This window comes from Dermacentor silvarum, chromosome 6, assembly GCF_013339745.2.
Source record: "Dermacentor silvarum isolate Dsil-2018 chromosome 6, BIME_Dsil_1.4, whole genome shotgun sequence".
Classification (NCBI taxonomy): domain Eukaryota; kingdom Metazoa; phylum Arthropoda; class Arachnida; order Ixodida; family Ixodidae; genus Dermacentor; species Dermacentor silvarum.
The window spans coordinates 140470477-140590411 of NC_051159.1; the positions used below are offsets into that span (position 1 = coordinate 140470477).

Consider the following 119935-nt stretch of genomic DNA (forward strand, 5'->3'; position numbering starts at 1 on the left):
AAGTTGCTTCACTTACGATTCTGAGAAATCGATTTCAGAAGCAAAACGCTGGTGGAGAAATATTCGTACCATGCTGCACAGCAGAACCTGCCGAAAAATAAAAATAGTGCTAGCGGTGGCCTCAATCCAATTTTGAGGTGGCAAGCTGTAAGGTACATAGGTGGCGACATCTCGGCATGCGTTTGGAGAAGAGCGATTTAACTCCCTACGCAGCAATCCAAAAGATCCGCATATAAGCTACGTGAAAAGCTGATTGAAATGTTCGTTTCATTATAAACAATAGCATACAACAGAATTAGTCATAATATAGTCAACGTTTGCAGGGGACCATTGTGTTCGAGCGTCATCTAAGTGGTCGAAACCTGAACAATAGTTTAACTCTGCTTTCTTAGAAATTGCCTGAGTCTCTGCTGCACGCACACACACGCACACAAATGCAATCTTGATAGTTTATTCGGCATTAGCAACGTCCGGCTTAACTGGTAAGACAGTCTTCATACTTGGCAAAAGTTGGCTGTGATTCAAGCACTGCATTTCGATGGCCACGCGGTACAGAGGATACATGACAGGCTGCGCGTAGTGCTGAGCAGCATTTTTCCCTGTTATAAAGATAGGCGTCCGGTTGAAAAAAAAAGAGAGAGAAACAAGGATAAGCAAGGAGGCGAACCAAACGTATGTCCGGTTGGCTACCCTGCACGGAGAAGAATGGATGAGAGATGAAAGAAACCGTAAGAAAGCACAAGGAGAGAGAGTGAGCTCACGCGTACATGTAGTAGAGTCAGGGTGCCTATAAGCGTCGGTTCTGGTCCATTCAATAAAAAAGATTTTTAAAAAACATTACAGCAAGCGTAGCTATATGGATTGATTATGCATGAGGCCAAGCACCCAGGATATTTGGCTCTGTAAAGAGTCGACAGTCCAATTGACTTAGAGCGCTCCGAAGAGGCTGACGTTGCTCGTCAAAGCGGTGGCAGAGAAGGTGCTCGATGGGCACCTCACGGTTACAGTGGCCGCATATAGGGGAGTCTCCCATTCCAATTTGTCAAAACAGCGAACACTGTGACCCGCTTTTTTAGCGACCTCGTATAAATGCAAATACGAAGCCATTTTCGAATTCCGGCGCAGAACGAATGGGCCAGTGAAGTCACGTTTAAGCCATCTCTTGTCATAAAACTGGGGTGATTTCGGGGTTTCAACGGCGAACCAAGATAAAGGGGTTGTATAACAAGGCCATGAATAAATACAAAAACGTGACAAGGGCGCTGACAATTTCTTGTCCATATTGAAACAACGCGTACAGGAACATAATGCCACAGCTGCCGGAAGTGTGTAGGTGTGCAGAAAAGCCGTATTAAAACCGCGAGTAGCACCAAACAAAATACATATATTTCGCTTAATAACATTCTATGTGTCACCTTCGCGCATCCCTGGCCGCGTTTATGGTATTGCGTGAAGTTGTGTTATCGCGGCTGAGGCTGAAACATGAGAAACTAAGCACTGTACACGAATGCCCGCAAGAACGTGAAACAATTGGAGTAAGAGTACAGCTGAGGTGACCTGATTACATCAAATTCGTGCCCATAAAGTCGCTAGGATCCACGCGCGCCCTAAAGGACCATAATAAAGTTTTTCATCCATCCATCCATCCACGCACGATTCATCGCTAATGTTTTAACCTGTGGCGTTAAATGACCACGATTCGCCCGCAGCTGTGGCCACGGACGCTCGGACGCTTCGCTGTCGTTCAAGGCACACCACGTCATCAGTCTGGTGCCTACTGTGCGGGAACGTCCGACCGATGAAGATGCGGGAAACAGCGCCGGCTGCACCTCGGTTCAGGCATTGCCACCCAGTGTTCATCGAATCATATTTCTCTCTTTGCTTTTCTACTTGCCTTAACGCTGATGCCTGCGGTAACCATGTGGCAGCTCCCACGAGTAAAGCCGTCGAAAGAGCGGGAGGTAAACAAGAAAGGCGCCGGAGGCGCAGGGCTGGACAGTAACTACGCGTATGTCTTTGTGGCATTGTATCGATCCTCACCGCCAGTGTCCTTTCTGTGCGGTAATCAATAATTATCGGTCTTCTTTTTCAATCTGTTCGTGCAGCGTGCCAACAGAGCCGCAGCTAGGTGACGTCTTTTCGGGAGTAGTGAACATTATCTCTTTTTCTCCGCGTAGAATCTCCGGCTTACAAATGTCTCCTTGGTTCTCATCAAACTATGAATAAAAGGTTTACGCAAGCTCGTCAAACTGCGAAAAGAAGTCAGTAGGCTTTCCTGTATTTGCACGCCGAGGAAAATGAGCAGCGCAGCAGGGGGCAGAAGGGACGAGAGAGGCTGCCTGTCGCACGTTTCAAAACTCCAGTTTTTCACTTGTCTTACTCCGAATTGTGAGAAAAATAATGAAATCAGTGTATAAGGTACATGTGCTTGAGAATGAAACGAACGGCGTGTTTCGGAATCTAACACATTTCGGAATATAGAAATTGGGCATCGATCCAATGATGTATATTCTGGCAGCGGTGCTGTGGTTGCGTTGTTTTTGCTTTGCAAAAATGAGTCTGCGTTGGTGAGTGAACAGCTTCCATTTTATTTTCACATGGTCGTGAAGCGATCTCCCAGTCGATTCGTAGAGCTACAGAACATCAACAATTTTGCATATACAAATCGCTACCTGCCCGGTGACTTGTATATTTAGCTTGATCCTCTCTCTCATATGAGCTGACTAGATGAAGCTAATCGAATTAGCATTACGGTAAAAGGGAAACTTAAAGGCGATGACTCATTCATTGTTTGCGCTTTTTCCTACATACTTTTCTTTTTTTCAGTTTTCCTGGCTATTTCATACTCGGGTTAATGATTCAGAATGTATAATGTCTCATTTCTTTTTATCACAGGGTCACGCGAGCGGTGCAAAAGCACTAAGCGCGGAAATGGAGTGGGCGGAGCACTACTGTAATCCTATAACACCAAGCACGTAGCCGGCACAATGGCATCCGATGGAGAGCCCTCCCCCGCGTATTTATCCTAAGTTCATATTATATGTCGCCCAAATGTGCTCACTTCCTAATGCACTCGCCGCACAGCGAACTGCCATCAGAGTGTACAGAGCAAAACTGAGCTCCTCCGTCGAAGCATGTTTACCGGTTGTCAGTCCTCGCTTCCTCCGCTGCCGACTGCCTCGAAATCCAGACTGCACCCGCTGCCCCGTCTCCATCCGCCGTTTTCGTTTTCGGTCAATGGCAAAAAGGAGGGCTAGTAAACCTTTTTCATTTTTGTTCCTCTTTCTTTCTTTTCTTTTTTTCGGCATTGTTACTAATGAAAACATATCGCTATCTCTAATGGAAGACAGCTCATGTCCGGGGAAGTACAGTAAGGCCACACCGTCCCCTCTGTGTGTTGCTTCCGGTAAAAAGAACATACGCGGAAAGGGTCTATGTGCGGCGTGCACTAAAAGAAACCGGGTCCACGGAAGCCATATCCGATTTCTCGCCCACTGCTGCCGGGCAGAACCAGCGATACAGGCTTGCGTCGCCTCGCCCGATTTTTTTTTTTTTTTTTTTTTTTTTTTTTTTCTGGTGCACTCGGTGTTGTTCTTCACGTCGGCTTATGGTTCGGTGAGCCACGACAGCAGGGCCTCCTCCGCGTGTGCCTGTTATACGGTTACCCTTGGACATTCATGTACGCCTAGGGACATATACGCCAACGCAATGAGTGGTATAGAGGAAAATGCCCGGGACTTGTTTTCGAATCACCTCCTTTGATCGCCTTGGTGTCCGAGAGGAAACTAGCTTGCAGGCAGACTCGCCCTTCTCAGACGGTTCGGAAAGCAGCCAGGGCAATACTGCGTAAGATGACTGCGGCTATTTTCCTATCCATTGCTCTAAAGGAGGCGGGAAATAGCAATCACAAAAGGTTTTATTGAAAGGCACACTAAAGAGAGAGAAAAAAATTGCCCGCCAATCCACCCTGTGAAAGTGGTTGGAAAGCGAAGCTTTTTACGCCACCCTCACGGTGACTGCGGCGCACTTGATATTTCACGCACTACAACGTAACTTTAACCACGGCCTTTATTATTATTTACTTCACAACAATGTTCACTACTGCATTATGATCGGTGTGATATACACCACTAGACTACCCCATAGTGGGGTAGTCTAGAAAATGAACCGAAGCAGTTACTAGGCTGGAACGGTTGACGTCAACCCTCTTTCAAGCAGCTGCATAAGCTTTGCAACAGCTGCAATCTAATCTTACGGACCGCGCCGAGCCTGTTTCCGTTGTTTGCCCGCAGCCCTTATCATCCATCATGTTGGCTCATCACTTTGAAGCTTGTTTTTATGGTTTTTCTTGCGAAAACGAGTGCTTAGTTGTACGCTGAATGCCTGAATTCAAGTAAGCTATACTGCTATACCTGCAATTGTTAGCGGTTCGTCGGGATCGTTTTTTGATTACAACGACGGACACGACAGAACCCTTGGCTGGTAGAGGTACAAAGCTTCGCTTTGAAACACATAACTTGACCCTGTATCAGTAAATGACCCTTCTACAATAATAAAAAGCCACTTTTACAATGAAAGGAAGCTCGGTAAGGCAGAAAATGGCAAGAGTGAAAGCCGGTTGGCGACGCTGCCTTCAAGTTCCCGCACAAGCTCGGCGTGACGTCATTGATTTTGATGGCGTCTGCTCAGGCCTGGTTAATCTTTTTATCGGTAAATATCGACATAAATGTTTTCTAATAGAACCAAAGAAAGAAATACTTGGCAAACTTCTAGAACTCATATTGTGCCAAAGCGAAAAATATATAAATACATCGAAACCTGTGACGTACGTCACACTCACATACCGCTGCTGGCGTGTCGGCACGCGAAAGTAAAAGAAAATGGAAGTTGGGCATTCATATATATATATATATATATATATATATATATATATATATATATATATATATATATATATATATCTTGATGAAGGCCGGACCCCGGCCGAAACGTCAGTGAAGTCTTGGTTATGTTTTTCCTACGTGCTTCTATTTTTTGAATACTTCTGTGCCGGCTCCTGTTACTCTTTACTTCACTGATATATATATATATATATATATATATATATATATATATATATATATATATATATATATATATATAATCTGGCGCAACCATTCTTCTTGATCTTCTGCGCCAGTAACTACTCGTATCGCTGGGTGAAAAGGCGGCGTCTCATCAAAAAGACGTGATTTAACGTAACGGGTGAAAACTGCTGCTGTTGCTCGTAACACTTTACTGGACCGCAACGAAGAGGTCTAATCAAAGCTCCCCACCTAATCTGGAGCCCTTGTCATGCTTGCTCACTCGGGATGTCAGAAGACTTCAGCAGGACTTCGCGGAAACTTAGTCGAAGGAACCCTTCGTGCTACTTTCGGCGTTGCCAGAGTAGTCGACTATATATAATGGCATTCGACAAAACAGAAGCAAAAGAGAAAAAAAATAGACAGCTGCTCTGTTTGGAACAACGCCCTTCATGATGAGATGACTATCAGCCGGCGGTTCTACTTCATTCCGTGCGAAAAAGTGATTGCAAGAGAAAACGTCGCTTTCACTCGAAACACCCGCCCTTCATAATCAAGCGAAGTTCAGTTTACGCCTCCAGAAAAAGAAATCAGAACAAAGAACGCATAAACGGCTATGAAGAAAAGCTGGACCCATTCCCCGCATGCGCGGACACGGTGTCTACGGCGAGAAACTTGGCGAGTTACAAGCTTTGTAGTAGAGCTAGGGAAAGTTCGCTCGTGAATAGCAGAAAATGGACTAGCGGGAGGACACGTGGACCCAGACTCGACTGCCTTTAATGGCTCCGAGCCGAGCAAATGATTCCCTTGACGATTGCTTTAGTGGTGAATGGAACGAGGAAGGCTGTAGACACGGCTGCTAACAGACCGGAACAAGAAAAAATGCAAAGGAAAGATCGCCGATGAGAACATCAGCGCTCACAAGGCCTACTGCAAACTTGCTTCTGCTATTCTGCATGTGGTACCAACGGGACGTCGATTAAGTTACGTTCGCCATACAGACAGGAAAGTTTGATAGCTGCAGCCTACACACAACGTTATTCGGTGCTGCAACAGCTAGTATAGGCGTGGGTAAATCAGATTCGGCATAGCAAGAATTTATGGTTGTGCAGCGTAGCATGTAGGATGCGGGCTGTAACATATACCGGAGGCCACACTAAGCTTACATCCGGTTTCCTTTTATTACAGCGAAGCTGTTAAGGGCTCACCTTTCGATCGTCGCATCCGGCAATAGAAAAAAAACTCTCATTGGCCGTATGCTGTATGTGCGAGTGAAAGCGCGCGAGGGCGAGGGACGCGCGCTTTCACGGGGAGCGAACGCACGGCGGAGAGCAAACGCGGCTTATGTGCGAGCGAAAGAGCGCGAGCGACGCGCGCTTTCACGGGGAGCGAACGCACGGCGGAGAGCAAACGCGACTTCCCAGTGGAGGGGAGTGGTGGGCGAGGAGGGCATCGAGGCACCCTTTATAGACTGTGCATGTGCGTGCCCGCTCTCCCACTACGGCGCATGCGCGCAGCCCTGCCGGCCTCTGCCGCCGACTCTCTCTGGGCTCTCGCCCGCCTCTCCCCTAACAGTGTCGATAACGGCATTTAGACGATCGTCACGTAGCCAGCGCTTTGACAGCGGTTGTGTGCGGTCACAAACAACGCGCACAGCGTGCCAACCTTTGCCGTACACCCTACGGCGGTGTACCGTAGCGACCATAAGGTCATGGTCCCTGTGGTCACTAAATAAATGAAAACCACTGGATCATATATAGTTCTCATTCTTTAATAGTTCAAATAAGCAATTACAACATCACATCTTAATAGTCATAGTTAGAAATGCATAATTCCCACCATAGTATAGCTTCCCTGGTCTTCCATCTACACCCCAGTGGCATATACACGAAAGATTTCTCAGGGCGACAAAAAATGCAAATGCTAGCCACCTTGATATGCCGTGAGGCGGACAGTGCGATCAGGACCGTACGCTCCATAAAGAAGTGCTTTCAATGCTCTGTACCTAACCTAACCTAATCTAACTTACGAACAAGAGTTGCCAGAGGATTGATAGTCAAATAAGGTGTAAATGAATTATACCACTTCAGGAGACAGATATGTCGCGGTACATAAGCCACGGCAAAAATACAAGTATTCAGGTTCTTGTTTACTGCCCTCGCAAACTGACGCTCGCGCACTCTCGAGCTTTCGTGGCTACGTTCCCATTTACTATGGGGATTTTCTGGCGGTCGCTACCGAGAAAAGTGGAGCTAATTAAATCCCCGGCCATGCGCAAGCTCCACCGGTTTCTGGGCTTATAACGAACGCGACGCGCACGTCTCTCAGACTCCGTTATTGCGAAGGGCAAGCGCATAACCTAAACGACTGCCTCTGCGCTTAATTAATAGTACTGATATCCATCGCATCGAGTGAGCGTAGGAGCGTGCCGCCACCATCGCCATTTGCCCCCTTTTCCGCTCGCGGCTGTGCACTAAAAATACGTGCAGCCTTGCGGAAGATAAAAAATTTACACAGAAACTCCTCTGGGAGTTGTCAAAGTATGGGTAAGCATTGTGCCACTCGCTCATCTCCACTCAGTCCGGTGTCATTATCAGTGTCATTACACTTGATTCGGTCAGTACAAACGACAGAGCTGCGGCGACACGAACTGGTGCGGACGGCGGCGGAAGGTGCACTGATAACGCAAGCAACGTTCTGCAGGTGGCGGCGCCAGGTGCGCTGATGACGTTCCGATCATCATAAGCCGTTAACGATCTTTAGCGCATTGTCCATCCGCGTCGAACCATTACTGAACTGTGATCGAAAGACTCCGCGGAGGCGGCACGGACCGATCAAACGTACTCTGGCACGGCCGCGGGGAACTTATCTTGAAAGCGATCTGCAAAGCAGAGTGCCGACTGCTGATAGCTCCGCGGGCTGTGTTTGCACCGCTTTGCGTTGAAGGGAGATGCGCGAGCCCATATCTTGAAAGCGATTTGCGGCGTTTGCTGAGGCCTTCGTGAGCACTGTGTTCTCGCCGCTTTGTTCGCGTTGAAGCGACAGGCAGCACGAAGGTAAAGTCGCTCGCTGCTGCGGGCTTTGTCTTAAAAGTGATTGTCTTACGGGACAGGCGGACGGACGGACAGTTTTCTTGTTGGTAAGCATAGAAATGCTTACGCATTTAAAACCAGCGTCAGTATCTGCACTCTAAGGAAGGGGATAAACGGTCCTCATGCGGCGTACTTCCGACTTCATTCTGCGAGATTAAAATGATGGACCCTACACTCTAAAAAAGGTTTCCGCCTTTCGGGGCGTATCTTGTTCCCAAGCAATCTGTCTGGCTTGCGTTTACTTCCTTGAAAACTCGGCGCTTGCTACTTTCCTGTCTAGATGCTATTTCACGCTGATAGTACCGGTAGTACCAGGCGCGCCGCTGTGTCGCACGAAGGCTAAACGCGGACTTGTTCATCAGAACGCATTCAGCAGGACTGCGTGTCGCCACCGTCCCGCGATTGTCCTTAAGATATTCCGCCCCAGTTCCTTGTTATCTTCTGCCGGAGGAGTGCTTCAAGAGTTCCGGGTAGGAAGCTACCCTACTACAATAATGGTACGCTGCTCAGCCACTGCAAGGCGTGCCTAGTAATTTAGTACATTAGAGATAAGGCAGATAGCCAAAATGTTAGGCCATAATAGATATAAAAGCCGATTAGGTTAAACAAGCTAGGTTAATATTTCTCGCCGCACATTTCATGGGAGATACTATTAAACATTAACTACTCAGAAAGGTAAAAATAGCAATGTGGCTTTTGCCGCCAGCCCTGTTTGAAAGAAATATGTCATCATGAGCTGTTCTATAGATTTTTGTTCAGAAATCTAGGGGCACACAACGCACTGTGTGCTGTTGTAATGGTGTGTTGATGTTGCTTTGCGTTGGCCGTGATGAATTGCATTGCATGTGTTTCTATGTGTGTGTGCTTGTATATTGATGCATGTTTGCACGTGGACTGGTTTATTTCATCAGTGCATTTTCCCTGCTCCTTCTGTCTGGTCATAAGGAGAGGAGGGAACAAATTTCGCAGAGCTGCGGCATGTTCCCAGTTCATCCATAAAATTTTGGCGCAGGTCCAGTGGGATTCCTAAAGCTCGTTGATGACTCAGCGGAATTTTTTCACAAGCCATTGCTAAGCCGGACATTCCAGGGCGTTTATTGTTGTCCACACACTGGACACTGTTCAATCGGTTGAACCACCTGTTTGTCTGGCTACGGTCCGTGGCTTCATCTCCAAATGCTTGTTTTAGCATTTTCTTCCGCATCAGTTCAGTAGCAAAAAGTTTGTACATATTCTCAGTTCTTTCTAGTCTTTCACAATTGCCAACTTATAACACCCACATACGATTACAGTAGCACACAATCTGAATGATTATACAGTATGAGCATTCCGCTTAGTTGGTGGAACGTGCCCCCAATCTCGGTAATTTTAAAACTTTCTTTGCTCAGCGTTCCATGGTTTCACCTGGGTCGGTCACTTGGTCGGGTTCTCACCAAGTAGATTTGCATTCTTAAAGAATAAAGGCCAAACCCCACATGCGTGAAAATGCACGCGACAGCAACGAGCGACGCGATGTAGAACGCCTTCGCGCAAGCTGTCACTTGCACGGGCAAATCCCATTCACGCGACTGCTTCAGCAAGCGATCTCCATTGTTGATAGCATGAGAGCGTCTACTCGTACCAAATGTGGCGCGTTGTCAGCAGTATGCAGTGTAAAATAAAATGTTTTGTAGCACAATAATACATAAAACTTTTTATCATTGTCCTGCAGTATCTTTTTTATATGCACGTGCATAAACATTACTTTATTTGCTCACTGTGTGCACGTGACTCGGGCGTAGAGGAGGAGAGGAGGTCGTGACAATCGACGAAAACCACACGTGGAGACAGCCGGCAGTACGTCACAGATGTACATCCCGTTCTGTTGTTTTACGATTGGCTGCTTGAGCACAGCACTTCTGGGCGACGGATTTCAAATTTGAAAAACCGAGCGATCGCGCAATTTCAACCACGCGACACGTCGCGCAAACGGCCAGTTTCGTCGCTCATATCGTCAGTTGTCGCTGTCGCGTCCATTTTCGCGCATATGGGGTTTGGCCTTAAATAAAAAATTAAGTGCATCTGGCAGCAGGATTTGCATTTCAGTCCCCCAAGTACAGCAGGCCAATGTTGTAACCATTAATTGACGACCACACATTTTTTTTCTTTATTGCCATATTTAACAAAACATCCACCATCCTGTGTAAGGCTAGTTGCATTTACTTATGAACTCCACGATAACAAGCACACTCCTCTCTTGCGAACACAACTAGCACTTTCAGATGGTCCCGGCGTGTTGATTATGATGATGATTTCCATACTATGGTACATACCCACAACAGGGGATTGGCCAAGAAGTGGGAAGTACATATCATTCCAACGCCAACTAGCTCTTTGAGATGATCGCCGCGTGTTGATGATGATTATGATTGCCATACTATGGTACATACCCACAACAGCGGATTGGCCAAAAAGCTTGTCTGTATGTTGGTTATGATGACGACGTTTCCCATAGAATGGCGAACACCCATAACGGGAGTTGACTAGGAAGCGGGAGGTTAATATCGTGCCAATGCCAACTAGTTCTTTGAGATGATCGCCGTTTGTTAATGATGATTATGATATCCATACTATGGCACATACCGATAACAGGGGCTGGACCAAGAAGCGCGTCCACGTGTTCATTAGGATGATGATTATTTCCATGCAACGGCACATGCCACCAAGAAGTGGGAGGTACTAGTTCTTTGAGATGATTGCCGCGTCTTGATGATGATTATGATTTCCATACTACTATGTCCAATACCCACTATGGGAGACTGGCCACTGGCCGTGAAGTGGGCAGTACACGTAAAATAAATAAAACGAAATGAAGAAATACAAGCCTATGCAAGATTTCTCACATTGCATAGCACGGGTAAGCAAGAGCTGTTACTCGTGAGTTTCCTTTACACCAAATATACCCGAATGAAATGGGCAAATTTATAGCATTTCATTAAGCACTTCATGAAACCTTTGCCTCAAATAGATTCCAACATCTGCGTAGAATCTGCATGATTTTTTAATTTTTATTCCCAATCACTAAGCGACGTTCATTAGCGGCATCAGATTCACCATTAATGCATAGCAACATAGCACTCTACGTCTAGATAGGGTAGGGTTACTGCATACGGGAGCATGTACTCATAAGGAAGGGCAGCACATTTCTTGGTGCAGTCAAGGAACTTGTTGATCGAACAATGCTACCTACTATGCAGAGCATTCATTCGAGTTAAAAAATGTATGTATTTATAGGACTCAAGTATACCGCATCCTTTTCCTCTGTTTTGCACCGTTTAGTTAACCATGAAGTTGTACAATATCCCATACTTTCTGTTCTTGCTGTTCACGCTAAGTGGGAAATGTTTTTTCTTTTATAATTTTATGGGTGCTTTTCTTTCACTCTTTAGCCTGTCAGTTTCTGGTGGTGCTTGTCACATAAAGTTTTATTTATATACTTCTGTGCAACACTTCAAGAGTACTGACATTCTAGTCTTTGTCAATCAAGTTAGCATTTGTACATGGTCATGTCATTCTGTAATTCAATGTCTTAATTAAATTTATATTGTGAGAAAAAAGTATCAGGTGTTTCACGTAATATGAGCCGATTAAAAACAAAGCGGTAAACTGCAGCTGGGTGAAACCAAAAACATATTGTTTCCCATCATGTGGCTCTCCTCAGTGTTTTTTTTTATATTCAGCTTAATTAGTTAACGAAGTAAAATTAATTCCAAAAAAATGTAATATTCACTTAAAGACCATCTGCATTTTGTTACATTGTAGAGCAGGTTCAGAAAAAACAATCCAGTTTTTTGTGGCAACATACCTCCTGCATGGTGCTTTATTCTGGAATAAAAAAAAAATTAACCATGAAATATGAAAAAAAAAGCACATGATTGAGCTCATGCGCTATGGTATTGCGTCGCTCTCAACTGTGTTTCGAGCGAACGAACTGTGCAGTGGCCTGGTTGTCGCTTATCAGAGACAGCGGCGAGTCCTTTCAGAGTGCCGTTGTGCAAGGCGCTGCTGCACTGTCAAGCCAATGCTAGAAGTGGCGGCTGCTTACTTTGCCATGGTTTGAAAACCCACTTCGTTCACTCGAAACACAGTTGACAGCGCTGAAATATGACAGCGCATGAGCGCAATTATGTTTTTTTGTTTTTTTTCTTGGGCTTTTTTTAAATGCAGCAAAAATGCATTACACAGGAGGTACGTTGCCACAAACAATTGGATTGTTTTTTCTGACCCCCCTTTACAACATAACAAAACACACTTGGCCCTAAAGGGATATTAAGATATTAAAACGTAAATATAAAAAGTACTCCGAGGAGTCAATCAATCAAACAAAGCAACTTTATTTCGCAACTTTACAAGGCGAAAAAGGAGGCCGAAGAAAAAGCTGCTACACTGCAGCTTAACTGGGCTCCAGCCACCCATCAGCAATGGAGAGGAAACACATTTAGCATTTCTGAACCTTCATGAAAAGCATTGTACCAGACATACAATGAGTCCAAGATTACATTACAATCAAACACACATCTCTAAGGACATGTAGGAAGTAAAAATGAAATAGAAAGGCTAAGTACTCATAATATACATACATAATACAATGGCTAGACACAAAAAAAAAAGATTTTTTTGATTATTTTTATTGCGCGAATAAACTTCGTATGTCTTTCATCGTTAACGTTGTGACGTCAATATTCAGTGTGTCAAAGTGATTTAATGCCGTTGGCAATATATGCCGAATGCTCTGTCGGCCAGTACTGTGTGTGTGAAAAACAAACGTGTCATGGTGGTTGATACCGAAAAGGATACGTTGTCGGGTTGTGCTGAAGTTGTGCAATATCGAGAAAAGCATCTAATCTGCCCTGAACTGCTTTCTTTATATAAACACAGTAGAGTGTAAGTATACAAATCTCGAACTTTAAGGATTTTACGTTTTTTCAAAAAGAGTGCCACGTGATGGCCAACAATATGTCGTTGATTTCACCCCGCTGCGGCTTACCACTTTTTTTTAATCCTTGGCTAAGTTACGCGAAAGACCCTGTATATTTCCCCATCGAGACAAGAGGAAAAATTTTTTCATGGCCATTTTTCGGGGTTTTCTTAAGATAACTGCTAGAGTAAATGCAACACACCATAGTTAAAATAATACTTACAAAATGTCATCTATATATTCAAAGCTTTACATTACAATATAGAAGCACTGCAGCTTTTTACAATGTTTTTCATAGTTCGTCAGCTTTGTCGCTTTCGCTCAATTCCCCAGAGCTCTGCACTTTTAGACACAGCTGCCTTCTGTTGTTGCAGGCCTGATGACGATGCCACATGAACATTTTCAGAGCTAAAATCTGGAGAAACAACTGAAGCAGCCTGAAACATAAGAAAAATTATCCATTAACATTTATTTGATGCTGGTAATACTGGGCACACAGCTCATCAAGCCAGAGCAGATGTTAGCCACACATTCAGGATGCTATCAAACAACAAAAAGGTTTCGAGCAAGACATGCCTCACAAAAGCTTTTTTTATAAGTACCTATGTACCTTTCTTATGATTCAGGTCTTTTTTTTTTTTTCTATTTGAGTAAATATGAAAACTACGGATTATTTCTCCAGCTTATCTTGCCTTTTTTTCAGTTTCAAATTTTGTGAGTAGTCATTTGTGAGCTGCTTTTTCTCAAAGTGCCAACTAAACAGCTACAATGTGGTGTGTATCAAGAAGTTAAAATAATGAAACATAAATTTAGACAGTAAAAATGACCTGCACTTTTTAAGGTGAAAATGAAAGAAATGGGGATGCACTTCACGCACACAAGTTAAAGGTTAAACAGCAAAGCCTATTCAAATGGTCAACCAGTTTAAATATATAGGCATGATTCTAAGCTGCTTTAAATATGTATCATAATGCAGCTCAGCTCTCTCACAGCCTGCCCTATGGATAGACACGGCTCACCAAATATCAACATGGTCTTTCTGTACTACACACAAAATTAGAAATAAGGACGAAAGTATGTAACTAAACACTAAGCAACATCAATATTTCAGGCATTACTAACACTGCAGCTCTCAGAGAATTAAAAGTAAGCAGTTGCACAACTTGTAATACACGCGAACTGATCCTACTTGACCTTTTTTTGTAACTGTGGATAGGTCGTTTGTGTCATGCTGAGGGGTGCCACTCCATTTCATCAAAATATTTGCCACAGGGCATAACAAAACAAAACTCATGAGGCAATGAGCTCAGCCTGCCATGATATAAGGTGAATCTCGCACAAGAACTGCTGACATTATAGTTTACTACTATGCACCACCTACTTACATTAGAAGTAATAAAAGCCACTTGTTTTAATTCCCTGTGTTGGCTTTACATTGCTTTTTGTCTAATACTATAAAAAAAGTGGGCACCCCTCCTGCTTTCGTGTTTCTTTGTCCATTATTGCATATTATGTAGCACTGATTTCGAATGAGAAACGTGAATCAACTGGCCCAATTTTCAGCTCTGTTGTAATTAACATGTGCTGGTAGGCTGTGACCTCAAAAACACTTGACCCCAAGCAGCTGGAAGAGAGATGCAAGCACAGTGCTGTGTTTGGATGTCCCACTGTCTTTTTTACTTCTTCCACTCCCACTTGATTTCTACATACTGGATATTCTTCGGGTTCTCATCTAAAGCTTAATCTTTTTGTATGAATTACGCATGCAATATCTAGTGTGGCAGTTTAAGCAAAAAACACATATGCTCACAAAAGGGGTTGACACGAATGAGCTGAGAACCATACTCAATGAAGCCTAAATAGAAAAGGCTGAATAAGCATAAAAGTGCAGGTATGAGCTGGTCAACTTTTTTTCAAATGAAGGGACATTTGATCACAGATGCGGAATTATAACTTATGGCAAACAAAAAAAACAAAAAAGAAAACAGAAGGAACACTTACCTTCACTGCATTTGTATTAGAAACAGGTGAGAAAAGTGTTTTCATTAGTTCCACGTCCTCCTGTTTCGAAGACTTAAAAAGATACAAAAAAGAAAAAAAAGAAGATTGCTGTACATCTCATACTGAAATCCCACGATGACACTTGAATGTACAAAATGAGTTATGCACCGTGCAGACGGCTCACTGACATGTAAAACCCACACAGAAATTATTCAGAACTTTTATCACACTCTTAGCAGTGTCCAAAATATTAATCTTCTAGATGTGCTTGCAGTGACCAGGTAAATTCTAGAAAATGCCACAAACATCTACGAGAGCACCTACAAACTGGTACGATGGACCCATCTTTCTAGAAAGAATTATGATGTTCAAGATCATTGAGTTCCCGATATTGTGGGCACATTCTAACAAGACAACAGAAATATGACAACAAAGCCATGCAGTAAAAGTGAAATCAAGATTGTGAATGGAAATAAGACTGTGAATGGAACTAAGACTGTGAATGAAACTAACATGGCAGTGTGGTCCAATAAATTAAACTGCTGCTCAATTACCATTGAGAAGCCTTGCATAACACCAATGTGCATTACACAGCAGTTGCATTTCTGGAGTCTAGTCATGGTTAGCAACTGCCAAGCAATATGATCTTTTGTAATCTAGAATAGCTACAAAAAAAAAAAAGAGTTAAAGAGTAAGCTAGCAACAAGACGTGTGAAGGAAGCATAGGTGCCGGTGGAATGCAGTTTCTCAATACTTCAAGTCTGTCTTTGTAGGCATTGGAATAGCATGTACCAAGTGAATTCCATAAGCCATTGCCATGTCTTTGTAGCATTTTCCATGTGGAATTCCATGGCGACCAAATATCCCACACATTTCAAATCTTATCACAGCAAAAATTCTTGTCCAGTCAGCTGATGTATAAAATCCATGGTTTGTGAAGCATCACACAAATCAAGCGTATGCATTTCATAATCTTACTTTCACTCGTGGTTTTCACAGATATCCAGTATATTTATTATTGCTTATACTTTTTAGATATGTCACAAGCTTGGGATCATATTTTTAGCAATCACAAAAATTCCAAGGCGACTTTCTTTTGACTTGATACTATAGTATATTTGAATGAACATGCTAAGAAAAACATTCAACAGACTTTTGCAACCTTGCAGAATCACAGCTGAAATTCAAGTGAAGCAGCCTTTGAGATGAAGAGGCCACTATGCCCAGATCACTACTTGTTGCAGCCTTGGAATGGTTTTCTGGCAGAGGAATTTTCATTTCCAGTGCACCTTTCTTGCAACTGTTGTGCACCCTCCACACTGCCTCCATGCACTCCACAGAGCCATAGCTGTTGCGTGGTGCATTGCACAGACATGGCTAAGAGGGTGCTTTAGCACTGGCAACATTGAAAACATGACTGCTTACAACTAGCACTCTCAAATTAAGAGCTCAAATAAGAGCAAAAGGTATGCCATATTCATGTGCAAAGATAAGAGCAGGAATGACAGGTTATTTGCTTACAGCAACAATCTAAAATTTAACTCACTTCCAAAAGGAATGGCCCTGGAACTTTTTTTACAGACATAATTTTTACTCTAAATCTATTATTCTCCGCACATCAAAACAATATTCGTACTGTTTCAGAAAAACAATTATGATAATGCTCACAAGTGTAAGTTATCAGACGAAGAAACTTCTAGATACAAGCAAAATGAGAGATACAAGCAAAATTCTTGTGACTCTTGATCCAGATTTCCGTCTCCCAATGATGCAGCACTGTGGTGCCCAGTAGCAGCAGAGCAGCGGTGTTACATAGCAGAAGTTGGCACGCGATGGTTAGTTACCATGCCGGTACAGCTTGTTGATGGCACTGTTCCCACGGTTGCAACACTTCACGACATCCTGTCGCGCTCATGTGCGCTAATGAACAATCTGCACCACCACGCAACAGACTCAGTATCCCCGACATTTTACGCTGCACATACTTGACCGAGCACTTTGACAGCTGTGTAAGCAGTAAGTGAGTCAAGCGATCACAGAATGCCTCGACAAAAAGTTAACAAGCATTGGAGGCAGCAGACATATCAATGGCCGGGTTAATGAACCTGGGTTTACCTCCATTTCACAGCTCCGTTTGAAAGCTGGACAAGTGATGGTCACATGGAGCAGCAGTGTTGTGGAATATATGTTCCTGTAGAGCTAACCGGAGCAGACATTCTGCACCAGCATTTAATCATGACAACTTCACTGCACTAAAAAAAATCTTTAGGTGTTTTCTTGCGAAGATAATTTGATGATGACGTATCTGACATCCTGAAGCAAGACACGTGCAATAACAACTGAAAGACACTATAGTGTAGGGCTAGGGATTAATTTTGACCAGGTGAGGTACTTTACCTCACGGCTCACTGACAAGCCCTAGTGCTAATTACCCTAGCCCTAATTTCCCACAAATGCAACGTGGGTACACAAGCATTTTCGGATTCAGCCCACATTGTCATGCTGCTAACGTGGCCACAAAGCCAATCCGCAACTTTGTGCACAGCAGCAGAACACGCCAGCCATTGGGCTACCGAGGCCGGCAGAATTTATATGGTAACAGCCCCTTTATATTCATGTTTATGCAGCTCACAAACGTACTGAATGTGCTGTTCCTATTCATTTCAGATGGTACATTTATCATAGATCACACAGAGCGACACTGCACTCCTCTGCAGGTAGAAGAGAAAGTCAATCTGCATAGGTTGGGGCACTTGTGACCCTAATTGTTCTCCAGTAACACTTGGAGTCAATAGAATGTCCAAACTTGGTGGGCATGAAGCAGCTGCTTTCTTCCTGTTAATGCAAGCTTTTACTTTTCTGTACACGTGCGCGACATGCTGCAGGCACTGTGGACAGATGACAAATAACAGCACTAAAGAAAGAAAAGTGCAAGAAGAGCGGATGACATGAAAGCAGATTTCCAACGAAACAGTTATCAAGAAAACAGGGTATGAGAATGAAAAGGTAGGACATGTTCTATAACATGCATCACAAGCAAGCACGAAGCCACTATGGCAATGAAAACAAGTTAGCGGATTTTAAACAAGGCAGCTAGTTTCCCAGTACTGTCACAGAAGGCTGGGGAATACCTGTGGCCATGTCCCTAGATATAAAGGAAGCCTCTGAAATCTCACGTGACAGCAGATCATGATGGCTAGAAAGATTAGAGGTGCCACGAAGAAGCACTTTACAGCCATTATAATAGACACGGGAGTAGCGCAACACAACAGGGACCAAGAATAAGAAGACACATAAACAGCGCTAACTTCCAACAAAAAAGCCTTTTTTAGTTTAAGTTAGCGCTGTGTATGTGTCTTCTTATTGTTGGTCCCTATCATGTTGCAGTGCTCCGTGTCTATTGTGAATCCAAACCAACAAGCCAGGCAACGTGCCCTAGCAAACAGCCATTATATCCCAAGAGAAATGAGTCAGCGGAATCCAAATAAGATTCTGCGCAAACCCACTCACATCGACACTTCTGACTTCCAGTCTTGTATCTTCGTAGTCCTTGCTTTCACTTTTTCTCCGGCCCAGTGCTGACCATGGGCTTGCCTTTTCAGAACTGAAAGTGTAAAAAACGCCAACATCAAGTCCAGTGGTTAGAAACTGAGCAAGACCTTGTCAATTAGATCCCGTGAGAATTGAAAGCAAGCTTCTTTGCCGAGAATAATGTCTTTGGTATGGCTGTGAGCAGCCCACATGCACATTTTTGTTATTGTGACTGCGTTACTGCATTATGGTACTTCCACTTTAATTGATGCAAATCATAGTAAAATTCCTACTTGTACAGCAACTTGCTACAAATTACATTTTATAATGACTTGACCAGGTAATCAGTATAAAAATATCAAATATTGTGTGTACATAGTGCCATCAAGACAGTCTTGGAAACAAGCTTGGTTACAAGGTGGGCAACATGTTTATGGCATCATAATCTGCAAATCAGATTGCTTAGTAAAGTTTAGGTACTCCTTAACTGCATAATTCTTTTCTGTCTTCCCCACAATGGTGGCTGATGGTTTAGATGCACCACAAGAGATGGAATTCGGTGTCTGGCAATGAGCAGCAGCATAATGCAGTATGCTGCATTACGCTGCTAAGCAGTATAATGTAAGTGCTACAAATTTCAGTAGCATTATGTCACATTATAGTCCATATATGACAAGGAGAAACTTCGGTCATAGAGCACCACACTTCTACTAGTTAAAGCACTCTATCTTTAACTGAAAAAAAAAAGAAAAAAAAGGAAAGAACAGGTAGACAGCTGCTGCTCAGAGTACATCTTAGTTTCAGTAGGCAAAAAATGTACAATGAAAATATTTTGAAAGCAGACTCATTGATGTTCTTCAGTTTTACCATTCGCTGAAAATCCTCACAATTTTGCTTAAGCGTTGTTATGGGAAGCATGCATGCCCCTTTCACCTTTCGGAAAATAGCACATCAGATGTGAATGAATGATAGTCCGGAGACAAAATATCCATGTCTGATTCTGAACAGCCAATGGAGCCAGCTATGTCCACGTTGAACACAGCAGAGGACGCAGTTCTCACATCTGAAACACAAAGCAAGGGCCTCCATGAGCTTCCGAGTTATACATGCTGGTAGTCAGTCAAAACTAGTACAGAAACAAAGTGAGAACTGAGCACGCACTTCAGCAGCACAAGAAGCATTTAATTTAGTGATGGTGATTGTAAAGACAGCACAAAATGACACAAGTTCTGAGCAATGCAAGGTGAATTCACTGCAATGGCCACAGGTGCCTTAATGTGCTTTGTGAGCATAAACATATCCCCTCTATAACTTGTTTTGCATGCTTGTTCTGTATTCTGATTTTGTGCAGTTTTGCTATCACCTATCACCTATCACTTGTCACAGGCACTTTCTGGTGTGTACTAATGTTCATTTACAAAGGAGAGGTAAATGCGACACCAAATGAGTAAATTACATACAAAGAAAATGATTTCTTTGTATGTAATTTATTTCGCGCTGTTTTATTAGCATTTGTGTACCAATTACATGTACTTGCCATATGTACATAGATTTTTTTGTTGTTAATTACGATATGTCAGTCAGGAACTGTGTTCGTTTTCAATTTATCAACTGACTGCTGCGTTGCCTCGTAAAGGGAGCTCAGACCCCATCAAGCGAAAGGTCATTTTCACTTTTCTTCTGCACACCCTCCGTCTGCAGTGAAAATGTGGATAAACTTCTTGTTAGCACTTAACATGAAATATGGTAATTTTGAGTAGCATTAGAGCAATTAGGGGATGCAGACTATGTTCCGTACAATGATGCAGTGGTTGTGCAAAATATATGTGGTAACTGACCTGTTCAATGCATACACATGTGAGCACACTGACTAGGTCGACCTTTTGCACTTTTATACACATTTGTATCTTTTTGTCATTTTCACGCTACGAAATTCCACATTATAAATTTGACTAATGCCACAATAGCAACTGCAGCTGCACACAAGAAGGAGTAGATTCACTTGCCTTCCAAGGTCACTGCAGTGAAAACTCGAGGCTTGTAAGGCATTGCACCTGCCTCAAGAGCTTTGCACACATAGTCATCCAAAAAAGACAGTGTAGTGTCAACCTGTTGTGATGAGTACTACTGTCAACAGGTGCTGCAAATCACATAACTTTAATTGTCCATGAAAAAGTGAAACAACATAAATAGATGAACTGTGCACCACTTAACACATCACACATGGAACTACGAGCCTTACAGGTACACTACAGTTAACTAGGAAGTCAGGCCGGAACAATTCATCGCAATCCTGTAAATCTCTCGGCATATGTCCTCTGCCAAGACAACTTAGCCGCTCAGAATATTTAAGTTGCAGGCAGAACACTTTCTGTCCCTTAGATCATCCAAGAATGGAGTATAGTATTGTGTGTCACCTATGCATTGGCATAGTACATCCAATGCTACACCAGTGACAGTAGAAAGTACTCCCTTGGTGAGTTATAGTTTGGTGCATACAGGATGCCACATTCCTGAAAATAGTGGCAACAGAGCAGTGTAAACAGAGCAGCACCAGCGAATTCTTTTGTATAATATCTGATAAGACATTATTTCATGTTCAAATCCTATACAATCTACATTTTAACAAGATCAAATATTTAGTCCTGAGCAATTGTTGCTGCTATATTATTGATACCAGTGTCACATGAACACTTTCAATTGCAATAAAATTTGTCAAATACGATCACGATCAAGAAATTCAATCCTGACCAGGCTTGATCATCGAAAGTGCACCATGTGACACTTGTATTACATCAGCAGTAGCTATTCCGAAAATTTTAAAGTGGTGTTACTACTTAACTTCCACATTTATGTCCTTCTCCTTTTGACAGAAGCTCTGTTATTGGCAATTAGCAACAGTGGAGAACCTTTAATTTTAAAATGCTTATCTATCAGTTTAGGTAGACAACTGTTTGCTTTTAGGGCCCCTAAATCTCCTTTATAGCCTGTGTGTGTAAGCCTACAGTCAATGAAAGTGCCATAACCATCACACATGCAAATACAGAATGAACTTTTCAATTATGGCGAACAAGCTTTGGCAGCAAAAGAAAACTGATCAGGCTCAGAGCAGTTTTAGGCCCTGCTTTAGCACTCTTGTACTTTCTCAGATGTAGCCCTGATGCAGCAAAGCTGATACTTGGACAAGTTGATTGATGTTCGTTCTAATAAGTGCAATGCAGTGAAACATACAGGATTACAGGAAACATATCTTCCTGTCGACAGAATGTTTCCCTATGCTGCATTCATCACAATAATAGACCCAATGAAATAAGATGGCAGAAGTAATCCTTGGTGAAAGAAGAGAAGCATGGATGCTAGGCCCCATTTGAGACACAAATACTGTTAATGTTCAAGCTGGAAGTGTTGCCAAATGCCTTGCATTTGATTGTCTTGGAAGTTTTAAGCTTATTTGTCCATTTCTTACATGAGAAGGGCAGGGGGAAAATGCTGCTAACCATCTTGATGACCCCTTCAGCCCCTTTCATACAGGTACCAGCCAAAGACAAAGTGCACACAATAATTATTATGACAATCAACATTGTAGTGCTCTACAGCAGCGGTTCTCAAGCATGTTCGTTCCAGGGAACCCTGCTAAGCTCCATGAAGCGCCAATGGAACCCCCCCCCCCCCCCCCTATTTAACCGAATTAAAATGTCCTAATTACCCGAATGTCGAATTACCCAAGGTATCAAGAAAACAATAAATGAATGCTTACTACGTCAACAGGCTTTTATTTACTGAATGAATTAGCAAATCTTGTTTCTATTTTGCACAAGAGCAGTGCGGCACCCGCCGCGGTGGCTCAGTTAGCAAAGGCGTTTCGTGGCTGAGCACGAGGTCACGGGATCGAATCCCGGCCGCGGCGGCCGCATTTCGATGGAGGCGAAATGCAAAAACTTTTGCCCGTGTACGTGCTTGCGTTGTAGTGCATGTTAAAGAACCGCAGGTGGTCAAAATTAATCCGGAGCCCTCCACTACGGCGTACCTCACAGTCAGAACTGGTTTTGGCACGTAAAACCCTAGAAAGAATAAGAGCAGTGCGGAAGCTGAAGTTCTCGTCATCTCATGACTTATTTGAGCTAGCAATGACTTATTTGAGCTAGCAGCGGCGAAGGCCTCGCGACATCCATCGCAGCGCGGCCGCAGCGCGCGTCTTCATCTGAGACACGCTTTTCACTACCGCGCGCACATCCCGATTATTTTTTCGCCAGTGAGCTGGTCGCCAACAAATTGCCCGCCCATCGCGATGTAGCCGGTGCTCTTCATCTTCGACAGCTTTGCACTGAGTCAAAGCGAAACTACTGCTTACCGCAACCGCTGCGGAGAAAACCGCGGCCGTTATCGACGAGATCATGGTCGGCGACCTTGCGGTTCAGAAGGCAGGCGGCCGACGCCATAGCCGACGCACTCACCAAGTCAAAACGAAACTACCGTTTGCTCCAACAAGTGCGCACGAATTCGCGGTCGCTATCGACGCGATCATGGATGGCGACTACGCAGCTGCGAAAGGAACGCAGCCGACGCGCGTACCGTCAAAACGAAACTACTATTTCCCGCAACCGCTGCTGCGGACGAAACTGTGCTGGTTATCGACGCGATCATAGATCGCGATTACGCACTTATGAAGGCACGCGGCTAGCCGCCAACGCGGTGTTACGCGTGGCGATTAACGCAAGAATAAAGGCTTTGAGGTCACAATTAGGCACGAAGAGTTCCGGCGTTGCTGTCAGTCACGTATAGCGTACGATTGCCGCTGAGGACCATACCAATGAGGACTGCATCGCTTCGTTTTTGGACGCTAGCGCCGTTTTAGCTCTTTTGCGGCGCGCACTTGTGGTGCTCCGCGCATCAGTTTTTTTTTTATTCCTCCGAAGTATAAGATCAGTGCGCACGCTATCGGCACCTACCCTATCTACAAACGGGAGAAATGCGCACGGTGGTAAGTCAGAGCCTCCGAGATTCAAGTGCGAAAGCTTAGGCGCGCTGCCCATGGCTGCCCGTTTTCGAAGACTGGGTGGCTACAAGCTGCTTGCGGATTTATTGCGCAGTTCGCGCGTTGCCGTTACGCACTGTGATGTGCTTTTTGACACTCGGGCATAGGTAATTGAGGTTCTGTGCATCAAGCGCACCTCGTGTTCGCCGTTTTCGCCACTTGGCGAGCGCGGGACCACGGAAAATTTATCAGTGGCTCGCAGAACCCCGAGCAGGGGCCTGCGGAACCCCCGGGTTCCGCGGAACCCACTTTGAGAACCCATGCTCTACAGTGATCAGCAATGAACAGTCACCACAGCAACTAACCTAACCCCTCCCCTAACCTCCACCCCACCAAAAAATATAGTGAAATGCATGCAAAACTTCACATAATCATCATAACATGAAAGTTGAAGATAGTAAGGGTTCATGACAAATATGACAAAAGCACTGAAGAATGAAGACAGAGAAGACTGTCTTATCTTTTTTCTTCTCTTTGTGTTCAGCCTTTTGTGTATTGGTCAAGATAACAAACCCTCCCCTATCAACCCATGAATTTCAATGCTGAGAAAGTGCTGCCAAGCAATAGACTATGCTGTGTCAGTTGATTGACAGCTTGAAGGAACAGAACACATCTGCAGTTCATTCGTACAGAATTAAAGGGGTCCTGAACCACCCCTCGAGCTTGGTGAAAACACGAGTGTCCGCGAATAGCATACATTGCTGTGAACATCTCTATCGAATTTTGCAGTCGTGCGCGACACATGGAGCTCACAAACAGAGGGCGAAGTCACCTTTTTCTCAAACACTTTCTTTTCAAACACCGCCTTCTCCTCACCAGCTTCGAAGCTGCCGACGGCTTGCATACATCAACATATGCCAGATTCTCATAGACGGCTGCTATTGGCAGATAGTTGACATCAATCAAGAAGGGTGTTTGGATCAGTCCGCTTCATCCTACTGCTACTGTGCATATTTATCGACGCAGTTTAATAAACAGGCTGAAGTAAGCAAGCATCTGCTTTCAAATTTCTATAAGAATGACATACTTCCAGAAGAAGCCGGCAATCACCTGCTCACGCTTGGCCACGGCCGCCTGTGTAGGAATTAAGCTTTGGCCACCCTGCTTATCGGTGTCATAGCCATTCTGTTTCACTAATTTCGTTAGTTTTGAGCACTCAATAGCCTCGACCCACGTGAAACTTAAGGTCAGACCACATGTATGCTTGCCAGTGCGCGCTCACTCCCGGCCACTCCTGGCTAAATGCCTTGGCAGACTTCGCTTCGTATTCAGTAATTGACAGTGCTTCAACATGCACATGTTGGATGTGGCTACTATCCGTCGGTCAAGCTAGTGCAGGAAAAAGCCGGTCCACACCACATAGCACGGCCACACTGGAGCATGTGAGCGCAAGCACACACTCCAGCCCTGTCGTGCACAAAGCAAACGCTGTGCATATGCCCTACAGTTGTGTGTGGCTATGGTCTGCTACACAGTATAGATACCGCAAGCTGCTGCAGGGTGCCACGACGAGCTCGTTCACTGAGGACAACTGTGTTTGGCACATCGCAGGTGCCAAAATCGTAAATAGTGCCACCTACGTAAATATTCAAAATAAAATTTGAACTGCCTGCCACAGTGACGTTCAGTAGGCGGAGCGTTGTGGGCATGCCCCCAATCCACCATAGCTTTCGTAATGCAAGGCATTGAAGAAGGAGCAGGAGCACCACAAGGGGGCTCAAATGGGATCTGATTGCCAATAACTGCACTTCTGTTGAACACATTGAAGTACCTCTTGCTGCAAGGTACTTCTGAAATAGTCTAGTTTAACTTCAAATAGATTCCTCAACTTCAATAGAAAGTGTTTCAGGGCCCCTTTAAGGGTCCAGGTAGATTCCACTAAATGCCAACAGTGAAAGCTCTTTGGCTGACAAGTGAAATTAGCCATTAAAGTACCTTACACTGTATTTTTCTACTAGAACATGGAGAGGCCTAGTAAGTGCTATGCATATAAAACAGGTCTGAGAAATGCAAAACGGACAAGCAACCTTCTAAAGTCCCCTCAATTCTGTAAAATTTCGTGGCATCAGATATACTTCTGAACTTACTGTGAAATCTTCCTTTTCATAGTCACCATTTTCCAAGGTGCTGCCTTTCTGCTGAAGGAGCTTGTTCCAGTTCAGGAGCTCCTGTGACCTCTAGAAAAAAAAATAAATGACAGAGTGAAGCTGAATTCATAAAACTTCACAAAGGGCTTTTAAGAATAATAGCCATCAACATTACAGAAATAATACTCTATTTTCTTGAACGTAGGTACTAACACTCGAATATCAGCCTCTTCTTAATCTCAGAATGGAAGCCCCATAAAAGTTTTACTTGAATGATGACACAGGCAGTGTTATCTTGTATGGCAAGTTGACGTAACTGACAAGCATGTCAGTCATTAAGATACCAAGAAAGGACACACAAAAAGAAGGGCCTGGTTGGTCTGACTTACGAACAATCAATGCTAAAACTTCACGTGGCAACAGCAGCGATATACCATAACCTAGCAGATGAAGGAAACAGTTTTTTGCAAGACGCGCTGCGATTTTGCATCAACCAATGCGGCGCTCATCTTGAGGCACATATGTCCAGCATCTGACTTGACTGGGCTCTGGCATGCTAGAAGAGGGGGAAGGGATGCAGGTGAATGCGCTAGCTCGGCCACTGTGCAAGTGGCGCGACCGCATGTGCCCTATCTTGGAAGTAATCTTGGAAGGCTGCGTGAGCCGAGATGGCTTGTGGATTCATGTGCACTGTGTTCTCACGCGCCCAGTGTTGGAGGTCGCGCAATGTCCAGTTTTGGAAACGCACTGTAGCTAGAGGCAGCTACAGTGTTCTGACGGCAAGTGTCCAGGCTCATCGAGTGAAATCTGTTCATGTTTTGCCAGGGCACACATGACACCATGCTTGTTAATTTAGTTCGTAAGCGACTGCTTACTGTAATTTATACGGCCGATAAAACTACTAACCTTACTTCATATAGCTGTCTAATAATTTGCTATGGCAATCAGTGCTTTGCCTTTTTGGGTGAAACGGCGACTTCTTTGCACCCCCTATTTTTTGGGAGAACCAGCCACACAACCATTTCCGTAGCACATACCCTTCCTTCACAACTAACCCTTCCCCTCTTCTGAACATTTCAACTTCCCTTACAGCCTTATGAGGCAGCTTAGTCTCCTTCCCCGTTGGGAGTGCAGAAGAGTGTGCTATGTAAACATTGTCAAGGAAAGCAATTGCTTCCCTAAGAAGACCGTCCAGGCTTCCGCCTGAGACCTCCCTTGTTCAGTTATTGTGGATCACTTCAAGCATCCTATAAACCTCGTCTTCCTGTAAATATATGTCATTTTTGAATATACATAGACAAGTTCCAAGTTACCAGACTACAAGGACATGACATTCCAATTGTGATAAGCATCATAATTGCAGTGGGCAAAACTTTCTGTGCTATGTGCTGCATAAAAGTTTATTTCTTAACTCCCAGGTTAGTCGGTCAACACAAATAAAATGCTTCTTAGAAAAGACAGTCAGCATGACATTTACTACGGAGTGAACTGCCAGAGTAAAACAAGACAATATTTTCAGCGTTCACAGCATAACAGAGGAATAATGCCCGTGCAATCTATAGGATAAAGAAAGCACCATACTATTTCATTAGTTTTGGACAACATATACTTCACTAGAAAGAAATGCTACTTTCCTCTTTGTGCATCTTTATGCACGTTTTCTCTGTACTGTATATGATAGGACAAAGGTCACATACTCGTCATACCAAACATACATCAACACAACTATCTTACTATGTATTTGTAGAATGACAATAACATCTAATGTTAGGCAACATAGTCAGGAAGCTTTCCCATAAACAGCCTCAAGATAATGACATACAAGGGCTGCAACTGAAATCATCCATACAAGTGGTTCTGAGGACGAACATGACAAAGAACCTGTGAGCAATGTTTAATAGTGGCAACCAGATCCTAGGTAAGTTTTGGCGAAAAAGTTTTGGCGAAAAAGTTTTGGCGCATCATAAACCCTTCCGAAGAATATACAATAACCTTAGCTGATTCTAGTGGGTCAACAATACCCGACGCTGAATGTCCCCAAATCCTGAACTCCGTATTCTGCAGTAATTTCGTTCTATGTCCTGATCCTGTGTTTCCCACCCTAGATAGCTGCAATTACCCGGCTATGGACTTTATTATGATTGAGCCATTTGGGGTAGAAAATGTAATAAAAAATCTGAAGGTGTCGTCCAGCCCTGGTCCAGACCTGGTTACCGCAAAGTTTTTGAAAATCACTTCTGTTTACTCATCCTTAATACTTTCAAAAATATTCCAGCAATCTTTGGACACCAATCAGCTCCCTGCAGACTGGAAAATTGGGAGGGTGGTTCCACTTCACAAGTCCGGCAACAAAAGCTCACCTCATAACTACCGCCCCATTTCCCTCACTAGCATTCCTTGTAAAGTACTCGAACATATCTTGTCGTCTCAATTAGTTAAGCACCTAGACGATAACTCATTCTTCACACGCGCACAGCATGGTTTCCGCAAAAGTTTTTCCTGTGAAACACAACTGCTTTCGTTCACTCACGATCTTCATCTTATTCTTGATAAAGGTTCATGCGCAGACTGTGTTTTCTTCGACTTTGCTAAGGCTTTCGACAAGGTATGTCACAAACTACTCATTTTTAAGCTTAGTAAACTAAATCTTGATCCTAATCTCTTTGCATGGCTAGAGAATTTTCTTCTAAATCGATCACAGTTCGTTGCATTTAATAACCACTTCTCCCCATTTAGCCCTGTTGAATCTGGCGTTCCCCAAGGATCAGTGTTAGGCCCTCTCCTTTTTTTAATTTATATTAACGACTTACCCAATGAAATTTCTTCTAACATTTATCTCTTCGCCGACGATTGCGTTATTCTTCGTGAAATTTCTGACACCGCTGATACTAACACTCTGCAAAACGACATTAACGCTGTCTGTAACTGGTGCGAATTGTGGTTAATGAAACTAAACCCATCTAAGTGCAAAACCATGCGTGTAACCCGCCGTGAACTTCCCCTTCCGACCTATTACCTTAACAATACTGCCATGGAAGCGGTTACATCTTACAGATACCTAGGTGTCCATCTAACCTCTACTCTTTCCTGGTCTTTACATATCGACAGCGTTATCAATAAAAGTAATCGCATGTTAGGTTATATCCGTCGAAACTTCTCTTCCGCTCCTTCATCATTAAAGCTAATTTTGTACAAGACGCTAATTAGAAGTAAAATGGAATATGCTTCATCAATTTGGGACCCATATGCTGAGACACTAACCCAGTCTCTCGAACGTGTTCAAAATAATGCCTCGCGTTTCATCCTAAGCAATTATAACCGTACGGCAAGCGTAACTTCTATGAAAAATATCTTGCAACTTCCACCGCTTTCTGCTCGTCGCAAATGCTTTCGCCTAGCTCTGTTTCATAAAATATACTTCCATAATTCATATCTGCGCGATAATCTTATTTCATCCCCAACGTATATATCTCCTCGCATTGATCATCATCACAAAGTTGGAGTTTTGCAGTGTCGCACCAAAGCTTGTCAAGAGTCTTTTCTTCCCAGGACGTGTGAAGAATGGAACCACCTTCCCGGCGCGTTGATTGCTATTGAAGATCACGCACAATTCCGGACATCCATAATCGACACCATCGCTTCTGGCATCTCATGTCTATGACTACGTCACTTGCTGCCTTCTTTGTTTGCCTTGTCTTGTAACTATTTTTTTTTTTTTACCCCACTCCCCTCTGTAATACCTTGTGGTCTTGAGGGTATAATAAATGAAATGAAATGAAAGTGGGAAGCAGAGCTACCTTTATAGAGAAAGGGTAGGTGATGCTGCTAACAGAAAGCATACACTAGGCGTGTAACATTTGCAATACACAATAGAACCATCCAAGGCATGTTTGATGATACAACTTTGCTGGATGACTAGCAATAATTTATAGAAACGTTATTTCCAAAGCAATACTTGGGTGGTGAGAGACGTTATGGTGGAGGGTTCCAGAATGACTTTGATTACCTGGGGGCACCAAGATAATAATATAAGGGGTCTAATATATTATCAGGGGTCGAAATAATATAAGGCATCAAATATTATATTTTTAACATTTGTATTCGATTCGAAAATTCGGTTGGATACGAATATTCGAATCAAATCGAATATATTGCTGGCTGTGCAGGAGCAAACACGGTTCTTGGCATTTGTTTCTGTTTAATCTAAGAATATTGGGGTGATTTTGTCCTGAATTTTGTGGCGATTTCATGTTGATAGTGAAATTTCGCCTGTAATGCACACTTAGCCACTAAACGTCTAAACTTTGCAGAAAAGCCAGCCTTTCAGTAGCAAGCGGCACGAGTTTGCAGACGGTGAGGGTGCGCTTTTTTTGCAGCGCCACCCCCAGTTCTGAGCTTACTACTTGACAGCAAGTATGATGAGTGACAACTGGCACAGGGTCAAATGCCTCTGAGTTTATGGGCATTTGATGTGGTATAATAAGATGCAGGCTGGCGAGGACAGCTAGTGAGAATTACAAAATTTTCCAAGTTAACATGAGTCAAATACACAATGTTTTCGTATAACCGCTTACTAGTCCATTTTTTTAACATTGACAATGTAATTGCAATGTTCCAACATAACAAATTAACCAACTTGCTAATAAATGCATGTGCATATCATTATTCGATACGATATTCAAAGCTAAGTATTCGTATTTGATTTGTATTCGAAAGTTTTTATATTCGCACACCCCTAGTTAATATGAGTTCTTGCATTCCACTCAGTACAACATAGGTGCTATATGGTTATAGGTACAGCACAGTACTACATGTAAAGATTTTGATTGCTTAAACACCTGCTCTTGAAGGATAAAAAGAGAGCCCCCATGTACCAGTGCCTGCACATTTTGGCAGTAAAGGTGGTGGTCATTGTACTTTTATGACAGACTGTACCATTATTTTTAGCGTTCTTTCTTGAATATGCTCGGTGGTTACAAAGCACATATGCCATGTAATGGCGTTGTAGGTGACAGCATTGTGAAACGTGCTCCAGCATAAACGTTTTACTCATATGCATAACTGTATGGATCCGTAACTAGCCTCTGGCTAAGGACACGGACAGTAATAAATCTGTGAAATGCTCTAAAGTCAATAAAGTGCAACTAATACTGTACTACAGAGGAAAGGTGTAAACTGTTCCACTTGGTGTAATCGTTCAGGCATCAAAGTCAAGCCTCTTCAATGTGTAGCACACACACTGCAGGTCGGTAAGAGTTCAGAGAGCACAGTCTGACAACTACTGATCTGGTATACAAAGCTGCTCTGTAGCAAAGCATACCTGCTTGACAAGTGGTGATGTGTCATTACTTGCGAGACGAGTCAGTGTTCCCATGTCATCTTGAAGTGGACGTTTCCAGTTAAGTAGCAGCTTGGACAAAGAGGTGAGGATGCACAAAGACAGATGGCTATCATGCTGACAAGCTTCCAGGATAACCATCAGCTTCTGCACAGACTCCAAGAACGAGCAGCTGGGTGGCGTATCTGGCCTGACTTCTCCAATCCCCTGAGGTGCGGCAGACAACACAGTAGCCACTCAGACCAGAAAACCAGGAAAGCTAGGAAAGCAATTAAACTAAAAGCACTGCAACCAAGACACTTGGACTGCCATTCAGATTGTACTAGATTACAGGGACACTAAATGCAAATATCAAGTAAGCGAAAATGATAGATTCTGTGTTCCAATGCAGTCACTTCTACTGAGAAAAGGGCTTTCGTAAGTGATAAAATTATGCGAACGCAGGACAGTTTTGGCACTGCTACTGTTAAAATACAGTACCAGCTCCGCTGATGTAACAAGTCCTGTTTATATAATTGGTGGTAAATTATGGTAAACCACTGAAAATAACAGAGCTAGTTATGTTGGATTTCAACATCAAAGAAAAGGCATTCACTTTCATGCTGACCTTGTCATCCACACTCCCATAGAAAGAGCCCACTCACTCTGCACATTTTACAAACATATGGAACTCGCTGTGTGTGGACCTTTGATGCAAAACAGATAGTAGCAGACTTCTCTGCCACTAACTTATCTCTTTGCATAAAACCGACACTGTGAGGCCTTTAGAAGAGTGATCCAGCATTTTATATCATTTTAATTCTTGCTCTTAGTGTTCCTTTAGATACCTGAAAAAATACCAGTGCTTTTTACAAGGAGATACTAACCCATGCCAGCAATATCATTAATGATGCATTTTCCCCACAGTAGATGGCATCAACCTTGAGCAACTCGGGCATTATGCATGACAGAACTGCTTCTTTTTCTGCAACGAGCATAGAGAACCAATTTATGAGCATGCAAGGTATCAGGAGCACTGAACTCCTTTAACACATCATCACAATCTGCAACTTTTCATATAGAGGACTTAAAGCACTTCCTATTGTGATTTAGAGTAATAAAATCTAAACTTACCTTTCTTGAAAATGTTAATGAAATCAAGAACTGTGGCCTCTGTTATGTGACTCGGTGCGATGAGTAGCAGATTAACAAATGTTGTTGCACACCATCTGATGTCACCTGAATATGTGCTAAGAGTGAAGGATTTCATCTCGAATCTGGATGCACAGCAATGGCACCAATAGTAATGAAACTAAGGAACATATACAGTCGAACCCGAATAGTATATTGAATCTGAAGGGGATCGCAAAAATGTTCGATATATAGGTAATTCAATATATAAAATTAAAATGTTGTAGAGAAATTTTCAAGGGGATTTTATGACTGTTCCAAATCCACATTAATTCGTTATATATGGATTCGATATATCCGGGTGCGACTGTAGTGTTAGCTATTAACACTACTTGTATGCAAGAGTACAGATATTTTTAGGGAACATAAGGCAGTTTCTTTTAACCACACACACATGCAAGAAAGCTACAGACTGGTAGCAAAAGTATCAACATGACAAGGATCAATAGCCATCATGCAACTCAGGCAGTGAAACATGCACAAGCCCCAGTACAGTGGGCATTATTTAAATTAAAGAAGATAGAAAGGATATAGCTTCAGCAGATGAATAACCTTTTCACACACAAATGACCGAACAGAATAATCCACAACCGTTGAGGCATACTTCAGAACACGTTGCACAATGGCTGCTACATTAGTTGCATTGGCCATAGTGATGAGGAGGTTGAGTGTCTGAAAAGATGAACATCCAAACAAATATAATCACTAACGCCAGTAATCCCTTCATACAAAACTCAAGAGTTTATAGTACAGTCAAACCTCGAAATAACAAAGCTGTAGTAAGAGTGAAGAACTTCGTTTCAGCAGTACAAGTTACATCACAGATTCCTAGACACCTGGTGAATAGCATCTTGTCAGTAAGTATTCACAAATATATTATCACAAGAAACTCTACCAATAACTACGGAATCAAAAGAAGTGGCGTGTGCGGCAGAGACAGTGTGAAGAGCAAAGCAACCCGATGGAATGCCATCATAAGGTGCCATGAGTTCATGAGCATTACTACCATTATGGCTCACTAATGGCGGGTTGCCATTTTGTTTAGTTGCAACACTATAGTAGTCAGTCTCGAGGCCAAGATCACTGTAACTTCATTCATGATATTCATTCCCCATAAGGGCTGAGGCACTTTGTAAGCACATTTCTGGTTGGCTTCTCCCGTTGTCACTGGCCGCTAGTGCTTTTCGAAGCCTATTTGCAAGACCACACTTGTGAATGGGGCATGCCCAGCATAGTTTCTGCACCAGCATAACAGATGTCAAAGCAGCACGCTCTGTGTTGCGCTTGACATCAGTGCTTTTCACTGCTCGCCAACTACGCTTGCATGTAAAATAAACTGTATACCGTAAAAGCCGGAGTATGGGTCGAACTTTTTTTTCAAGAAACCGCAACAAAAAGTCGACCCCGTCTTATATACCAGTCATTTTTACTGGGTTATACCGTTCAATTTTTTCACTGAAAAAAATTAAAGCTTAAGGGGTTGACCAATATTCTGGTCTGACCTATATTCCGGTTTTTACGGTAAATGGCCAATTATTTGTCAAGCAACGCTCTTTTTTTTCCCTGCTTGTCACAAAGGCTCGAGGTACATGCATGCCATGTGCATGGACTTTGTTAAGTAAAAACTGAAGAACAAAATTACATACTTCAGTAAATTGTGGGACAAAATATATTGTGTTCAATAGAACTAACGTCCCATAGAAAAGTAATCAAATGTTTCATTCCTGTCCTGTTTGCTAGAGAATTAAGTTCAATAAAGTCTGTGATAATAGAATTACAAGGACTAATGTCATTTCTTCATCACCTCCAACTAATTCTGCCAGTTGCCTGCTGTCTGTCCACTGGTGTCAATGAAAAAAGAAGAGCTTACCTTAATCCGGACACTTTCGTCAGGGTGGTGGAGGCAGTCGATGATAACATCTTGACATGTGACTGCTTCAGAAGGACAACACTTTGCAAGGACTCGTTCCAGGGCATCAACACCTATTTAAAGACCATAATATCACTAAGAGCTCACTGTTTTCAGCACTGCAGCAGCTGGTGTGATACAATAAAGCGCACACAAAAACTCATCCAAACATCAAAATACAGTCAAACACATTTACAGTGGAATCTCGATCACGGCTAATACGAATTTCCGGATGATACAAATTTTTCTGTGGTCCCGGCCAAGCTCCATTACTTTGCAACATGCTAGAGTACGGTTGTTACGAATCGATTTTCGACCCGCGTCGGTTGATACGAATAAACGCCGCCCCACCGATGGCCGAGAAAGAACAGCGCGCAGTCACGCGCTTTCTCCTTTTCTCTTTTGGTGCGGAGGCGCGGATGCGGCGCCGGACAGCAGTGGAGGCCGTGACTGGGCGCAAAGAATTTGAAGCGGTGGCGCTTTTCTTGCTTTCGTGCTTTTCCTTCTTTTTGGCGGCCGCCCATCTGACGGAGTGGCTGCTGTGATTCGGGCCGCGTTCTTTGTGTTTGCGCCATTTTGCCTAGTCGCAGCGAGCTATGTCTACCGAGATACGATCTCGGCTGATTCGAGCGGCCGTACACCGAGGCGCGGGAGCCTCCGTTGGCGCGTCTTCCGTCGACTGCGTTATCGGTGCCAATGGCACAGGGCGATTGTCGGTTTCGCTGCCAGAGTCACACGGTGCAAGATAGCACGGCACGTAATCCACGGTGCGAGGTAGCGCGGCACGTTCAGTCGGGTGCTTCTCCGCTTCTCCCGCTAATCGCCATATTTTTCTTGCCGTAGGAGGCTTGCGCTTCCGTATTCCGAAGGCGTGCTTCGTCCGAAATTTTTTCTCCAACGAGCGACGATCCATCACTAACCTGGGAGCTCTCAGTAATCCGAATTCTGCGTGTCAAGTGAAGACGCCGGCGTGGTTTATGAAGCAGACAACTGCGGTTGCCATCTTGCCCCTGCCACAGCAGCAACTAATGGAGAGACGCCTTTCAGCACGGCAGCCAATCGGAGGCCGCTTTCATCGGAGGGTCCGTGTGACTACCTATCGCAGACTTGCGCTTCTTTTGAGTTTGCGCGTTTGTTACAAGATGGCGACGACGGATGAATTGAGAAGCGGAACGGTGAAACTACAGTGGTTAGACTATTCTAGCCACTGTAGCGAAACTTTGAGCTTTCGAACGATACCAAGATGGCGGTGCTCGGCGGCGGGAAATACGAGATATGTCTCCGTGAATTGCGGTGATCTTGCGCGATTTAAAGCTGTTTTCTCGCCCTGCGCACCGACGAATAAATCTTTTTCGGCCACTTTTAGCGCGTTTTCCGCCAAACCATTTTGATACAGTGTAGATTAGGCATTGCAGATACCGAAACGCGTGGTTTTCAAAAATAAAATTTTCTCGCGATTTTCCCGATCTGATGCTCTCATCGCCCACATAATTTAGCTAGTTTTAATTGTGTTTCGAAGATACGAATTTCGGCTAATACGAATATTTTTCGTGACCCCGTGAGATTCGTATCATCGAGATTCCACTGTATAATGAAGTGCTTGGGACCTCCAAAATTCTTCACTATACAGGTCATTTTTGTTGTAAAGATCGGGCACTGTACCGCTCACAATAGAGCAGGTTAGACACTCTCACCAAGAGACAGCCCTTATTTACCATGAAAGAGACACTTAGTGAAATAGGTCGCTATTTTTGTGTACACTTTGTCTGGCTGAATGTGGGACTGCAGCCAACCTTATTGCACTGAGGTCCACGGCATGCTCCGCCACGAAACACGAGAGCAATGCCAGCTTAAGTTGCAGATTGTTGAATGTAGCTATGCCTTCCTAGCAGTCAAAATTCTTTGTCCATTTAGAGGCTCTTCCTCACTGTTGCCTTTATTGACATTCCCGTCCTTTCTACATTAGAAGGCTTTAAAGACATCGTCGGTCTTAAGTTACGACAGCATCATCACGTCATCGTCATATTCGTGAGCCACCACACGTACTAATGTGTGACAACAAGCAACATATGAGTTGAGCGATTACTGAAGCAGTACAGCACGAGTGCAAGATTCACTGATATCAGTATGCCTTTCGAGTGCATCGCTAGTGCTGCCATTAGCACTAGGGCACAGCACAGCTAAGTGGCGTCTGTGGAGGGCATAGAAAGTGCCATTCAATGTAAAGCAACAAATCCGCCACCGAGATGCCTAAATTTCTTCCTTGTACAGGCATATTTGGTGTGGTGGTCTCCATTGTAGAGGCATTCACCGTACAAATGAAAGACAAGTATTCAGCTGGGATGTAATCAATCCTTTGTTATAGAGTTCATTTTGTTGTAGAGGCGTCCGTTATAGAGGCATTCGATTGTAACACGGACATTACAAAGAAGAAATTAGTCCAGTAAAAAATACATGTTTGTGGCTATAAATGTTGAACACAAAGGCAATACATAATCATATACAATGACAGAGGCAGCACCTTCCAGCCATCTTATTGAGAATGAATACCCATTAAAATATACAGAACAAATTGTTAATTGCAGATCAGAACAAGCTATGTGTAACAAGATACTAATTGCAGTCAATTTAATTGTTATGAGTAGAGCATGTTAATTCTTTGTGCACAGGTATGTGTCCTTAATAAAAGAACTACAAGTTGCCACCTTTGTTCTTGTACAGCAAAACTTGGGAGGAAGTTCTTTGTATTCCACAATGCGTAGAAGCAATGCGTCTTCCTTTCACACTTCCACTCTACTCGCTGTGTTACTGTTCATGCTTCTACGCATTTTTTGTTCATTCTTTTGGCCGATAACATCGTCTTTTAGCAAATGATATCTAGACCGCAAATAAATTCTTCTGCAGCAATGAGACAGTAGGTGCCATAATGGTACTATATGGCAGAATAATATTAAAAAGAAAAGTTGTAAGGAAAAAACCCACAGGACGGTTATGAGTGCGCAACATAAATGTTTAAGCATTTGTTGTGGCGCGGGCTACATATTTTCGCTCCCAATCTCAAGCTCGCCAAATCGCATGGGGGTGTGAAGGTCCTGCTTCCTCCATGACATTCAGAGTAAAGGATGTTTTACAGCGTTCTTGTTTAAACTACTATGCTCCTGTCCGATGCCCAAGTGCTCACTGACTTTCTAAGCACACAATGGCACAGCTGGGTGCGCAGTAGCGCGCCAAGTGAGACACAGCCGCTGGCACTCCCATAAACACGATCTGTTTCACGCGACGTACTCACAAATGCACTGCCATTGCCTCACAAAGGGAAAGGCGATGCATGATCACGCCATGCCAAAACTTCCACATTACTGCAGGCGCAATCGGTGTGTTCTGCCGCCCATGATTAATGGAGGGCAGCACTACGAGATGGTGTTCCAGGGAACCGAGCTTTGCGTCACGTGACCGAACTGTCCCCTCTCATTGGATGAAGCACACGCGAAACGAGCTAAGACAAGCTGTGGCATTAAAATAGAAAACTGTACAGTACTGCAAGCGTAACAACAAAGTTACATGAACAGTAATTACAGCTACTGTCATGCTTATCAGTCCCCTTTTCTATGGACAGACATCACTGCTTTCACTGTCACTCTCTGCTGAAGCATGATGTAGCTTCATGGCAATGCAGTGTGCATTTTACATGTTATTTGCAGCAGCACCTTAATAGCAACACAGTGTCAAGCAGCAACTGAGCGCAAAAATCCGGATATATAACTTCTATTGCCCCTTCATGCTTGAATACCTTGAATTTTCGGTGCAGGTTATATACACAGGAAAATAAGCTATCTTTTAAATATCACGAGATTACTTTTGTAAGTGACCCTACCTCTCACTACAACTCCCCAAAGCAGTTTGGTAAGACTCGCACCGTGTACTATAACTGGCCTTGGCCAATTCTATGAGTATGCTATGACCTTCAGTATGAAAAGCTCGAACAAATATGAACATATTAGAGTGCTAATATCAATCAAAAGATTATATAATAAGAACAACTAGCAAAAATGGATAGGAAACATTTAGGCAAACACAACAGATTCATTCCAAACACTGACTCCATGGAGAATAAGAGTGTGTATGTTGAAAGACATTCCAAACCTTGTTGTTAGAGACAATAAAAATGAGTTCACACATTGAGAGATGAGAACAAGGAAAAGAAATTCAGGACATAAAAGCAGAACAGTCGCTGCTGTTTACCTGAGTAATTGAGATCAGTACTGTTTGAGTGAAGCATCTTGGCAATGCAATCTATCGCACTTTTCTGAAGAGGGCTACCAGCAGTCAGGACTTTGGAAAGTGTGTTTAAGGACTCCCAAAGTATGGCTGAAAGACAAGCAAAAAATTCACTAACAAGCAGAAAACAATTCACTAACATGAGGCTGCGACGTAAAAATGAACAAGGCAGAAGATGTTAAAACGGCATAAAAAACTGGGAGAACGGTAATGTAGTATTAAAATACTCTGCAGTTTTCCCGTTGAATCACATTCTATCAATTCAGCACAGGTTAGCTAGATAACATTTTTAAGATACGTAGTTGCATTAATTTCAAACTACAGCATAAAACTAAAACAGGCACTCAAACTGAAAACGGTAACAAAATTGTAATTTGATTGAAACTGAACGCAAACTGGAACTGATATTCTTGGGATATGACCAAACCTAAGCAGAACACTGATTGAAAGATTGAAAGAAAAAGCAGTTACTGATACACAGTTAACTGGATGGAACATGGATGGAACTGGAGTTAACTGGATGGAACACAAAGGGTCCTATGGAAGTCAAGGACTGTCACTAGTCGAACAGCATTAAACGAAGTCATATCTGACATTCATGTCAAATAGCATGCTAAATAGAACTGCTAAATGCTAAAAAGAAAAATGTACAATCATTGCATTCTACCGGCGACAATATATTGGGCAGAAACTTGAAGGTTAAAAAAGAAGCTCGAGAACGAGTTAAGGTCCATGAAAAGAGCGATGTAACGAAAAATGTTAGGCATAACGTTAAGAGACAGGAAGAAAGCGGTGTGAATCAGAATGCAAACGGCGATAGGCGATAGTCCAGTTGACATTAAGAGGGAAAAATGGAGCTGGGCAGGACATGTAATGCGTAGGATGGATAACCGGTGGACCATTAGAGTTACAGAATGGATACCAAGAGAAGATAAGCGCAGTCGAGGACGGCAGAAAACAGGCTTCCATAATTAAAAGACCCGATCGCTTATGGTTTCGTATTGCCTACAGTGTGGACACCAGTAACCAGCACATTACTTTAACCCTATAGTAATCAAATTACAGGAAATTATTGAAGACCTTAACCGAGAAAGTGTAAGAGTGGGGTTGAAGATTAATATGCAGAAGACAAACATAATGTTCAATAGCCTAGCAAGGAAACAAGAATTCAGGATCGCCAGTCAACCTCTAGATTTCTGAAGGAGTACGTTTATCTATGTCAATTACTCACAGGGTACCCTGATCATGAGAAAGAAATTTACAGAAGAATAAAATCGGGTTGGAGTGCATACGGCAGGCATTGCCAAATCCTGATTGGGAGCTTACACTGTCGTTGAAAAGAAAAGTGTACAATCATGCATTCTACCGGTGCTAACATATGGGGCAGAAACTTAGAGGTTAACAAAGAAGCTCGAGAACAAGTTAAGGACCGCACAAAGAGAGATGGAACGAAAAATGTTAGCCCTAACGTTAAGGGACAGGAAGAGAGCGGTGTGGATCAGAGAGAAAACGGGGATAGCCGATAATCTAGTTGACATTAAGAGGAAAAAATGGAGCTGGGCAGGCCATGTAACGCGTAGGATGGATAACCGGTGGACCATTAGAGTTACAGAATGGATACCAAGAGAAGGGAAGCGCAGTCGAGGACGGCAGAAAACTAGGTGGGGTGATGATGATGATATTGCCACCCTCACAAGCTTGCCTCTGCACATGGCTGAAAAAAAAAAAAAACGAGCTACTTCTTCGATAGCTCAATCGAAGATGCACTAACAAACACGCTACCCAGCCAGGCAATTCCTGGTGTTTTTATAATCCCCCTAGTCATTTGAACATTGCTCTAGCTGTTTGCACCAAATTGCAATAAAATCTTGCCAAAAGCCAGTGCTTTGTCACGTCTCCTCCTTCCTCGTCTTTCTGTCTGCGCTGTTCAATTCATAATAGATTACCAACATTCCCATAGATATATTATTACGATAGCAATTATATGGGCACTCCAGGCAAATTTCCACCTTTGGCATTGCATGAGGTTCTGTTGAAAGCCCAAGTGGGATAAATTCCCACCCTGCGCACCTTATGCTGCGCGTGCGAGGGAAAGCGTACGAAGGTGAGCCAAGAAGGACGGTGGGGCATGATGAATGCAGTCCTCCCACACATCCAATATTGGAAGTCACACGTGATCAAGTGCGCACAAGAGTGTTTGTGTGTGAGGAGGAGGGGAATTCAGTGCGGTAATGTGATGAAGCCAGTGCTAGGGGCCAGGCAGGTAACTGCTTATTTCCACATCTCCTCTTTTAGCTCAGTTGTGGCTGCGCATGGCTGTCCGTGCAACGAAGCCCATAAACAGCCCACACACCATATCTTACAGGCAATCTGCACTGGGTGCAAAGAATGGGCGAGCCGAGATGGCTGTTTGCTTCATGTGCACTGTCTTTTGTGTCCAGTGTTGGAGGTCACATAACCTCAAGTTTCGAAGCCCTGTTGAAGCAAGACGCTGCACGAAGCATTTGCTCTCCTCAGTTTGCACTCTTAATCACACCAGCATTGTGACAGCGTGATTGTGGTCATCGAGCAAGCTCTGTTCATCTTGCCTGTGTGCGTGTGACACCATGCTTGTTAATTTATTAGCAAGCGAATGTTTACTGCAATTCATATGGCCGATAAAATTGTGAACCTTACTTTGTGTAGCTGTTAATACTTTGCCATCAATATCAATGCTTCACCTTCCAGGCGTGACTGTGACTTTTTCTGTCAGGATATCATATTGACACGCGTGCTCTAGGCAGATGACAACGATGATGGGGGCATTAACGGACTCCGTCTAGTGGGTCAGTGGGATTTGGCTGACGATGAAGAAGACGTGTCTCTGTTCTGTTTTGCTTGAACAGGTTGTCTTGCTGTTCTTGAAGAACGTCTCCCTGTCTCCTCTTGGCATTGTACCGTGACAATATTAGCATAAATAGCATTAGCCCAGCCATAATTAGAACATGCCTGCTCAATATGGGATTCTGACCAATGTATGTAACCCGTAGAAAATACTCATATTGGTTCAGGGATTGTGCAATAAGATTATTTACTGTGAATGTTGGTTCGGCACTAGTGGGACACAAGATGAGCTTCCAAATCACAAGATGAGCTTCCATTGCTAGACTTGCACTGTAAGGTCGCCGACTAAGCATTTTCCATTTTACCATTCTCCACATGACTACTCCATCATCAAACCAGCACATTTGCCATCTTACATCAGCTATCATAAAGGGGTCTAATCACCTTTGGAAGATATAGTTGTGCACCTGAATTTTTCTTGTACAGACATCAAAAGGCTGCAATGTTGCATAGCATAGCATTGCATAAACCAGTATTTCTTTTTTATAGCATATGTCAATGTAATTCCATGACCATATGCTTTAGATGTTACAGATGGAAAGCCACGTAACATAGAGTATGGGGGATTGCATTGTCCATTTTGTTGCGGCGCCATAGCACAGCACGTTGTGGGTATATGGGCCGCATCACGGTGAGGTCGCTTTCAAACTTCCCGCACGCAGGCCACCGCTTTTCCTCTCTCTCTTTCCTCCGAGGGCGCCGAACAGCAGCGGGAATAAGACACTTGCTGCTGTCTGCCCCTAAACAGACCGGGAATTCACCCGATTGGTCTGTTTGGATGGAAACTCGCATCCCCTCTCTTCTGACGGCTCGAGCCGTCCGGGGGAGCAGTGGTGATGGGGAGATGGGGGGTTGGCCGGACTGGCCGAAGGTCCTCGACCCGAGGCGGGTGCACACCTATTCACTGCTCCTGTTCTAGAGGCTACGCCAAAGAGACGCGGCTCACTTCACGTGCGCAGTCGTACTGCACCAGGACACCCTCGGAGGCTATACCGAGCTGAAGGAACGTTGTCCTGGTAGCACGGTCGTTGGAGCCATCCTTCCGTATAGCAGCGTGTCATAGCGTTCTCTGATACTGAGCGCCACCTTTGATTTGCGGAAGCTTCAGCGCCTGAGCACCGCGCCGATAGGGTGTAACAGTTATAAGCAATGCCAAGGTGTTCGTCGAATAAACGCCTTCCTTGTACTCTGGGCCTTCTCGTTGCGGCGCTCTGTCTCGCTCCCAGTGCAGAACGAACGAGCGTCCGCTTCGGGCACACCCTACACCCGTGGCTGAGCTGATCGTCTCCCTGAGGGGCTCGCATCCTCGGACCCGCGCGGTGGTCTAGGTTACTCCCAGTAGAGCACCGCTAGATGGAGACCACAATATACACACTTCTTTCTTTCCCCATAACTAACTTTTTTGCCACACATCCCTGCAACAAGGGGCTATTATTTCTAAGCACTGAAGTGACTACTGCTAGCTACTATGACTGTCAGGCCATAAACGAATTATCAAGGAACATAAGTTCACCACAAAAAGCAAGCACAAGGACTAGTTCATACAAAGACATCACCTTTACCAAACATTAAGAAGGAAACAAGATGAAACATACCGTAATATATGGTCTGGTTAACAATCCTTGAGTCCAAAATCTCCTTCAATGTACTTAGAACATTTTCTGTTTGCCTAAAACCCAATGAAAGAAATACTGACATAGGTGAAATCACAAACTTTGTCAATTTTAAAACCAAAACTTTCATGCATGTGCTAGCTGAAATACCAACAATCAAAGCCATAACACGTTGAACTTTAAGGATGCAGTCCACTCTGCTTAATGTTTTGCAGCAGCAGTGCCACACCCCAAAGCTAGCTGCCTCAAAGAAACTCTGTAGTTGCTTCAGGTCTTTGTGAGAAAGTTGGCCTTCGGGTTGCTACTTGACCCACATGTTGGCCTCGAGCACGGCTCCAATGGCTGCAGCATGTCTTGGCGGTGTTTAGAGGACAGCAGATGCATTGAAAACAAATTATGTACAGCCAAAAACACTGGCTTATGGCCTGCCCCTCGCAGATCTTGAAGCAAAAATGGTAGCTCACAGTGAATGATTAATGCACAGTATAGACCACTTATAACGTAACGCTTATAGTGCAGGACCGGATATAGTACGGTCTTTTCAGACTCCCGTTAATTTTCCCATAGCACTCCATGTATACGCATACCGCTTACAGTGCAGCCGCGTGAGCCGAAATACCGGTTATAATGCGGCTTCCGCGGGAAAATCTCGCCAACAAGGGCAGTAGCGAGCACACTTCTCAACGAGGTGCGCCCATCGATGGGAGAGGAGACTAACGAGGGCGATGCAGAGGAGGAGCATGAGACGTGGAGCATGAGTCCAAGGGTGATAAAATCGTCGCTGCGCGCCGTACGAAGAGCGAACACACAGCGGAGAGCAAACGCGGCTTCCATCGCGCGAAAGGTCGTGGGGGTATGGGAGGGAGGGGAGGGGGGGCGACGCTGTGCTGCGGCACCAAATGCATATCTTGCAACCGGGGCAAGGGGACCTGGCCACGCAATCTCCCACGCGAAAGGAGCAAAGCGGGAAGGCAGCACGGGAGGGAGGGAGGGGGGGTCAGCTTCTACTCTGCCAACAAATGCGTTTGCACATGTGCCGGCTGTCGGTGTTGTCGCGCGCACCGTATCTTGAAAGCGATTTCCACACGACTCTGACCTTTGTATGTGCTGTGCTTACGCCGCTCAGTTTCCGTTGAAGCGATAGACTGCACAAACCTGCGCTCTTCACTCGCTGCGGCGGCCGCGTTTCCCCACGCCCGCATTTTGACAGTGGCTGTCTGCGGTCATCGAGTCTATTCATGTTTGCTTGTGCGCGTTGACACCACGTTAGTTCATTCAGTTAGTAAGCGAATGTGTCAAGTTTATGCAGCTGATAAAATTAATATCCCTACTCCTTATAGCTCTCTACTAATGTGCTATGGCAATTTATGCTTCGCCTTTCGTGTGAAACTGAGACATCTTTTTTCATTATTACTTTGCTTCATGGGAAGATCGTGGGTACTTGTACATTAACCTTTCAACGTTCGTAAATTTAAACAGATACAAAACTCCCAGTCAAGCGCTTCGATTCTCGGATACGCGCGGCTGCTTGGTCTAGATGTTTTGCATACGTGCAGGGCTTGAAAATAGTTGTTTTGGTTATAGTGCGGTACTGCTTATAGTGCAGATATTCACGACTCCGGCGACTTATGTTAGAAGCGGTCTACACTGTATTTACCTAATTCTAACATGCGCCTTTTACTAGCTGGTCTGAAAATGGCCAGCACATTACAATTCGATATGAAACAGCGTTAGCTACGTTAGCAACACCGTATCGTCAGAGCCACTGCCATCGCAAGTGTCATAACAAGATGGTGGCAAAACAAGTTTTCACATAGGATGGCGACGACGATGCACCACTTTCAGGATTTAAATACATAAGCTCATACAAAAGTTATATTAAATGCCAAGTTAGCGGCAACGTAGATGCATCACATTTTCTGTACTTCGGAGACTTGCGAGCATCGCTGGTTGAAATGGCGAAGTCTCGCGAAGTCAGCAACTTCACTAGTGAATTCACAATCGCGGAGGGATGTCCGCGATTGTAGTGGAGCAGTTCAAGAAACACGGAATATCAAATGCAATGGACCAGAAGAACAGCGATATGTTGTGGTTCATAGAAAGTTACAGAAAGATGTCCGAGATTGACAATGGCAGATATAAAGTGTAAATTAATTTCCTTTCTGTGAACGTAAACTCTAGTAGTTTCATCTTATTTGCAATTACCAGAATCGGAGGAATGCTACAGTTTTTTTGTTATAAAAACGGCTGTGTGTTAGATTTGGGTGCACACTGTTTTCTACTACTATGAACTCATAATAACTAGGTGCACAATAGCTTCGAGGATGCGTTAGAATCGGGCAAATTCTGCAAAATGAAACAGCAGTGTGTTTAGAGATTTTTCCTGCCTCTCCATTTAATTTGACCTGTCAGATAATTCAAGCAATTCTGGCTGTCCCATCACAGTCGTTAATAGAAGTAAACTTTGAGGGCCACTAAACGAAAAGCTCAGTGCCACTATAATAACAGTGCAAGCTGTTTATTTTCTTGGCTTCCGGTTATGCGTTAAGTTTCTATGTCAACAGGTAATTGTGGTGACAAGTGACAGAAATGGGCCATAGAAAAATAAAGAGCCATTACAAAAGCCAAGCAGCAAAGTTTCTGCTTGGTGGTGTTTCATAGCTTCTAATTACTAAAGGCACAAGGATTAGCAACATAATTTTTTTAGCTTACAGCTTATCCAAACAAATATGAATACCATGGCAAAATCTTCAGTGGCATGGAAGAAAGCCAGTAGCAGTAGAAATACAAGCAATACTTACTCTTTATTAAGCTGCAGGTAACCCAGGGCACTGAGAACAGTCAGTTGGAGCCAAGGTGCCGAGATCCCTCCAAACTCGTAATCACTGTGCGCCCTCTTCAACCTGAGTTGACTTAGCACATCCAGCAAAGGGGAGCACAGGTGACCAATTTCACCACCATTGTCCTGTTATTCCAAGATGAAAACAAGGCTTAGGAATACTGTTTTTCAATTGGGATGTACGAATAGCGAAATCTTCTAATGAAATTGAATAACCCCACAAAATAACGAAGAACATTCGAATATCGAATCGAATACCAAATATGTTTGCTTTCTAAACAAACTTTGTAAATAAACATAAAGGTTCTGTGGAGTCCAGTTGTCAATAAAAAAAGACTCATTTACGTTATGTGATACATATCTGGCTTTTAACAACTGGTTGTGAGATCCACTGAAAGGCTTCTAGATAGGAAACAACAGAAAGGTGAGCATAAAGGTGCACCAATGACTACAATAATGACCACTTACATAAGTCTCCCTCCCTGTAGACTGCAATAACTGCTGTTGTCCCCCCAATAATATTCAGCAACTTCACTAGTGAATTCACAAACTGAATAGCAATGGCCATTCTATTTGTATTCGAAATTTCAAATAGTTATACGCCCCTATTTCTCAGCTCATAAAGAAAGCCAGAGCACTTCTTAATCCAGGCTGAGCAGTAGTATTGCTATCGCTTTCTCCGCACTGTTGATATTTTATGCATATCTTCTGTCTTCTACCTACATGATTTAAACTGCTTTATTTCCTGTTTTATTTTCTGTCTATTTTGTTATAGCTCTATGACGACCAGCTGTGCAATGTTTAATGTCAAAGTAACAATGTGTTTATGTGCACCTATGTATATTTGATCATTGTTCTATTGTATTTTACCTGCCCACTGCTCTTTGGTCCATGGTATAGACCTCATCAGGAAGCACAATTTGACCATCTTCTTTACATAATTATGGTTAATTACCTAAATAACTAGTGAATTAGAGGTCTAATGGTCAAGGCGTCAAGAAGTTGTGTGAATAAGGATGAATATATATATATATATATATATATATATATACAGTTGAGGAAGAAAAGTGAGCAAAATAGAATAACCAGGACCATCTGCTGAAATGTTAGTGGAGCTGTATATTTATATATGAGGGTGAATCAGAAAGTCCTTGCTTCTATTTTTTATCAGCCAAAATAAGGTACATACAGGGTATTACAAATATACATACTATTCTACGTACCTTACACTATTTTTCCACATAGTCCTCAAACCGGTTCAGACATTTGTCCCATCGCAGCACTAAATTTGAGATGCCCCTGTGGTAGAATTCATCTGGCTGACTGTGGAACCACCGTCGGACTACTGTCTTGGCTTCACGGCCTTTTGCAAACTCACAACACCACCACCTCACACTCCTCAAAATGTGACACCTTCCCCATACGTAGGCTGCATTTCCCTGTGGATTTCACTGGGCGTTCGTCCCTTGCTCCATAGAAAATGAATCCCACTGCATTGCTCGTACGTTGTGGACGTGTGAAGCACAACTGCCATCTTCAACAACTGACAGCAGCGCTGTGCCACGGAGCTACCGGCAGATAAGACCGGGCCCGTCTAAGAAAGATCCACCGCTGGAAATGGACGTGTTGACTTCGCATTTACAGCTGCAATTTGGCTAAAGAAAAAAATAGGGGCAAAGACATTCTGATTCGCTTTTGTATATTAGCCTTGTCATCACACAGCTGCTCAGACTGGTATATATACTACAGGCACATGGCTTCCACTAGCATGCTTCAGAAGCTGATATCACAGGTGAAGAGAAAGCTTTTACCTTTGCACATGCTCGTATACACTGAGCTGCTGATGACACTACATTGATTTCAGTGTCAGCTAGTCCTTTTTCCAGGATTCGCACAGGGGCTAATGGAATCTGAGTGGAACCACATTGGGAGTAACAGTGCTGAAGAGCTACGAGGGCTGCTTTGCGCACAGCCGAGCTGAAAAGAAAAGCAGCATTGATGTCGACAGAGCATATAAAGGGTTTCTTGTCATCCAACAGGTTAATGTTGGAGATTAAGCTAGTTAGAACACTATGCAACCAGACTAAAAAACACTTCCGTGTTCTGCAGAAATGATTTGCCAGACTAAAAACAGGTGACCTCATACTTACTACGATCCCTTATGAAAAATGGAAAGTTTATGTTTTACTTCCATGAAATCATAGATTATACAAACATTTCTAGTTTTACTCATGACATGTAAGAAAACAGAGCAGGCAAACTTTTCACAAAAAATACAAAGCTGTCTGTTGTTACTTAAGTGTATTTTGTGATATGATACACAAACAACTTAGCTATGAGTTTTCAATCATGCACAACTCATCAGTGTACTCAATATTACCTGTAATGCTTTGTCTTCTCAATGACGAGAGGTTGAACAGCCAAGGCAAATTCACCGTGAATAAGTTTCGGTATGATTTCAAGTGCCATGACAACGACAAGGGAAACTTTGCTAGCCAGGTCCTGCAATGATCATGGCTTTTATGCACAGCTTTATTTGATTCAGCTATAAACAATCAATTTTTCTTCCTTTTTTTTTTTTAGATGGAACCGTTTGTTACAGTCGCGTTGCTTACCCTCTGAATACTGTTGATTAAAAGTACAACCAGCTCGTGACTCGGATCTAAAAACACGGTCGTTGCCAGATAACCTGAAAACAAGCATTTTTTGTAGTGGTTACATTCTAAACAAACTGCCCAATATAGATTATTTGAGTAATCCAATAAAACAATATAAAGGCAGGCGATCGCTGAGATAATTTATTTCACATGCGATTGTGCAGTTGAAGAGAAGGAAATCAGATGAATGAAACTAATTTACCTATCAACTTTTGGTTGAGTTGTCCTTGCTGCTGAAGCTTGACGGCATGAACATATGCGAATGGCGTTGGATGCCCCAACATTTCCAGGTACATAGCCTGAAGGAGGTACTCCTCAATACGATCCTGTCGAAGAGACAATGGCTATTGGACGAGGAAACACTCCACAGCGAACCATCAGTGCGCTTACATCTATGCCAGCAATTGCACAGCGATAACTCATATTTCTTACCGTTTTCGTACAATCTTTCATGTCTTGCTCCAAAGAAGACAGTTTCCTGGCAATTATCTCGTTTTCATCCTTTGAAAACAACAGAAAGTGGCATCTTCACAAGAATTTCTTTTTTGCGGCTAAAGTGAAACTCACCTCTTTCGATGCGGCAGAGGCGATCTCCAGCGTGAAGTCTTGCAGGAGAAACTCTCCCCTGAGAATGTTCCGGCTTACGTAAGCCTGGAGGGAATTCACTGTCTTTTCTACTATTTTAGACATTTTGCAATATGTTCCATTGGTTTATTATTACTATTTGACCAAATCAACAAACAGCTACAAACCAACACCAACAACTGGAGGCTGACATATTTGTTGTTGTTGCCACACCCGTTGGACAGTTGGCTATTTACGCTCACTGCTTTGTTATTTATTACAGATCTATAATAATATAATAATATGCTAATGATACAAATTTTATTGGGATTAATTTTATTACATTGACGATGGCTCACGGTACAACGCTGTTTTTATTGGATCGTTTTGACGTAGTACGCAGTCAAGATTGTAAACAGTCCGCTGGGAATCCACAATGAAATCCGATAACGCCTTCCCACATACATGAGTCCTTGTTTGTGGGCTTTGTGAAAGAAGAAAAGCTGCCGGGAGAAGAGCCACTGCCAAGAAGAAATGGCCGGTCGCGGTAGAGGCAGAGCAGCGTTCCCTGAAGTTCGGCATCAATTGCGGCGACCGAAAGAGGAACCTGAAGACGCCGGCCCCGTGGGGCCTGGAGGCGACACCAAGCCAGCTGAAAATGAGCAGCCGCCGCCGTCCACTCCTATCAGCGCTGCTCCGAGCAAGGTAGTGGCGCCTGTCGTAAACAAACTGGCTAGCCGGCATGTGGGTGCCCTGTGCACCGTTTGACATGACCGGGAATGACGTTCCTGTTAGCACATATATATTCATATTTAATAGCTCATATTTTGCTTCATAGAAAGAGTACATGCTACGTCCAGGTGTACTTTACCAACGGGCTTCGCTTCGCTTTCTTTTCTTTCATTCTTACTTTTTTTAAAGGAAAAGTCTGCAGCTTGCTCGCATGGGCCTTTGTTCAAATCATCCGGCGTTAAGTGTCACTTGGGGCAAATTTTTTAGTACAATATTTTATACCGGTATCACAGGGCCACTTTCAATCGCGATTGGCTTCCTTCCGCAGATTCAGCAAAGCTGCTAATTGCGACCGAGAAATTCGATCCGGATCGGGCTCGATCGCGATCACAAGATCGCCGTGTGACACTCTCAGAAAGCATAGTTTTATGATTCACTGTAATCTTCAGATATGATTCGGCTATATTCACCCTAACCAGGTTACTCTACATTACCTAGTAGTCCGATGACATTCAAGGTATGAAAAAAGGCTGGACTGAATTCATTGATGTTGGACTGTCTTTCTTTTGATGTTTAAGGATTCAGGCATTCGTGACATGCTACCTGGCAGTGTGTCTGCCAGGTAGTGTTCGCAGTGTTTCTGCAGTATTTCCCTTTCATTTTACAAATAGTAAATCAAGCACATTCTTTTGTAACACTTCTTTTGCTTTTTATATTTCACAATGCCAAATAGTCAATCCGTGATGGCTGCTATGTCGTAGCATGCAAACTGATGGCAGAAGTCAGAAAGAGTGGATCCAAAAGAATGGTACAAAATCTGCACTGTTCATTACTTTATTCATCAGTGCACTCTTTAGCTTGCTGCTGACTGCAATATTGCTTTAGTTTTTTGAATTAGTTTAGGTATTCTTCACTGACCATCTTAGGGGTTAGGGCATTTTCACCTAGCCTCATTTTTGCTTTGAGATGTTAAGCCCCTTCTTCTTTGATGAGGATACTAATGCATTCTCTTTCAGCAAGAAAATGATGAGATCAAGAAACTTTGTACACAATTCAAGTACTTGCAAGCTTCAGACGCAGCCTTTGCCAAACACCTTTCTGTGCTCACTGGGAAGCTGAAGACCCCTCACGACATTGATGATGTCGTAAATGCAATGTATGAACTTTGCCTACTTGGACCAGATCAGGCCGAAGTGACATGCGAGGCCATTGCGCAGCTTTGTGATGTGGAGATTGATGGTTGCAAGCTGAGAACCAAAGTTTTGATGAGGATGCAGCAAGAATTTGAAGGTGAGTCATCTTGAGGGAAATTATTCAAATTATATGTTTTACTTAAAGGTAACAGGAACTCTCGCACTATAGTCTGGTGTGGGAGGGAGGGGAGGGGGGGGATGTCATTTCATTTTCTATGTCGTGATCAGGCAGAGTGTCCTAAAGCCAAATTTGCAGTATTCAAGTACTTGGTAACCAACGAACCAGAACAAAGTTTTTATTCAACTACATCATTGATATTGCTTATCTTGAAGGTGTGCAGTTGGCCAAGATGCTAGTTTTGTGCTCTGTCAGAAGTCAATGTGGTAAAAGATGTCAATCTCACTGTAAGAGCATCAGGAGTTTTGATGAAGGATGTGAACCCTATAGAAACATAAGGTATGTGAAGTGTACAACAAACTGTCAAGTGCATGCATGTGTGGCTACATTTCTGTCAAGGTAGCATTCCTCTTCCCGCAGCCAATGTAAAGTGGTTCATCACCACTCGTAACTATGTAAGCAAAAGTGTAAACATTGGAAATGCAACCCTCTTGTACTACCGTATACTCTAGGTCTAATGCACACAATTTTTGGGAGGAACGTTTTCTAAAACTGAAGTGTGTTAATTTGAGTATGAAGCTAAATGTACAGTTGTAACCAACTAGCATCATTGGCTGTAAAAAAATTCTGTAATCCAATCCACATGTTACTGCAGCTGTAAGTTTCGCCCGAAAGGCGAATCATCGATTGCGATAGCAAATTAGTAGAGAGCTATACGAAGCAAGGGTAGTAGTTTAATGGGCCCATATAAAGTTGTAAACATTCGCTCACTAACTAAATAGATAAGCACATGTCACGCACACTGCTAAATATGAACACATCTCGCTCGATGACAACGGAAACTCACTGTGAAAACGCCGGAGTGAGAAAGCGCACCAGCAGCAGCAGGCAAATTGACCTTCGCACTGTCTCTTGTCTCGCTTCAACGTGAACTAAACGTCGAAGGCACAGCGCATACGAACCTACCGGCGCTCGGCGCATGCACTTTGTCCCCGTCGCAGGTCGCTTTGAAGATGAAGCCTGCGGGTGCACACTTCTCCCACGTCACATGCGGAACGCTATCATGATACGGCGCCCGAGTGGAGCAGCAGCCGACAGAGCGTAACGCACCCCTCGCCTCGTGCCTCGCGCGCGAGAGACCGAGCGCTTCCGGCCTGCCTTCCTCCCTCGCGTGCATTACATTGAGCCGCGATTGCCGGCTTTCACTCGCGCCCACAGCGCGCAGCGACAATTTTATCGCGGTTAGACTTTATATGGAACCTGATGGTGACGCGGACGGCAGAAATGCGCTTGGAGTGTACATATAATTGCTATCACAATAAAATATGAACTGGTCTCGAAGGCTGTATAATCGAACACAGCGTCTTGAAGCACTAGATGTCATGAGGGTAGATTGCAAGAAATTGACATGGGATGCACACGCCAGACTTTTCAAAGAGTGACTTTAGTATGAGAGAAGCATGCATGCGATCATGGCCTAATGGTTAGAGCATTTGACAGCTGTTCTGGAAGGTTCTAACCCATCATTAGTCACGCATTTCTTTGCAGCAGTATTGGCGGACTTCATCCACTTTTGAAGTATCTAATGAAGAACTCAAGGTGTGTTGAGCAAGCGAGTCACAGTGCACACAAAATCACAAGTTTGGTAAAGGCTCATTCACACTAGGCCGACACGACACCAATTTTGGTCTGCCGATTGTTGGCGACAGCAGTTTACAGGACAGAAAACACTGCGGCCAACTGTTTAAAGGTAGTAAAATGCTGTCGCCAACAGTCGGCAGACCGACATCGGTGTCGTGTCTGCCTAATGTGAACGATCCTCAGAAGATACGAGGTATAGAAAGATTACTTTGATAAATTAGATTGCATGGTTGCCTGTCATGCACGCTGTTGAGATGTCACAATCATCATGTAAGTTAGCTGTCTCAAGTTCTTGCTAAATTTTTCTGCTGTAGTTATTGAACATAAAGAACCCAGTATTGTGGTAAGTGGCAAGATTCAGTTGAATGAAACTCACTTATACTAGAATTTTTTATTGCCGCTCTTAGTGCATTACAACCATTAAATATCCATCACCGTCGCTATGGTGTTCTGGTGCCCAATACGAGGGGGCAGGTTTGATCGCTGGCCCAACTGCTGCATTCTGATGGAAGAGGAATGCAAAAGCAATTGTGTACTTAGATTCAGGTGCACATTAAGAGCTCCAGGTAGCTGAAGTTAATCAGGAGTCCTTGGCCACATCTTTTCTCATAGCACATTAGCCAATGTGCTACTTTGGGATGTTAAACCTCATGATTTGATTTCACAACCATTAGGTGTGTATTAGTGCAATGCACATACTGCTTGCTTGTTGATGAAGGCTCATCGTGTTCTTGCCCGAGCTTTACTAGTGTCCCGTTTCATTTGTGAATTCGATTCAGAAATGGTTTTGAAACTACTAATTTTGACTTTGTAGCACTCAACTGCAAACAGTTTTTGCAATTAACTATTTGCTTTATTATCCTTGCAGGATTTGAAAAGAAAGCAGATTCATCACCACAGGCATTTCTAAGTAACACCATATTTCTTTGCGAGTTTTACACCCGTTACCTCTTGCTAGGAAAGCCTGTGAATCGACTCAAGGTGCCTATATGGAAGTGCCTTGAGCACATGTTGGAAAGCCGCAAGCCATTTCTCCTAAGCCATTGCTTTCGATTGGTAAGCATTTTTTTTTATTTCTATGGTATGCTCAAGAACTGCAAAATTTTTATTTTCTATTCATAACACCATTGCGTGAGCCCAAGCCAGCTAGTCGTCATCAGCAAGAGACAGTTTAATGTGAAATTATTCTTGTGCATGTTCTCATGAGCTATCGCAAGTACCATGCAAGTGAATTACGGGAGACAGCATGAGCCACTTTGAGATCTTGGCTTAAGTTTTTTCATTTATTCCCCCAAACCCTGATCACCCCCTTTCTCTACATGCCATGACACGACAGCCCAGCCTGCCAATGTTGAATGTTAATGTGTCTGTCTAGCTTTCTGGTTTCTAAACACCTTTGTGTAGAACATTTGAACATACGTTTGTTTAGTCATAATGTGCAGAAGACAAAAAGATAGGTGCTCTTGTAAAGGGCCCTAACCCACTCTGAGCTTGAAAACTTGGTATAGAGTGGCAGCTCTGTACTGTTCTGCGATGAACAACCACAAGATTTTTTTCAAAACAATGCCATAATAACAATATTACAGGCATTTTATGAATGACTACACAGCCATCACGATTTCCTGGTCATCTTTGCTATGCTCACGCTCTTCTCCTCACCATAGTAGAAGCTCGTTAATACGATCTGTTATGTACGATTTCCCAGCGCCAACGTTCACAATTGAACACAAAAAAGTCACCCAGTAGAGTTACTTATTTTTACGGCTTTGTACATTCCCGGAAAACACAATGTTTCGGTACCAGCGTTCAGTACATCGCCAAACTGCAGGGATACATTTTCTGGCCGCTCGATCGTGAACAGCATACAATCGCCGACCGATTTCCCAAACCTCGCGAGGACCGAAAAACTCGTTTGCCCCAAAAAATAAAATTTATTAGGCTTATAGTGGCATTAAACATTCTAATAATGCGCTGCCTCATACTACACTTGGAGGCAACCAGATTTGCTTGGATTTGCGCAAGACTGGCGTCTCCGTATACAGTTGACAAGAGCATCACCACATTGGCGATCTCTGTTAGCGGAGTTCTCCATGGAGATGAAGAAACGAGCCCCGTTACTTCACACCACTTGGCTCTCGCGAAGGCACAAGTGTCGCCAATCACACAAATGCAAAGTTGCACAAACACAAAGGTGCGACGTCTCCGAGGCACACCTGCTCTGTGGACATACCATGTGCAAAACAGCAACAAAAACTTTTTTATTTAAAAGGAAAAAAAACTGATCCCGCATTATGTGATGACGATAGTGCTGACCGAAAAAAAAAAATTTTTTAATGTCACAGCTTTGCCCTCGAGGCCTTTGTCGATTGCGATAGCAAATTAGTGGACAACTATGTGAAGTGAGGATAGCAGTATTATCGGCCGTATAAACTTGTAGTAAACATTCGCTTACCAACTAAATTAACAAGCACAGTGTAACGCATGCACAGGTAAACATGAACACATCTCGCTCGATGACCACGAAAACTTGCTGTCAAAACGCTGAAGTGCGGAGGTGCGGCAGCAGCAGCGAGCTAATTGACCTTCATGGCATCTCTCGCTTCAACGCGAACTAAACATCGAAAGCACAGCTCATACGAAGCTACCGGCACTAGTTGCACTGTGTACACATCGCAGGTCATTTGGACTGTGAAGCCCGTGCGGGCGCGCACAATGTGCACGTCGCAAATCGCTTTCAAGACACGGCGGGTATCTGCAACGTTCCAGTCACTTGTTGCAACGTACAAGCTGGCTGCACTGCTAAATTTACGTGACCGCCACATTCAAATGCAACGTAAGATGCAGGAACATTACAGATTGGCGACGTATCAAGGGGAACTTAATACATGGAAGTCAATGGGATTTTGGTCGGGACTGCCAAAACGCGACGTAGCTGCCGGGAAAATGCAGCAGTGAGGAACGGGGTTCCACTATTAGGAATTTCTTGTGCTAAAAATAAGTTCATTTTGCATCGACGATTGTGAAAACCGGGAGTGCCACGATCATGAAGGCTAGAAGCAGTGGCCATGCCGATCAACAGAAAAGGTGGGCTTTGTGCGCCAGGACGAAACCTCTATGGTGAAACTAACACAGTGGAAGCCGCTGACATTATCGAACTCTGGGAGCACATCGCTAACGACGATGAAATAGGTGGTGCTTTGATGGAGGAGTTTCTAATTGCAGATAGTGCTGCCTCGTTCAGCGAAGAGATCGCCGACTGGGTGATCATTGTTGTGACAGACGGCGGCATTGTGCGACGGAGGCGACGACAGCAGCAGCAGTTCCGACGCGATTGACAATGGCCTGTCTTTGACACCGACCCCTATGTTCAGCCGAAGTGCAATGTCGTTGATCGAGTCGCTTATTGATTTCATGCATGCTAAATATAGTTGCCAGCGTTCGCGCAGCAGCTGGACGCAATGCACGTGACGGTTGTGAATCCAAAACTTCCGCGAAAGCAAGGGCAGATTTATATTTCGGCACGCCTATCATTTGAGACGCTATTTAGAGGTATAAATAAACATTTTATATTTCACTGCCGACTTTCTGCAAAGTCGATTTTTTATCGCCACTTTTTTTATCGCAAGTGGCAAATTTGGTTTCAGGACTGTAAAGGTATATTCGGCATTTTTTTTTAAACGGCAGTCCAGATATAGTGATAATTGGTTATTATGATCGGATTTTTTATTCTTTATATCGTTATAAGTGGACTGCACTGTATAACGATTAAGTCTGGCTACTGGGTGTCCATGCCAAGAAGGAATGGAATGCAATATCCTTGAAAAAAAAATTTAATTCGAGCCACTGCATGCCACCGCACGCCGTTTTCCCAGCCTTCTCCGCATCGCCAGTGTCGTGCACCTCTCTCCTGTCGCCTTTACATGACTGGCCATGACTGGCCCCTCATTCTGCACAGTTCTGCCGGCGGATTAAGTCGATCGTGCTCGTCTTTTTTGGTTGCGTCGAAGTCATTCTGTGCCACGTGGTTTCTCAGCCTCGTTTGACTCGCCACCGAAACAGAAGATATCTGATCCGTCCGTTGATAGTCGGCAATGCACAATGTTGCCGGTGAAATGAAAGCGCACTGCTATAGATTTGGAAACGGAGTGCTTCTAACCAATGAGGCGGCGGCAGCGATGACGCGGTCGGGCACGTTGCCTCAACGTTGTCCTAGCAGGAGGCCCTGCAGATGATTCAGTCCTTCCGGGGCTTCGGTTTCGCGAGGGACCTTCGCGAGAGAAGGATGTCTGCAAGCTTCGCGTAAGGCAAGCAAGGCTCATGGAAATGGGGTTTTCTCGTGCAAGCCAGTGAGAAGTACGGGGCGAGATGTTTGTGGCGATCTCGCCCCAGCGTTTCTTATGGATTTCCCAAGCTGAGAGGCTATTGCAGAAACCTTCTTGCATTTTTTTATAAGGCCCCTTTTAAGGCCACCAAAGCGATGCCTCGGCAGAGCTCGCATGTCACTTGCTGCCCGTGACCCTGCTTTGCAGTTGTTATAGCAGTGCCATTCTTAAGCGCCGAATGCCGTGGCTTGTTAGATGTGATCAGAATGCGCAGAAAGCAGACAGTAAAGCAGACAGTTAAACGAAGTCAACACAATCAGCAGCCGGATGGGGGAACGTGGTGGGTTGGGGTACTGGCCTCGCCGCCATTATAGTTTTCTCACAACAGCTCTGCTATCCCCCTATTTTGATTTTTTTTTTTTTTTTCATGGAACCCGGTTATAACAATGGAATTTTCGTGGCACTTGAGTATTGTTATAAGCGGGTTCAACTGTTTAAACTGTGAAAATATTGAAAGCTGAGCTCACCATGGACCATGTTGCAAAGACCAAGAGTTTCAGTGACGTTGAAAGTGGCATGCTTTGCTTTGCTGAAGGCAAGACAAGGCTCTCTGCTGGACAAAGTGTCATATAAGAAGAGTGCCAACTAGTCGGTATCCGTAATTGAAGAAAAGCGCAAGCATATTGCTGCACACAGAAAGGGCACTTGACGAATCCCTCCTTCATGACAGTTCAGCAAGCCAAGAATTTTTCTGGTCATTTCATGTAGTATATTGTAAAAGTACTGAAAGTTGGCCGAGTTGATAGCTATTCATCTTATAGCGCGTTGCAGTTTCAAGATGTAGTATATTATTAGCACACACATTTACATTGGGAAACGTAAAAATTCTTAGGCTTTCTCTTTTTTTTCATGCCAGTTTTTTACATGCGGAATTTGATATTCGAGGCTCATCTACAATTGTCAAAATGGCATCAGAAATTTTACTAGGCATTCCTTGTGTCCATTTAGCACAGAACTGGCTTTAACAGATATATAAGCCTCACAGTAGCCATTTGTTTAAATTTAAACCAATTTAAAACGCATTTATTTAATGCCAATTTCAAACAACCTGGAGAATTTCATTGAGTTCGCATAAAAAATGACAATGTTAGAGGTAGTAGTAGCTGAACACCTATGTTTGCTATTCTAAGCATTTGCTATTTTGTGGAGGAGGAGGAGGAACAAACTTATTTAAACCAGCAGTTTAGTTGGCTGGGCCTAGGCCTCCCACGTGGGGACATCGAGGTCTTGCCTCTTCGCCGCCTCGCAGGCTTGCTGGGTAGCCCAAAGTTGGTCGTCGAGTTGGGAGCTGCGCAGAGAGGCGTGCCATCTCGACGAGAGGGTCACGGTATTATTTGTCGGATATTGGTTTTTACATTGCCATAGCATGTGGGGAAGCGATGCTGCCTCAGTCTTGCAGATCTTGCAAATGTTACTAGGGTAGGTGTCCGGTTAGATCTTGTGGTATGTGGTAACGTGTTAGTGAGGGGTACGTGTTGGTCTGTAACAGGCGAAGGGTGGTTGCCTGTGCTCTTTTTAGCTTGTGATAAGGGATGGGGAAAGTTCTTCTGTTGAGATAGAATGATTTCGTGAGGTCGTTGTAGCTGGTGAGGCGATCGCGTTCCGCGGGTGCACCTGCGCTGTCTCCGGCACGGTTGACAAGGCCTCGTGCTACGGAGTGAGCGACCTCGTTCAGGTTGGTGAGGTGCGGATGTACCTCGCCAGCGTGCGCTGGGAACCAGACGAGAGTGTGGTATTTTGTGGTAAAAAAAAATTTTACCACAAAATATTTTGGGAATGCATTTCTTAAAGCTAATTAGTGTCACTTTTTTCAGTAAAACTTAAAAAGAAATTGGAGAAGATCAACATTTTGGCTTGGTGCATTCGGCATGAAACGACCCATAAACAAACAAAAATAATAGTGACATTGACAGCAAGAAAAAGCTGTGTGAGCATTTTTTTGCTTATTGGGCAGCCGATTCTGCATCCACAGGCGATTGCAATGACTTCATAGTAATAAAGCAAATCCTAGTTCTGTGCGTTTTTGATCACAGTATCCTGATTTAAAAGTTATAGGAGTTTGTTTTAAATGGCTTTTCAAAAATAACATTGACTCTCCATATTTTATATTGAAAATGCAATTTGCATGCTCTCTCTCTTTCTTTTGTGCAGGTACAGAGCAAGATTGGTTTCTTTGTGCAGCACAATCAGCCTGAGCTTGAGGGTAACTTCCTGACAAAACTACGAGAAGTTATCCTCGATGAAAAGGTGCCGAAGACACACCGGTCTTCTGCATTGGAAACATTGGAGCATGCTTTAAAGGAACTGACACGGAAAACCTCTTAGTGTTTTTATCCTCTCAAATAAATTGCAGTATGCAACTTTATTTTAGAAAACACTTTGGTTGCTTTTATTTCATCTGTATATAGTATTACCAGCACTCACAAGCATCATCCAACATAGTGAAAGGTACAACAGAAGCAATATTATCTTGCATCGAGAGTAAGCTATTTGAGTTCTATAATGAATGCTAGATTTGCTAGGTTTGATGTTTAAGTTTCTATTGTCTGTGTTGTACACAAAAATTTAGATAAACATTGCACTCCAGCTAGACCAACAACATGTGTTATAAGAAACCAGAGCCATGTGTGCATATTCCTGCATACCATATGAATTAACCAACCAAGTAAATACAGAGCAGAAAAACTGTTTTGACAGTGTGACCCATTAGAAGTGACATCAGAAATGTTACTGGAGTTCGCTAAATTGCTGTTCCTAATCTACACAGTGTGCTAATGGGAACACCAGATTTGCTTTTAATGGCCTGTAATATTCCTTGTATTGCGCTGAAACTGGAAAAGTGTTACGAGACCATTCACCACGAGAACTGTTTCTAGTAGTAGAAAGTGAGGTAGAAACTTGCATGTCTGCAGGTGTAATTTGAACAAACATCAAGTGTTCCATTTGCTATTGGTGTGCATTCCTGGCAGAGCTGAGTAGGGGCACTAGCTTTCAGCTGAGCACTATGCTAAGGACATGTTTTACAGGTCTGTGCACCTCGCATGAAGAAAGAGTGAGTCGAGAGAGTAGGGGACAATATACTTGTGAAAAATTGCGAATGGGAGTGACAGTACAGGGGAGTGAATGAGTAGTAGCTGCGCTGCAAAAACCTAATACAATATAAAGAACTCGGCACAGCTTGTTGGGAGGTGGGTGCTGGGGCGTACGTCGCAAGGTCGCAACAAAAAGGCACCGGCGAAGCCCTTTGGTAATTGAGAAGCGAAAAGTTACTGCCATGTACGAGTTCAATATAATCTCCTTGCACAGCAATACAATGTTTTGAGCGTTTCTGCCACTTTGCGAATATGTCCCGGGGGTCTTTCTCCGGAATCAATTGAGCACCCTTGTGGGGTTAGACCTTAACTTAAGCAGTTGTGTCAAAATGACGACCTTTGAGCTTCGTTTTTAATTTTTAGAAGAAAGCAAGGTAAGTCGGGCGGAACTTGACGAATGACCCCTCATTCACATGGAGGATCACCAGTAAGCACGAAGCTCGGGTGTATCGGTACGATGCTGGGACAAAGCAACAGTCGTCACGGTAGAAAAGCATGTTTCTACGACCGAAAAAAAGGTTAAGCGTGTCTGCAACTCGACAAAGTGCATGCCTGTTGTCTTTTTTGGTATTCGCAGTATTGTGCCTCAGAAATTCATCCCCAATGGCCTGACTATCAACGAGTTTTACTGTTATTTTGAGGGAATCTGAGGGAGGCCGTTTAGGGAAAATAGCCTGATCTGGGGCACGCTAGGAGCTGGATGCTGCACAACGACAATGCACTCGTGAGTTCCTCGCCGGAAACAACATGGTTTCTACCCTACTCGTCAGGCTTCGCTACTGTTTACTTCATTTTCTTCCCTGAATTAAGAAGTCAACATTTTGACACTATTTCTTGCACAAGCTCGAATCGCAGAAGGGTGCTTGACTCGTCACAGAAAAGATACTTATAGGACTTATTCGCAAAGTGGCTGCAACGCTGGAAGTGCTGTATTGCTGCGCAAGGGAACTATTCCAAAGGGGTCAGTGTTTGAATGCAAATAATTTATTTATTTTATTGAAAACAGCCAGTCTCGAAACTTTTTTATGCCATATATGTATGTGTGGGCGACGTGATGGTATGCCATATGTTAGGGTAGGTATAACGGGAGTGCTAGCGTGTTCTGACATGACTTCAGTGGCGCACCGACGGGAGGGAGGGGGGGTATGGTGTTTCGGGGGTTGTACTCCCCCCCCCCCCCCCCACTGAGGCCGAGTTTGCCCCCCCCCCCCCCTTTTCTTTAACCCCTTTTCTTTCCTTGCGCCTCTGAGAACTGCAACTAAGATGTAAGACGGGCAATCGCCTGCACACTCGCAAAAAGCGCATTTTTTTTTTACAATTTCCCGGGACGAAATTGAAATTAGTGCTGTTTAGATGGTGTTGGCAAACTGTCAACCCCCCCTCCCTGGCAGAGATCCTGGGTGCGCTACTGCATGACTTCACAAGATTTCCTAGTCTTCGTCCTCCAAGTTATTAGCGATTATTTAAAGTGCCTAACGTTACCCGTGCAAACATGAATGAATTAGTAAATTTTTTTAAGGAACGGCTTCGTGGTCTATATATATGCTGGGGTGCGGGAAAGTGGGAAGGAGTATGAGAAGAGGCATAAGAGCGCAGACGTAAACCTATCCCGCACCTACAGATACATCGACGCCACAGCCCCACCAGAAAACGAACAGCATGACTCGGACTTCAGTAGCCCAAAGTTTCCTAGTCCTAACGAAAATGTTGTACTCGACCAAACGGGGCGCCTTATCACGACACCTTCCCTTCCCAAATCAATTGGGGTGATTTTGGCTACTCTGTTGGCTCGCAGCATTCGGTTTCTCGTGTGGTACAAATTGAAAGAAGTGAAGATCGCCGCGCGCTCGGTTGCCATCGTGGGCCGCTTGTGCTGGCAAATGGCTTCCACGAAGGACCGCACTAGAAGGCAGCTAGATTGAACGCCCCGGCGCCGAGTGCCGGGCCCTACCCCACAAACGATCGGTGAGCACGCCTCGAGGGATCGCGTAGCTTCTTCGCTGATCGACGTTGCAGCCGAACCTTTGTAGGGCACGTGCCGACTACGAATACCATGTACGAGTCGAGTGCCCAGTACGTCGTGGGTAGCCGGCCCAAGGCCAGAAGACCAGGTGGTACCGCTACGAGCGCCTTGCACAACCTTAGGAGTCTCCTTAGCCAGCGAAAATGGCAATTCGTGATTGGTCTGTGCTTCGTGCTGAGCGTCGCCGCTGTGGCGTTGCCTGCCAGTGCAGCGCGTTCTGCAAAGCGGGCATCGTCTCGCCGTCCTGCCGCCGCGCCCGTACACAACACCGTCGCGCAGAACGAAGCGGCCGATGAACCACGCGCTGTCCTCAACGCTCCCGCGGTCAACAAGAAGGCACTGGCGCGCAAGCCCTCGGAGCACCACGTGGCCAAGGCGCGCAAGGCGGCACCCGTCGCCACCCCCAAGAAACGCAGGCGGACGGCTTCGCCTACCCGAAAGCCACCGAACATCGCCGAGGAAAAGGAACGCGAAGAGGAAGTGGAGAAGGGCGCCGCCACGAAAGAGGCAGCGGCCGATGAACCGGAAGCACCAGCAGTCCAGGACGCACCGGCAGTAGCAGCACCCGCGGCGGCGGCCAATGACAAGAAGGAAAAACCGCCGAAAAGCCGCACGACAAAGGCCAGCCAGGCTGTAGTGGACAATAAGAACGTGGCTGCCCACAGGGAAAGCGCGCCGCCCCCGAGCAACGAGTCCATCTTCCGTTTCGCCACGCCGTCATTCCCCAACGATGCTGGCGACCACAATGTCGAGGACATTCGCCTGCCGAGAACGGTCAAGCCGATCACGTACAAGCTCGTTCTGGCGCCAGAATACCAGGACCAAAGCATGTCGTTCAAGGGCAGCGTGCGCATCACCCTCGAGGCCCTGGCGCCCACCAAGCTAATCCAGCTGCACGCGGCCAATTTGGTCATCAACCGCGGCAACCTCTCCCTGCGCTTCTCCTCGGGCTCACCCGGTCCCGACATCCTTAGCATCCGTACCAACGACTTTTCTCAGTTCCTGTACATCAACCTCGCCGAGGACCTTCTCGCGGGGGACAAGTACGAGCTAAACATTCCGTTTAGCACGGTGGCTATGTACGACAACGGCTTCAACGTCCGGCGCTACCAGAGGGAAGAAGGCCCGCCCGTGTAAGACAATTTTCGTCACTCGCGCCTGCACTGCTAGTATTTTGCCGTATCTCAGAAGGGGGTATGGCTGAGATAAACGGGCTGTAGGGTTTGGTGACACTTTCCGAGTTGGAGAAACGCGAGGAAAAAGCAACACGAAATTATTTTAGACCTGCGAAGTACTCTTTCGGAATACCGTTTCCATTCATTTGGTGGGAGGAGGTCGATTATTATTGAAAAGAATCTTGGGCCCTATGACGTCACTGGGATTCAAGTTATTTTTCTCGTATTTGGGTTGTTGAGGTACAGGAAAGCTTCACGACACCGCAGTCTTTGATTGCTTTAGAGGTACATGCAGTCCTTTATCTACAATAACTTAGACTAAAGTAAAATCTGTCGAAATCCATGACGTCACGGCTTGCAGGTGCGGAAATTTCGGTGCGGTGTCGCCACGTGTTTTTCGTATTTGGGTTTATTCTAGTTTACTAAGGGCATTTTCTTGTGGTAATGACAGCCGTTTTTGCTATTGCAGAAGAGTAATTTATAAATACTCGCAGCTTGTTCATTTGGGCTAGTTAATTGGCACGTCTTGTCACACAGCAGATTTCTTGAACGGTGCGACACAGGTTGGAGGAAAGAGGCACAGGACAGAGCGCTGCCGTTGCAACAAGACAGATTGCTGCACAGGACACACCGCTCTATCCAGTGCCTCTTCGTCCTGTGTCGCGCTGTTCAAGAAATCTGCTGCGTTATTAATACTATAGTCTCGCACAGCTGCCTGTTGCTGCTCAATTCACTTGCGTTGTCGCAGCCGTTCTTTCGCAGCGTCCTGTTATGACATTCGATGTGATGAAGCTGCTAGAAAGTGCATTATACTGAAAAGAGGATGATTATGGGCAGCACGTCAGGCTTGCAACTTAGGTTTTAGTGTACTCACACGAAGGGGGGGGGGGGGGGGGCAAATTTAATGCCTCTAAAAGCTGCAGCTTCTCCGCACTATCGTAACCATTTCTAGCGCCTTCTATGGTGATGCACCGTTTCTACGACTTCGATATGTTTGGTAAAAGGCAAAAACTATCTTACACCCACTTATAACGATCCAAGCTAGATGAAACGATTTATTGGTTATAACAACCACATTTCGCTGCATGAACGATTTTCCGAGCTTGCCTACTGAAACTGCGTCCAGACAAAAGCGCCGTACTGTTACAACGAACACTTCAAACCCGGTCGCGGTAAAAGGAGGGCGCACGCGAAGTTTCGAAGCATGCACGCAAGCGCGACCGAACTGGGCGCACGACAGCGTCTACAAAGAAAGCCCGTGCAGGTTTCTCGCAAGGAAAGCCTCCCAGTTCAAAAGAATCGTCTTGGTCCGAGGGCCGAAGCCGGAACCAACGTCTTTCTGGAGTAGTCGCTCTGCTTTTGAGCTGACCAGGTGACCAGCAAGTGGTAGCATGAACGCCAACCCGGAGTGCAGAAACACTGAACATAGGCCTCTGCAAATCAGGTCTCCGGAAATCTACAAGGACAAAGGTCCACGAAAAGGAACAACTTTTAGGTACTCTTGCGGGGATGACAATTTCTCCCCTTCATGAAGTTTCCTTGAGCTTGAGGATTACCGCTCAACTAATTTGGTATAAAGTCGATACGTTCCTGCTTGTTTCCGTCTGCGTCTGTCTCATCTTGGGGCAACCATCGAATTGCTTTCAACATGCCTGAGACTTAGATTCATATTTCACTCGGACTTAATGGTTACTCCGCCTGCCGGGTCTTCGACACGATTGCGGTGCTGGTTGTCGTTTCGATTTACATGACGCTGACACTGCGACTGGCACGGGAAGAGCTCTTTATTGCGTTGCACGCTATTTTATACCGCGCCGGTGTGACCAGCGGGACCAGACCACACCGCGTAGCACGCCACATATCGATACAGTTGTCGCCGCTATAATCACTAGCTTTCAACATGCGGCGCGTGCACCACACGCTGTATCGGGGAGTTGTGTGCTTTCAGCGCATGGTGTAATGCCTATCGCAGAATCAAGAGGAGCTGGTTTCGATCCCAGCTACCATGCCCCTGCTTACTATTTACTTATTCGTTTAATTAAATTTATTTATTTATTTATTTACTAATTTATTTATTTATTTAATAATTAATTAACTTATTCATTAAATTGAATAGGTTTCCTTGACTCGTTCTCCCGTTTTTGTGGTCGAAGGAGTACCTGGCTTCAATCACAGGCTGTAGACATCATTAACTAGCACGAAAAAAAAAAAAAAAAAAAAAAAAAAAACATGGGATGACAGTGAGAAGCGCACACGACAGAACGCAAGTCTGTCATAAGCACCGACTAGCCCAACTGTCTTCTTTAATGGGCTTCAATAGCTCGCATACTTCTCTCGCGCCAACGCCCACTAGCTCTTTGACAGCACGGGCTCTCGCGCGAGAGCTTTGTGGCGTCTGAAGGTTTTGATCTGCTGTGGTCGATGGTGACGCTGTGTCGCGTCTCTTCGCTGTGTCGCGTCTTTCTTCAAAGCATTTGGATTTAGGGACAGTGGAGGCAAACTAGACTTTAAGCGAGTAGAAATAACCAAACGGACGTTATCTGATTGGTGGCTAAAATGAAGGCAAGAGTGAAGTTTCACCCTCCAAGACGTACAAAATATATTACTAGTCACGGCTAGGTGGCGTGAGCCGCCACCCGATTTCAGCCTTATCTATCCATCCATCTATCCATCGTATGGAGCATTCCATACGCACATACGCTCAAGCGCTGTTGATAGACGCGCGCATGACGGCGCGCTAACTTCGCCGCGTTGGCTGACGGTTTCGGAGCGCACTTGTTGCCAAGTTCCGTTACGTGCCTTTTGTCGAGATGCGCCGTTTCAGCTTTCCGGCTAACAAAATCTTCGCTTAGACCTACTTCCACAGTGCACGGCATCTGCTTAGTTTTAAAGCGAATGGTCGGATGAGGATCTGACCTCCGTGGAGTAACCGAACGCACAAGGAAGCGCAGGGGCACAGCCGTTGCCATGTCATCGTCGTCACAATGTCGTGATTCCGTTATCGTTATACCGTATTCGTCATGCTATCGCTTTCACCATGCCGTCATCATCTCAGTCATCGTCACGCTTTCACGCCGTCTACCAAAACATGTCGACGATAATGTGTGCGACCATCGTCAGACACCGTTTATCGACGGAAGTGTTTCTAATGTGTCGATTTGATTCCTGCCATTACTAGAAGCTATTGGCTTACTTTGACCATCCTCCTCGATGGTTTCTGCAAAATGTATTCGTTTATTTGCAATGACACTTAGTGTTGTCATGGTAACGACTTCCATACGGGCTATCGCCGGTAAAACAGAGTCGCGGAAGCGGGCTTCCCCCCATTCAATTCATTGTTGTGGAGAAGTCAGATTTAAAGGTGTCTGTTACATAACGTGCAGACCAATTTACTTAACGGCGAGAGCAGATGAAGCGATGCAACAAATTACTGAACTACTACTAAGCCGCAGCGTGACCAGTGCAAGTGTACCAGAAAATGCTTGGATGCAGGCAGTTACAGAACTCCATGCCAAGTGTCGCCGCAGATTCACTTTGTGTCTCTTGAACTAACCATCTAGCCATAGCACATTCACGTTTCTCTTGCCATGTGACCTCGGAAGATCGTTGGAAATGTTGAACGAGAGTGATAATGATCCTTCTTTGTCGCGGCTTCGCGAATACGTTCTCAGTTTGCGAATTCGGCCTATTACGAATTCGGCCTTGCTGCTGTCCGCCCTCCCAACCACGTTGGACGGAAATCAAAGTTGCACGAATAATAAATAAATATTTATTAGAACTTGCATAACTAAACAAATAGTGAGCGTGACGCCTTCGCTCACAAACATAACAGCTGGCCGTCATATCAGGTCATTTGTAGCCAATCAGACTCTGCCCCGAATCGCACAAGCCGTTTATACAGGGTGTACCATGCAACTTTAGCCAAACATTAAAAATGTGCAAATGCCTCGTAGCTGGACAAAATCAAGTTAATGTTGTTTGCCGTCACTTGGAGATACACGAAAAACTGCCGCGCGACTGGCCGCTCGAGGCACTTTGCGTGTATTCGCAGGCTTCTTCCACGCTCGGAAAAACATTTTATGTAGCACGTATTCAGCAACAGAAAGCTGTATCGGAAGTTTTACAGCGAAAGCTGTATATGGCTAGGCGAAACGAAAAACCGTTCGTCTCATGTTTCGATAAACGTATCCATTGGCTGCGCTGTCAGTTACGTCGTTCTCTATGCGTCGCCCCCAAGCGCGCGCGCCATTGGCAGCGCCAATCATCGTGTGTGCTTCGAGAACAAGCACACCCCTCTAGCATACACATAGGCCCAGTATACTTTACAAAGTACACCTACTCACTTTTTTTTGGTGTACTAAGGAACACAGTATATTTCTTCTTTAATTATTTACAAATGAAAATTGTGTTGTACTTTAAGAGTACACTGGGCCCTAATGGGTCAATAGCGACAAATAGCAGCCAATCAGGGGTGGTATTTGAACTATTTGAGGAAGTCTAGATCAAGAAGCCTGAAAAGTCTTACACATCCTTTGCTATATAGTTACGCTACAGAACAGACTTCTCACAGAGGCCTTCGTCATTCCTACCTGGAAGCAACCGAACCTGAAAATGTTCTCATCATTTATCTAATTCCGCGTTTCTCTGTTCTCGGTATCCATTCTCTTGCACCACACAGTTATCTCGTAAAGCGGCGAAATTTAGAACGCATGTTTATGGCTGTGCTCCAAATCGCGAATTCTGGTGTGACTGTGTCATTACGTCTTTAATTTCAGGTTAGTCGCCGAGTGGTGTGGCGGGACAAGTCGATACTTGTGCTTGACGTTTCAAAAGCATTGTGCCGTCGGCGTGCGCATACGTATTCACTAATAATGATGTGACTAGTAATTTCCTTCCTCCTAATACCATAAGGCTGGTTATTTAAATACTAGTTTAGAAGGCATATTTAGTGAGCGAAAAGCCTTAACACTGCTTTTTGTAAGCGGCATCATCCTAAACTTTAGAGGAGTATTTATGTAATAGGTGTATACGGGCAAAATGCAGATAGCGCTATAAAATAGTGCCATAGGGAATTGTCAGTCGGTTTTCAGAACGTGCATGGTCATTCTTTCCAGTTGTTCATACGTAGTCATAAGGCATTCTCATATATATATCCCCCAATAGGACCCCATATATACCTATGGAGCGGAGCGTGTCACGCGTTACAAACAGACGGATGGACAGATTTCCGAGTTAAGTAGCTCGAGAATGATTACGCATTAATGACTGCTTGCGTGAATAATACGATACCTCGAACAGTGAAAACTTGACATCATTTGCTATAGTATACATTCAAGCTGCTACCGCATCGTAATGCCGGACCAAGAGCACATACAGGTCCTGACTTGTTTGCAGGCAGTGCTTGTCTGCTATTCTTAATTTTGCGCCAGGAATGATGTCTTTGAACGTGGCATAAGGTACCTTGCCTGCGGCTGGCATGATGGCTGACACCTGCCATGGAAGTCGTAGTATATCTCTTTAGCAGAGTTTTCAAAATTGCGGCAAGGCTATCAAAAGTGTGCGCAGTGGAAAAAAAATTGCTGAGCTTCTTATGCTGCACTTTAGTGAGATATATGCGAAAGAATATGTGCTGGCCCTCTTCATATCTTTATATGTGACTTGTTTGTTTTTACTTTATTGTTTGTTCTAGCTCTCTCACAAAAATTCTAATGAGTTTTAATTCAACTACATTGATTTTTATCCAGACTATCGTGTGTAAGTTAAGCTTTAATGAAATTTTCTTGCCGAGTTTCAAAAACGGATTGGCCGCCATGTTTTCACTCTCTTTTTGTATGTCAATCGAGCGCCTGTTCAGTCGAAAGAAGTTTGTAAGCTAGCCTAAAGAAAAAAAAAAGTGACACTTGGTCTATTTAGGGGGAAACGGCGATATATATGTCCCGTATGTTGTCGCTAAAACCCGAGGAGAAAAAAAATCTCGGCGTCATCTTTTTTTGTGGATCCACATTATGAGCCGGTTACGGGTCATGATTGTAGACCCGGCTTACAATATCACTTTTACATACAAACACATTTTACATAACCAACAGAGGAACTCCACATAACGGATACGCACGACACATTCGCACTACGAAGAAATAATTAAATTAAATTATGGGGTTTTATGTGTGTTTTTTATATAATTATTACGAAATATGTTGCTCCACCCTGCATGCTGCTCGGATGTTTCTTGGGACCAGTCAAGCTGCCATGAGCAGCTTTTTTCCCACCACAACACTGTATTGTACATGTTTTGTGGCAAAAATAAACATCATTCATTCATTCATTCATTTAAAACCACCATCTGATTATGAGACACACCGTAGTGGGGGACTCCGGATTAATTTCGACCACCTGGGGTTCTTTAACGTGCACCTAAATCTAAGTACACGGATGTTTTCGGCATTTCGCCCCCATCGAAATGCGGCCGCCGTGGCCGGGATTCGATCGCGGGACCTCGTGCTCAGCAGCCCAACACCATAACCACTGACCAACCATGGCGGGTCATTCGCATAGGAACACTGCTTTCTTTTTCTGTATTGCCTATGTAAACACATTTTTACAGTAACACAGACATACGTATAGGGAAAAAAATCACCGCATATCCACGAAGTGAATGATGATGAGTGGGCGAAGCACCGGGGATCATTCGGCTAACCGTGAATCCCCCGATGCCGGCAAGCGGACCCAGAGGCGGCGAGAGCGCGGGAAGCGGCGGCAAAACGCCGGAAGCGTTCTCTACCTGAGGTTGGTGGCGCCGATGCTCGGTTCAAGCACGAGCTTCGCGAGCCCTCAGCTCCGGGTCCGCTTGCCGGCGTTGCCGTTTGCTGCAGCTTCCCGTGCTCTATACTCCGGGTCCGCTTGTTGTCTGCGTCGCCGTGCTGCAGCAGCTTTGCGAGCCCTTCGACACCGCTTGCAGTTGAGCCGCCACTCGCCTTTTCATCCATAGCGGGCGCGCCGTTATCAGAAGCGACCGTTATCATCCATGGCTGAAGAGCGAAAGAGCGAAAGAGAGCGCGCGTCGGGAACGAACGCCCTTGTGCACCGCAGAGCCCCTAGCGGACTCCATGCTAAACCAGAGCTACGGACGAGAGAGAAAGAGAGCGCGCGTCGGGAACGAAGCCCTTGTGCACCGCAGCGCCCCTAGCGGTCTCCATGCAAACCAGAGCTACGGACGACGGGCGACGAGGGAGGGACAAGGCTCGGCCCTAAGGTGCTTCGCCCCTAAAACGCAAACTTTATCTGAGCTGTGAGCTCTTACAGCTTTTATAATATTGCTTCATCTGCAGAAGGCTTTCGACTCGTTGGAGTCGGTGCATTCAGGGGAATTTTGTTGAATCCTTTGTGTTCGTACAAATGAGCACACCGATTAAAAAACGTTACTCTCGAACCGGGCGTGCATCAATATCAGCGTTCCGCACCGCCATTCTAGTCAGCCTACCTACTCTGCAGGCCTGGTAGCACAACGGTTACCCCCTCCTTATTTCCAACTGGGAGAAATCTAATGCCATGGCCATCTAAAGGCAAGCCCTTTTTTAAAGTCCGTTGAAAGACGGCCTAAAACACTGCTCGGACTACCTACACCTAACACCTTTCAGCTGATTTATATAGCCATAGTGTTTCGACCTACATAGAAGTGCCGGTGGGGGATTTCTGTTCTACGCAGTTCAACAATAAATTTTTCCAGCATGCGTTTATGTTTAGAGCAATCTAATAGGCAACTCAGCAGCACACAATCGTGTTAATATAACATCTCATTATAATGAATCTCTTTTGATTAGCGACAAGTGAATCAAATACCCTTTGATTTTTCACATTTTGAGAGTGTTCAATAACTGGTAAATTAAATGTCTCTCGTGTGTGGTTCAATTGGTGCTGTCTTAACTTTAGTTAAGCTCGTATGGAGCGTGAGTTAATTGACGCTTTCCTAACTTTAGTAAATGAACTTGATACACAGTCAATTAAAACTCGAAGTATGTATTTGTTGGACATTCATTGTCTGTGTTCAATCATTATGGTTCCTTCCTAAGCACCATGTCGAGTGACCACCGATTGTAACGCATTCCACCAGCTTACTCGGTACACGCATATATATGTTGGGATGTATACGCAATGTTTCGTTTACTTTATGGATGAATACATCTTTAATCGCAGAGGATGGCCAGTGGCTCTAGTAGGGCGAAGGAAAGGAAGGGTACATCAATACTAATATTAACTCCGCAGGCCAACCTCTTCCACAAAGTTTAGCCTGCTGTTTACCCACTAAAACGGCGCGCATTCTTCGGCCATCTCGTTTTTTGCGTGCTTACACGTTAGACCACTCTGAACGCCTCAGAACGCGCAGAGCGCCTCTGAGGCGTTTCGGCAGCGCCACGTCTTCGTGCATCCTCAGTATACGATGACATCTATTGAGTTCAGCGTACAGCACGGTGTAAGATATTTTGACAGTACGGTATAGCAGCGCAAACCGCTCGCGAGGAGGAGCAGGATAAAACATTTATTAAATGAAATGAAAAGACACGAGTGACGAGAGTTTCTGCTTCTCCTTGCTCGCGAACCGTACAGCCAAACGTGTCGCCCGCAGCTCGGGAGTCTCGGCCGCATGACGCTTTCGTCGCATCGGCCCCACAGCGGCGCCGTTCGGTGACCTCCGCGTCTGTTGCGCCCTTCTCAGAACGGCACCATTCTGATATCAGCCTTTTCATTTTTACATTGCGTGGGCAACAGTACGTATCTTCCACCCTAAACGCAGTGCAGGCAATTGAAGCCCGGCGCAAGTCGAACTCTGTCGAAGCGGGGAGAGGCGATCACACCGACCCTGCACGAGTTGATAAGACAGCAGCGCAGGGAAGACGAGGACACTAGAAACGTAAAACGCATACCACGAGCGCTCGCGATCACGCCACTCCCACCGCCATGTTACGAATCGCTCCCTCGTCGGCAAAGTTTGGGGTGCGTTGCATGCGTCTTGGTGGGATGGGATGCGTGCCAAGCTGCCAACAACGATTGTTGCACATTTGTGAGGACTTCTGAGGGTTTCCGGTCGCCTGGCAGAATGGACTTTCGGCCACTACAAGGGAAGGATCCATTCTCCCCCCGGAAAGTTATTGAACCCTACGGTCTCTACCATAACATTAATGACCTCTTAGGCCGTCACTAATGAGTTAGTAATTACCCCTTAGACCACTAAAGGAATGTATGGCCCCGCCTACATCCACAAGAATAATATGAGTTCCCCGTATAGGGAATTAGAGACATTTCGGAGCCTCGAAGGGCGTATAATAAGCGACCCTGCCGTTCTCCGCCTCTCTCTCTCTCTCCGTTTGTCGTTCTGACTATCATCATATAAATAAAATTGCTAAGTTTTTGGAAAACTGCGCCTCAATCCTGCCCGGCCTCCGGGTCTCCCGACGCTCATGGCCCGTCTTCCTCGGTAACCTACCGCGTCGTAATGTTGGATGCCAGGCTCAAGGCTTGAGGACCCGACGTCGTAACACGCAGCAAATCCGACGGGAATCAGTGCGCGTCGGTTGAGAGAGAGTGATTGTGGGGAGGAAGAGGCATGAAACTGCCGACCAGGTTAAAACCGTCATTAGCAGCATCACGACTACCGCTCTGACCACCAGGAAGAGGCTCAACGCCTTGGGGAAGGGCGGTAATTAAGAGGAACGGAAAAGAGAAGGACGTCGCGGTCGCAGGACACATCACTTGTGGGAGTTTTCGTCATGTCCCTTTCGCGGAGCCCCTATGTCCATGCTGTAGAATGCTTCCGCATGGAAAAGCTTGACTAATTAATTTTCTCACGGAAGATGCGCGTATTCTCAGCGTGTTATCTTCAGTCACAACTTCCATAGCAGTCACCATGACTTCGCGCCGACAGCAGTAGTAGTAACTTAGACTCTGTTCAAAGACAAATGTCGCGGCGCAGGAGAACAGTGACAATCACTGCCAGAACATAAAAACAATATGTACCCCCACGTAACGCGACCATGCACTTCGGTCAGCGCTCGCGTGTACTGCACAATTTCATCTTCCACATTCACAATGTGATGTAATGTTTGGATGCTTTTGCGTGTAGCCTAAAACACTTCGCATATGTCTTTTTTTTCCCCTGACAGGTGGGTTTATGGTGCCAACTTCCTGCCCACCGAAGCCAGGCGTACCTTCCCATGTTTCGACGAGCCAGGAATCAAGGCTCCCTTCGTAATTGAGGTCATTCGACCCCAAAACCTTCACACGCTCTCTAACATGCCCCTGGCAGCAGTTTATAATAAGTGAGTGCTTTGTTTTCGTAATCGGCCATTTTCTTCCCGAGTCGCTTGTCGACTGAAGGCCTAAGGAAAATGAGGTGAACTTAGGTCATAGTTAAGCGAGTTCGGAGGAGACCATTAGTTAAGAAGACGCCGCTCATCGAGGACAGATCTAGGCAAAGAATGCGGCTGTACTGTACAAGAGCAGTCGTGAGAAAGCGAGTAATCTAAGTAATACTTGTTGCCAACATTTTACTGCTGGCTCGTTACACGGCAGCCACTGCACAAAAATGGTCAATGAAGTTTTCGAGAAAATCGGAATATTTATTGTCAAAACTAGGTATGGGCACGTGGAATACACGTATAGGACCACGCGTTATGCACGTGAAATGTGTGGAACGTATGGGCTAATACACGTCGAATATATGGAATAAAACGGAAAGTTAACAACGAAACGAAAACTCCTCGCTCCTGGAGGATTAACTGCACATTGCCTGCTCGTAAATTGTGGTGTGGGGCAAGATGAGGAGGTGTGTGGGAGCGTATTGTTCATATATAGTCTTTAGGCAGTAATTACGCACGCTCGTGCTTGTGCCATCACTGACATTTACAACTTATAGCTCTATTAGTATTAGAAATATGGTCGCCACATAAGTGATTGATGCAGTATACACATGCGCCAATGTAGATAAAATTATGCTCCACTGGCGCTAGAACGCCACATCAGCGTATCATTTCCATTTTTTTTCTCTATCTCTGCCTGCAGCGTTACAAGCGGGATGATGCGAGCAGCCCGCTTCAGAATGAGTGTTATTTTCGCGACGAGTTACTGCTATGAATTTGAGCTACGTAGTCGCAAGATTAGTTAGACTCGCCTTTTTTATTCCTTAGGCGCGAGGACCGAAAAGCAGATGTGTTCGTCACAACTTTCCCCATGTCGACGTTTTCTGCCGGATTCTTCATATCCGACTTTGTATCCTACGGGAACGGCTCGGTACGTATTTTATGATAATAATTGTTGTTTGCCTGCCATTTCTCCCCATCTCAGAGTTCCTTGTTGTTTAGGTGTGGCAAGTCGGATTACTGAAAGTCATAGCCTTCACTGAAATCAAAATGGCAAGATGTGCGCGTCCTGGATGACTGTCCGACAATGAAGCGCATGTGACTGAACGGGGGCCGAATGCTTTTGCATATAGATTTATTTATTTATTTCAACATACTGCAGCCTCGAAGATCTATCGCAGGAGTGGGGAGTAGAAAATACAGAGATGGCAAAGAAGGGGAAAATAAAAGAAAACGAAACAAGATGCAATAAACATCAGTGGTTAACAATCTACAAAAAGAGGAATTCCGCAGTTATATAGTGCGGAAAAAAACACTATTTAAGCGCAGATAAATAATCACAGTCTGCGAATGCCACTGTGTGAATATTAACCGCACTTTTGTGGTCCTTAAGTACCATTGTCCTTCAGAAGAAACAGAGCGAAAACATGCCATGCCTAGAAAAAAAATACTCACATTCCGTTCCTGCTGCACTTCGACTATTGTTGCCATGTACCCATTTTCTTCTGTCTCTAATATTATCAGGACGGAAGGAAAAGAGGAAACCCAGAGTTTATTGTCGTATCCTTCACCTAAGTGCAACTCAAGCTGAGCATGTTCTTGTGTCCGCTCTTTCTGCACAGTACCGTATACTGGTTACTCTATAGTGAAGGCTAAAACATCATCAGCGTTTCACCAATACCAAGCGTGAAGTTCAAAGAGACAGAAAGATAAAAAAAGCTTTATTGCAATTCTGTGAGATTTCCAGAGACCCTCATTCCAGGGACTCGCTTACTACGTTCGCCAGTGTCAATTCGATAAACGCATCAAGGAATCGTTGATCATGTGTCTTGGAGGCTTGAGTCAGTCACCCAGCGCTGAGAGTCAAGCAGATTTGGGTTTTTGAGAGGAGGAGTGGCGGAAGAAAGGGGGGGGGGGGGAATGGACTTCAATGCTAGAGTGTGTGTTCTGTGTTGAGGTCTTGTTCGCATACATGCCGTTGGGGGTCTACTGAGCCCCAGATAGGGTTGAGCTTGTCAACACAGACAGGTGTACCCTGTCCACGTTGTAGTGTCCTGGATATTTTTGAAAAGACTCGTGTGACCGTTAGTTACTGCTTTAATTGAGTGGGCCGAGTCATAAGAGTATCTCGGTTAGATCGGGCATATCGGGCGCCCGGAATGACAGGCGCGCACATAACGCACACGGCGAGTTGAACGGCCGCAGGGTGTCCTCCCTGCAAAAAGCGGGCCGCAAGACTGACTTTCTCGAAGTAGGCTTTGTCATAACATGCGAGCATATTGACGCCTGAAAGTTGAAGCTTCAGTGGAGGAAGAGGCAGAAAATGCACTTGAAATGCCTTTCTGTGACTTCTTTTAAGCTTCAGTGGATGTTGTCGAAAAGCATCAGAGGCTGCGCACAGTGAACTAAGATCCCATAGCATATTTTTCTATATTCCTCGAGGTCTATTCACACCGGAGACGCCAGTTCTCATAAATAGCTTAGTGTACGCAGTATCCGGGTGTAAGACCACCCTGCAACGCCGGGGGTGGTTCGCCTTCATGCTTGAAATAGTTTATGGTTAACGGCATCCTCAGAGAGAACTGACTCACCCTCGCCATTTACTAGTGTTAGCAACCACTTAACAATTTCTGTGCTAAACGCTACCGGTCCAAAGTCAATGAACTCTTTTATTGCAATATTGTTGTTCCTCAGATGAAGCTTTGGGCACGGCCTGGTGCAGCAAAAGACGTCGATTTCCTACTTACGATGGGTCCGCAGATTCTGAAGTTTTACGAAGAATACTTCGCGGCGCCCTATCAAGTGCCAAAGACTGGTAAGTCTTTTTAACTACCCACTGTCAGTTCTAGGTTCTTGAGCTCAAGCGATATTTGCACTGCAGACTTCATGCGCTCAGCATGTTTTTTATTTCTTTTTTTAGGATGACGAGTTTTTTTTTAAATCACTTACCATGTTTCATCTCTTTTGTTGGTAATATAATTTTGAATTCAATACAATAAACTTTATTTTCCTTTGAGAGGGACGTGTCTGGACTAAAAGCCACCTTTTGTAGCTTGACGAGGTCCAGAAGCCCATATACACCTTGGAACCGAACTACAGCTAACCTCGGGTTAACCTTTGAGCTTGATCGCTCCCTTCCTCTCTTTTTTTCTTAGCACTTCGCGTTTCCGAGCGCTCCCTTTCCTTTCTTTCCTTGCAGACGTGATCGCCATGGAGCACTACATCAGCGACATTCAAAACATGGGACTCCTGTACCTGCCCGAGTCGGTCGCATTCTACGATGCCGAGGAGTCTTCGATAGCCAAGAGGCAAAGCGTCATGCTTTCTCTCTGTCATGCCTTCTCTCACGAGGTGAGACATTTGGGGCTTCAAGCTAGCTCGCACCAGTGAGATGTTGCGCAAGTGTGCGCACCGCTTTTGGTGCGAATGCAGCAAGTGAGTCTAAATAATATCCTAACGCCACGAATTGTTTTGCGAGCAAGGAAGTGAGCATAAGTAAGTTTGTATGTGCTGATATGTTGATGCAATCTGCATTCTACTTTAAGAGTTTTTTTTTTCTATGTAAAATGTCGACCATTACAGCGGCGCCAAGCTCTTGCTGCCAAGTTAATATTAACGCAGGAACATCATCGCCCCAGGGGTAACGATGCGAACGATGCATGCATCTGCGCAACCGATGGTGCCGACATAATGTCACTACATTCGACACGACAACCGTCGTGCTACCTTTCTTGCTTAAAGTTTGCAGCGCCACTTTTGAAAAGTGGTGTCAGACACACTTTGTTGACGTTTCACGCAGCAACTGTTGAAAGAAACTGCGAAATGCGTGCAGTGATGGACACAGACACACGGACACGATAGCGTTTCCTAGAGATTATTAGCTTAGTAGCAAAGTCGACTCAGAAGATTTTATTTACTGCTATAGATTTGTTTAAAAAATGTGGACTAGTCATTTTAATGGAGACTGCATTTTTTATTTATTTTATTCATTTATTGTTTTTTTTTCAGTGGTTTGGAAACTTAGTTTCTCCGGAGTGGTGGGACGACGTGTGGCTGATGGATGGATTTGCATCGTACTTCCAGTACCGCTGTCTCGAGTACTTCGACCAGTCATCTAAATCGGTAACGGCCGTTGCCATTGCAATTTGTAGTTGATCGTTTTGTTTCTAATAATTTAGTTTACGTTTTCCTATCATTTTCTCCCCATTGATTATAGACATCATTTCAAGATTGAAGTGATGTTGTTTTCACGTTGCAGATCAAGGGCTTATGCTCTTGCCTTGAGTGCAAATTAATCTAAATTTCAGGAGCGCAATATGACCCTTCCTAAAGGAGGGTATAAGACATGGAATTGAGTACAGAGTTTTCATGTAAAAACACATTACATGAACTGCGAGATTATGGAGAACGTAACTCAAAACACGCTTCTATAATTAAAACACCCGATCGCTTATGGTTTCGTATTCGCTACAGTGTGGGCACCGTCACCAGCACATTATTTTAACCCTATTGTGATCAAATTTCAGTGCATAAAATGCGCCGGTTTGACACGTCGATCTTACGGTTCTGAGACATCTGCGCAAACCACGCTGTCGGAAGTCTTATGCGCAGCCTTTCAGGACGATTACGGCACTTCCTTAAGCACGAAGCCTTGTTAAGTCTTAGGCTGTGCTTGACCTGTATCTATTATGTCAAAATCACATGGTCTTGTCATTGTCCGTGAAATTCAAGGCTGTTCACAAACATTCAAATGCAATATTTGTGGCGCAGGTAAGGCCGAAATTTCTCGGTTTGCGCGAGCTCTCTCTAAAAAAATAAAAGAATTTGACGGTGCCTGGCGCGCAGCTTCGATTTCAAACGTGCTACGTGTACTAAAGTATACGGGACGAACGTTGTGTTGTATTGTTTTAAACGCTGGAAGCGAGAACTGGGCTGATATTTGACTTTGTTGTTGAACCCACATCCCGTAAACATTGGACCCTGCGTGTAAGTTATGATTCCCCGTAAACGGATAAACTTCTGAGTTTGTTGACGTTATCAATTATAGCACTGTTAACGTTACCTTCCCACTTATGACAAGTAGGCATGGGTGGGCGTCAGGGCACCGCACAAACTCGCGTATTATCTCTCGTTTCTATTATGGAGGTTGCGAGAGGAAACACAGGTGCTACATATGGCTGAAAACTGTGAGCTTTCATTGCAGTCACTGCTTCATGAAGCCTCACGTAGCATAAGGTACAATGCCCCATTAAGGGAGCAAGCGTACGTAACACACATCGCTGATTCACTGCTACGAACTGCAAACCAGACGGGACGCAAAGTAGGATAAGGAACAGGTTGTTTTGCACCAGTCTTTGGTGTAGTTAGTAGCGATGAATTCGTACGAGATAGGTCAGCTGTCAACTATACTATAAGCATACTCTCTTGGCAACGCGCTGTGGTAGCTCCATGCGGTCACGGTTTCATCACCAGAAAATTGCCCTGCTACGCGCGATCAATAACTGTGGTTTTAAAATAGTGTGAAAACAGTCGCAGTATACTATATCTTTGCAATATACGTCACAGTTCCACTTCTAGTGACGATATTATTTACAGATAGAACAAATGCCACAAAAGTGTGCAAAAGGACTTGCAAGCATGCAACATAGCATCGGCAACGTTAATGAAATATCGCGGAAGCATTCAGGGGGTCGTTGCTTACATACCTTAGTATGTATCCACCGGGTCAATATGCACACTGATGCATATGCGGTGAATGTGTATCTTCTATCACATTCTTCTAACGCATATGCGGAACACCTGCATTTGCGCACATACATAGTACAGAAACTTTAGCCAAACATTCTGAGAGACTGAAAAAAAGGAAGAAAGTAAGCGCATTTCGCGAAGATTACCGCGAGATGATTATATGATATCATGCGCCATGTCTAACTACATTTCAATTCATGGCCGTATTTGTCAGTTTAGAAAGATACTTGCCAAAAATACATTACCAACAGTCATATAATCTTGCAAGCTATGCATCGGAATATGGATATATTAATGAACGTTCGTCAGAAATAGAGAGAGTTATGTTGTCCCATTTGTGATTACGTGTAACTCACTGGGGCGATGTGCAGTCATGCCTAAGTTTGGTGCATCACACACGTCAGGACTGAAGTGATCAATTAGGTTGTAGAAGGGAAACCTCTCTCTGGAGCAATCATTTCTACAAGAGGACTTGTCTTCATGAGGAGATGATATTCTGTTCGTAGAATGTAACTATGAGTGGTCCCAAGTGGAAAGGTGGAGAGACGCGCCTGTGGCTGTTATGTCTGCTTGGGGAACTCATGTTTTCCTATACATAGTGAGATGTTTACTTATATCTAATTGTTACACTAACTTACAATCTTTCTCTTCTTTCCTTTAATGCCCATTAGTACGATCTCATGCTCGTCAACGAGATCGTTCCAGTAATGAAGCATGACATTATGAAGTACGCTCCGGCGGTGGTTACAAACGTCGACACCCAGTACAGGATCTACCAGTCATTCAACGTCTTCAGCACTCAGAAGGTGAGCTTTCTTGTCAACATTTTTGCTAGTGCTGTCGCTGCACAATCCTCTTTACGTTTCAAAACTTTCTCGCGTGATTTCCTTAGCTAAATATTTGTCAACGTGCTATAATGAAGTGATACTTGCGCTTACTATTTTCTCCGCACTGCAGCCAGAGTCTGAACACCAGCGATGCTTGCGCAGGGACGCCAAAAGTATTAAGACAAAAATTACAACTCAGAGCGATGCGACCCACGACGTTGCTTACGGGATGTCTGTCAAAGATCTTTAGCCAAGCAAGCACGCATTGCCGTTGCCGTAATACGTCGTGTTACTTATATGCACTAGGGGAAAGGAGCGCTAGTGACATCTTCTAAGTATTCGTTCAACCAAGAATTACGGAACTGTTACTGCATTGTACGGCCGTGTTCTGTTGAACTTGTAAAGCTGTCGTGATGCCGCTTGTAAAGTAATATTTATTCCTTCAGTGAGGACTGTGTAACATTATGGTTTGAACACAGCATCAGAAAACGTATCCATGCACCAGTGCTTCTATTTCTGGATGATGATAATCAACGTCACACGTCCTTGGTAAGTGGATCCATGGTAGGCGAATTCCCGGTTACCCTATAAAATTTATTCACTGCAATATTCCATCAGCACGCTGAATGTAATGCCTCGGCGTTCAGCTAAACGTCAGTTATTTAACGTTGAGTGCAAAGAGTAGTCACCCCTGCTTCCTTGTATAGATTCTTTTAATATGTATTTATTATCTACGTTACTTTCTCGCGTTTAGACTTCTCTTGTTCAGACATCATCGAAATGACGTCGTTGGCATATCTTTTAAGAGTTACTCTAAGTTTCCTACATTAGGGCATCTTTTCGCATAAGTGCCGTACGGAATACGCTAGGTCCGAACGCAATGGACGGGAAAAGGGTGACAACGACTCTATTGAGTACCCAAGGTTCTGCGCCCATGGCTTTCACCAATCCAGCGTGCATTTCAGTGGCTTTCTCAACGGTCTCTTAGGCTCAGTAGCTATAGCGTTGCGCGGCTCAACAAAGGTCACGGGTTCGACCCTGGCCGCGGCGGCCGATGGGGGCAGAATGCAACAGCGCCCGCTCATCTACCGTGCATTGGGCGCACGTTAAAGAACCCCAGGTGGTCCGATACAATCCGGAGTCTCCCACTATGGCGTGCCTCATAATCAGATCGTGGTTTGGAATGCGAAATTCCAGAACGTAATTTAACTTCAACGGATGTTTGGGTGCCTTTGCTAAATGTAGGCTTTCTGAAACACCATAGGCAAGGATGCTGACGTTGTTTTTTTTTTTGTAATTTTATAGCGTGTCGTGCGCAAAGACGCTGCGATGATGACGGTGAGGGGAGTTTGCGCTCGGCTCGGAATGATATGATGCACGCTTGAAGTGAACGATTACATTTTAGAACCTTTTATGGCACGCCTTCGTGTTTTCGACTTATTAGCGTCACAGAATTGGTGTCGGGCACTCTGGCCACATGATTTTATTGGGAAAATATATTCTTCTGATATATTTAATGTTCCTATTAGGTGGTTCGACGAAGAACATTTACCAGAGTCGGCTTAAACAACTGTGACTTCGTCATGATAAAGCGCTTGTTTTCGCAGTAGTTTCTGTCAATCATTGTTGTTGTTTTTTTCCTTCAGGCTGTTGCGCTCCTGCGTATGCTCGATATGGCTGTTGGAGAAGAGCACTTCAAGAGGGGGGTGCACGTAAGTTACTTCTTGCCGTCCTAATAAACTGTGAACCATTGTAGAGAATTTTAGCAGGAAAGCAAGCTTTGCAGACTACCTGTTGCTGCGCGGTCTTATGTAGCAGTCAGTAAGTATTATAAGAAGCCAACTTATGATATGATTATGATATGATATCTTATGATATGATTAATAAAAATCGGGCCCCGCGGTTTCCTTTCTTCTCAGTCAGTAAGTACTGGCATACTGAGCGCGCTGCGTGTGCAAGGAAGTAGTACCCAGCTGTCTTTGCGGGTAAAGAAGCTGTATATAGCTGGTTTTTCAGCTGGTGCCCATGCTACTTGCGCGTTTCCCGGTCGCTTCGACTGAGGCATTTCAATAATTGTTGAATGCGAATCCTCTGTTCATGTTTAAATGGCAACACAGTGTTTAAGAACTACAGCTGGTCAGAATGAATACTTCGCAGAAGCCTACGTCTTTCAACGATCAAGTCATGAGCTTGAAAAATAAATAAATAAATAAATAAATAAATAAATAAATAAATAAATAAATAAATAAATAAATAAATAAATAAATAAATAAATAAATAAATAAATAAATAAATAAAATGTTCCCGTGGGTCGATGCTGTCGTGGATTTTTGTACTGCGGTTGGATTGCAGTGGGAACCGCCTTGTCACTTAAGTCTATGACCATTATTTTGTACTCACGCACATTCAGTGAAAAAATTAGAATTAACTCGTGAAAGCTTTAAGTTAACAAGCTCGTCAATTTTTCATCATTGTTCTTCAGTGGTTTACAATCACACATACTTTCCCATTCCAGAAAATCCTCGACAAAAGGATGTTCAGCAACGTGACGTCGGCATTCGTCTGGGAGGCATTTACAGAGGTAACATCTTTTAAAAAGAAATTTCGTTGTCGAATGTGGGATTAGCGACCCAGGTCGCCGTTTTTTTTTTTCTCGAGATATACTGCCAGCTGTGGCATAGCTTAAGGCACAAAGTACTCGTGATCATAGCGCATTGTTTAAGTGTTCAGTATATCCGCAAACTGCGATAACTTCATTTATCTTGCAAAATGATGAACAGAAAATAAAAATGATTGTGTTCTGGCTTTGCGAAGATTTTGCTTAAGGGCTCACGAAGCGCGGCAGATTCTTCTCTGAAGTATGAAACTATGACCTTATTGGCTACTAAGCTCATTTGCTACTCGCTTGTACAATTTAGTTAGTTTGCACTTAGCTTACAATTAGTAAACTGATTGGTACAACCCAGTATAGATATACATATTTAAAAAATCGTCAACTGAGACTGGCCCTACTTGATCAAAAGAAGTACATTTTGCAACACTTTCAGTGTGTACTACTAATCATGGGGATATCTTGCGTTCGTGTAGGAAGCGTTACGAGAGGTATACATACATAAAATATACCGTGGTTGTTACTCCTGCACGCCTTGTTACTTTGATGCCGCCTTGTACACTGCCTGCGCTCTTGTTGAACGTACGCGAGCACAGCATTCGTAGACAAATGTCAACGGGAGAAGGAACTTTAACACAAACGCGACTGTGTTTGCCTGCGCACGCTGTCTCTCTCTCACACACAATCACAAAAGCGCTTGCATTAGGGGTAACACACGCTTGCGAGTGATACATCAGACTACTGCACGCAGCTGACATATTGCATATGCTTACACTTATGTGTCGAGGCTTAGCGTCTCTGACTGCTCTCTGTGCGGCTCCTCTATATCGGCAGGCGCAGCCGAAGAAACGGCCTTTGAATGTGAAGAATGTCCTGGAACCGTGGGTCACTCAGCCGGGATTCCCCATGCTCATGGTGAATCGCGTCTACGACGAAAACGCAGCCACGCTCGTGCAGAGCAAGTTCGCGCTCGAACCTGAGGAGCGGGAGTCGAGGTGAGGCGCTCGGGCGTTCCTGCAGAGCTGTTGTATAAGGTGAGGCGGACATACTTTGCTGCTAATTGCGTGAGTTTGAGAAGACTAGTTAGCAAAATTTCGACAATAAACGTTTTATAAGAACCTTGGGGACATTTGCTGATATGAAAATTTGGGGGTAGTCGCATCTTAATACTTCCCTATTTTAAAAATCTTAAATGTCGCACAAAGTTAGGGATATTCGTAAATCAATTTCAACGCCTCAATTCAGGCAATAGCAATACCTAGCGCGCCGTAAGCGCAGGACAGGCAACTCCGTCAGACGAAAACGCCCCGGGACGAAGTGCGTGACGAAGTGCGTGACGGAGTTTGAATGATGGCACGTCGTGGCAATTACTGATACCGCACGTCGCGGCAGATGCTTGCGAGGCAAAACGTACTGCATCAGTGTCTGCTGTGACTGGCCGCGACGTTGTTTTAAACTTCATCACACTTTTCATCATTGGGCGTTTCTGTCTGACGTAATCCCGGGGCTGCCTTTTCTTACGCTCATGGCGCGTTCGGTTTTGATATATATTGCATTGAGCATTGATATTCGAATTACTCAAATTGAGTGCGATTTTCGATTTTTTTAAGGCGAAAGCCTCAGGTGTCTATGTTGACAGTGTCCTTGGCGTGCCCTTGGCGGTGACCTTAGCGGTGACCTTGGCGAAACTGTGCCGCGACGAAAAGTGGCCGATCCCCCAAAATGCTCGGATTGACGGCATATTTCTCAGGGTGGTTCCTGTAAAGAAAGTAATTAGTGGCATTGAAAAGAAAATTTGGTACATTTCGGTCTGGGTGCTGTACGGTTCTGGCATACTAAAGGTGTGCCTAGTGCGTGCACTAACATGCTGCACTTTAGGTACTACGTTAAGTGTTGATATGTGGCGTTCAGGAGGTCGCCTTATATAGTAACACACGTGTACTTCCCATTGCGGCTCGTTATGTCTTGCAAGAAGTCTAGCCCCGATTGTATAACTTAATGCATTACCAATATGTCTTACCCCGTTTGTATACGTTCATGTAATACCAAATGTAAAGCAGGCTTTCGTCTTCTTGTGTTACAAGAGTGTAACACCTGTCGAACTTTTAAATTGACGTGCAATAAAATGTTACTGCCTCCAAGTTTTCTATATAAACAACTGCCCCCAAGGTTATAATAAGAGATAATTAACGAATCTTTCTCAATTGTTCTTTCGAAACTTACGTTATTCGCGGTAAAGTATGTCCGTTCCGCCAAGCAACTACTGCGCAAAAACGTCAAGTTCGCTACTCTCATAGCCTATATCAATATAGCGTTCGACGATCAGCTGAGAGACAGCGTTTCCTTGCGTTTATTGCAGGTTCACATGGCCGATCCCAATCACGTTTGTGTCTTCTGAACAGCGTCTGTTTGACAATACCATGCCAACCATTTGGTTGTTTGACAAGGAAGGTGGGTATAAAATAAGTGTGCAACTGTGCGACCGTTTAAGGAAATTTAAAATCTTGGCAAACAGAAACAGAAAAAAACATGGTGCCTTTATGCTAATCTCCTTAGCTGAAGTTTCAGTGGTTGTCCTTTGACGAGATCGCGGGATCGTATCCCGGCCGCGGCGGCCGCATTTCAATGGAGGCGAAATGCAAAAACGCCCGTGTGCTTGCGTTGTAGTGCACGTTAAAGAACCCCAGGAGGTCAAAATTATTAAGAAGTTGTCCTTTGATTACACCGTATACTTCGTTGTAAACGAAGTATACGCCGCCGTTTCAGCTGTTTCAGCTGTTTCAGCTGGATATCTTTAAGTAGCAGACATTACTTGCACTAACAAGCGCGTTGCGCAATTACGTCATTACAAAATCTGCATTAAATAATTATTGATAGCTATTAGATGACACACGCTGTAAAAGCGAAGTTGAAGCCAACCAGTGCCCTAGGCATGCCCACTGAGTAGGCATGCGGTGACTCGCACCACTTTGGCGATGTCCGCCCCCAAACTGTTCCTCGATATGTTGTACAAGGGCGTTTCACGCTACCTTTGTCAAGCACTGCTTGTGTTTTTCATGCAGAATGTCATTGTGTCGTTCCACCGTTCCTTCATTGTAGGTAGTGTCAGATTTATGATCAACAGTAATCCAGTGACAACGCGTTGTCCATTAGATAACTATATCCTGTCCCAGCATCACTTTTTTTATACTTCAGGTAAGATACGGGATGTACGCCAAATTTGTAATTTCGGATATCTTTCAAGAGACGTCCATAGATATCAAATCTCGCCTCTTATGTGCATGCTCATAAAGCTTTCAAAACACATGCGCAGGTGTTTGGGAAGTAGATTCCCTACAAGGAGGGACATGCCTTAGCAATCATTGGCTTAATTCCGCTTTTATTTCTATACAGATGTTCTTTTACCCCTACATAATCTATAGGCATAGCTGTAGGTGCAGCTTAATTACAGCTGCAAGGCCATAGATTCATGGAATGCCCACAGGGTAACTATGAACGTATGGTCGTACTGCGAATATGTGGTATACACACCGTTCTATACAGTTTGCACAGATTTTACGCAGTCAGTCTATAGATTTTAAGTACCCCTAAAATGTTTTATCTTGAATGGCGAAGTAAACGTTCAGTGATGGCCCTTCTCACTGAGGCACCACTGTTTTATGTATTTGTGAGTAACATACGACAGAGCCGATGACTGCAGTTATGGTCGTGTAATCAATGTTGTTCACATACCTACATTTTTCCAGGCCAACTTGAAAACTTGCCTAACCCTCATCATTGGATCCTGATAAACAGCAAGTTTTCGGGCTATTACAAAGTGAACTACGATATCCACAACTGGGACCTGATCGTCCGTCAGCTGCTCTGGAACCACACGGTAACCATTCATCATGCTCGCTGGCAAGCAGTCCTCTTGCTCCAGTGTAATTCTAGAAAGTGTACGGTCGTCCACGTACACGGCTAATCTGAGAACTCGATACGTACATCTTACTAGAGCTGTCCGGCAGATGCCGGAAGCAATCAGTAGAAATTGTTTCTAATTGAATGGTGAATAGAGCGTGACAGAAAAAGCGCAAGTTCCAGATGCAGCGCAGAGCAAAATATTCACATAAAGCGCTGCGTGTTAATTTCTTTAGATATGTTTAGAGAAACCAGCCGTTGCTTATTTCAGTTTCTTCTTCCGTTTCAGTACATCCACCCACTGAACCGCGCTCAGATTCAGAACGACCTGTTTGACTTGGCAAAGTAAGTTGCCGCCTCTGTTTTCAGTATAGCCGCGTGCCTTTTTTAGCAGAGCTCGGAGCATAGCTCGACCCGAGAATCCTTTGAACAAAGTGACGTCGGAGCTGCTAGAATCGCTGCACATAACACCCACAAGAGCACTGTTTGCCGAGCTTCCATCTTTTCGCTGCATTTAATTCTTGCAGGAATTATGCAAGGTTCAGCAAAAGCAACATCTTGTATACGTTGACACTGATTTATGCGAACCGGGTTGTCACTAAAACAATAAGTTTCTTATGTTGGCCTCATAATTTCTTCAAAGTTGTTAAAATAACATGCCATTAGGTTTCTCAATGCAACCCAGCATTTGAAAGCGCGTGAATAGAGGTCACGCCAATGTTTGCAGGAGAGTCTCCTGATAACCTGAATTGTTCTGAAATAAAATTAAAAGAAAGGGCATGCCAGCAGCGCTGCGGCTTTTAGCAACAGCAGCACGATAATAAAGCTGTCTGAGCATTCTGAAACAGTAGCTTTACCATCAGCCTTAGTGACGACGTGAATAATGCGCGCAGTGGGGCTGTAGCGTCCAACAGCGCTGGAGAAAACTATGAAGCCGCGCGCAACGGGCGTTATATAGTGCACGCGTCTTTCGTTTAGAGAGAACGCTGTTTATTGCAGCATGCACACCGCGAGACCAGAGAGACAGGACAGAGTGCTCAGTTACAGTGGCTATCGGCGAGCTCAAGGACCTACAGACTTCAAAGACACACGGCTTAGGTTGCTTGTGTTGAAACATTTCACTTGCAATCATTTGGCTGCCGTTTGTTCCAGGGCCGGCCTGGTGAATTACACCGTAGCCCTGGAGGCCACGAAATACTTACTGAAGGAGCAAGACTACATCCCATGGAAAGCGGCCTTCGAAAAAATGAAGGATGTCGGTGTCCGGCTGCAGACGACCGAGTCGTACTCGAAGTGGAAGGTGCGCGTCTGCCGACCGTTTGCTCATTCGTTATACCGTTGGAATATGCGCGCGTGATAAATAACGGACACCAAACATTCCTATTTGATGTCCTTGAGTAAAATGAGTTGATGTAAGCGAGTTAAAAGCTTAAGTTTTTGTCACAAGGTTCAGCTTTTAAACGTATCGCATTATGAGCTTAACTAAATGTGCATGTGTGATTCATGCCATGAAACGGGCGTAAAACAAAGTTAAGATGTACTGAATACATAATTGCGCCGAATCGCTAGTTTTGTGGTTTATTCAGAACAAGTTCTTCTGACTACGCTACTCTAAGAGACTGAATACGTTGAAGCGAGCCTGTAACCCGTGCTTTTCAACCTTGCCCATGTACTATCGCGCTTTCACTTCTGTTAACTGCCACTCATCTTGTGCGTATTAGAGACAGCTATAACGTTCTTGTGCATCGTACGCAGGGATACATGTCGTCCCTCTTGAGCGCCAACTTCGCAAACATCTCGTGGGATGGCAACGAGACGTCGCTTTTGTCTGCGTAAGAAGGCCACTTTTGCCCTACATGTCCTCTCGTTTTAACTCGCAGTGATGGAACGCCAGTGCCGTTCGCAGTACGGTGCCGATCTTTATGCTAAAACACTCTCACCTAGATTTTTTTTCCCGGCATGTCTCCGGTGAACGTCGCTTCACGATTCCCGACAGGCATTCGGCTGACTGTCAGAAGCCAATGGTGGGAGATCTGATGTCGATTGCGCAGCCTGATTGAAGGGCGCATTTTTCAGTTGCTAAATACACATTTTTGTTCCCTTGTGCTTCAGGGAGTCAGCCAATCAGCTCACCGACCGACCATCAATCGGCCGACGGCGGGCTAATTGATTGTCTGGCATATCAGTCAATGAATCAGTATACCTGTATGTCGGACTATTGGTCGGTCAGTTAGACACAATTTGCAAGAGCGCCACAGCAAAGGAGTTATAAATTGTTTCTTGTTTGCGAATTTCCCGTTAACTGCATTAGACGCATTATTCCTAAGAAAAAACGTAATTAAACATTCGTTCCTTATATGATCCCCTAATGCCGAGTTCTGCCCTGACGCTTGTCTGGAATGTGTACCGCGCGAATGCAGTGAGCTCGAGTCCGAGCTTGCCTTCCTGACTTGCTACTACGGCTACCAACCGTGCATCGACAAGGCCATGGAGATGTTCCACGAGGTGAAAGAGAACACCGCCGCGGCCGATGAGTAAGCAAAATGCAGTGGTGGCACACTTTCAGCTGGCTCACTTTTGTCCCAACAGTATGGTATCAGACTAATCTGTGCGCTTATAGTCCAGTGCGCTATGCGCTATGTCCATGTGCTATGTGCCAGGTCCAGTGCCTAAAAAAAAATTTGTTTGTTTGTTTGTTTGTGTGTGTGTGCGTGTGCGTGTGTGTGTGTGTGTGTGTGTGTGTGTGTGTGTGTGTGTGTGTGTGTGTGTGTGTGTGTGTGATGATCGCTTTCTGGCTACTACTTCACTATTTTATGTCTATCTGAGGAATGAATGAATGAATCCCCATTGTGTTAGTGAGTTCGTGAGAGAGCCAGCGACTGAAGGAGTGATGGAGCGAGCGAGCTATCGGTTATAGGAGCAAACGTCACTGACGAATAGCGGTAGTGACTCACATTCAGTGAACGCGTCGTGGCTTGACATATAGGACATATTTCGTTTTTGTCTTACACTTTGCGTACAAAACAAAACAAGGTATTTGGTTAATCGCAGCGAGTGACAGTATATAAGACAGCAGAAGTACGGTCGAAGTATATTTTCTGCGCGAGCGATTAACAAATGTTGGTTACATAACTTAGCAAATTGCACTGTAACGCTTACGAACCCCGTCTACCGGCTCTGCCGCGTGCGCAGTCTGCCGTCGCATCTGCGGTATACCGTGTTCTGCGAGGCGGTGAAGATCGGAGGAGAGAAGAACTGGAAGTTCCTCTGGGACCGACTGCAGGAGTCCGAAGATCCGTCGGAACGAGCGGACATCATCAAGGCACTCAGCTGCTCGCGCAGCGCGCAGCAGCTCGGAAAGTAAGTATTTATGGTGGCCATAGACTGCACAGAGAAGCGTGTTAGCGTTTTACGCGCGTTCTGTTCGACGTGTTTCGAAGGCGTGCGCTCCAGATACCCAAGCACCGAAATGACAACAGATATGTTAACAGAACGTATTACGTCGCAGAAAAAAAAACCCCCCCCCCCCCCCCCCCCCGATGAAATGGAGCGCTAAATTGATTGCTTCCAGGCTCATACAAAACAAATGGAAAGAAAGAAAACAGAATATAGCAGGATTGTAAGATATAAAGGGATGTGTCACGCCAAGTTGTGATTTACCTGACCATCTAATCATAGATCGTCGACACATCGAGCTTGTATTACGCTACAGTGTCAACAGAGCCAAGAGTTAGTTTGCAGCATATAGAGGACACGATGTGATGCTTACAGTGTCTCAAGTCGACGAATCAGTGTACAGCCGCGCTCGTTTCTCGGTAATCCACCGCTGTTCTTTGGCTTGCTCGCAGCTACCTCAAGTCCGTGGTCGTACCTGACGATGTGATCCGTCACGAGGACATCCCTGGTCTCTTCACGTCTTTCTCGGACAACCACGAGGGCAAGCCTGTCGCCTTCAAGTTCATCAATGACGAGTGGGGGTCCATTCACAAGAGGTAAGCGAGAAAAAAAAGCAGTCGTCACCTAGTTCTGTGTCCAGCGCAGTAGTCTTCTTGGTATGAGCACTTTATGTATGGTCAAGTGAAATCGGTTGTAAGATAGGCATGCTTGAACAGTGCTCTTTGTTCGTGTGTAATTCTAAAGTACGTGAGACAATATTTTTTTTCTGTCTATGCTGTAACTATAGTGTGCGAAACACGTAAGTGGTATTCAGGCAACGATTAATGGACCGTATGCTGAACCCATTGACTGACTCCGTAAATAGATCTGTGTTCGGTAGTGGCGGGAAGGGGCGGTGTAATCTGTTTAGTAGAAAGATTTACTTCAAACCCTGGCTTCTTTAATGCTCTAAACAGAGCAACGCCATGTTGCCTGTCATGTATTCATATTCAAAATATGTAAGTGCTGGCGGAGGTTCCGTAATCACCTGAATGTGTGGCTTCTGCGATATATAGCAGGCGATTGCTGCAGGTCCGCCAGACTGACGACTGGTGCGTTGCAAATTCAACCGTCGTGATATTTTGTATGAGCGTGATAAATTATTCACTCATGCTGAAAATAGATAGTTTTATTGAATTAGACTCGCTTCTGCTTCTTCTAGGTTCAGCCATATGCCCGAGGTCCTCTTCCAAATTGAAGAATCGCTTCTAGACTCAGCAAGTGAATCAGCAGACGCAAAGATGGTGAGCGTTTCACCGCAAAAGGATATTTCACGCTAACCACTCGTTTGGAGACATCCGGTTTGTGGAGCCAGTGTGCAATTGCAAGTCCACTGCGCACCTAATATGATCATGCGGCATAATGAGTACCAAAATGCAGCGTAATGAGAAGATTATTGGGAAATCGGCTACGATTTCTTCCTGCAGACCATGCAGCGTCAGTACGAAGTCTCACCTCGACCAAAAATTGAATTGTTTTCGCCTGCGACATGCACGCTCGCTTGCCAAAGACGTGAACGTATGCCAAACCGGCGATTCCGGAAGTTGTATGTCGTCTGTCATTGGATGAATGGTTTTATCGGCTCGATAACGTGGCGTTATCAGTGTGCGGCAGTATCAGTATGTGGCAGAGATAATAGTTAACAAATTTCGGGGATGGTTTCGCGTTCATTATCGAACAGCCACGTGCCACATCTCGTCGTACTGTGACAAGCTGAACGATTTCTTTTTTCTGCCGTCGCCTACGCGTAATGCGGCCAGAATTGGAAGACCACCGAAATAGGTACACGACAAACTGCTGGGCATGTCATAGCACCTTTCTTACGCTGAACAGAATAGAGGTTCACAGGAAAATGCAGGCTTCAAATGATCAACAGTGCTCTAACAAGGAATATATATGGAGCCTCAAGCGTGGCTCAAGGGACATCTCTTGTTCGACCCCTGTTGACCACTTCACAACATTGGTGCGCTGTGTGGCACAACATAACTCGTTATATACAGAGCGGGGACGCTAATCTATTGCATAAGATCTGCGCATTCACTACTGAACGCGTCAACGAATGCGTAAAGAAGGTCATGGCACACACGAAACAATTCACGTAATAATGTATTATTTTAATCCGTAAGCAGCTGTTCGTGCGGTTTCTGCGGTGCTTTGATCTGTGCGTATAGTGGCGTTTTCAACCACCATGTGTATTTAGACCTTTGAACTTCTCTAATAACACATTTCAGCTGAGCTCCTTCTACAACAACAACAAGAAGTCGACAACAATTCCAGAATGGCGCTACAAGCAGGTTCAAGAGGAGCGGAAACTCGACGACGCCTGGAAGGCCAAGTTCTACCCCGTCGTCAAGCACTGGCTGGATGAGATTGACTTGCCAGTGTAGTCACGGTCTCGTAATAAAGATGAGGCGGAAGACGGTTGAAGTCGAGGCAAAAAAGGGGGATTTATTTACAGAAGGCAGTGTGGTTCGCGAGAAAAAAAACGAAAAAAAAATAACAAAGAATACGAGAATACACGTTTGTGATTTAGCACAGCGCTAGGTGAAATGCCGCAGGATCGCACAATGTAAATACGCTATGGCCGATGGTTTCCCTGTGTAAATTCCGTGGAATTCTCTTTTCAGTAGCCTGCACTTTGACTTAGCAGGTTGGCGTAGAACTCCGTAAAGGATTTAACAACAGTGGCCCTGAAAAAGAAAGAAAAGGAAAACTAAACAAAGATAGTCGTGCACGTTGCTCCAGTCGATAGCGTAGTCACGCAAGATGCCGCGAATTCACGCTTGGCTGCCCAACGCTAACGCGGCAGTGGCGAAACAAATTTTAACGCAACACTGAAAAATGTGGCCCGTTGTATAGGTGACCTATATCGGCGTTGGAATCTCGCGAGGAAGAAGCGGACGCCGCAGCATGCACTAAATGGTTGAGAAATCGTGTCCGGTTTCTTCGTAAAACAAGGGCGTGTTCAAGAAACTTTTTTTTTCTTCTCTTTTTTTCTTTTTGAGGGCATGGTGTTAGAGAGCAACTGCTGTGCCTCAAGCACGCGAATATTTTAGCTAATCTCCTGCTGATATGCTTGATTATATATTTAGGCAGCCAATCGAGGTGCGTGTTTACGCTCTAAATTTCTCTAATTTTAGCTAATGTCCTGCTGATATGCTTCTTCTTTCTGGGGTTTTACGTGCCATAACCAGTTGCGATTATGAGGCACGCCGTAGTGGAGGGCTCCGGAATAATTTTGACCACCTGGGGTTCTTTAACGTACACTACAACGCAAGCACACGGGCGTTTTTGCATTTCGCCTCCATCGATATGCGGCCGCTGCGGCCGGGATTCGGTCCCGCGATCTCGTGCTCAGCAGCGCAACGCATCGATTATAGTATATTTAGGCAGCCAATCTATAGGTGCGTCTTTACGCTCTAAATTTCTCTATGCTAGCTGGTACCTTGTGAATATCGATCAGCCAAACTGGCTGCTTACATACCGGTATGTGCTAATGTGGACTTAAAACACGTATTCAAGGCCTCGGTCTGGTTTGATATTTTGGCTTAATGTGTGCGGGAAAGGTTTCATTAGAATATCGAGTGTCGAATATTGATGAAGTCAGCACGGTGGCCTACGCTGACTGTGTTTGCATGCCTGTATCTTGCCGTACAAGTAGAAAGGCTGTCTTACTCTTGTGCTGAAGGACTTGTATTAACATAAGTGACCACAGAACCAAACGAAAATCAACTTGAAGTGTACACAGTCATAAAGCGCATGCGTTAACAGCTGTCACGATTTTTCGGAGTTTAGATGTCTGAGTCCCTTGAACGGCTTTTTTTCCTTTTTCTTTTTTACGAGCGGAAGGTCTGCAAGGGGTAATCGACAATCTCTTGTTTAGGGAGTCGTCCCAGACAACCTTTGTACAGCGACGTTTCAAGGGAGGGGACGTACAATTTACGACGACCTGTTATGCAGCAGCCCATGACCTGCTTTGAAGGACAGCCATAACGGAGACGCTGAGTCATCACACAGCAATATTAGCCTTAAAGCTCGGTACTCCTAGGAGGAGAGAAGCGATGGGCTATCAAGTTTTACCATTGCCCTTTATGCAATATCTTCTCTTGAGCCTAATTAACCAGGGCTCATCCGAGTTAGCGTCGAGCTCCACAGTTGTAGCAGTATACTTGCCCACTTTGCGGCAGCTGCGGGGCTTCACAGACAATCAAGTAATAACACGCACAGAATACTTTTCGCCCATTGTTTTAACAACGTGCTGACGCGGAACGAGTCAAAATGACTTTATGGAATGAAAGGCTTAGTTTTGCCTACGGCACCCCACGATCATTTCATTTAAAGGCAGCTGGCATGCGGCCGACTTCGCTGCCCTGATGATGGCGGCCAAAGGGCTACTTCAGTACTTGCGATATGCCTGTGCTGATGAGCGCAGAAATGTGATTATGAGGTTCAGTAAAGAGCACTTTAAAGTTTTGTTCGGTTGAGAAGCAAAACTGTACGATCCAGTCAGAAAGTTTAAATTAAATGAGAGATCAGAAGGGCGATCACTCCTCGTCTACAATGACCTGCCCCACAGTCTGGCAGTCTTCTTCGAAAAAATCGTGGATAACTGGAGTTTGCTACAACCGACTCGTAACATTGTTGCGCGCTTACCTGAACATGACAGGTCCGGAGTTTAGCGGTGCTTTCCAGTTGAGCGTGGCCGCCTTCTTGTTCCGGTTGTTTTCGTGCGTGATGGCAGAGCACTGCGAAATCACGTGCGTTCCCGGGCCGCCCAAGAATTCGCCGATCACCTCACGCGTCTGCGGGTTGAAACCCTGCACGATGAAGCCCTTGAAGGACGGGCCGCTCGTCGTCACTGTCACTGCGGAGGAAAGAAATTGAAAATCAAAATCAAAGTTAGTCTGAGATGTCCATGACCAGGTCTATGGCGTGAGGTGTCACGTAAATGCTTTCGAAAATATTGGCCGCGACCCTTGGGGGTGAGTGTCCCCCGAGATTCGACCAGTGTTAGCGAAGCGGCTTTAGAGCCTGATTAATCATGTGACAGCTAATAGGTGTAGCCTCGGCGAAGAAGCAAAGCACGTAATTTGACGCGAATCCAGAATTAGGAGTTTTATTGTTCACTCTAAACGATCTTTTTGTCTCTCTCCGAACAAAAGAAAGATATTACTTTTTATATCGGCAAGAGCTCTCCGAACTGCATACTTACGTTGATCTCGAGTTGAGCTGAACAGAGCTGCCGTAAATGCGCTAACCTGCATTAGCGTAATGCATGCGTTTATTCGATGCATTTTGTTAAATTTTTACTACATATGTATCGCGGTAAATCCCCCGAATAAAAAATAAGTTCTTGCATAATTTTTACTCATTAGGGCACATACGTTCCCCTTTGAATACCTTGGAAAGTAGTCTGTGTTTGAGGGAGGAGCTTCGTGTTGCGAAGGCCCATGATTTACTCGGCCGTAGTTTAGCAGAGTTTGGTAATCAGTTTGGTGTTAAGGCGGTGCTGCAACAACTGTTGCTGACAGAGATGAGTCTCCTTGCTTCTCCTTCGCTTTTTCTTTCTTTTCTTCGAAAATGGACTGGATTAGGTCCGGAGCAACGTGTGTAACAAGGCGATACGGTCACTGAGTCATACGCAACAGCGCGGCGCCCTATTTACGCTCTGGTGCACGGGTGTGCCTGTAGTCGTGCTTTGCCCTCCCATTCAAGGACTTCAGTGATGCAGTTATGCGCTTCCTGATGCAACTGTATGTACGAAAGATTGTGAAGGGGGGGAAGCGCCTGCCGAAGAGAGAGTCGAATAAAAAAAAGACAACCTATGACGTCTAGCTGTAGCCGGCATGCCTACTACAGCTAGGGTAGGATCAGACATGAATATAAATACTGTTTTGGTGCATCAGTGTTTCGGAGTCGGCGGGACATATAGAACGTCTGATATCGTTTCGCTAAGTTTCCAGACTTATTAGCTGCTGATTGCTCTTGTTAGCAGCTATGCAGGTAGCGGCCAATATACTCGATTGGACACTCTCTAGGATATCATTTTCAGTTAGCGGAAGTATTGTACCAGTCTCGTCAGCGTTACTTTTACGCCGCATAGTTCCCCAGTGCATTGACAGGATGCGCGTCGCTGAAGCGAGGTGTTGCGCTATACTTTAGGCCATGCATAAGTGGCCTTACATCTGAAAATGATTGATCGGGATTACGGCCTTCCCCGAGATAATGTTGGGAGGAATTTATAAAGTGCTAGCAACTTGTCTCTTTTTCATATAGTACAGAAGGACATTAAGCATATTTTGAAAGATGCCGTAAGAATGTTTTTCCCCTCTCTCTCTCTCTTTCTTTTTTGTCTTTACAGTCGCATACATATTGATCGTGTGTTGTTTATGGGCGCAAGGGCCAAGCGTGGTCAAAGAGCGCCCGCACGGTCGCGTACACGGTCAGCAGAATGACGTAACATGTAGGCGCCTCTATCGGTCAAATGTAAGAGGTACAGCCAACGTTTGAGGCCACTGCCCGTGAGACCGGATCTGTCGTTGAACCACGCCACGTTCCAGACCTCTGGCTCCCTTTCTTCGCTTCATAACCTTCATTGCTTGAAAGCGAAAGTGTTGTTATTCATTCCACGGAGCTTTCCAGTGCTAGGCACGTCATGAGAGCCCGGCTACAGGGCCTATCAGAGCGGATTCATCCGCGGAGCGGATTCGAAGCTTTTGACAAAAACTGTACATGCTATTTATAAATCTTGAAAAACTGAAGCAACGACGCAAAAAGGGAGAAAAGATGCTGGCTCTCTCGTAATCGAGAGTATATGTAAGCATGAAATGACTACGATATGGCGTCTTTGCTGCCTTTGGTGCCGCCGCTTTCAACCGCTTTTCTTCTTCCAACAGTGCAGCGCGCTCAGCGTCTGTAGTTACTTTTATTGCAATAGCAATTATATGGACACTTCAACCGGATTTCTGCCGTCGGCGTCGTCGTCGTCGTCGCCGTCGCCGTCGCCGTCGCCGTGACGTTCCGTATAGATAAAATCTTCGCCGCGCGCCGTATGCCCCAGCGGAAGCGTGGGGGGACGCGCGCTATCACGGAGAGCGAACACACTCAATCTCCCACGCGCAAGCAAGGAAGCGGAAAGCCAGCGCCGGAGGGAGCAGGGGGGGGGGGGGGGGGGGGGCACTTCTCTGCCAACAACCGCGCTCGTCGCTCCGCACAGTCTCTTATCTCTCCCACGCGCAAGCCAGGAAGCGGGAAGCCAGCGCCGGAGGGAGCATGGGGGGGGGGGCGCACTTCTACGCTTCCAACAACCGCGCTCGTCGTTCGTTCGACCGCACCGTCTCTTATCTCCACACGGCTCCGACCTTTATGCCGCTCAGTTTCCGTTGATAGCGCGCACGTACCTTCGCCCGCTGCGCGGGCGAAGGTACGTTGCGCTGCCAGCGTTTTGACAGTCGTTGGCTGCAGTCATTCAGTGTGATCTATTCATGTTTGTTTGTGCGCGCTCACACCACGCTTGTTCATTCAGTTAGTAATAGTCGGGCCACATTTTCCAACGCACGCTACACATGCAATGCTGCCCAGATCGGCAGTGCAGCACTACAGGTGTGTCCCTTCGCACGCGCTGCCCACGGGAAGCGCTTCTCATCAACACCACCGTTTCACACGCGCCTTCTCGTGGTCATCGAGTCTCTCTTCATGTCGGTCTACTTACGCCCCAGCACACCTGCTTACTTAATCAGCTCATGTTTACTACAATTCATATTGCTACCAAGGCCGCTCACCTTACTTCATATGACATTGCTGTGTTGCTATCGCATTCATTGCTTCGCCCTTAGGGCGAAACTGTGACATTTTTTTCTTCTTGTCGCGGTGGCGTTCAAAAGAGCACAGGCAACCTCTCTATCTGCCTTTTGAACGTTGCTATTGTAAATGACGAATAAAGTTTCAGCGTACTAAAAGTTACAGCTTGAGTGATATTGTGAACAAACATTAGGAAGAAATCGGAAGCAATAATTTTCTAACTTGTTTGGGAAGCATCTAGCGTATGTAATGCAGTACTCTACAAAGGGTTAGGGTCTGGCGACCGAATTTTCCTAACTTTTGCCTGGTTGTCCGGATGATCTCGTTTTGTTCTCGCCACGATGCGCGGATGTTCTCGTTTGAGTGCCCGGATAACGGCTCTTGACTTTTGGCTCAAGGTCACTCGAAGGTCGCCGACAACGGGAGCTAAAAGCATTTCATGCTTTAAAAAAAAACGCGCTCAGTCGGTTGCGTACGGGAGGCTGTACACGAGTGCACAAGTTTTCATGCATTCAGATCGCTTGACGGAAAATTGAGGCGAGCGGTGCTTCATACCAGTGACAATGTCGCCGGGGTTGTAGTGCGCCTTTGACTGCACCACGGCGTACGGGGTAGTGGGGTTTGGCAGTGCGGCTGTGGTTCCGTGCCGGGGCATGAAGGAGTCGCATGCGCCCACCGGTGCTCCGTCGGGGAACGCCCGCGCCACTGCGGCCACCAGCAGTACGACGAGGAGCAGCGCCGCCATCTTCATCTTGCCGCACCCTGTGTGCACGCGCCCGCTCTGCGAGGAAAGTGAGACTCGGTGAGGGGGTCACGAATGAGACCACTCAGGACAACGACATCAACGACAACAACAACAACAACAACGAATGGGGCGCAAGTCAGGATCTCCGGGCGAGAACTCAACGTAACCGTTCGCTTTGCCATCACAGAGTAGGCAGCTCAATGTTCTTTAGCCAAGGAGTGATGTGCCCAGGTGGGCACATTTCGTTCCCTCGTTGACCAAAAGCAACGGTTCATTATCACGAATGTAGTTGCGCACATTCTCATATACGCTCGCTCGCTGCGTGATTGTTGAGGACCCAGCTAGCACCGGCCGCAACTTTGCAGATGAGTGCCTCTTCGGTTCAGCTTTAAATCACAATACGCATCAAGTGTCAAAAAATCAGCGTAACACTTACGAAAGCGAGGTGTTTGTCACACGTAAAGGCACTAAATTTCAACGAAATGTGCATCGAATGTATTCTTGAATACTTTGAGTTGACTTTCTGATACGCACAAGCTATGACGTGGGTTTCTTGCTCAACCTTCGACATCTTTAAGTCACTCAGTACTTTGTAAAAGCTCGGCGGCTGAGCGCAGGAAGAGAGCGTACGTTGGAATGTTCCTTATTCGACGTAATAAGGAAATTTTCTTGGTTCCACTTCAATCTCCCTTCTTGCATTTTCCCTGCTGATAGTTCATGTGCAAACATTCTATCATGCGACCATTCCTTCCGCTTCGTATATATGACGCGAAATGTACATTGTCGTTTTCTCACTCAGTTTCAGAGAGAGATAGAAAAAGCTATAAAACGAAAAGGTGGAGAGCTAGCCAGTTGACGAGCTTGAGTCCTAAACTTTTTTATATACAAGTCCTAAGTATTTTATATACAAGCATGCCTTGTTCCTTGAAAACTGATGGGCCTTTCGTTTTAGCTGATGAGGCTGCGATGTCTCTAGTACCGTTAACCTAACGCTTTCTGTGGGAAAGACCTTGCGATATTGCGTTTGATTTGTTTGTATTAATGAACTTTAAGTGTGCCGTATACTAATTCCATGAGAAGCTGACCAATAATTGGAGACAATAAGAAAATACATATAAGGCTGTCTAGGAAGAAGAGGAAAACATTGGGATGGAAGAAACTGTAGTAAGTGAAAAAAGAGTAAGAAACGGCGACAGGCGAAGAAGAAATTATCTATTGTTTTAATGTCCCCACATCAAGTGGCACCGTTGTCTTTGACTTTCGCGAATGTGTCATGGGTGTAATTAGCTTAAATGTGCTCCAGCTAGATGTGTGTGAAAGGCAGACGACTCCGCGTTTCCTCGACAGCATTAACACGTGCATAACACTGCTAGTCATCGTTTTCAGACTATATCTCGTCCTAACAGCATTTATATTCGTGGGGACGAAGTTTAGAAGTGCTGCGGTTGAATGTTGCCGATCCTGCTGTTAGCAGACACAAGCTTTAAGGTACAAAACTTCTGTGCCGATCGAGCACCAAACGGTTCATTCCGATAACAAAGAAGCAAAAGTGAAGCAGCCCGGTCGATCACGAATAAATAATGGCATCCTATTTTTTTCATTTATTTCGAGACTTGAAGCGAACACGAGTTTATCGTACTACGACTAAAGGCAGTCACACGCCAAACAAGGACGCTGAAGCAGTGAAGACAACGTATTCATAATGGGCCAGCAACAATATGACGGAAACAAGTTAACAAAGCTGTAAAGTATCGTGTGATCCCACAAAACGCTCACTGAGGAGCATTTTTTTTTCGTTTTTTTAAAATAAATCTATCATGTTGCTTCTCTGTAAGGATATTTATAGCTTTTGGTAAAATGTGTCGGCGCCTAAGGTATACGTTCTCAAAGATGCACAGAACGCGGCAATTGTTTAAGCCTCAATGCGGGCATGCCAGCTTGCTCAAGCGAATGACCCAGACGAGATAAAATTTGTCGGCTCCCGCTGAGAGGATCACGTTCCTTTGAGGAAAAGCATCGCATCGAGGTTCGCGTTTGCACGCCTTATCTCTGCCATCTGCCGCAGTCTCCCTGCCGTCTGGTCGAAGCACGCTCGCACGGAGAACGTGCGCGACCTGGCCCGGTATTTTCCGAGAACCCTTTCAAAATTACTCTTCCTCGCCAGATTTAGAACGGATTAGAACGACCCGCATACGGCTCCCGCTCTCGTAGCTAACTACTCTGTGACGTCACTGCGGAAGTATCGCGTTGCACAACTGCGGAACTCCTCATCAGATATTCCGCGGCCTTTAGCTGCAATTTTGTTTGCAAGACGTGGTTTTTCAGCTTCCGCAGAGTTTGCACACATTCGGTCACCGAGGCGGGCAGCTTCCGCGTGTCTGGTTCAGAGCTTGCCGATGTAAGAATCTTTCAGCACACTACATTTGGTCCACTATCACATTCTGTAATTTGCAGTTTTATTTCACTGAATGCTGTCCTCTATTGTAACGCTGAAATAGCGTGATAGCTGTGTAAGTCTAAAGTCGATATCTCTTTCTGTTTGAAAAAGCATGTATGCATACCCTCAATAAACTCTCATGTTTAAGCCAGTTACTGCTGCGATACCACCGCAGACGAGGCGATGCATTTGAGGCAACCAAGGATGTTTCTCGTCATAAAGTTATCTCACCGTTCAGAAATAATTCCTATGCCTTGTATGAACGTAAGCTCTCTGCTCGTGCAACTTTGACGTCAACCCATGCTTTCTACGAACATGCTGGCCTATATGACCTACGTTATGTATTCATTCGGGCCCGGTTCTCTGTCCTTACTATCACCGCTTTAACCCTCATTCTCTTTTCCTTTCCCGAGCGTGGTGTAGCAGGCTATGGGAGTTTACGTCAAAGCAGCCTCTCTGTGTCTTCAATAAACCAACCATGAGTGCTATACCATCCTATCGTATCCTATCTTTCAAGGAGCAGTCCTGAAACAACCGCAATATTTCTGCGAAATATTGGATTACCGCAAAAGACCGCTAAATGTTTCAAATATTGTTCGGCCTGCGAGTTGACGAACTTGGTCTCACAGGCCAAGTGGTCTTGATGAGAATCGTTACGCTTCAAAGAGCTCTGAATGTGGCTGCTCAAATGGAAACCTGCAGCTAGATTGAGAATGTTCAGGAGGTCTGGTTTTAGTTGCGAAGAATGAAAATTCGTCAGATGCATACCGTAGGACGTTGTAGGTGTGTGGAGGTTCCTGTCTGTAAATTATACAATCGTACGAATACCCCAATGTATTATGAAGAGTATAGTCAAACTAATCTGACGCACTTCGCCTCGGGCGAGCTGATTCTCGGATAAAGTCTGACTCGGTGCAAGTAGGTTAATGCCTCGTGCACGAGAACTGGCGTTTCGCCATCGATGAAATGGATTATTAGTTAACATATTAATGGCCTAGTTTGCTTTTGAAGGACACCGAAATGTTTCCATCCGTAGTATTCTGCTCCAGTAAGGGCTGACAGCGATATTTAGTCACGTGATGAAACGGCAGTAAAATGAAGCATTATACAATAATTGGTGCACTGCATCGTCCACGATGTTAGGCACTGCACCATGCGCCCGTTAAGCGACTAACAAAATAACTCGCGTTGTACGTACAAGAGCGGCGGGCGCACGTCTGCGAGACGCTGTTACGACACTGCTAAGGTGAGGGGAGATTGTTTTCTCCAAGAGCATATGGCATCGGCGGCGAGTTCTGGATACATTATGCCCAGTCAGAGACTAAGCAAAGAGGTGAATGTATGGGAAGCGCAATTCCTTAGAAAGAGGAATGAAGGTTTCTGCAGTACCGACACAGGGCGAAGCTCTGGTTTTTGCTTATGGATTTCTAATGGGTGCTCGTGCTTTTTAGGCGTACTCATGCTCATGGTTTTCTAGTGCCGTAAACAGGTAATAGTCGAATATTACGCGCCAAGAGGGTCGAGTGCCTTCAGCGTGGCGTACTGTTCTACCTGCTCGACGGTAACTTGATGCCTGCGATAAGGTGTTGCCGTTTGTTCGCCTGCGGTACGTCCTTCCGCAGCACCATGGTAATGCGCGCTTTCACAGACTACACACGACGGTGGAGAAAGCTGAGGGTCTGCGATCTCAGCGCGGTCCGCATCTGTTATAACGAAACTACTTTGAGCGAGGCGGTTTTCGCTTGTAAATACCTTTTAAAACTCTCAGCGAGATGAAGGTTTGCGATGGTGATATACAAAAAGCGGCGATGAACTTATCATCTGTACCAGTATTTTCAGCTCTATTCTCCGGCGGCAACCGTTTGCTGCTTTGATATGCACGCGTAGTATGAGTGGGAAACTATGTTGTAGAGTGATATATTACTTTAATGCTTTCTCAATGGAAATACAGATAAAGACGGCAGTTGTTTTTAAATGTGCCCAGTTTTCAATACTTCGAATATATAGGTGCCAACAAAAGCACTAAAGATCTCTCATCAGGACAATTTGATTTCATCTGGGCTTCTTGTTCTTTGCTGGTTATTCCTGGCTCTCCCATCTGCTTTTCTACGGTGTAACGATTGAGAAAGTTGCCGATATTGACTTCTAAAACTAGATCTAAACGTTCAAACAGAGCGAACGCAAGTGCCGCATGCATAAAAAAAATCTGCCTTTTAATTGTTCTACTGACACGACTATGACGTTTTCGTTTGGCCGAAACCTTACCAAACAAGATACAACATAAAACCTAACATAAAAAGCCCGCTGATAGAGGTATCACATTTTTCTAGTGTTCACAAACGTTGAAAATTAGTGATCACGCTCTTTCTAACTGATAATATTATACCTACTTATGTGCTCTATCAAAAATCTGGCATGAAGCTTTTAAGCCGGTGTTATGTTCATAATGCTCGGCCGGTGTATAAGCACCACTTAGCTAACATAGAAAATCCGATTGCCGCACTGGAAAGCTTTTCGCAGTTTGAAGAGGTTTGCTACCCTTCGAGGCGAGCGGAAAAGCGACAGGGGTGGCCGCGGGATCTTGTAAACGTTTACTGGTTTCGACCGGAACGCCGGCGAAGAAATCGCTTCCTTAAATCTAGGTCATTTATAACCGGACTAGTTCTTTCAAACCCCAACGAAAGCCAGATAACCTCAGCCATCGTTTTCGTTCCGTGTTCCGTTAGCAAAAACGCGATACAAAGTTTCTATCCCCCTTGCTGAAAAAAAAAAAAACGTTATGCCCATTGAGTGAAACCGATCTCCCATCGCGGGTGGCTGAAAAGAAACTTTCTCTCAGAATCCCTGCTGAGAAAAGAGCATCGACGCCTCTCGGCGCATCACCCATCGTATAGCTAGCATACTCACGCGCCGGCAGGTCCGATCTCTCGTTGACGGCGTCCGATGCGCGAATGACCCGCGAGAGCCGAAACGTCCCTCCTCCTTCCAGCGGCCCTGTTGTTCCACATGTGCCGGCCGCGAAGGGAAGGGACTGGTCGGGCCACTTCTACTCCATGTGCGTGTGTTTCTGTTTGTGGCTGCCTCTCTCCGGCGTGCCCGACGGAGGCCGCATAGTGTGCTAGCGGATAAAGTCACACTTTCATCGCTGTCCAAATCTTTGTCTTCGTTGAATCCTTCCTCCTCCTTCTCGCCTTCTCCTCCCTACTTTCCAAATCCAAGTAGGTTGCAGACGTCGCGCGCTTTCGCGCCCTTGGGAGCGGAGCGGTTATAAGACCGTTATCGGCGTACGGAGAAAACTACCCCGCCTGGGGCCGCTGTTCTCGCGTTTGCTGCGCCGATCTGCAAATAGTTATCCGTCGCTAGCAGTGGCGTGACGGCGAATGTTGGAAACCCGAAACACTTTCGGTGGATCGGGCGCTTGAAAAAGCAAGAAGGTCCTTGTACCCCGAACTTGATGCAGACAAGAAGAAGGAAGGCCCTCGGCTCCCGACATGTACTGTTATCTTTAGGAAGATCCATACTGAGCCACACGCATAGGAATGCACGGTATGCAAGGAAGATCCATACTGAGCCACACGCATAGGAATGTACGGTATGCAAGGCCACACAAACCTTCATTTGTGACTCAAGCTGACTAAACTGTTAACGTTATTTATTTATTTGTCTTTCTCATTTTTGTTTACGTTTTTGACTCCTTTTAAATAAAACGCGAAAATGATATTATTCGCGTCTGACTGTTAAACAACGTCCTTAATTTCTCCTATTCTTCGTTTCACTTATATAGCTTTAAAGTTGTCTGCGCTAAAGTTAAAGCTTAACCTGGGCCATCTAAGTTGGTGCGAATGTTTAGACAGGCGAAATCGACTTCGTCAGATCAACTTTAGTTGCTGCCCTGACGTACACTCCAAGCTGAATCAGCCGCTGCTGATGAATCCACACTGTAATTTCACTTTAATGTCGTGCAAAGGCCTGCGAAAGCATAGCCGGTAATTCCAGTACCACTGAAATCAATCATTCAATCAGCTGAAGCATCGTGCCGATGCCCTCAACCTGATCACAAAGGTCGTTTATGTGTCAAATGGATTGGTGTGCATCCGAACACATTTAATTTTTGTTAGTACTGCTCGGGGATCACAAAGCATTTACTCCCTGTATGGATTCCGTGGGCATGAGAAGCGTTAGGGGTGCATATTCTGTGAAGCTGTGTATACTGTATAGTACTCGACGTGGTAGTGGGATCAGACTTTGACGTTGTCCGTTCAGCTCAGAACACTGTGGCAATGCCCAATAGATGTCAACGGTAACGTGAAGAATTTCAGACAATCTCCTATATAAAATACACACTCACCAGTCCACGAAAAACTACCAAAATGTGTCACTACAGGAATTGTAGAGTATTTAATCGTGTTTTTATTTTCGGTGCAGCCGTATTTCTGATTGCACTTCATGCGCTCAGGTACGACACCAAACTTTGTAGACCTCAATCTTTCGATGGGCATTTGCCGCAGAGGCAGAAGCGGGCAGCTTGACTGAGAAATGGCAGATAAGCTTAGTGGACTCCGTGTTGCCAAGAGTTCAACTTAGTCGGCGCTGTGGCGTTCCATTTGCCCACTACCAACATAAACGTTGCCGTTAAAATGGTTACTGCACGGAATGCATTTCCGACGAATTTTCGACGTTCCGTCCCTCGGTGATCGACGTGTCTGTTCCCCCGTACGTGATAGCTGCAGTTATTATCATCGCCTAAATACGTACCTGACATATATGCTTGTGGCCCGTGCTAAGCGTAAGAGTTCAGCCTAGAGGTCTCCAATGTTATGCCAAGCGTTAGCCAAGCGATCGGAGAGCGCAGGTCATCGCCACTCGACCCACAGATGCGGCGCGTACCCCGTCTCCGGTTATGGTGGCCCCGACGCATAGTCACGATTGCACTTTCGGAGGAATAGCGCGGGGCCCTCAGGGCATCCATAAAAGCGGTGGTTACTCGACGGGTCCTTCTCTCACGCTCACGTCGTAACTATAGACCTTACGCTCTGCAGGGCGCGAGTCGCCGACACTTCCTCGGCGACGTCGCCGGGGCGCTGGAGAGGAGCTCGGTTTCCGTATGGGGGGGGATATCCCTCGGCAGGCGACGAGGACGTCGCGGAGCGTAGTACGCGTCTTTTTTCGCACGTCGCCCGCATCGCCGGCGGCGCGCGAGCGCTGATTGCCCGTGCCCGTTTCTCCGTGATTGCGGAGCGGCCAAATTGGGGTCACTGGGCCGCCGACGCCAGCGAGGGTCCGCGATGCAGCCAGCGGAACTCTGCGCGCCGCTCTGGGCACGCCAGGCGCGGTCGTCGTCGTGGACGGGCCATCTGATGGTCCGGCCTCCAGTGGTGCCGCTCGTGTGTGGCGTCGATCTGGGACGTCGTCGGGTGTCTTCGAAAAGGGTGGGGGGGTTGGGAGGGGAGGAGGTGGGAGGTGTCTCTTCTCCGCTTGTGTTCGTCGCACCGGCCAGGCGCCGTTGTGGCCCTTGCAGCCTATTTCGGTGTCCCATCTTGTATATTTGTGTAGTTTTGTAGAAGGCAACTATAGAAAAAGCGAGAAAACAAGAAAGACAGAGAAAGCTTTGCGAATACAGCTCGGCTCTGCCACCTGCTTTTGACGAGAGCGGGCAACTCTGAAGCTCGTAAATGGGCGTGCGTAAACATCTGTAGCACGGAACGTGACACGCAATGTGCCGAGCGAGAAACGACGACCTCTTTCGCCAGCATTCTCTTATGACGTCAGAGAAGGACGCGAGAGCTAATGTGCCTGCTCTTTACTTTGTCATTGTCTTGCACAATGTCACCTGTTACATCACTCGTGTCAACGTCAAATCATTAATTTCCATTAGACCAATTTTCTGCAAGCGCAAGGTGACGTTGTAACGTAGGAAGCAACCGTGTAAAAACAAAACTAGCGTGGCGTCTCGGCTGTAGCGACGCTCGCGTCGGCTTTCTGTTATTTCGCCCAATGGCGTTGTGTTTATATACTTGAATGTTCTCACCGAGGTGTGGAAAACAATGCTAACAATCACTGAATGCAAGATGTGTTGATTAATAGAGCATGATAAGATGCGTTAAACCATCAACCACATTGAAGCGTGCTAGAATGATCTGATCTGTGGCCATCATAGGTAAAGCAAGACAGTATTCCAACTCGAACAAGCAGGATATTTGAACGAAGGATCGTTTAGCGTGCTTCGTACCAGCGTGCCTATGTGTAAAGTGGTGCTTGAACATCGCAGCAGTGCCCACGTGTTGGCAGGCCTGCAACCGCACTGAATATTTATATGGAAACGTCACAGTTTTCGCTATAGCACATCGCGCGTACTAGTCTCTCTTCAGCAAAGAACGTGGTGAAACGCTCTTCAAAGAACCTGTGCGGCCGCCCGAAAGCACGACAGTGTGAAAAGATAATTTAAAGGCACACTTTGAAGTCTTGATTGCGTTAGGAAGTCTCACAGCACTCCTATTGTCATGTAGTGGCCCGATGATGTCACGTACACTTAATACGAGCCAGAAGAGAAGGAATGTGAAAAACCTGTGTCAAGGGCTTTACGAGTGGCGAAAGGCCTCTTTAGGGAAGTAATAACGGAATAACCGCCATGATGACATTATAATTGGACAGGGCAATTTCACTGAGTGGAAAAGAACACGCTGTGCGCAATTATACGCGTATGTACAAGTGTCTATCTCGTGACAGACGTTTCGAAACAGCGCTGTGGGCTGCGAGGTCAATGAAAGCCAGCCAGGCGAGAAGCAATAACCTGGTGTCAGGTAGGTATGCGGGAAAAGAAGCATGAGAAAGAAAATATTTGCTTAGAAAATAAGAGACCATGAATTAGCATCATTCGAAGCTACCTGACTTAGTAGGTTTCCAGCTGCTTTGGCAATCTGGGGAAGTGATCAGGGTAATAAGGAATAACAAAGGTGCCGTTCTTTGTTAGCTGTCAAAGCGTCTACTGGAAACAATCTCGGTTACTGGCTCATTATATTGCTTTATTATTTGGTACGTCCCAAAGAAACATGCGGGCTGTGAGAGACACCGTAGGGCAAAGTTCCGTATTAACGTTGAACACTTGGAGTTCCGTAAGGTGAATCTAAATTTGAGAGAGAGCACGGGAGTTGTGATGCGCCTAACATACCGTAACGTGAACATCGCGAACTGGCAATAGAACCTGCGACCGCGGTGGCTTAGATTACTGTTCAGAACCAACCTTAGTGACGAACGTGTCGCTACAACACCGCACCACCAAGCACTCAACGGTTTGGACAGCTAGGCATTTTGTTTTTACATACGAACGGAACATATTACGGAAAGTGTAACTTGATAAGCTTACTATATGCGTACTCGTATATGACAATAACTTCTGTTTTGGTACCGGAAAGCGTGAATTGCCCCAATTATGAAGGAAACATTTTGCGCATAAGACGAGAACAGAGAAGAGGCTAAGACACACGAGCGCAGACTTGCAACAGTGTTTTATTTCGAAGCAAGCAACCACATATATGGCAAAATCATCATCCGACAGCTTCTCTGAACAGGCTGCTTCGTCTCAAGAACTTAGGGTATCCCACGAATGTCCTCGTCAGCGTTGCTGAAGGCCTTTTGAAGAGCAAGTCACCCCAAATAACTAATGCCACTCAGGCTTCCACGAATTACAACAAAGATGCGGTTATTCCACACATCCACGGCATATCGCATCGACTGAAAAGGATTGGCCAGCGGGCCAGTGTAAAAGTGGTTTTTTTGCGCTCTCGATAAACTGCAATCTTTGTGCAGATTGACCAGGACGTGTGCTCCCAAAGAGTTTGTCTGCAAAAAGAGACATCAGTCAAAGTTCGTTGACAGTGCGGAAGGGATCGTTTAAAATCTGTCTTTGAACTGTGGTCGGAGCTGATCGGTGTCTTAACGACAGGCTTCGGGAGCATCGCTACACTTGTGATAGAAATGAGAGGGGAGTTTGTGGATGCGCACTGTAGAAATTGCATGCGTAAACAGGCAAATGCCACAAATAAGGACACGTGTAGTCCGGTATTAGGGCCTGCTCAATTGTTAGCAAAAGTCGTAATCAGTTAACCCGCGAGATCATCGAAGCGGAATTGATTGACAGGTTTCATGACACCTGTGTGTCAAAACCGTCTTTCGTCCTGCCTAGGAAAGAGTTTTATTTCTTGCGTATAAAGATGGGAATTTTCTGCGGGCGGCGCACACGTGATGTGTCACAGATTTTGCCATATATGTAGTCGCTTGCTTTGAAATAAAACACTGTTCTAAGTCTGCGCCCGTGTCTTGTGGACTCGTCTTGTGCGTATAAAGTTTCCTTCATGTCTTACCAACATGCCCAAACAGTCACCTTAGTCAGCCCCGATTGCTTTACGTTAATAATTTTCTTGGAAGAGCTAATTCCTGCACAAGAGAGAGAGAGAGAGAGAGAGAGAGAGAGGAAGAGAGAAAAATAAAGAAAATTAGGTAAGCTGTATCAGAGACGCAACCGCAGTGGGGTACGTGAAACTTGTTTTTTCTTGTCGCAGACGGTGTATACATGGGCCCTAGGGTGCTGAGCTGGACGTAACCAAGTATACACAACGTTAGAAAAGTTACATGCCTAACTTATATGTTACAGATAATGGGGGTCTTACGGTCTAATTTCGCAATCGTGCTCACTCCCCATTCATAGTGGACCCGTTTGTTTTGCACAGGGTGGTGGGGACTGGGGTACAGAAATGACGCCGCTACATGGTGGCGCCCGAGAGTGCACGCCCTGAGCCGCTCGAGCCCACCGCACTCGTAGATGGTTGGGGCACCTGTGCTTGCCTGAATCTCCTGCGCTTGCGCTCCCCGTGGAAGGGGTTGGATGTCCATCTTTCTTACTGCACGAGTCTCTTCAGGCCATTTCTGCACCCTTCGTGCCGAACGCGGGGGCGCCATAACCGAGCAAGCATGAAACTTCAGCAAAAATTTGCACACTTGTAGGCTTTTCAACTGCTGATGAGCACTAGTTTGGGTTTGATGAATTATACCTACTATGGCTGAGTGAGCTCTCTCAAACGCTGCTACTAATGCTCGGATCGACAAACGTACTGCAGCGCTATGCCTCTCCTTTTTTTTTTTAGCTCCGATTGCGTTATGCGTGGCGCGACAACGCCGTCTATATTCACGTGACAAATGCATGGTCGAGTGTTGGCTTCTTTCCCCTACACAGCGATAATTAAGTGAGGTGCATGGGTAGTATGGTTACAAAGATATAAGCGATAATGCTTATAACATGTCTTCGTTATACATGCGATGTTAGCAAGCGACCCGCTGTGGCCGATTTCAATGGCACTTAACGTCCGAACGTTGCTTGTCCATGAAACAGTCTCATGTAAAACAAAATTGTGTTAGACTGGAGTGCAATAAAACGTCTAATGATTAAATGCGAAGATAGCCGCGAAAAAAATCGTTCTTCCTCTTTCTCTACAATTTGTTGACTTATCGTGGGATGACACTGTCCCATATATCGAAGTGTTGTATATTTTGTGACAGGGAAAACATGTGCTATCGAGAACGCTTCATTTTTAAAAATGATTTTTCTTAATGTTCTTATCGAAAGGACCGTTTGAAAAAAATAGGCGCTATATTATTTTCGCCCAAAATCCAGCGCTTCACGCCACTTCGACCGTCGTCTATACCGCTACGTGCTTGCGGGTTGCTGTTACGTCTTTAGCACAACGTATCCAGCAGCTCGAGTTGTTTACCGGTCACGCGCTGGCCGAAAATTCCGCCTAAGTAGATCAGCGTACTTATCGGCTGGGCAGAGGCCAGCTGACCATGCGTAGCGCGTACGCAGCGCTCCAAAATGGTCTCCCGCTGGGAGGCGCGGGAAAATGTGCCAAAGGCTTGGCACGGTGCGGAGCTGCCCGTCAACGTGCAGGGGAGCGGCAACGAAGGCGCCCCCTCGTGCCGTATAGCTGCAGCTCCGATGTGATGACCTCCCGGGTCGTGAGATCTCACGGCCCAGGCTACAGCGTGGACTGGCGATTGGTTCCGTCAGGGGTAACAGATGGCTCCCGCAATGGCTGTCACGTGGCTTCCATATGCCGGAAGTGTTGTCACTCGGCTAGCGAGCGACGAATGCGGGGACGAGAGACACGTGTGCTGAGCGTACACTGACCACTTACTGAAAGGAAAAGCGAAACGCGAGTACGAAAGACGAATAAAGGAATGTGTAGCGGACGGTCTATATTTTATGCGCGTTTGGATTCAGCGACGAAGACGACGAAGACAGCAGGCACGCTCGGTGTGTGCCGATCTCTGGATGGTCGTGTTTGGCAGTGACAGTACACGACTTGCGAGTGACTGGAGCTTTCGTGAACCGACGTACATATTCTGAACATATCAACTATGTATCGTGACCGGGTGCATCGCTCTATTTCCTACAAGTGGTGACCCGAGCGTGATACGAACACGCAACCTATTTATTCAACACGCAACGTGTTCTGTGTCCCAGAAATAGGAGTCAGCATGAAGTTAATGACGGGAATTACATATTGAAAGAAATTACATAAGGGGGACTGAAGGGCACAATTTTTAGTAACAACTAAAAAAAAAAAGCCAGCAGACAATGAACCGAAGGAAAACGTAATGGAAATGACGTGTTTTTCTTTTAACTGTGCAACGAAACAATGAAACCAGGAATTTTTATGATGAATCTTTACGTTGTTAATGAAATAAATTGGAAATTAAAGAACTGACAACATCGCTGGTGCGAGCAAAACCCACCCGTACCGCATGACGCATGCGATGCTATGTCGATTGAGCTACGGTGGCAGCCGTCACTCTGTCCGCGTTCTTGGGTACTTATACGTACGTACATGCATCTATAGTGTAGACCCGGTAGTGTTCATGTAGGTAGTTTAGGGAGCAAGTTAGAGGATCCCCAGGTGAAGAAAATTATTCCGGAACAACGTATCTGACAACCTTATTGTGTATTTGGGACGTAAGACTTCATAATCATTATATTTTCGTTCTGCTCTGTGTTCGCCGCAACAACCTCCGGCAATCTTCTTTCGCTATAATTGTCTGTCTTCGCGAAGATACCATGCTGTTTTGCGATAACTTTCCGGCAAACATTTGGAACGCTTCAGGATAGCCGCTTGCGTATCTGCCTTCTGATACACTATGCAAACATGGAGAAGAATATGCTGACTGTCGCATACGATGCGGATGTCTCAGTAGACGAATGAACATTTGTACGAGTAGCAATCACTTGAATGGTTGCAGAGAAAAAAAAAGTTTAATGCGAATGTTCTTTCTTTTTATGTTTGAATAGCGCGAGACGCGAGATTGCTCGAAGATGAAACGCGTTATCCTCGCTTGCTTAGCGCAGCCGCTGGGCCTTGTCATAACACGAACGTGAACAAAGAAATTGTTTGGTGTAATAATCAACGCCACAAGCGGGCAAGTGATGTCATTTGTTGGTGCCATACGTAAACATGCACTGCGCTAATAATTCTGATATTTTCGTCTGCGTAAGCTCATACAAAGTGGGTCAGCACATTTTCGATCTTTCTTTTATTTTTTTGATGTGGTAATATATCAAGAAACGTTGACTACGCTTTGACATCGTTCCCAGAGACTTTCGTTGTGCCTTGCATTTAGTATGGTAAGCTTAGTAACGGCTCCGTATATCTCACTCCGCACTTGAAACCAGTAAGGGAAAGTGAGAATGGGCAAAATTGGGGACAGGTTTTTGAGAAAAGCCCGCGGGCGGCTGCATTAAAAACTGAGACAAGGATCTAGCGCAAGGCGGTTGAGACGGCAGTGCTTTCGGTGAGCGCGGCTTAAAAATAGCCGAAACCACGTTCACGATGGATGGTTCTGCACAACCAAATACAGGAAGTGCATTGCTTCATGTAGAACAGATGATCGTGCAGAAGCAGACAAGGGAAGTGATTTGCTTGCATACACGAGGTCCGACGTACGTTTCGAAAAATCCAGTAACCAAAGGGCGGCAGTTAGGTTAAAGCTCTTTGGTTAGCAGCCATAATCCTTATGATAGGCTTGAAGCCTTATTCGCTTTTTCGCCTCGTATAATACTAATCTCCTAACAGGCCTTAATACCACTGTTACTTGGCATGAAATTTGGAATATAGAATTGCACGTAGTCAAGCATAAATCAATTAGAGTTTCTCGTAGTCCTACTTATTCCCTGAACGATATTTCACTAAAATCTGTAACTGCCTATAAGTATAACAGCGTACACATCACTCAAAATCTATCTTCAAAACTACATGTTCACTAAATTATATTTAAACCAATCACATGCTTGGTTTCCTAAAACGAAATTTCTCGCTTGCTCCTACAGCGCTTAAAAGACAACTATACGCCACTTACTTTCACCCTAATCTGGAATACGCCTCATCAGTCTGGGATACCAGTCAAGTTACACTAACCAATGAGCTTGAAGCTGTGCAGAATCGCTCAGCTCATTTCATTACGTCTAAGTAACATTGCACTGCCAGCGTAACTAGCATGAAATCCAGTCATAACATTCCTTTGCTCGCTACTCGACGAAAATTGTCACGCCCGTCTCTTTCATAAAATGTATCACAATAATGCCGTATTCAACGCACATTGGATCAGATCAGCTCCTTTCATTGCACCGCGTCCATAGACCACGTTCTCAAAGTTAGCATTCCGCATCCATAGCACTGTCACCTATTTCCAGTCCTTCGATCCTAAAACATGTCGTGACTGAAATTATCTTCCTGCCATGGTAGTCAGCAATAAAGACACTGATCGTTCACGCAGATCGCTCACCATTAAAATCTTAATAACCACCTTGGTTTGTTTTGTGTGTGTGTGCTCATATCTCTTCAGATTTGCGTATTACGCTTTGTTTCTACAATGCAATGTACTATTCCAGTTGCACGAAGACTTTATTTGATGACATTAGGCTGTATGCGCTCGTTGTGTTCGCCAGTGTTATATATATATATATATATATATATATATATATATACAGGGTGCCCCAGCTATCACGCAGCACGATTTAAAAAAACAGGAACGGCGTTACGCGAAGCAAACCTAGTGCGTATTGTTTCCAGTACAGTGGAGCCGCCGCCAGTAATTCCTTTGTTACTGAGGTTTACTTAGGTAATTGTAATTAATTATCTAACTCGAGAAGTACTGTCCTAATTATCAAAGTGTCAATGAGAAATGTGTAGAGCACCCTGAAAAACTACCTATGCAACTTTCTGTTGCTCAATACGTGCTACATAAATGTGTTTTTCCGAGTGTGAAAGAAGCCCGCGAATGGTTAGGCAATTTTGTTCCTATCTTCGGCTGTTCGACCGCCTAGAGCTGACGGGCGAGACGACAGCCGTCGCCCTCCGGTCTCTTGGCCACCTGACAAGCTGACCGTCACAGAGAGCCCACAAATACTTGCAAAAAAGGGGCCAACGTCAAGCATTTCCGTGGGAACATCGTTGACGTTTGGTTCCCAAGTTGCCACCCGTTGCCTGGTATGCGGGGGCGATCGAGCAACACCCGCCGTGGTTGCTCAGTGGCTATGGTGTTGGGCTGCTGAGCACGAGGTCGCGGGATCGAATCCCGGCCACGGCGGCCGCATTTCGATGGGGGCGAAATGCGAAAACACCCGTGTGCTTAGATTTAGGTGCACGTTAAAGAACCCCAGGTGGTCCAAATTTCCGGAGTCCCCCACTACGGCATGCCTCATAATCAGAACTGGTTTTGGCACGTAAAACCCCATAATTTAATTTAAAAATCGAGCAACATTGGAAGCGGAACCCGGCGGAACGGTGCCACATGATGGGCGGGATTTTGCGAAAGGTAGACGACTTTGACCAAGAAGAACCACAGTGAAATCCCACGACGAGTGAAAGGGGGAAATGAACTGATAAAAAGCGGGGCTTGAGTGTTGTGTAGGAAGCTCGGAGATGTGAACGGTCGGATATGCAAAGACTTTAGCATGTAGATGGCTCCAAGAATCATGGAGCTCTTCGTGTAAAATGTCATGTACATTTGTATATAAAACCCTCTTCTCATCTCTTGGACATCCCTCTGTACCTCTCCTTCTCCATGGGCACCTGGTACGGCACCATCCATGGAACTTTCGTGGCCGCTCGGACCCCCGACTTCACAACAGTTGATTGACAATAATTGACACTGATGTTTACAGTAAATCAGCGTTTATCAGCGTTTAGTGCAATACTAGTGATGGTAAACGTTACTTGCGTGCAGCACTTGTGTTTGTCTACGTCGTGCACAGAGTACACAGGTAGACACGTTTACTTGAGTCCTCGTTGTGCGCGATTGTTCATTCGGATAGGCGGCCGCTGAGTCAAGAAACTGAGCCCACACTGAGCCCACAGCCTCCTGCTTCGCACCCGAACGCCGCTGCTAGCTGCAAGACCATCCACGGTATCTACCCAGAGTATACAGTATAGCAATACTTCCATTGAACTCCTGCTCTTCACGCATGGATGATCTCGCTCCATGGCGCGCTCTGTTTCGGTCGTGACGCACGCGCGAGATGCGGGGGCGAGCGTGCGAACGTTGTTCCTATTAGAATCTCAAGATTACAGTGCGCAGCTCTCGAAGCAGCGCGATGCGCACGGCGCGTTTGACCCCTTTCCCATCTGGACCTTGACTGGGCTCCTTTTCGAGCCGGGGATAATCGGCTAACGGGTGGGGGGGAAAACCGGGTAACCTTCTCCGTACCTTCTCTCGTCCTCGACCTCCTCACCCGCAGCACAGCGCGTGCACGAAAAGCGGGACCGCAGCGCAAGGCGTTGTTGTGCTTGGCTAGCCCGCCGCCTCCTGTAATCGCGACATGGTGGTCAGGGAATCCGCCATGAAGGCGGTGACTTGAGCGTGTTGTCGAGCCCCCGTCGAGCGCCGGGGACGGAGAAGGCCCCCGAACGGGTACGGCGGTGTCTGATTAGGGCGGCAGCTTTGCCATGCTTCGCACGTTAGAGAAGCGCTCTCTGTCCGTATACGCTAAAGCGGGACGCAGACCTGTGAACTTAGCGGCCTGACGCTCCCGCAGTCGCGTCGTACAGTGAGAAAGTAGCACCGAATACGCCTGTAAGGAGTAGGCGCTAACGACGCAACGAACTGAAGCTCTATGACGATCTGTGCGAATGGTGGGGTGACCAGACGTTGTCGCCTTGAAGATGGAGCGTGGCCACAGGTGTCTACGCCACAAAGCCAGCCTCTTCTTCTCTTCCTGCCTTTATCTTAGCTCTAAAAGAAATGTCTTCTTCTTTTCTGTTCTTTTTTTTTTTTTTGCAATCTAAACGTCTTCCATTGAATTCATGTAGCCTTGGATAATATTTTATTTTTTGTTTAGAAAATGTGATAAAGATTGGCGCAGAATTACCGGAGTCATTGGTTTGTTACTGGTAGAAGAAAAATTACGAGGTGCACCACCCGTACGGTGAATGCTTCACATAGAGTAGGTGAGCTGCGGAGGAACAAACCTGCGTGTGTTGAAATACTAGAAAGTTTTGTCTTCAACAACAAGGTCTCCGTTCGCGGCAAGGGTTTCTTGTTGCTGCAGATCAAATGAGAACCCCTAACACCGCCTCTTAAATATATTACGCAACCCTTGCTTTCAATAAAAATGAAGCCTCGTGAACTAAATTATTTGGCCTGTCACCATTTTTTTCTTTTCTCACAAACAAAGCGGGTTCTCGACGTGATAGAATGTATTTGATGCTCACATACGCAGCGTGGAAACGACAGTGTGACCCCGCGTTCAGCAACAGAGCGCAAAGGTTATATTATGTGCACTTTGTAAGTAATAAAGGTAATAAAAGGCTCGCCATCAGACTTTAATACATTACATTCACTTGCAGTGTTGCAAAACCCTTACGTTTGTACCAGGTTTTGTGTCATGTTCATAATAAAGAAGTGATGTATTTTAGAGTGATTTGATGCAGGATCAAAGAAAAGAAGGGGGGGGGGGGCGGTGGAAAGAGAAAAAAGGTGGGCAAAGTGAAGCTAAGAGGCAGTGCAATAAATATAGCGAAAATCAGCACTTTGGTGACTGGGAGGTAACAACAGAGTGTGTGGCTTGGAAACAGTTCCTCAACTGATTCACAGCTACTTCATTTTTTCTTCTTTGAAATCTCAAATAGCCCATGAGAAGAAGGACTGAGCGGAGGACTGTAAAGCCGTGGGCGTTCTCGCTCCCTCCCTAAAATAAACACACACAACGAGTGGCCACGATGTAATCTCTGCCCACGAGCGAGAGAGGTGGAAAATGTATTAGAGGGAAGACAGACAGGTAGGCCCTCAGCCCACGAATTGGTCTCCAAAGCCAATAAGGCGAGCAGAAAAAAGGCAACGCCCAAGATATGTCATTTTGAAGGTTCCCGGCTCGGTGGCTTTTAATCGCGAAAAAGCAGGCAGCAGTGTTACGAAGATGACAGATTTGGCGAGCCTCGAGAACGGCCGCGAAGTCCACTTTACCAACGCTGCTCGCAAAAAAGCCTCGGAGTAGGAGTATTTTCTTTTTTTTCGTTTTCCTTGTTTGCCGGAGTCCTTTCAAGATTCTCTCCAGGGAATGACGTCCACCGAAAGCACAGCGCCACGCGCCGCGTGCGACGCAAGTTGCCAAAAGCGGGCGCCGGCGGGATGAAACTTTCGAAAATCTGAGCAAATATTTTCTCTGAAACCCTACAAGGAGTGGCGCGAAAGTCATCTGCTGGTCGGTGATGATGGCCGAGCTCATCTATGTTATTACTTTGCTGCGTCGCCTTCTGCATCACACTTAATGCGTGCGTGTGTGTCGAGTGTGTTGGTGTCAGGGTCTTGTAAGAGCAATGCTAGTGAACGCCGATGCGCATGCGCGGTGAGCTCGGTTCTGTTCCAGGAGCTCTAGCTCCGGCCTCCGCCGATGCTCCTCGGGATAGTTAGCCAGGAGCGACGGGACTACGCGGAGCTGGAGGGACGGGTGGAAAGCCTGAGGTTGGACACGGTCATTATTTCCCTCCTATTATGTAGTATAATTAGCTTTCTTGTAGTTAGACGCGGAAATATAATTCAAGAAAACAACTTTATGAGGCAGTACTTTCAACCACATGCTTGTGGTTCATATCCCTGTTGTTATAACTGTTACGTTGTGTAGTCGGGTTAAACAGTAACCCAAGTAGAATCCGATTTGACTATTCACCAAAGTGGCGCAATACCACTGCGCAAAAAAAAAAAAAAAGAACAACATAGCTCTTTAAGCAATATGTCTTTTCGAGTTTAACTGGTGAATATAAATCACATAAAAATGAAACTGTGTTTCTTGTACCGTTAGCTACCAGAAACATCACCGCATCAACACACTCGCTCTTAAAACTACGAATGGTCAATAACAGCCTTAACGATGTCGATGCCAGGAAGGATGTCCCATTCATCAATGTACGCAAGTGGGCCTTCAAAAAGCGTACGCCGGATTGCTGACTTAACAGATGAATGACATGCGTATATAGCACTGACTGCGGCTGAGCGCATAAGCGCAATCTGTACATATACCGAACAAGAGTCGACGCATGTGTTATGGCGTAGAAGCTTATGAGTAATGTACAGTGCCAATTTTGTTCGCGTTCTGAGCTCGCCTCCTCGACTTACATCCCAGCGGGATTGGCGTTCTCGAGTCACGACAAGATTGTCTCGCCTTGTCAGCAAGCGCCGCGCGTGTGTGCTTTGCACAGATACATTCCTGTCTGTGTGTTGCAGACGAAACGTAGCTTCTTACAGGGCGCCTCTATTTGCGATACTTGTACCGTTACTTTCTACTTGACGCCGCTTTTACTGCTTTATTCGAAGCCGCAGTGCTGGCTGGTCCTTGTAAGCTGTCATGGTTCTTCGCGGAAACTGCAGTCTCGATGACAGCGCGCCTCTTATCTGCATACTGTGCCTTGCAGGCCATTAGAATGTCGCTGTCAGTTCCATCACTGTCATTCAGCAACTGGAGCTCCCCGACGGAATTTGTTAAACGTTCTATTTTTTGTTCTCATACGGTTCAGAAGTCACACATTCGTTGGAAGACGACCAATAGAGTTCCGGCTGTTTGCTGTCACTGGAAAAGAGGGCTCAACTTGCACCACTGGCCTCAACAGTGGCATCGAAGCTTACAAAAAGTCGAAGTGTGGAGAAAGAGAGAAAGCGCGAAAGGTGTTCAAGAATGTAAGTCATGATGCGTCATTTGAACTTAGTTTCACAACTGAAGCTCGCTCTTGACCTGCCACATAAGCTTAAACGTCGATTGCAAAACCTGATGCTCTTTGCAGAACGGTGCTGTAGACCTTCTGGTGGAAATGTTATTTCTCGTCTTAGCGTCTGTGCTCTGGCTAACGAGAGGAGGATCATCCTGGAGAGCAGGTAAGGAGCCATGTGTATTTAGAAAATCACGCATAAGACCTGGACACAAGCCGTGAAAAAGAATTTCCTCCTTGATTTCCGATTAGCCTTTCTTTCTCTGTGCAGGTTAAAATCCGAAAACAGACGAATAGTAACATGGATAAAGCTAACTCTTTTGTCAAGTCTAATTTGGAAACATGCGTAGTGAACATCTTGAATGTAGCACAAGAACCTATGTAGCGAACGTTTTGAGTACAGACGCACAATATAGCCGATTCTTCGTGCAGGACCAACATGTCCAGCGGAAGAGAAACTTGCCACCT

At 45.2% G+C, this 119935-nt stretch overlaps 4 protein-coding genes across 5 annotated transcripts; 2 read left to right on the forward strand and 2 right to left on the reverse strand.

Moving 5' to 3' along the window:
* Positions 1 to 13319: 13319 nt before the first annotated feature.
* On the reverse strand, positions 13320 to 49263 carry LOC119456096 (AP-4 complex subunit epsilon-1-like). Its single transcript, XM_037717695.2, has 20 exons — positions 49021 to 49263; positions 48886 to 48954; positions 48656 to 48779; positions 48412 to 48485; positions 48177 to 48298; positions 47608 to 47773; positions 45759 to 45922; positions 42940 to 43013; positions 38426 to 38551; positions 34145 to 34257; positions 32807 to 32946; positions 32218 to 32330; positions 31971 to 32068; positions 31087 to 31311; positions 25767 to 25856; positions 20651 to 20753; positions 19578 to 19707; positions 18624 to 18717; positions 15114 to 15185; positions 13320 to 13549 (listed from the first exon to the last, which is right to left on the reverse strand). The coding sequence occupies exons 1-20, from the start codon at positions 49141 to 49143 to the stop codon at positions 13415 to 13417; spliced, it is 2355 nt and encodes a 784-aa protein (XP_037573623.1). The 5' UTR covers positions 49144 to 49263; the 3' UTR covers positions 13320 to 13414.
* Positions 49264 to 49448: 185 nt separating this feature from the next.
* LOC119456097 (uncharacterized) lies at positions 49449 to 59458 on the forward strand. Of its 2 annotated transcripts, XM_049669545.1 has the most exons (5): positions 49457 to 49509; positions 49544 to 49722; positions 50766 to 51039; positions 53570 to 53757; positions 59235 to 59458. In XM_049669545.1, the coding sequence occupies exons 2-5, from the start codon at positions 49552 to 49554 to the stop codon at positions 59406 to 59408; spliced, it is 807 nt and encodes a 268-aa protein (XP_049525502.1). In that variant the 5' UTR covers positions 49457 to 49509; positions 49544 to 49551; the 3' UTR covers positions 59409 to 59458. The 2 variants fall into 2 exon arrangements, with proteins under 2 accessions (XP_037573624.1, XP_049525502.1); XM_037717696.2 differs by having other exon boundaries at positions 49449 to 49722.
* A 2384-nt stretch (positions 59459 to 61842) lies between these two features.
* Positions 61843 to 92660, forward strand: LOC119456098 (aminopeptidase N). Its single transcript, XM_037717697.2, has 20 exons — positions 61843 to 63331; positions 73528 to 73683; positions 74551 to 74653; positions 76417 to 76537; positions 76922 to 77073; positions 77731 to 77844; positions 80142 to 80276; positions 81944 to 82009; positions 82813 to 82878; positions 83743 to 83903; positions 85268 to 85359; positions 86655 to 86785; positions 87098 to 87153; positions 87961 to 88108; positions 88564 to 88640; positions 89229 to 89342; positions 90001 to 90168; positions 90657 to 90800; positions 91406 to 91487; positions 92475 to 92660. The coding sequence occupies exons 1-20, from the start codon at positions 62229 to 62231 to the stop codon at positions 92628 to 92630; spliced, it is 3345 nt and encodes a 1114-aa protein (XP_037573625.1). The 5' UTR covers positions 61843 to 62228; the 3' UTR covers positions 92631 to 92660.
* Positions 92661 to 92662: 2 nt separating this feature from the next.
* Positions 92663 to 104386, reverse strand: LOC119456100 (putative ferric-chelate reductase 1 homolog). Its single transcript, XM_037717698.2, has 4 exons — positions 104133 to 104386; positions 98599 to 98824; positions 94897 to 95107; positions 92663 to 92933 (listed from the first exon to the last, which is right to left on the reverse strand). The coding sequence occupies exons 2-4, from the start codon at positions 98792 to 98794 to the stop codon at positions 92867 to 92869; spliced, it is 474 nt and encodes a 157-aa protein (XP_037573626.1). The 5' UTR covers positions 98795 to 98824; positions 104133 to 104386; the 3' UTR covers positions 92663 to 92866.
* Between the last annotated feature and the right edge of the window lie 15549 nt (positions 104387 to 119935).

What these genes read in the sequence shown, in the direction of transcription:
- LOC119456096 (XM_037717695.2), bottom strand. Translation starts at nt 49,143, where the DNA reads ATGTCTAAAATAGTAGAAAAGACAGTGAATTCCCTCCAGGCTTACGTA. An exon ending in TAACCAGACCATATATTACG is followed by an intron (nt 38,552 to 42,939) that starts GTATGTTTCATC and finishes CTTGTCTTTCAG; the next exon opens with CCATACTTTGGGAGTCCTTA. An exon ending in TAATGATATTGCTGGCATGG is followed by an intron (nt 31,312 to 31,970) that starts GTTAGTATCTCC and finishes GCCGCACCTCAG; the next exon opens with GGGATTGGAGAAGTCAGGCC.
- LOC119456100 (XM_037717698.2), bottom strand. Translation starts at nt 98,794, where the DNA reads ATGAAGATGGCGGCGCTGCTCCTCGTCGTACTGCTGGTGGCCGCAGTG. An exon ending in CCCCGGCGACATTGTCACTG is followed by an intron (nt 95,108 to 98,598) that starts GTATGAAGCACC and finishes TTTCCTCCGCAG; the next exon opens with TGACAGTGACGACGAGCGGC. An exon ending in TCCGGACCTGTCATGTTCAG is followed by an intron (nt 92,934 to 94,896) that starts GTAAGCGCGCAA and finishes TTTCTTTTTCAG; the next exon opens with GGCCACTGTTGTTAAATCCT.
- LOC119456098 (XM_037717697.2), top strand. Translation starts at nt 62,229, where the DNA reads ATGTACGAGTCGAGTGCCCAGTACGTCGTGGGTAGCCGGCCCAAGGCC. An exon ending in TATCCTACGGGAACGGCTCG is followed by an intron (nt 74,654 to 76,416) that starts GTACGTATTTTA and finishes GTTGTTCCTCAG; the next exon opens with ATGAAGCTTTGGGCACGGCC. An exon ending in CTATCAAGTGCCAAAGACTG is followed by an intron (nt 76,538 to 76,921) that starts GTAAGTCTTTTT and finishes CTTTCCTTGCAG; the next exon opens with ACGTGATCGCCATGGAGCAC.
- LOC119456097 (XM_037717696.2), top strand. Translation starts at nt 49,552, where the DNA reads ATGGCCGGTCGCGGTAGAGGCAGAGCAGCGTTCCCTGAAGTTCGGCAT. An exon ending in GATGCAGCAAGAATTTGAAG is followed by an intron (nt 51,040 to 53,569) that starts GTGAGTCATCTT and finishes TTATCCTTGCAG; the next exon opens with GATTTGAAAAGAAAGCAGAT. An exon ending in TAAGCCATTGCTTTCGATTG is followed by an intron (nt 53,758 to 59,234) that starts GTAAGCATTTTT and finishes TCTTTTGTGCAG; the next exon opens with GTACAGAGCAAGATTGGTTT.